Below are 131,738 nucleotides of genomic sequence, written 5' to 3'. Positions count from 1 at the left end.
GTGCTTTATATCAATTAGACAAATACAGTCCTTCCCAACTGATTTTTATTGTTTGTCCTTACGTTTAAGTGCTTTGCTACTAACCTAGGTTTGGGCAGGGTAAAAGGCTAACAAGTATGTAAACCTCGTACACTGAACGCTGTAAGACTAGCTAGGTCAGAAAAAAACATATCATATACAATAAACTGTGTGTCTGTACTTTTTTATTGAACCGCAATGTTTGTTATAAAACTATGTTACAGACTTAATTGGACTCTAACATTGTTTCAGGAATACCTTTAATTAAATGCAAACACGAAATAAATATTTGCGTAATTGCACAATGCTAAGTACCAACCTGTATCCTGCTTAATTGTCTGTTTGCAATTAAACTATTTGCTAGCTTTATTCATATAACATAACTTCTGACTGTAAATGCATTGTCGTCAAGATTTTTCTAACTTGATAAAATCTTAAACAAACAAGAATTGGTAATTTCTAAATTGAAAAATGAACAAATATTATCAATTTGTCAAAACAGTACACTAAGTTGATGTTTGATGACAAGGAACCAATGTTGACACATCATTATCGTTTTTATTGATGTTTATTTATATGCTTAAGCCTTTTAAATCGGCAATTTTCTAAAAGTACCATCAAATATTATTTAGTCGTCCCATTAACAATCAATTCAATCACTAATGTATCTGTAAATCCTAGTGGCTCGAATAGATGATTTATTGAAGTAATTTCATCAGTCAGACGGAAAGATAGTACAAACAAAGACATACATCATAGATTACACATGTAACACCCCGTACATATAGTCTAATTTGGAACATTTTACGTGAGCACAAACCACTGCCATCGTCATGCGTATTTCAACACTTTGTCATTGAAGAAAACCTGTCCAGTGCATCTTCCAACATCTCGCATTCACGCATCTATAAACGTCTTTTGTGATATAACTTACTTTGGTTATTTGTCAGTATTTATTTTATTTTTCAATAGAATTATTAGATAAATAACAGTTACGGTCACGGTTCCACTTTTACTAAACCAGATGCATATTTCGACTAATAAAGTCTCTTTATTGATTAAGTTCAAAATGTTTGAAACTCAAATACTTAATACAAACGTTTCTCGTTGATCCTCTTCGTTTCTGCAGAATAACTTTAAATAGTCAGCACTTCTATGTTGACATGAATTATCATTGATATTGTCATGGTTATAAATTGTTTGAAATACGTAGGATTTTCTACCTGTGGAATATATTACCATAGATGTTTGCACTTCAACTTCGTACTGTATTTGTGATTTTTAACTGGTTTTTTTATTCGAGCGTTACAGATGAGTCTTTCAGACTGACGAAATGACAATAGAGTTAAAAAAAAATACCAAAACTATAGACAAAAAAACTTAAAGTACAAAGACTAATAAATAAAACACTAAAACATATGAATGAATAATAGTAAATTGAATCTTTAACAGACAAAGATTTATCAACACACACGCTACTTTTTGTTTTTGATTTAGTTTAACAAGATAGTTTGCTCACTAACATTTCCCTTTTGTTTATAATACTAAGTTATATGTTGTAAGTCAGTGAACAGTAGTTGACCAATAGGCACATTTTATAAATCGACTAAAAAGACAAATCAAGAGAATAAAGAAAAATTAAGAGAATCAGATGAACTCCAAAAGGATTGACACCGGTTTTTCAACTTCAGAATGGATCGTTTTATCAGAGACCGGATTGTTTTGACCCATTCTGACAGAGTATCCAGTTCAACTTTTTCTCGTTTAGCCCATGCTCTGGCGTAGTCCTCAATGGAATCTATAATCATTTTGAAGTTATGGTTCTAATTGATGTGTTGGGGCTCTCTAAGCTTAGGATCATGAGAAATCACCTTTCAGAGATTTTCATGTTGAATTATGTTTAGATCCCTAATAATAACATGGCCAGAGGGCTGTAATTATAAGGCGATTGGGAACAGTTAAATGTAGAACGTTGCTGATGTTGACTGCATCTATTGGTAAAGTAAACAGGAAGGAATTTCCTTTTTTCCTCATCTTATTGGTTTAAAAAGTCGGAAAAGCGCTACATCATAAATTATACAAACCAGTTTGTAAATTGGAGAAAATGTATTCATGCATCCTTTGTTAAGTGCACAATCTCTCAAACATTTAAAAAAATTAGCTGGCAGTGAAAAATAGTTCTAATTTTATACAACCCTAGCTAATGATGAAAATGTGAAAGACCGTTATCAAAGCTCCCAGAGGGCCATCTAAATTTGGAAGACTTTTTTTAATGTTAATTGTTTGCCCTTGACTACGTTGGTTTTGTTAGGTAGTATTAAATAAACTCATTCCATTAACATCACAGTATGCTGGACTAGTTCCCTTAACAAAAAATGTTCTCTATCTTTTCGGAAAGGATTGCTAAGAACAGGGCTATTTGTGTGGTGATACATTTTCTCGATGATGCATACTTTCACAGATAAATAAGGATCATGGTCCGATTGATTAAAATTGTTTTAAATAACCCTGAATTGCGGATCTTTATGATAAGACCAGTCTTGGGTTATCCTTTTGAGCAAAGTTTGTCGAGTTTAACCAACATAAAGTAGTCCTTCAAAGTACATTGTCCGTGGCTACAGTCTGTTAAATTACTGGTAAAATCAGGAGTTGTGATTAACATATTACATGTCTTACACTTGCTCCTTCTGTGTTTTTTGTGCTTACAAGAAGAAATGATAGGTGTTGATTTATTTGTAGCACGTGTATTTAAACAGTCGAAAATATCACTGACGCAACTATGCTTTCTGATGTACAGTAGTTGTCGTTTGTTTATGTAATTTATACGTGTTTCTCGTTTCTCGTTTTTTATATAGATTAGACCGTTGGTTTTCCCGTTTGAATGGTTTTACACTAGTAATTTTGGGGCCCTTTATAGCTTATTCTTCGGTGTGAGCCAAGGCTCCATGTTGAAGGCCGTATATTGAACTATAATGGTTTACTTTTATAAATTGTTATTTGGATGGAGAGTTGTCCCATTGGCACTCATACCACATCTTTCTATATCTATTTAATTTATGAAAAGTATCTGAATTTTCAAAGTAGTAAAAACCTTATGGTTGAACGTACATCAAATCTGGGGTATCCCAGAGCATATTCCGTGGAACACATAAATCAAATGCTACAGTGTACCGTGTAGCAAAAGAGGACCTTGGTAACCCGGGCGACGTCCCAGTCGTTTAAAAAAAAACATTTGGAAAGTAGTGCTTCGTATCATTAGATTTTTGGCAAACAATTTTGATTTCACTTTACAATTACGTATTACCGCATAGAAAATGTACGATATATACATTGATGATGTCATCTTTTAACCGCAGCAGAGTAATTATCGTGACGACTGTACAATAGGGATTAGGTATACTAGACTCTATAGTGCTGTTTGCTTGTTTGTCAATATTATTATTACTAGAACACACCCGCAAAATCGCGGGGAAATAGAGCGTAATATGTATAAACTTTAAAAAAAAAATTATAACTGGAGAATTCCAGGAGAGGTATCAAAAGTCAAAGGTACTTGGGGACTGGGCACAATTTTTGTTTTTGCCCTCCCCTTTTTTCCAAATACCGATTTTTATTATTTCTGTTTGTCTGTATACTATGAACATACATATATAACTCGTCTAAACATCATCCCAACAATGTTAGATCTGTAAATTTGCTTTTGCAAATTTTTGGTTCTTCCCTCGCCGGGATTCGAACCCATGCTACTGAGATATCGTGACACCAAATCGCTTGCACTGTAGTCGACCAGCTAGACCACACGTCCACCTGGGCTTCATAAAAATGAAGCTTTCGGTGGCCGGATGTTACCTTTCCACGTCAGTTTATATATACTGTAATTACTATATAAAACGGTCACTGATATATTGAAAGTCAACCCAGTAAACCAGTGGAATTTATAGTAAATTATAGCAAATTTATACAATTTATTCATAGTATATATGTATGTAGTATACAGAAATATTTCAGTGACCGCCATGGATAGAAGACCATTGGAATTGGTAATATATATAAATAGCAAATACACTTTATCTATTATAGTATATGTTTGATTATAGTATACAGAAAAACGCATAAATAATTGTTCTGTCCCAAGTACTTATGCAAATTATGTTTAATTTCAAAACAGGCCTAAAGGGCAGTGGAAGTCTTTTATATTTCTCAAAAGGTCAGTCAGAAAACAGAAACAATATATGGACGTCTATATTTTTTGTTTTCCTCCCAAAATAACCCAAACTGAAATACTTTAAGCAAGGGTGATAAATGCTAGAACACACCCGCGAAATCAAGGGCATCCAGAGCGTTATTGAAAGTATGTAAAGTGTTGTATACATATTTTTTAAGGGGCCAGCTGAAGGACACCTACGGGTGCGGGAGTTTCTCGCTACATTGAAGACCCATTGGTGGCCTTCGGCTGTTTTCTGCTCTATGGTCGGGTTGTAGTCGCTTTGACACATTCCTCATTTTCTTTCTCAATTTTAGGATGAATTTTTGTAAAACAATTAATGACTGGAGAATTTCAGGAAAGGTAATAAATGTCATAGGTACTTGGGGATAGGACAATTTTTTTTTTCAACCCCTTCTCCTTTTCCCAAAAAATTCCAATTTTTTGTTTTCTATTTATTTCAATATAAACATACGTTTAGTATGTTATGAACATACATTACTATAAATAAAGTGTTTGCTTTTTACTATCCATTCTGAGATAACTAATCAATCCACGGCGGTCATTGATATATTATATAGACCGTTTTCTAGTTTATTATAATATACTTAGTGACCCGATGAATTTTTGTAAAAGATTTTATGATTGAAGAATTTCAGAAAAGGTATCAAAAGTTATAGGTACTTTGGGACATGATAATTGTATTTCTAGCCTGACTTATAATTTTTTTCTTCCAAAACTCCTATAATTATTTTTCTATTGACTAATAATGTTAGCGTTTATCTGTATAGATATGAACATACATTACTATAAATAAAGTGTACTTGCTTTTTACTATCAACTCTAAATTTACTTATCGATCCACGGCGGTCATTGACATATTATATAGACCCTCTCTATTTAATAAACTCAGTGACTGTCGTGGATAGTAAACTTGAAAATGATAGCAGATAGCAAATACACGTTATTCATAGTCTTTGGTATGTACAAAGTACAGAAAAAAACACAAACCGGATGTCTAATCTGACTTAAAATTTTGTCCAATGACGGAAAGATATCCGGACGCAGTTTTTTCGTTTTTCTCCCAAAATAACCCAAACTGAATCATCATAAGAATGGATGACAAATGCGACAATACGTGGTACCTATAGGACACAGAGGCATAATGATTAATTTAGTGTGGAATGAAGAGAAGCGACACACAAAATGAGGTCTTCTCGTTTTATTGTATAGAGTGACTGTCGTGGATAGTAAACTTGAGATTGATAGTAGATAGCAAATACACGTTATTCATAGTCTTTGGTATGTACAAAGTACAGAAAAAACACAAACCGGATGTCTAGTCTGACTTAAAATTTTGTCCAATGACGGAAAAATATCCGGACGCAGTTTTTTTTCGTTTTTCTCCCAAAATAACCCAAACTGAACCATCATAAGAATGGATGACAAATGCGACAATACGTGGTACCTATAGGACACAGAGGCATAATGATTAATTTATTGTGGAAGGAAGAGAAGCGACACACAAAATGAGGTTTTCTCGTTTAATAGTATAGATGTGGAAAAAATAGATGATAAATAATTATATGATATAGTTCAACTTTTGCATAATTTAAATTGATTCAGCAGCACATAAACTAACGACTAGCAAATTTGACCAATCGGCAATCACATTTCTAAAATGTCTATAAAAAATGATTAAAAAGACCACACACGTTTCATCGGGGATAATAAATAAATATATAAGAGATTTATATTAATCATAAGGGTTTATTGAACTATTCATATTTCGAATCCAGAGAAGCTGGTCCACTGATCTGCAAAGCAGTATCCATTATTTATTGAGGCCCTAATCCAGACCCTGTCTCCATTTTGCATTGCAACAACTGCATTTTGAGTAGATGGTTGGTTACGGTCAGAATGCCTATTCCCATAGCCATGGTTTTTTACCCCTACCTGGTTACCATTCAGTACAATTTCTGTTGGAAACATGTTTCCTATCTTAGTCAAAGTAGACCAAGAAAAGAAGTATACCCCTTTACGTTTACTTGTAAACACTCCATTTGAGGGGTTATATCCATCTCCAATATTAGTAAGGACGGTCTGGAAGATCAGGGTAGAATGCTTTGATAGACTAGATAAGTTGTTTTCCAATCTGGCCAAAAATGCTGCCTTGTCATCATCTGAAATAGAATTTTATTCCACACTTTTATAATTCACAATTTATGTTGATTATTTTTGATACAAATGCACGCAATTGTTCGTCATTTCATATTATAGGATATATACTAGGCAAAAAAAGAAACGCTGCATTCTTGTAAGATCATTTATATCATTTATACCAAAAAAATTATCACAATATTAAAGTTAAAGAAATAACACGACGGGTGCCGTATACGGTGCAGGAAATTCTTACCCTTCCGGAGCACCTGATTTCACTCCCGGTTTTAAGTGGAGTTCGTGTTGTTTCTTATTTATTATTTATAACTGTTGATGAAAATGCCTTTGGTTTTTTGTGTCTTTGTTTACTCATTGGTTTTGATTGTTATTGTCTTAGCTAACATCATTTTTAGAGAACAATAACAAGTTTTCTCGATTAAAACAGTAAACATTGAATCAATAAAACGACGAATAAAGTCTTAAAGGGATGTTGTTCCATTCCCTAAAAGTGCTCTTCGGAGCTGGGCGAGCGTTTCCGATGGACTTCGGCTATTTCTGATACGTGGTCCACGTTAATCCTCAAGATGTTCGATTGGCGGTAAATCTGGAGACCTTGCTGGCCATGGCAACACACGAATATATTTTTTCTCCAAAAAGTTAATCTAAATGGGTGACACGTGACAACGGTTGTTGTCCTGCTGAAAAACGTTGTTAAAACGATGTCTGCGGAGAAACGCAAGAATAACTGGAGCCAGAATTTTGTCCCTATACCTTGTTGCGTTCAAATTACCAACGATGATTTTTAGCTCGGTGCGTTACTGGTAGGTTATTCTGCTTCATACCATAATTCCGCAACCACCAAACCGATCTGTTCCCTGTACGCACGTATCAGAAAATCGTTCATTTCGCCTCTGGTAGACCCTGGCTCTGTCGTCGCTAATTAAGTTAAATATAGATTCATCGGTTTAAAAAAGAACCTGTATCCATGTTAGCCTATTCCATCGAATCCGCACCCGAGGTCATTGAAGTCGCGCTTTCCTGCGACGATGCGTGAGGACAGGTCCCTTCAACGGACGACAAGTTCTTAGACCAACTTGACGCAATCGGTTACGAACTGTTTGAGCAGATATTCTGTTGTTATTTCTTTCGTGGGTTTGTCGTGCAGCAAGTGACGCGATTACAAATCGATTCGGAAGATGAATGATGCAGATGTGCCTGTCTGGACGTAACTATGTTTCTAGTGGCCTGTCACTACGGGGGCGATCATTGTCATGCCAGTATCTCTTAGACGAGTTTTTAGCCTTGCTAAGTCATTATTGAGACATGAAAATGAATTGCAACCGGCACTTGAGTTACTTCTGCTGCAAACATCCCAATAGCTCGTTCTTTCGTTTGGCGTAGATGGGGCATTGACTTACGTGTAACTTTTTTGAAATTTTTAATGCGATTTTTTTGTTAACAGTCGTGTTCGACACAATTAATAACCAAAAGTACAACTCGACTCCATCTCTCAACTTAAAAAAAAATGGTTATTTGTTTGAAATCACAAAATGACGTTACGTCATTTTCGATATTTTTATAAATGAGTAAAAATGATAGATACATCATTCAAGTCACTAGTTTTATTCTTGAAAATATTTGAAATTAATAAATGTGATTTTTTTTTAAATTAAAAAACTGTTTTTACCTAGTATATAATGGTCTGTCTAATATAACATGTCCTTCTTATTAAATGTCACTGGATATATTTTATACTTTTTTTGTACTTGAATACTTTTGTCTGTGGTTTGATTTGATTAGATTTTGCGTATGAAACATATAATTTCGTCTATCCTATTATAGCTGACTATGTGCTTTGGGCTTTGCTCATTGTTGAAGGCCGTACGGTGACCTATAGTTGTTAATTTCTGTCTCTTTTTATCTCTTGTGGAGAATCGTCTCATTGGCAATCATACCACATCTTCTTTTTTTAATATTAGTCACGCAAATTATTTTCTTACTTTTTTTATTGTAATGGGGGGCGCCGACGCTTTTTAAGTGAAAGCACATTCCTCAATTCCGTTAACCTAATCATGGAAGAAATTGTTATAGTACTTATATTTGTATAGTTAGTTGTTATGTTGTACTGTAACACGACTGTCCGAAGTTAAGGGAGGGTTGGGGTCCCAGTAACATGTTAAACCCCGCCACATACTGTATATATGTGCCTGTCCCAGGCCAGGAGCCTGTACATCAGTGGTTGTCGTTTGTTAATGTGGTAAATATTTATTTTTCGTTCTATTTGTTTACATAAAAATGTTCGTTAGTTTTTCTCGTTTGAATTGTTTTTTCATTCGTCATGTCGTTTCCGTTTATAGCTGACTATGCGGTATATGCTTTGCTCATTGTTGAAGGCCGAACGGTGACATATAGTTGTTAATTTTTGTGTCATTTGGTCTCCTGTGGAGGGTTGTATTATTGGCAATCATATCACATCTTCTTTTTTATATGAGCAACCATATCCTGCATTTCTGAGGGCCCTCATGGGGTTTTTGATTATGTGATTACTTGGCCGTTTTTTTAATGATTATTTGATTATTAAGCCAAATATTTCATGATTATTTGATTACCTAGGACTGTATTTTTAGTTTATGATTATTTGATTACTAAAGATAAGCAAATATTTAATGATTATGTGATTATATTGGCAAAAAAATGGTGATTATGTGATTACTAGGACCCCCCCCCCCCATGAGGGGCCTCATTTCTGTCGATCAAATCGAACTGGAGTCGATTTCACGAAAACACTTATGACTAAGATTGATCTTTAGTAAACTGAATTGCCCATTAGTTACGATCAATCTTATTCGTACTTTTTTGTGAAACCGACTCCTGGTATTTTATTCTTTTATGCAACAAGTCATTTGCACAATTTTGTCCTTCTTTGCGTCATATACAACAAAAAGGGTTTACTTAGGCAGAATAAAAGTATCCTTGAAAAACAGGTGACCTGCTAAAAAATAGAACTGTTGTGGTAAAAAGTGGTCGGCTGTTTTGTTGACGTCTGAAATTGTCAACACACCAATGATTATTTCTGTAGATGAGAATTTTTTTGAAAGAATAACAATAATTTCGCAATGTCTTCTTCGTACCGATAGCAAATAAGACTAATAAAATTAAACCTTCCTAGTGCTAACAGAATATCAACAATATACATTACAAGACGAGTGATTTCTAGTTTTTTTGTAAGTTATGACCTATAAAATAAAGTTAGGGAGATAGATGCCATAGTTATTTGTTTTAGTTCCAATTAAGGTGTTCTTTTGATTTGTTCATTGTGATACAGAATCTGTGTGTGTTTGCATTTAGAGTTGTGTTTCTGTTGTGATTTTGTTCTCCTTTTATATTTGATGTGTTTCCCTCAGTTTTGGTTTGTAACCCGGATTGGTTTTTTTTTCTCAATCGATTTATGAATTTGAACAGTGGTATACTACTGTTGCCTTTATTTATACATCAAACAGTTACCTTAATAAAATGTACCATATATTTGGGTTAATACGAATATTAGAATGTAAGTTATTGTATGGAACGCCGGAACTGTCTTATAGTGTAAATATTTAATGTGTTTTGTCGATTTGCCTTTACGTTCTGTCATTTCTTCTTTATGTTATGTGCAGATGTCTTTATTTCCTGACACGGCATCTCTGTGTTATGTCAAATTAGTAATTTGTTTGGTCAAACAATTATATGATATGTCATTGCTAAACTTTGTTGTGTAAAATATGCATTACATTATGCTGTAACTACTATATATTCTGTGAATACTTCGAAACTTTATGATCAACCACCTTTACATTCTCTCATATTTTATCTATGCTGTGTCTATTCTTCTTTTACGTAAGTCAGTTAATAATTGCGTCCTGTCTCAAGTGTTATTGTTATGTCAAATGTTCTAAAGGTTTTGTTTTGGTACACCTTGGTTTTATGTAAATCTCATGATATTATAGTCTTTTGGCGTTATGTTGTGTTTATACATATGTATCTCCAGTGAAAAACACAATACATCATGGTATAATTCATATGCGTTTTGCCGAACAATTGATACTCTCTTTGAGCATTCATTACGTTATGTGCAAATGCCCTTTACATTATGTGCAAACAACTAATACGTTTTGTGCAAACATCGTTTACCTTATGTGCAAACATCGTTCACCCTGTGTGCAAACATCGTTTACCTTATGTGCAAACACTTATTACGTTATGTGCAAATACCTATTAAGTTATGTATAAAAACTACATCATCATGTGCAAACACTATTACGTTATGTGCAAATACCGCTTACAGTATGTGCAAACACCATGTAAGTTATGTGCAAATGCCTATTACATTATGTCTAAGGCAGCAACCATTTGATTTTCTGGGGGGGCTATGGTTTTTTTTGGAAAAAAAAGTTTGTTTCCAGTTTTTGGAGAAAAAAATAATTTGTTTTTGATTCTAAGAAAAAAAATTTGTTTGTTTCAACCTCAGCTGCCACTATATGTAATGCTAAAATTGAAAGAAAAAAATTGTTTTCGACTTGTTGCGAAAAAAATAGATTGTTTTTCGCCGCAGGCGAAAAAAAAAGTTTGTACAGAAAAAAAACCCATAGCCCCCCCCCCGAAAATCAAATGGTTGCTGCCTTAACATCTATTACGTTATGTGCAAACACCTATTACGTTATGTCCAAACACCTATTACGTTATGTGCAAACACCTATTACGTTCTGGTAAACGCTTTTTTGACACAGATTAAAACAAAACGCATCAATGATATGCATTTTGAAAATGAAGAAAATAAAACGTTTGACCTTTCTAACAAACTGTGGATTTTTATATTAATTATATTGATTGGTGTAAAAATGCTATATACAAACAATGTATCTAGTTTTATGGGAAATTATTTTGCTCTACTTTAAGAGTGTGCGTTATGCATCCATGTTTTAAAAATTTGTTCACTTTACTTGTTGAAAATTGTAACAAATATACAGACATGACTCTAGTTTTCAACCGAAGGTGCAACCGAAAGAAACAATACGATATCAAAAGGAAGATGTGGTACGAATGCCAATGTGACAACTCTTCACAAAAGACCAGGATGATTTGTTATTACCCTCCCAGTAGGATTTTCATCTAGTGAGAAACGTGTACTAGATTAATTCTACAAATGTAATGACGTCTCCCACGATTCATGTAGCAGCTAAGGAATCCTACAAAATGTTTAAGATATTATTTTCGTTCATTTCCTTTAACAGTTGTGAATATTATTCTGAATAACCTTCCTAAGACTTATTATTTCCTCCGTCCCTGACAAGGCGTGTTGTGACGGGTGGGTGTCCTGAAAAGGAGTGGTCATTTGACCCGCCCCTCTTATCTGAATTTTTTTTTTTAAACTAACAGGGATGTTGGAAAAATTTGATTCAATTTTGGTTCAGACAGGTAGAAGGGTGTAACAAAAAGCTGCAATTTCTCTAAAAAAAAACTATTTTTTTCATATTAAAAACTACCTTATCCTGTAATCCACAAAAATGACGCATACACATATTTTTTTCTGAATGAAAGGGTTATCAGGGTTGTTTCACCTTCACTGGCCATACTCGAAATTAAATTCCGCAACTTGAAACTCCAGATAATGACTTTCATTTATCCGTATTTGGTCCGGTAACTTTTCGAACCGTGTCATCAAGACCGATACAAAAAATACATATTCTAGTAAATTGTAATTGTTTTCTTCTATTGTTTTTTTATAAGTGATGTGCATATCGTTTCTTTTGTTGTCTTTTAGAATAAATAAAAAATTTCGTTGTTAAAATGGTCATCATAACATAATTTTCCCTTTGAATTTCAGAAAAAACTGACTATCTATAAAAAAGATGTGGTATGAATGCCAATGAGACAATTATCCACGAGAGCCCAAATGACAAAGAAATAAATAACAATAGATCTTCTTATGGCCTTTAACAAAAAACCCATACCGCATAGTCAGCTAATCTATTTATTTTTTTACCCCATTTAATTTTTCAACAGTTTGAAAAAAAATGGTTAAAGTTAAGTAATTCGCTTTTATCCTGCAATTAGCTAGTTATTGTGTACAAATAACAGGTAAACAACATTTTTTTTTTTGCTTTGTTTGTACATGTACAAATAAATTTTCCTGCTACCCGCTTTCTTGTTGATCAATCGGTAATATTGATATTTCTTTCTGAGTAATAGATATAGGAAGATGTGGTGTGAGTGCCAATGAGACACCACTCCATCCAAATAACAATTTAAACTAGAGACTCTCAAGAGCCTGTGTCGCTCACCTTAGTCTATGTGCATATTAAACAATGGACACGGATAAATTCATGACAAAATTGTGTTTTGGTGATCATGATGTGTTTGTAGATCTTACTTTACTGGACATTCTTCTTGCTACAATTATCTCTATCTATAATGCACTTGGCCCAGTAATTACAGTGGAAAATATATTCTAAAAATTTTTTTAAATTATGAAAATTGTTAAAAAAATGACTATAAAGGGCAATATCTCCTTAAGGGGTACACCGACAATCTTTGTCATGTTGACTTATTTGTAAATCTTACTCTGCTGAACATTATTGCTGTTTACAGTTTATCTCTATTTATAACAATATTCAAGATAATAACCAAAAACAGTAAAATTTCCTTAAAATTACCAATGTAGGGGCAGCAACCCAACAACCGGTTGTCCGATTCATCTGAATATTTCAGGGCAGACCGATATTCACCTGATAAACAATTTTACCCCATGTCAGATTTGCTCTAAATGCTTTGGTTTTTGAGTTACAAGCCAAAAACTTCATTTTACCCCTATGTTCTATTTTTAGCCATGGCGGCCATCTTGGTTGGTTTGGCGGGTCACCGGACACAATTTTCAAACTAGATACCCCAATGATGATTGTAGTCAAGTTTGGTTCAATTTTGGTCAGGTAGTTGCAGAGCAGAAGATTTTTGTAAAAGAATACTAAAATTTACGAAAAATGGTTAAAAATTTACTATAAAGGGCAATAACTCCTAAAGGGGTGAACTGACCATTTCGGTCATGTTGACTTATTTGTAAATCTTACTCTGCTGAACATTATTGCTGTTTACAGTTTATCTCTATCTATAATGATATTCAAGATAATAACCAAAAACAGTAAAATTTCCTTAAAATACCAATTTAGGGGCAGCAACCCAACAATGGGTTGACCGATTCATCTGAAAATTTCAGGGCAGATAGATCTTTACCTGATAAACAATTTTACTTGATGTCAGATTTGCTCTAAATGCTTTGTTTTTTTAGTTATAAGCCAAAAACTGCATTTTACCCCTATGTTCTATTTTTAGCCATGGCGGCCATCTTGATTGGTTTGGCGGGTCACCGGACACAATTTTCAAACTAGAGACCCCAATGATGATTGTGGCCAAGTTTGGTTAAATTTGGCCTAGTAGTTTCAGAGGAGAAGATTTTTGTAAAAGTTAACGACGACGGACGACGACGACGGACGACGCCAAGTGATGGGAAAAGCTCACTTGGCCATTTGGCCAGGTGAGCTAAAAAGGTTAACCATTATAGGTCAATGTACGGCCTTCAACACGGAGCCTAGTTCATTTTTGGGGTTTTTTCGAGTCCGCGTTTCAATAATTGCAAAAATCAGAGACAATGGTTAAGATTTAAACAACTTATGCTCAAATACCAGGTGTAAATTGTAAACAATATATGTACATTGTCAGAAATATAAAATGAATTAGTTCTCGCTGCGAAACAGGAGAAAATTCGGCAAGCCTTGCTTTTCGTCCTGTTTCTAAAGCTCGTACAAATAAATTTCACATTTACCGACAAAGAACATTTATAATCAATACATTATTCCACAGTTGTTGATATGAATATATCTTTTTGTTCAATATATCAACGAATATCGTCGTATAAATTAGAAACATCAACTTATTTTCCGAACGGAGAGTCATAAATTCAATGAATATTTTTGCGGGATATCCGGTATAAACGGTAAGCTTCGATGCGTTTAGTTATGAACGCGAATGGTTCGATAAATATAGCTCAATACACAATTAAGCCAAATGTTCATAAAAGGGATTTGCTGCACATCATTATTCTGAGAAATCTTATTTTAAAAAATATAAAATTTCATACAAATATATTCTATTGGATCTAAATGTTCTCATTCTAAAATATGTTTTGACAGTTTCCGTTAAATATTGCCAATTTTGGATATATCGGTCCCCCTTTTCTCGGCTACTTTTAAAGCGAGACGTTTTTTTTTATTAATAGCTAGCGAGGCATGAAGTTCATATGATTCAATCATAATTATCCTCAAAATGCGGAAACAATCTTGAATTGATGCAATCTTGTTCGCCTTGAAATCGATGTAACATATTTAGTCAAAATTCTTTAAAAAAAATCACCTATATAACGAAAAGAAAACTGTGACCGACTTTACCACGAAAGGGAAGGCTTAAATTCTTCTGTGATTTTCCTGCTACTGATTATAAATTAAGAAAGTTCACTTGTCATGTTTTGTATTGTTGGAATTTCGGAACCCTCTTGTTCATCCGTTTAAAGCACCATGAAACAATTGCCAGCTAACTCCCAGTTCAAAAATCTTTAAATGTGCAGTATGTCATTGATACGATTTGAGTTCTCAAAATGAATCAAAATGAAATAAGGATAATAAGACATTTGTAAAAAAAATATAAAACCCTTGTTATGTTTTATTAAATTTTGAGAACATCTTTATGTTAAAGATATGAATCAAAGTACTGAAGTACTGAACATCGGATGACCGCAAGTTCTTATGGACGGTAACGAGCACTTGTCTCAGAAAACCAAATCACATCTCTTTACCTGAAGGTGACTTTAAAGTAAAGATATATATTTTTCTGTGCGTGGATGATAAATTCAACCTCATCGTAGAAGTGATACAAATCAGTAAACTCTGTTTTTTTTATACATTATTTTAATATTTGTAAATTACAGTTACATGTATATATAATGTTCATCCATTTGTATATCATTCTATTGCACTATACTAATTATAGTGCTGTGCAAGTGCATGTTGGACACTCTTCTGTAATAATTCGATTTTTCTGGTAGATTAAATTCGAGTGGGCATTCATATTTTCCAGCAAAACATTCAATGTCCTACGCAGAGAGAGGTAGCAAAGACAGATAACTCTGCATGGGAGATTGCAAACGTTCTTGAGATATTCTTCCGCATGCGGTAACACACTTTTTCTGTACGTGTGTATACATATTAAAGATTTTTTACTTTAATTATGTTTCTAACGAGTTTAACGACATTTTCATATTAGTAATTTATGTTAAAAAAAATATATTTTTAGGAGTATCCATTTGAAATGAATTAAAAACAAGTGATAAGGAATGCAATTTTGTACTCGATAATGTCCGCGTATTTATTATTATCATGTTTATAGATCGGTTACAATCTCAAAACGAAGGTTACGTAATGGAAATTCAGGCGACAACAATACACATGAATGCCCTCACGGTCATCCGATGTAAAATGAATAGAAAAGTTGTTGATTAAGATATCATTAGATAAACAAACACACGGACTTAATTTTTTTTTCTTTCTCTTTTTGAGTTCTCATTGAATGACCAGTGGCGGAACCAGAATATTTAAAAATGATGGAGCTGCGTTTGTTGGTTCTATAATCAGTTTGATTCAGAGGGGGGCTCGGGACTCAGTTTTGCCAAAACTCCCTGCTAATTCAAAAAAAAAAATACAAGATAAGAGGTGGCGAGAAAATATCTTCGTCCTCGGTCAATATAATCTGAATAGACGCATACATAAAGTGTTGACCTTGTCAAAAGTCTATAATTCATAAATGTAATTCGGCGCCTTCCAAAACCATATGTTATGATTATGTATGCAAGATATGGCGACCTATGAAATGACCCGCTTGGTGCAGATGAAAAAGAGAACATAACAGAAATAAAGCCGTTAGTGCTCTCGTTTGAATTGTTTTACATAATCTTTTCGGGGCCTTTTATTGTTGACTATGCGGTATGGGCTTTGCTCATTGTTGAAGGCCGTACTGACTATACGGTATTGTATTTGCTCATTGTTGAAGGCCGTAATGACTATGCGGTATGGGCTTTGCTCATTGTTGAAGTCCGTACGGCCTTCAACAATGAGCAAAGCCCATACCGCATAGTCCAAAGTTCTTTTTTTATATCAACTTATTTTCCGTTCACATTTTCCGTAAAGAAATGAGGTTGCATTTTGTTTTTTACATGTAGCTTTTTTTTGCTTCGAATAACAGGGCAGAGCTTTTAGTTTCAGACGATATACACGCCATCTTGAAATAACTACTTGTCACATATAAATTCTGTTTGGTTGCTTCATGATGTGGCTGATATTCAGCAACAACTATCGGCTTAAATGAGATAAATAATTACAGACTGTTCTCTTCTGAGGATATTAAGCCATCAAATGCCGGAAAATTAACTATGTGTATTACATTTCAGATAAAATGTTATTAATTCATGGTCGTTTTATTATGCATAGGTATACTACACACTGAAATTGAAAATTGAAATATCAATTATTAATACGTCTTTATTTGCATTGCTTATCTGCAATATGCACGATTTGTTTACTAAAAAATGTTTCTGTACAATGTTTTCAAAAATGCATTAAATGTATTTTATGACTTTTCAATTTGTCAATCTAGGCACATCTCCAGAGAGACACACCTCGAGAATCGTGTCTATATATTTGTAAATATGTTAATTTTCAACAAGTAAAATGAACAAAATATAAAAAGAATGGATGTATAACGCACACTCTTTAAGTAGAAATAACTAAATATTTATATAACATTTTTATATTAATTAATATATAAAAATACTAGACTGTCATCAAAGTGAGAGGGTTAGCGCTATAAAACCAGGTTTAATCCACCATTTTCTACATTTGAAAATGCCTGTACCAAGTCAGGAATATGACAGTTCTTGTCCATTCGTTTTTTATGCGTTTTGTTATTTGATTTTGCCATGTGATTATGGACTTTTCGAATTGATTCAGTATTTTCGTGATTTTACTTTATACTACATTTCCAATACTAAATCAACAACCTGATTCACATATATAACTTCAGTTCACATTCAGCATCCAATGGATATTACCTTGAAAAAGAATACAGCGAAGTAGTTCAGAGCTTTTTAGAATGCTAAAACTTATAATTTTCTTAATTTTCAAAGTGTATATTACTGATGCATTTTGTTTTAATCTGTGTCAAAAAAGCGTTTACCAGAACGTAACAAGGGTATGCACATAACGTAATTGGTGTTTGGACATAACGTAATACAGTGTTTGCACCCAACGTAATAGATGTTTGGACATAATGTAATAGGCATTTGCACATAGCGTTATCGGTGTTTGCACATAATGTAAGCGGTATTTGCACATAATGATGTAGTTGTTATACATAACTTAATAGGTATTTGCACATAACACAATAGGTGTTTGCACATAAGGTACACTATGTTTGCACATAGAGTAAACGATGTTTGCACATAAGGGGAACGATGTTTGCACATAAGGTAAACGAGGTTTGCACAAACCGTATAAGTTGCTTGCACATAATGTAAAAGGCATTTGCACATAACGTAATGAATGCTCACAGAGAGTATCAATTTTTCGGCAAAACGCATAGGAACTATACCATGATGTGTTGTGTTTTTCACTGGAGATACATATGTATAAACACAACATAACGCCAAAAGACTATAATATCATGAGGTTTACATAGAACAAAGGTGTATCAAAACAAAACCTTTAGAAAATTCGGCATAACAATCACATTTGAGACAGGACGCAATTTTTAACTGACTTACATAAAAGAAGAATAGACACAACATAGATAAAATATGAGAGAATGTAAAGGTGGTTGATCATAAAGTTTCGAAGTATTCACAGAATATATAGTAGTTAAAGCATGATGTAAGGCCTATTGTACACAACAAACTTTAGCAATGACAAATCATACTACTGTTTGACCAAGCAAATAACTAATTTGACATAACACAGAGATGCCGTGTCATGAAATACAGACATTTGCACATAACATAAAGAAGAAACGACAGATCATAAAAACAAAGGGACAGAACACATTAAATATTTACACTATAAGACAGTTCCGGCGTTCCATATTATTGGGATTAAAACCTAATGACCAACAGTTTTGAAAAAAAAAGAAAAAAAAGAAACAAAATAAATAATATGCCAGCCAAAACCATTAAAACTTTGCCCAGGTGGGATGTGCAACTTAATTATGATTTATAAACACGAATTGTCAGACGAAATGAAGCAATTAAATAATGCCAGTACCGACAAAAAAAAGCAGATTTGATCCCATGTCTGCTTAAAAAAAAATATTGTACAAGGGTTTGGCTAAATGAAAGCAGCAGTAGTATACCGCTGTACAAAATTCATAAATCGATTGAGAGAAAACAAATCTGGGTTACAATCTATAACCGAGGGAATCACATCAACTATAATAGAATAAACATAAACAACCGAAACACTGAAAAGCAACAAAAAACAAACGACAATGCAACATACATAGAAACGAACTATTAGATAACAACTGCCACATTCATGACAAGGTACAGGACTTTTCAAGAGAAATGGTGGTCTGAACCTTGCTAAGCGCTAACTTTATGATAAATTTTTTAATGCAACTGCGTTTTAGTGTGATAGTCCTAACTCTTGAAAACAAAGATGACCATCTACGATTTCAGGTTATCTGCTCTGGTTGGCTTAGTTAAATGTCCATTGAATTGTATGTTTTTAGCTTTCCAAACGGAACGGATATGAGTTATTTCGACAAACAATGTGTGCGCACTACATATATTTGTACACTATTTGAAAATAAGAAGATCTGGTATGATTTCCAATGAGACAACTTTTCACCAAAGTTCATATGAAGTGGATGTAAAAAGTAAAATCACAAAAATACTGAACTCCGAGAAAAATCCAAAATGGAAAGTTCCTCATCAAATGTCAAAACCAAAAGCAAAAACACATCCACCAAATGGATAACAACTGTCATATTCCTGACTTGGTACATGGATTTTCTGATGTAGAAAATGGTCAACTGAACCCGGTTTTGTGGCTATCCAAAACTCGCGCTTTATGGCAATGTTAAATATACCCCTAAAACGACAACATTACATGACGGGAATACAGTATATATAAATGCAAGAACACCCAAGACAGAGAAATACTTAAATAAATATCATAATAATACATTTCGATATGTTTTTATTACTATATCATATACAACATTGTATAATAATTTCTGACTACGAATTGTACATTATACAAGGAATTCGGTCTATATTAGACAGAGATCTAAACACAATAAACACACACCAGCTTTTTTGATATTATAGATATCTGTCCGGCTTTCTCAACTATTTGTAACCAAGTGTTTACGCAACAAACATAACTGGCAAATATTGCCAAATTATCAAGTCTTTATTAAGTGATATTTCTCGACTGGGTTTTCTCTAGAAGGGATCGAAAAAGACAAAAGCTATGAATAGTTCTAAAACTTCCTAACACAATTATTTGCTCACAAATGCGCTAGATATTTTGTCTGCTTTATTTTTATTTATTTTTTGGTCTAATGAGATGCAACATGTACAAACAACTGAATTAATTCTCTTGGTATCAAGTTTATGGTTAAATATTTAAGTATATTAATTATGAGATATGAATTATTGCTTACATTATGCAAAGAGATTCAAAAGATGCTGCCGATATTTTCTTGTGAATGATAAAGCACACTTATCAGAGGTGTAACTTAAAAGGTGTAATTAAACTGCACAATCTCAAAAAGTAACGCAAGAAAACTACAAACATTTACATTTATTTGATTTGAGAAAGGGACCAAATGCTTTGTCTTAACTGCATAATATATGTCTAGTCTGATACACATTGGTCCAAAACAAGTAAACTGTGAACACAGAGATATGTTATGCACCAAAAAAAAAAACGACGCATTTGTCCAGATTCACTAACTTTTAATTTATAAGACATACATGTACAAATTTAAACATGATAGAACGTTTCTAAAGAAAAATAGAATGATAAAAAATTATGAGGAGTTGTACATCAACCAATATGGGCTCTACAACAGAAAAAATGGAATGGTGTATTGGTACATAGCACTTACTTCTTACACGCACTAAAACTAAAAGAAGTAAGTGACAATTTGAATATCTAAATTTAATACATATTTAACAAATACCTGCCAGACTTTCTTTAATGGCTGCTGTAATAGTACCATTGATTTCTTCAATTCCTTTGTTCACTATTTGATTCATAACATCGTTCATCGCATTTTCAAAACCTTTCTTTATCTCCGACGCAATATATGTCTTCAGATGATCATTCATATTCCTTACATCTAAGTCCGCCTTTAATGTCGCTCTCATATTATCTAATAACGGCATGGTAACGATATTTTCACAGTCACTATTCCCAGTACATGTATTACCCTGTACTGGGATTAACAAGAGAGACAAAGTACATGTTATAACGGTAGTGACCATTAAAAAAGACATGACGCTCTTTTATTTCCAAAAATGTTTTATCATTTCAAATTGTGCTCAAGTTTGTTTATAAATGAAACGGATATCGTAATTGCCTCATTGGTTTTCCGTCAGCCGGAAACCGGATGATTGTAACAACGCTTTGAACGACCTTGAATTTGATTATTTACGCATTCGCTTTTGTATATAGGGAAAACGGTAGTATTAAATTTTCCCAGCATTAGGTTGGCCTTTTGTGTACCCAAGGCAGGTGAAGGAAGTCAAATTAGGAGCGCTGTGATTGGATGTAAGGGTACAATATATTTTTTATTGGTCTATGAATAACTGCAGTGTGTATATTTACAATTTTACAATATAAATTTTAAAACCTATTGAAATATTTTCTAGAGAATTATTCGAAAAGACATCCAAAATTTCATAAATTTGGTGCAAAATGACGGTGGGCATGGATAACATAAACAAGCTCCGTTGGAAGTTGGTCATGATACTATTGGCTTTAATTTATAAAACAAAATAATAAAGTACTAACACAACATATAACTGTTTTATCCAGGTTTTTATCTTAAAAAGTGGTAAATTTAGAAAATGTTAATATTGTCGCCTATGGCAGAATAAATAGTACCGTTTTCCCTTTAATCAGCAGATTTGTTTGAATTAGAAAGGAGTAGGTCCGGTAAGGACCGATTTTGGCCTCAAATTTCAGGTTCATCTGACGAAAGATTTTGACCACTTTTTAAACACTTAAGTGTCTATTTCATTTGATTCGATTAGTTTATGTGAAAGATTTTAACTTATTTAGTCATTAAAAACGATCCGATTCAAGCCTAAATATGAAAAATCTACCAAATATGCCAAAAAATGTCACTTTTCAGATGGTTTTTGTCAAAAATGAAAGTGGCCGCATCCGTGTTCATCCTCAACCTTTATATATGTTATGTATAATCATAAAGTTCAACTTACATTTCAATATTAAGGATGAACACGAATGCGGCCACTTTCGTTTTACACGAAAACCGTCCAAAATTCAACTAAAATGCTAGAAATGTGAAGATTTCAGTAATGTAGCATGACTTAATGGTGCTAGTACCCGATATATGTGCATTGTATTATCCAAAACAGCCCATATTTATGTAGCAGAAGCATTCTACTGTCCAATAGATAAATAAAAGTTTGCATTTTAACAATTTTGTAAAACTGCTATATTTTGGGGCCAAAAAGGGGTCTTACTGGACCTACTCCTTTAGATAACATAAAAGAAGAATGTGGCTGATAACACGAATGCCCCCGATAACGTTTTAGAATTTTCCAAGTAAAAAATTGAACATAACTCTATCATGGTTATTGGTTCACTGTCTTATAATTTAAAATCTGTTCTTGAGTTTTAGTTCCCGGCATTGTATTTGAGTTTTATAAAATTTGGATTAGGAAAAATTAAGTAAGAGCTCGTAAACGAAAGCAAATTGCAATTTTCAAAGTTATAAAGGGCGTAACTCTAGACAGGGAAGTCTATACTAACGGGAATATCTTTACGCAGACAGAACTGTGTCGTCGCTGATTTCACGTGGCTTTATACCAAATCATATTACATTTACTAAGTGTTCTTTATCACCATATGTCCAAGTTTAATGTAGTAACATTTTTATAAACGTTTATACATTTTGTCATTGCAAAATGCTGTTTTTGAAAATATTTTATTAAGTTTTAAAAATATAGACATTCGAACTTTGTGGTATTTTGTTAGTAAATATCGAGAAGTTCCTTTCCTGTTAAATATGTATCTAATTTGCACGATTGTAAGTTTTGATTATCAGCTTAGTGAATGAAGTTCATAAAATTGGGATAGGAAAAACTTAAGTTAGAGTGTGAAAACAAGATGAAAACAGGATGAACTGTTACAATTAACACGTAATGTCCCCTTTGCCTAGCGACGGATGCATGCAAACATGTACATGTACTTTATTAGTATAGGTCATTCAGTGAAAATATACTTGTGTTTATCCATTTATGAGGGGAAATTTCATTTATTACATATTATATATTTTTCTATAACGGATACTTGGGTTAAGGTCTCAAAACGGTGGACAAACAGATATATATATACAGTAGTTCCTATCAATCTAACTACTGTGGATTCATTTATTTTCGTGGGTACCAATTTTCGTGGTTTGAACAAAACTTACATTTTCGTGGACATATAATTTCGTTCTTCTGTCAAAGTCTGCATACAAGCCAATGAAAAATTTGATATTCGTTGAACATTTAAATTCGTGGTTCATCTGTACCAACGAAATTCACGAAAATTGGTATCAAACGAAAAATAATGAATCCACAGTAATGCAGAAAACTTCACATTGAACATCGCTTATTTATTCAAAGTTACTCATTGGACCATGGTATAAGGTCAAGGCCTAAAATAAGGCAACAATAGTAAGCCATTTTTCAAAAGTCAAAAATCGATTGAAAACAAATAGGGCTAACAAACAAATACGGAGGGAAACACATCAACTTTAAGAGGGAAACAACGGAACAACAGCACCACTGAAGTACAACAACAACAAAAACATACGTTCACTTCTAAACGGACTATTTAATAACAACTGCCATAGTCCTGACTTGGTACAGGACATTTTGAGAAAACATTTCGGGTAAAACCAGGTTTTAAAGTAAGTTAAACCTCTAACGTGTATGACAGTTGCATCAAATTCTATCATATTGACAACGTTGTGAGAACAAAACAAACACACATAATAGGTCAAAATATATCACAAAAAGGGGTACATCAGTCAACATTGTGTTATAATCATAATCATTATTAAAACAAACAAAATATGTAACAAAGAAGAATAAACAATGGCGGGATGTGAAGTGCAGGGCCACGTCATGTGTATCCAAGAAGCACAAAAAGGCATATAGACACAGCACATAAGCAAAAATGAAAGACAAATATTCAAAAATTATCATAGAACATTAACACAATGACGGGATGTATAAGTACAGTGCCACGCCTGTCTGTTGTTTCTTTAATTTCTAGTTCTGGGGGATATATTAATGGAACCCAATCAGAAAAGTTTTGACTGTTAATGGAAAGAACATCATCAATATATCTGAATGTGATTTTAAATGACCTGGCTTCTATTATCTTCTTGTTTTTGACAAGGGCCTGAAAGAACTTCGATTCATAAAAAAATAAGAAGAGGTCGGAAAGGAGATGCGCATAGTTCGTTCCCATAAGAATGCTGACAATTTGTTTCAAAATTCAACAAATGTTTTTCGATGAGAACTCCATCATACTGATCATACTGATCACTTGTTCTGAGTAGCCTGTCTTCCTTTTTGTTCACTATTAACAACATATTCCGTATGGTATCCCAAAGTAATAAATGTATAGCGTATGTTATCATTTTTATGTTCAAAAGCATTGTGGATTATTTATTTTGTAGACGAAATATGTGTCTGGCGTAAATATAAAATTTTAATTCTGCTATCTATGATGAGTTTATTTAGACGATATTTTAATTTCACATAGGGAATGGTGGTATACAAGGTTTAACAATTTAAATCAGGATTTTTAATGTCTCTTGGTATGTATTGTTAAAAAGAGTCTTCGTGTCTTGCAAATACTCGTACTTGTTTCAGTGCGTAATTACATTTACACTTATGCCTTTATATATAAAAAAGAAACGTTATTTGATGATATTATGTTAATGGTGTGTGCTTCATCATAAAAATATAAAATAAAATAATACCCATATAGGTTGGAAAATTAGCAGTGGCATATATTTTATTGCTTTTCCAGCTTCTTTGGGTAGTTTTACTAACTATAACAACAAAAAAATAAATGTCTTCACAACATTGCATGTTCATTGGTATTTCACAAAAAATAAGTTAGTGTACAAACATGAAGTATTTTCTTTGATTGTGACATCACAAAATATATGCGAAAGAGTGTCTACTTTCTTCTTCAGAGCACCTTGGGTCATGTTATTGTCGGGGGTCGTGTAACTCGGTCATTCATTTTCTGATAAGTTATTTTGAAATTCTTTGTCTTTTCCTGGTTTATCATTGTTTATCTCGACTTATGAGTTTTGAATGTATAATCTATATATTCCACTCTTTTTTTACAATTGTAACTCTCACATGCAAAATAAAATTCTATATATTTCATTTCGTTTCAAATTGGGTTTTTCCCGTTTGCTATTTGTAGTAATTATATATAGATGGGAACTAGTATAACTAGTTCTCATACTGGTTCTGCAACATAACGTACTTTTTATAAAGTTTGATGCTAGACACGAGGAACGTTTTGGCGGTTTCTACGACAGGGGTTTTATTGTACTATATAAAGTTTGGCATTTAACTGTATTAGTATCAAAGGTGGTCGTAGAAGTTAATGTCGAATCGAAGTTGGCTACGTTGGTATATATAGAGTTGCTGCTGTGTTTATTACATACATTTATATGTTGTTTGAATCGAAGAAATCTGTACAATAAATTCAAATAAAATATTGTATCGCAAAAGAAAATAATATGTTTCTGCGAGCAACTAGTTCTATTTATGTGTTTGTCTTGTTAATAGCCTATTAAATTTAAAGATGCAATACACTAAATTCGGACAAGCAGGGAGAGAGAGAATTTGAAAATTAATAATTATGTGTTTCGTATGATGGTATGTCAACATGTCATGGGTATTAAGGCAACTTTATCAACCAGAAGCCTAATTCTGTTCGAGATTTTTCTCTGTATTATCCTTTCTTTATAAAATTATCTCTTTTATTTGCATTTCTTAACGTTATGTTTCTTTTGTGTTGTTTGTTTCCTCTTATATTTGAGTGGGAATTCACATTTTTATTAGACGTGTCACGGAACTTTTCTATCCAAAATTCATGTAGTCTTTATGTTATATTTATTATCCTCATCGGATTTTGTCTAATGCTTAGTACGTTTCTGTGTGTGTTACTTTTTAATGTTGTGTCGTTGTTCTCTTATATTTAATGCGTTTCCCTCAGTTTTAGTTTGTAACCCGGATTTGGTTTTTTCTATCGATTTATGAGTTTTGAACAGCGGTATACTACTGTTGCCTTTATTTATCATAATATAGAAATTTATTCAACTTTATCTTGTTAGCCAAAAATTGTCTCTAGAGGAAATATTTTCTAGAAAAATGTTTAACGAACTATAAAAGTTCTTATCTTTACTTTTAACTACATAAAAACTACTGTGTATGTGTAATAAACATATTCTGTTATCCACGATTATGTTTGACCCATTAGGACACAGTAGATGCTATATTTGCTCAACACACAATTTTAATTTTGAAATTATAAACTTCCCCCACCTTAGTAGCAATATACCAACCTCACCTGCATATGGGATATATATTTCCCAACTTATTCGATATTCAAGAGCTTGCAGCTCCTACTCAGACTTTGTAAAACGTCATCAGTGTCTGAGTAGAAAGTTGATGAACCAGGGGTATGTCAAATAACGTCTCGTCTTTTTTCTAAAAAAGGTCATCGGAAGGTACCAAGACCTTGTTGATAAATATTTCGTATCAACTTCACATATTTTGGCCACGAGCATCACTGAAGAGACATTATTTGTCGAAATGCGCGTCTGGTGCAGAAAAATTGGTACCGTTAATGTTATTACTACCACTGGGTCGATGCCTCTGCTGGTGGACTGTTAGTCCCCGAGGGTATCACCAGCCCAGTAGCCAGTACTCTGGTACTGGCATGAAAATACGGATTTTTTGTGTTATTAAATTTACTGTTACAAAATGTTAAAAAATATTATAAATTAAGGAATGTATCTCCCTCATGCAAAGCTCTAATTCCTTTCATGGATTTGGCTATACTTTTTTGGAACTTTTGGATTATAGCTCTACATCTTTAATATAAGCTTTGGATTTTACATATTTTGGCCACGAGCATCACTGAAGAGACATTATTTGTCGAAATGCGCATCTGGTGCAGAAAAATTGGTACCGTTAATGTTATTATATTCACAAATAACACACGATGGTCTTGATGTATAGATTCTGCGTACTGATGTTGTTTATCATCATGACAACGTGTTTTAGTGTTCTTTTATTTGTCTTTGTTCTATTATTAATATTACTTTTACTGTTGAATGGTTTTATGTGATACCCGTTTGACGTGGCTCGGTACTTATACATCTCGTCAATGTGTTTGTATTGTCTTTCAATTTTTGGTGGTGTGTTTTGTATATGCGACTTTTTGTATTTCTTTGGTTCTTATAACGTGACTCTGTACTTTAAAAGATCCCGTCAGTATGATATTGTTCTATTTTATGTCATTATAATATATTTCTATTATGAATTACAAAATACGTTGAACCACAAACGTCAAAATCATTCAATCACGTAGTGGAATTAACTATTTGTGAATTCTTATAAATTCTATATATAACTTTTGGACTAGTTTAAATCTGGGTCTATTTCTGAAATTTATTCTTACATACTTTTGATTTTTTAACCCTGTATGCTAACATGGCCTATGTAAATTTTAAAATTGTTTGTATGCACATTGAACGACAAATATCTGTGACGTATAAAATTTTCTGACATCAGACACACAAATCAATGAATGTGTTTGTAGGTAGATGTTTTTGTGTTCTGTTAAATTGTTCCTTTAAAAATTGTTATACTATGATGACTGATGTACCCATATTTTGACTATTTTATTTATTGTGTCTGTTTAGTTAACGCATCAATGTAAATATTTGATGAGACTGTCATCAAAGTGAGAGGGTTAGCGCTATAAAACCAGGTTTAATCCACCATTTTCTACATTTGAAAATGCCTCTACCAAGTCAGGAATATGACAGTTCTTGCCCATTCGTTTTTGATGCGTTTTTGTTATTTGATTTTGCCATGTGATTATGGACTTTCCGAATTGATTTTCCTCTAAGTTCAGTATTTTTGTGAGTTTACTGTTTATACACACGTTATTCTGGAATACATATGAAACAAGACCAAATGTGTTTGTTGTTTTCTTAAAAAAAAAACACATCAAAGATATCAGGCTTTTAATATGGAAAGCCATGTGCGCATTTTGCTTACATAATACTCATCAACGACGGTCGAATCATAATGATTAATCGGCAAATTAAAAAATGAAATTGAGGAGCACTACAATTTCCAAATTATTTCGAAATGTTGTGCCAAATAAAACCAAGGCAGTATAATACAGGGGTAGAAACTCTAATGAAATGAAAAAAAGATTGGTATACTATGGTATGGGGCTTTGTGATAATGTTAGACAATAATAAATGATACTCACCAAGCCTATTCTCTTTCTCATTATCAGCAATATCAGCAAATTTATTACCTGAAATAAAAAGTTTTGAACATGCTAATTGTATATCATACGGGTCCATTTGGCGTTGCTCGGTGCATCTCGCCATAATTTTATAGCAATATGGTCATTTTTGTATTCTAGTCTTTGATTTTTGCTCATATCCTATATCTATAGAGTGTAAATATGCCGTTTAGCGTTTTTTGTTTTGTTTTTGTTGACATAATTGTTCGTTTTTATAGTGATTAAGATAACAATACAATGTTGCTGCTGTACCCCTATTTTGGTCATTTTTACCTGTTTTGCATGTTGATTTGACCCTAACTTCGTTTACAGTATAATTATAATGAAATTCTCCTCGACTGTCATAGAAGTGAGAGGTTAAGCTGGCTATAAATCCGAAGATTATTTCCCCATTTTTACATATAGAAATTTATGTACCATTTCAGGAATATGACTTTGGTTTCCATTCTCTTGACGTGTTTCATCTTGTAGATTTCTTCATTTGTTTATGGGATTCCGTTTTAAATTTTTCTTGGAGTTTTATATTTTTGTTAAGAGTTTTCGCCTTGGGCGGATGTCGATCCAGTTGAGACGTCATCCAGTAAATGCATTTTCTTTAAAATGCAAAAAGCAACATGCATAATAGTATTAGTGGTCAATTTCGTTATATCAAGCAGAAAAATAAGTTAAAAGTTTATAGAACGATTAATACCGTTCTTTATCTCAAATAAGGTGTGTGAAAAAATTTTGTTTTGATTATAATCTTACTTTACAAAGAAGAATTCATAGAGTTCGTGTCATTTTAGATGGATTATTTGAAATAATCTTAAGTTTGCATATGATTTATGTAGCCGTGGCTCACATGACCTACATATAATTACATTTGTCATGTTCAAACTTTTACTCTATAAATACACAAAGGTTACCTCAATCCTAAAAATAAGTTAAAAGTTTGATAGCAACCATATTATCGAACAACAGGTAAATATAAAAAAGAAGATGTGGTATGATTGCCAATGAGACAACTATCCACAAAAGACCAAAATGACACAGACATTAACAACTATAGGTCACCGTACTGCCTTCAACAATGAGCAAAGCCCATACCGCATAGTCAGCTATAATAGGAGGTTTTTTTTTATCTCAATTAAGGTGTGTAGCTATTATGTACCAGTTATAATCGTAATTGTACGTGTATAAAGAAGTTTCCAAAGAATCATGCACAATATTATAGTATTAATGAATGGGTGTTTTTATAATGGCCCTGTTATATGTACAAGGTCTGTAATAATGGTCGAGGAAGTCTGTAAAGGCCCGAGGCAACGCCGAGGGCCATTACAGACATCCGAGGCCATTATTACTGACCGAGGACATATAACAGGGCCATTATAAAAACACCCATTTCTTAATACATTTATTAACCAACTGTACTCTCTTACTCTTTTAATGACAGTTTAGTTTGAAAAAAAATAATTTGTACTTCACCATGATAAAGCTTTAAATATACCAAATATCCAAGATATTAAGTTGAAAGAAGTTATGTGTTGAAAAACAGGATGAACAGTGATCCCTTAATATGGTTCTTTATAACTCTTTAATGTTTGTTACTGGTTACTAAATTAAACAAAATACAAAAAAGGTATTATACTCTTTACAACTTAATTTTATTAACTTTATTAAAAACCCTTACTGGGCTTAATACAGACAAACTGGGTATTAATACAGGGGCATTACAGAAAAACAGGGCCATTACAGAAAAAACAGGGCCATTACAGAAAAACAGGACCATTACAGAAAAACAGGACCATTACAGAAAAAACAGGGCCATTACAGAAAAAAACAGGGCCATTACAGAAAAACAGGGCCATTACAGAAAAACAGGGCCATTACAGAAAATATGTAATTTTTAATAAATAGTCATTTTTGGCAATAATGTACTTAGTTGGTTAATAAAGATGAATATTGTTTTAATTGTTATAAGGATTACATATCCATTATGTAAACGTAAGTTACTAAGCTTGACATTGCCTTAATAAGGTTTCAGTTACAACCTGTTGAAATGGTGAATTTAAGAAGGAAGTAAGAGATCCCCGAAATTATTTTATTTCATGGTTTGAAAACTATACAAATTTTCACCTACCAAAAACTCCAAATGTTTGATCTAAAAGGGTAGATCGAATTTCCTTAATTTATTCAACATTAGGGCCAACATAAAAAAAAATATTTTCGATCTAAATAAAGGCAACAGTAGTTTACCGCTGTTCACAACTCGTAAATCGATGGACAAAATACAAAATCGGGGTAACAAACTAAAACTGAGGGAAACGCATTAAATATAAGAGGAGAACAACGACACAACATTAAAATATAACACACACAGAGACGGACTTAGCATTAGACAAAATCCGATGAGAATAACAAATATAACATCAAAACCAAATACATGAATTTAGGATAAAAAAAAGTACCGTGACACGTCTTATAGTAATGTGAATTCACACTCAAATTATAAACTACTTATTTCGTACCACAGTTAATGTGATTTTTTAACATCATTCTGGTGTATTTCTGAAAATATAAAATTTATTATCCGCTGCTGGCACTCTCAGCTCTGTCCAATGCCTTATTTCCTCGTCTCTCGATTGTCTTCCAGTGTAACGTGAACGCTGCCATTTTGTTTATTTACGTCTGTGACGTCATTTTCATGGGAGGTAACTCAAGTACAAATCAACAAACCCAAAAGGTTATTCACCGGTGAATAATAGGGTTATTCACCGGTGGTGTAAATTTTTAGGGTTGTTCGTCCTTCCTTGCAATTGAATGAAAATTAACTGAATTATTCCATGTCATGTGATAATGTTTCACCCAATAGAATTGTTTGAAATATATGTAAGGTATAATAATATATGATGATTTCTGGCTGCTTGACGTTAGCTCATAGTCCAAACGATACCATACTTTAACAATGAATATATCCTACTTTTGAATAGAGCGATACGCTCTGTTATATTTTCTAAGCTCAAAATTAAAATTAAACATAAATTTTAGTGGTCCAAATAGTATTTTAGTTTAAAGAAATGGTGGATTAATCGAAAAAAAAAAATTCAAGTTTCGAAGATTTTTTTCAGGAGAGGTACTCTATTTTTTTGCATTTCATATGAATTTTATACCCTTTCATTTTAAGAATACCTTTTTATTTTAAAAGGATAGTTACTCAAGGTCCCCGGAACATCTTAGTGTTTTTTTATCTATGTAAGACTTAACTTATATATAAATACTTTTCTTTATAGATCAGATGAAGTGGATAATTTAGGAAAATGTGATTCATTTGACTAAAACTTTTAAAAAAATGTCAAATTTTAATCAAGATATTGATAACGACTCAATAAATACAATAACTTTACAAGTACATGACCATATGAATGCACATTCAGCAGAAAAAAATACAAGTGAAACCGGTGCCCCTGAATTAGCTATACACGAACAAGATACATTTTCGAAAGAAATACTGAAAAATTCACCAAATGAATTAATTGAACTCACTGCATCAGCAAGGCAGAGGTTTGGTGACGAAATAACAGATGAAGGATATTTTGAAGTTTACGTTTTTTATGAAGACGACGACGATTTTACAATCAAAGAATTATTACCTATGCTCGGAACCGAAAACATTCGTTATTGTTGTACAGAATATCACGGAGTTCCAGGAAAATCGACGTTTGAAAATTTCAAAAGCCTAGTACAGATTTCAAGGAAGGTTCTAATCGTTATTTCAAAATCTGTCAGTGACAATACAGGAAACGCGTTTATGCTCGGGCTTTTGTTTGACTTTCATATTAAGGACAATATAATAATGTTGATTACTGATGGAACAATAACTAAAGATTTATTTTTCATCCAACAAACAAACCTTCTTTATATAAACGATTCTGATTGGTTTAAGAAATTAAAAACTAAAATAAAATTTCTAAATCCAGAGTTTTGTGCTACATTGTGTACTGGAAAAGTTTCAAACTCACTTTTTTCACGAGGACTTAGCTTTGATATTTTCGAATATGATATGTATGGAATTTTAGTCAGAACAGAGAAGAAAGTATTGCAATTAAATATGCAGCTTTATTTAAAGCATCTAAATTATCATGAACAATATGATGTGGAAGAAATTTGTGGTCAATGCAAGTCATTGCAAAGCGCCGATACAATTGTAAGTTTAGTGTTTAGTTCTGAATTTAGTTTTGAATATGACGTGTGGACGTTATTAATCCGACGAAACATTGTCAAACTTTGTGAAGATATTATGGATGCACATTCTTTTAAAGTGAATTGGTTATGTGGAACTATCATTCGAGGGAAATATATTCCGAACCTTAGATTGTTTACTGCTCATTTACACAATGAAATACAACATGGTGTATATAATGAAGTTACAAGGCGTATTGAAGAACCTTTTTTTCCTCAGTTTGAAAATACCGAGGAAAGAATGAAATCTTTCGAAGGAGTATGGGACGAAGGCAATTATCCATCAATAGATAAAATGGCTGAAGCAGGATTCTATTTTAAATTAAAACCAAACAGAGCCCAGTGTTTTTTTTCTGTGGTCTTAGCACTTCTACATGGAATAATACAACCAATCCATTGGCAATTCATTCTCGTGAAATAAAAACATGTGCGTGTTTACTAACTAAATGCTCACCTGATTTTTTCCCAGTTGACAGTATTGTCATCCCTCAACCTATCGAGGATCGTCATATTAATTTTGAAGAAAGAAAGGCTTCGTTTGCAAATTTTAAGTATTCTGCGTGGGCAGGCTTTGTTGTAAATAGAGAAATGATTGTCGATTGTCTCTCTGAGGCTGGATTTATGTATTCAGGGTTAGACGCATGCATCAGTTGTTTTAAATGCAAAGCTTCAGTAACTTTTGAAAATCCTAGATTAAAGCCATGGATTTTGCATGCATCCTTTGTATTGTCTGAGAAAGGGAAAGAATTTATTGAAACCTTTTCATCAACCATGGACTTTAGTATCGACCCAGAGCAAACTGTTGTTACCTTCCTACTCAAAGTATTTGATGGAAAACACAGAATTGACTGGAAAGAGCCAATTATTCTTAATATGCCCCTGTCTGATAGTTCAAACCGATTTTTATGCGGTCATTGTGAATGAAAGCCATTATATACACTTATTGTATTTATAAGATCTAGTAAGTGTAATGTTTGGTTACCATAAAATTATCTGTGTTTCAATCAATATATATCCATGCATTTGATTATATATTCATTATGCAGAATACAACATTATGTGTAGGAGAAATCTCTTCAACCGCCTTTTTAATCTTTTTTTTCTTTTTTCTTTTTTCTTTTAGAGAGCTGAAATTAAGATAGAGAATGAATTCATGACTAAGGGTTCATTAAATCTACTTGTCTTGGTATTTTAAAAGTTGATACTTTTAAACATTTCAAAAAATTGTTGCGATTAGTAATGAAAGGATTCATTTGCATTTATTATTTTGTATTAAACTAACTTAATGTAAATGTACAAGATGTTCTTCTATATCACTGGGTAGAAGGTTTCAATTATGATTTTTAAAGACCTGAAGAAGAAAATCGAGCCATTTAAAACGATATAAATTTGCACTTCTGTAAATATAGACAATGCAATGTCCCATAGAAACTCCCTTTTAAGGTCATAACTATGAAGTAAAAAAGTTATATTATAGAATGGAATGTATATATGCATATGAATAAATAAAATTGAAAATGGAAATGGGGAATGTGTCAAAGAGACAACAACCCGACCATACAACAGACAACAGCAGAAGGTCACCAATAGGTCTTCAATGCAGCGAGAAAATCCCGCACCTGGAGGTGTCCTTCAGCTGGCCCCTAAAGTATATCAAAATTGACCAATCTGCGACCACATAGAAAATTTAAAAAAGAATATAAACGAACCATCAGAGATAATTAATAAGTATACAAAAGATTTTTATGATTCATAACGGTTTATTTAACTATTCATATTTCGAATCCAGAGAAGCTGGTCCACTGATCTGAATAGCAATATCCTATGTCCGAAATGGCTCGAATCCAGACCCTGTCTCCCTTTTGCATTGCAACAACTGCATTTTGAGTAGATGGCTGGTTAGCGTCAGAATGCCTATTCCCATGGCCGTGATGTCTGACTCCTACCTGGTTACCATTTAGTACAATTTCTATTAGAAATATGTTTCCTATTTTAGTCAAAGTAGTCCAAGAAAAGAAGTATGCCCCTTTACGTTGACTTGTAAACACTCCATTTGACGGGTTATATCCATCTCCAATATTAGTAAGGACGGTCTGGAAGATCAGGGTGGAGTGCTTTGATAGATTAGATAAGTTTTTCCCCAATCGGGCCAAAAGTGCTGTCTTATCTTCACCTGCAATGTAATTTTATTTAACACTTTTAAAAAAAAAAAAAGGAAAACTATGATTGTCCAAGATTCAAACGTATTAACAAAGACTTATGCCTTCTTAGCTAGTTCACTTAAATGGACCTTTAGGTTGTGGAAAGGGGGGGATTCTGATGAGTGTGTATAGACCCACTCAAGTGGCAAGATTAAGGGGTTATGATCGTTTCCCGTAATTGTACGTCGGATCATATTAGGTTTTTGCTTTCCTGCGGTACCGCAGGAAGTTCTGTTGAGACCATCTCATGTCTACATTGAGTGGCCGGTTCTGAATTGGTACCAGTTCGAGCTTGACTGTTTTATGATACATAGTATGGCCTATGTATTCAGTGTGCATATAGAGTTTTATGTTATAGAAACTGTTAATCTTTACTCCCCTGAAACCAGGGGGTGATGAGAATAAGACCCGACGTATTTGGGGATCATAACCCTCGTTCTCTTTAGGCTGAACCTTGAGGAACTTGAGCATCCATTGCTACCAATGGTGCACAGATTTGTCAGTTAAATCAATCATGTCGGCATTCTGTAATCATGTCAGACCTCGTCATTCTAAGTGAACTGTGGCCGTTATTTCCACATTAGATATTTGTTTGTTATGTTTTTGCCTGAAACTTGATTCTTTGATTAACACTTTTATAGTTACACATTCATGTATGAACTTATGAATTTATATAGTTTGATACAAATGTACTCGACTAGTATTCGGCATTTCATATTATAAGATATCCTATGGTCTGTCTATAGAACATGTCCATCTAATTAAATATCACTAAATATATTCTATACTATTTTTTTGTTCTTGAGGAATTTTCAATGCTTATTCATGAATTAACACAGATTTAAATAAAATGTTGTCCATACATTATTTGATTAATTCATAACCAGCTTTCTAATTTTGCAATTAAAAAACTACAAAGTTGTCCTCTTCATATCGTCCCATGTTCGCTTAGCTGTTTTGACTTACTTAAGAATATGTTTGCTTATGAAACTGATTATTTCGTCTATTTTTACACGTAACGAGACAAGGCACACAAATTTCTTACTTTTTGTATTGTAATGCAGACACCGACGCCTTTTTAGATTAAAACATACGACAATTTCACTAACCTGAACTTGAACAACCATATCCTGCATTTTTGTCGATCAAATCGAACTGGTATTTAATACTTTTTTGCAACATGTCATTTGCACAACATTGGTCCTTCTTTGCGTTATTTACAACAAAAAGGGTGAAGCAAACTAATAGTATCCTTGACAAACAGGCGACTTGCTAAAAGTAGAACCGAGGTGTTGTAAAGTGAAACTAAACAGAATTTTAAATATCGAATAAAGGACTTTTTGTTTTTGATACTGACTTTATCACAGTAAAAGATCAGGTGAGAGGCTTGTATCGGGTATATTGGGATACGGGATATTTGCCATTTTAATTTTAGGGATATGGGATATTTGTCCTAAAAGTAATTGGGATATGGGATATTGGTGCATTTATAAGGATATTGAATTTTTAACATAAAAAAAAAATAAGTAGAATCTAAAAGTTAAGTACAGAAATATTTACGTCTCACTTGATAAAATTGCCCAAAAAAGTTTAATATGAAAGGTCATTTTAGTGCTTTGTTGATTTTAATTGAGTTTATGGTCGTTTTATTCAAAAGTCATCCAAACCAAAGCGAAAAGTATTGATCTATGTTCGATATTTATATGCTGATATGTACTGATAATTTTAAAAGTATTTGTTTTGCTTTCCAAACTTCGTTCCTTATTGTTATTTTTCCTGTTTTGGATGGTGATGTTCCTTTGGCATTATCTTACGGTGTTTGTATATCACAACTCCTCCGCTATGCCCGTGTCTATTGTAACGTTTTGGATTTTAATGAACGAAATCTATGTTTTACTGGTAAATTATTTAGTCAGGGATTTCTTTACCACAAATCACTTAAAATCTTTACTAAATTCTAGATTTCGTTTTGAAGTTTGGTTCTACCTGTAGAAAACTTATTTCAAACGGGATAGCACATCCTCAATTTTACGGAGATGTTGTTTAACGTGCCATTGGATGCTGGATATGTAATGATTGATAATTTAGTCTCAGATGCATTACTTTTTATTAGTTGTAATTGGCTTTGAACTAGCTGTCAGTAACTGCGAGTACTCTCAGATATGTACTTAGTGTCTTTTTGTTGATGGGATGTACAAGTACACGGTCACGTCCACTCTCTTCTTTTTTGCTACATGTATTTCTATTTGTATCCATCTGATGAGTTAAAATTGAGAATGGAAATGGGGAATGTGTCAAAGAGACAACAACCCGCCCAAATAAAAAACAACAGCAGAGGGTCACCAACAGGTCTTCAATGTAACGAGAAATTCCCGCACCCGGAGGCGTCCTTCAGCTGGCCCCTAAACAAATATATACTAGTCCAGTGATAATGAACGCCATACTAATTTCCAAATTGTACACAAGAAACTAAAATTAAAATAATACAAGACTAACAAAGGCCAGAGGCTCCTGACTTGGGACAGGCGCAAAAATGCGGCGGGGTTAAACATGTTTGTGAGATCTCAACCCTCCCCCTATACCTCTAACCAATGTAGTAAAGTAAACGCATAACAATACGCACATTAAAATTCAGTTCAAGAGAAATCCGAGTCTGATGTCAGAAGATGTAACCAAAGAAAATAAACAAAATGACAATAATACATAAATAACAACAGACTACTAGCAGTTAACTGACATGCCAGCTCCAGACTTCAAATAAACTGACTGAAAGATTATGATTTCATCATATGAACATCAGGCACAATCCTTCCCGTTAGGGGTTTAGTATCATACCATCATAACATATATGAGAAGAACATAACCCGTGTCATGCCAACAACTGTTTTTAGAATAAATGTGTTTAGTTCCGATGCAAAGACCTTATCAGTGACTCAATATTAACGCCAAGCCTTTTTCAACTGATTTGTATAGTTCGTTCTTATGTTGTACTGTTACACCACTGTCCCAGGTTAAGGGAAGGGTTGGGATCCCGCTAACATGTTAAACCTCGCCACATTTTGTATGTATGTGCCTGTCCAAAGTCAGGAGTCTTTAATTCAGTGGTTGTCGTTTGTTGATGTGTTACATATATGTTTTTTGTTCATTTTTTATACATAAATTAGGCCGTTAGTTTTCTCGTTTGAATTCTTCTACATTTGTCATTTCAGGACCTTTTATAGCTAACTATACGGTATGAGCTTTGCTCATTGTTTAAGGTCGTACGGTGACCTATAGTTATTAATTTCTGTGTCACATGGTCTCTTGTGAAGACTTGTCTCATTGGCAATCATACCACATCTTTTTTTTATATTATATGCTCATATGCATTGATAATTTTCTTGAAATAATCATAGATTTTTGTAAGATGTATCCATCTGATGAGTTAAGCCTTATTGTTATCAATGTTTTTATTTGTTTTGATGCTTTATATGATTACAGGATATTTTCTAGTGTTTTGCCTCTTATTTTTTACGTGGCGAGGATCTTCAGAGGTCTCCACGTTTCACAGATTGCTCTGATGTGCAACGGCTGTTTTGCCAGACAAGCTGGGGCCGAGGGACGTCAGAGCACGTCCCATATCAAAAAGTAGATATTTCGCCGTATAAACTATGTTTATAACGAATAATTACCAAAAAATCAATGTAAATTAATATATTTTCTTTCTATAACTGGTGTTGTGAGGAAGGAAATTAAAAAAAGTAACAAAAATATTGGGATCTATGTAATTCATAAAGTTCAAGATCACAGAGTCAAATGTTGTGTTGTTTCTTTGCAAAACAAGGGCTGTGCAAATTGTGCCTGCTGTAAAAATATTGCAACAGTTAAGTGTAATGTAGGTACATTAGCAGAAAGCTTTTTTGTGTTAAATTTTGAGTTTTGAAGTTGCATGCTAAATATCAACTTTTTGATATGTGCTCTGACGTCCCACAGTCTCAGCTTGGCGTTTGATGTCAGAGAAATCTCGGACAAGAGACAGGGTTGAGTCCTTCTGTTCTTTCCAACATAGGTTAACGTGTAGGATGAAGTTTCTTATCAATGATAGAAGAATGCTATCAAAATGAAATTTTACAGTCATATGCATCACGGTTTGAACAATTAAAAAAAAAGTCTGAAATTAGACCCCTTACACTAAATTTATCGTTTCAGATCTCATAAACAGAGATTGTTATACAAGGCTCTAAGATGGAACACTTCATCTTTTGGACACATATATTCTTATTTAACACTGGAAGTATGCACTGTAAATTTCCCGTAACACAGTTTGTTTTCCAGTCAAAATTGATGACGATGTGATGATGAGGTAAAAAATGGGCTTGGGAATGAATTTATAATGATTTTTTGGGATATTTCAAAATAGTTTTAGGGATATGGGATATTTCTAAAAAATATTTATTGGGATATTAGGGGTAAACATTATAGGGATATGGGATATTGGGATAAAAACTTAATGGGATATGGGATATTGATACCCCCCCTAAACAAGCCTCAGGTGAGCCCGAAGGGCGAGCCTGATATTTTCTGTGATAAAGTCAGTATCAAAAAATTAAAAGTCCTTTATTCTGTTTATCGGTAATTTAAAAAAAATAAAAATCCCTACAATAATAAAGAAAATAACAAACGAACTTCTTTTCCGGGTCGAATCACGGCGAATCACACTTGACGTCACAGGCTGCATTACATCATTTGAAATTTTGTCACAGTGCAGTAAACATGGCGTTCTCTTGCACAAAGTATTGAAAAGGAATTATTGCATGTGTTTCATAAATATTCTGCTTTCGAAATGACTCTAACAATGGCAAATATAATGTTAGCATACCGGTAAGTCAAATTTCTTTATGTTTCACAAAGCATCAACATTAAGAGGAGGATAGGAGAGGTCCTGATCCCGAAATCCCGGGTTTAAAAACACGAAATCACGAGGTTCCGAATTTAAATAAAGTAAATCCCGACATCCAGAAATCACGAGCTTAAAAACACCCGATCCCCGAGTCCCGATAAAGTTCATATCCCCCTCGAGCATAGTAAGCACTGTGCTTAAACGGCTGTGGGTAACTTAAGTTACCCACAGCCCAAGATGGCGGACTCTAAACTCGTTGATATTTAATTCATACAAAATGTACCTTTTGCGACGTTTTTCATGCAGAATGTAAATATTTATAGGATTATTGAATAAAGAAATGACTAACAATTACCATAAATTTGTTAATATAGAGTTCACTAAAACGCAAGGTCAACTTTAAAAAATGCATAAGATGTGCGTAACTTTTTGATCGAAACTAAGCAGACTGTCCGTAACTTTATTTTTAGATGTGGGTAACTTTTGATTTAAAATTTAAGAATTATAATTTCAACAATTAGAAGACAATTAACATCATATTTGTAACCTTCGCGGCCGTTTATACTACTCATTCACCACCAAATGTGATTTTATTAACGCATCAAACTTACACCACAGAAGTTTTATGTGGGGTTTGTGGTACTCCATCCTGGTTATGGTTTGAACTTTTATTTACTGATGTGCGTCTTATCGACGTTTTTCGCTTGTCAGACCAAGGCTTTTCCATACTCTTTAATGTTTTGAGTTTAATTATATGTTTGCGGTTTACCTTCACCTCTGTTTCTTTCTATGTGTATTTTGATGAATACTCTTTGAAGCGGCTCGGTATTTATACATCCCACCAGTTAGTTATAGTGTTATAATTTTTTGAATATGTTTCCTAGTATGTTTTTTTTTTCTCTCTTTGTATGTTATCAGGGGTTGTTAGACTATTAAATTACCCTGTTGTCCTACGTAGTTATTTATATTTTTATATACTATGTCGAATTGTTACACTATGTTGACTGCTCTTTTCCTTTTACTGTCACTGACTTTTACCTATTGTGTCTTTTAGTTTTATTCAGTTTAATGAGATTTAATGCAACTTGCATACAAATGAAATATGCAGCTAGCTGTAAAACTAGGTTTATTCATTTATACAAAATGTCCTTTTTTAAAGTTTTCCCATTTACTGTAAATCTTGGCCAGGGTGCCGCAATATCACCGTGCGCAACGTCCCCGTGTGTCCAGATTGACACCCCTTTTATTTTACTGTCAATGCTGATGGGATTTGTTTTTGTGGGGATGAGAGAAAAGTGTTTTTGGCTTTTTCAAAAAGACGGAAAAAGTTTGTGCACTTAAGTCTCGTATAGTCTATCCACTGCATGCCTGGGCAATTTGGGTTCCCCTCCAAAATCCCGGATTCACGCTACCCTTGTCGTTGCTGGCAGAAAATCAGTAAGTGTATACATGCTACATGTATGTGTAAAAAATACTTGTGTAGTCTACTTGTTCAAAAATAAAAACGAACAATGATGTTTCAACAGTTTATCTGCTATGATCGGAAACAACCCTCCGAACTAGGCGATTCGGGTACCCCGACGTTATACAAAATGAGACCCGAGTTTTGCGGATTTATCGTGATTTTTTTCATATTTTTCCCAATTTTGTCTTCCATCGATACAATGAATTATATCATACTAGACATCTACTTCGTTTTGTGAATATGAATTCGATGCAATCTCTATCATCAGTTTAAACATTACATCCGCGTATGTCGATTCTTTGAAAGTTACGGACATCTCTATTGGTATGATGAAAAAAGTTACGGACAAGTTGTTTTGAAGTTACGGACAGCCTAAGTGTTTTTTTAAATCGTGCTGTGATCGTTTATTTTGTAGAATTTAATCACCTTTCCAGTTTAGGGGTTTCCCTAAACGATTAATACAACTTTTAAATTCAGTTGTTTAATTGATGCATTCGTGGTATTGTTATTCTATAGAAGAAAAGTATCTAACCGACGCAAGGCGGCTCCATCTTGGGCTGTGGGTAACTTAAGTTACCCACAGCCGTTTAAGCACAGTGGTAAGTCAGAACATTAGAATGATATGATATGAATCAGCAGATTTTTCATCAATCATCATTTTTAAAAAGGGGGTGACTGTGACCCGAGTCACCCCTTATAAAGGGTACAATTCTGATCAAAGCAGACCTTTATACATGTAGTTTGGTGCCCCCGGTTACCCCCTTTTTTTTAAATTTATCCTAGATCCGCATATGAATAAGCTCACTTTTTTGTTCTTTGTTCAATTAATATCTGTCTTTAAATTAACAATGAAACCACATTTTAAAAATTGTATATGATGGTCCCACAAAAATGTCGAAAATGCGTAATTTTCATTCTTTTCTAGCTTCTCTCATGCGTTAACGGTACCTTTTTGGTAACTATTTATGTGTTACGTTTAAATATGAATTGTAACACTTTATAGTGACTGAACAGGTAAAACAAATACTTCTCAAGAAACAGAAAAAGAAAACTACACGGAACAGCACCATATATTGGTATTGTATGAAGTAAGAATAAAAACTCGGATTGGAACATCATGGACGATATGTGAGTTGTACTTCATATATCAACTATAGATAACGCTTTTTTTAAAGTCTATCGGCTCTTTTATGCATTTTCTGTTCACATTTTCACAACCAATCGTTGAAAAAGGCTAAACTAACTTTATGACAGTTTCAAACAATGTCAAGTGTTTCATTCGCCAAAAATCTCGTGAGTTTCTGCGAAAAAAATCACGCGCAATTTTGTGAATGAAAAGGGAAAGTAAATCCTTACGCGTTGCATTCGCGAATGTCATTTGCGTACTAACCCAATAATTTGATACTGACATTATCAGCCAGTACACATCAAAGGAAAAATGAATAAATTACCGATTAAAAGTCATTACAATATGCACTTATGGTCGATTTTTGTTTGTTGACGTCTAAAATTGTCAATACAGCATTGATTGTTTCTGGAGATGAACATTTTTTGAAAGAATAGAACATATTCAGCATTGTTTCCGTCGTACCGATAGCAAATACGACTAATACTATATCAAACCTTTCTAATGCAATAGTATATCAATAACACGAATTACAAGACGAGTGACTTCTAGTTTATTTGTAAGTTATGAAAGTTGCAGAGGAAGATGCCATAGTTATTTGGTTTAGTTCCAATGACCGTTTTCTTTGGTCATTTGGTCATTGTGATATATATACAATTATCTTACAAATCAAACAATTACCCTTAATGAATATGCAATGGTTTTAGTTTATTACGATAAGTGATTGGGAATAAAACCTTATAACAGTTTTGAAAACATACAAAATCAACATAAAACAAAATAAAGAATAGGCTAACCAAAACTATTCAAGAACACTAAGTCTTTACCGAGTTTGAATGTGCAACTTTTATTTAATTTGATTTGAAGGTCACTGATGAATCTTTTGTAGTCGAAACGCGCGGTTGGCGTCAATATAAATTGTTGATCCTGGTATCTATGATGAGTTTATTAATAACAGAATTATATAATTTATTAACACGAAATGTTCAGACAAAATATAGCCATTAAATATTACCAGTACCTTAGGGAAAAAACATCTTATATAAGCAGATTTGATGCAATGTCAGTGACTAGATACATTCATTGTCCAAGGGTGTGGCTTAGCGTAAAAGTTATGATTCGTTTTTAATGCAACTGCTTTTTCAGTGTGATAATCCTCACTCTTGAAAACAAAGTTGACCATCGACGATTTTATGTTATCTGTTCTGGTTGTCTTTGTTTAGTGGCCTATGCATTGTATGTTTTGACTTCCCGAGGGTTATTTCAACAAACAAAGTGTGAACACTTAAATTTATATATTTTTACACTATTTAGGAATAGGCAGAAATGGTATGGTTGCCAATGAGACAACAACTATTCACCTAAGTTCAAATGAAGTGGATGTTAGCAAACGCAGGGAACTGTGAGAAAAAAACAATACCATATAGTCAGCTATGAAAGTCCCCGACATAAGAAACAAATATGTAACAATTCTGTTAGAAGAACTTACGGTCTATTTATAATAAAACAGTTTACACATAACACATATGACGGACATGAACAAACGACAACCACTTAACTACAGATTACTATGGAATGTGTCGGGGTTAAACATGTTTTTTAAAGGCACCAACCCTCACATACCCTAGGATAGTGGTGTACCAGTAAAACATAGTTTAGTTTAGTTTAGTTTATTAAAGAAAACTAAGCCGCAGAAGACTGCGTAACAGGAGCATATTATACACAATTTAAATCACAACATATTTCATAATACATACAGTATACATTTTTAAATTATACATCTTCAGAAATAAATCTTTGTTTATTGCATTTTTAAATCAGACAAGCGTCTTTTCTAATGTTTGAATAAAAATTGACAGCTTAGACAGCACATTATTATTACAATATTTAAGCATGCCCAGTACTTTTTAACATTTGGATATTTTAAATAATGTGGAGGTATGCACTTCCCCCTTAAATCTTTAACTTCATAATTGGTACATATACATATATAGTTGTACACATCCCCAAGACCAGCTTTACAAAGTGGACAAATTCTCTCATTTCGTGGTACATTTCTCCATCTTCCTGTTTCAATGGGAAACTTTGTATTACATATCCTTAATTTACATATATTTACTCTATGACCCCGCCTTAATTTTAACAGATATGGTTCTACGCAAAACTCTTCTTTAAAGTGTAAATAAAATTCCCCCCTTGATGAGTTATTTATATCAGAGAACCATTTTTGAATAAACTGGTCCTGGAGACGCTGCCTCACATTAGTTTTAATATAATTATAATCAACTTGCTACGGAATATTATATATTTCTCAAAAGCCACAGTCATTAAACACAGATTTTACATAGTTAAACCATTTGAAATTATAACCTTCATGCTCAAGCATGTACCAAAGTAACGTGTACAGTTTACCCGATAATTTTTTATCGTTTGTTGCAAGCTTGCATAAGAACACAGTATAACAATATGTGAAAAAGGGCTTCACTCGTCAGATCGTTACATAGCCGAAAAATCATCTACCAAAATCAATAGGTATGTACCTATAAATAGAATTTAGAATTGAAACGGAGAATGCGTCAGAGAGACAATAATTCGGGAAATATGTTTGTTACCGTTACTGTGCTTATAATACGACTTTTACTTTTTAACAATAAGTACGATATGCTTAAGATCAAATATTTGGAAAACCAAAATAAAAACTAGATTTTGTCAAAACATAATGGAGAATAATTTATCCTTTCATAATAAGCAATCTAACATAAAACACTTGATTTTGAAAGCTGACATAGTTCCAACAAGTAACACAAATAATAATGAACCAAAAGAAGAAACGGTGATAATACATACCATTATGTTTGAAATGTTTTGATATATTGAATTCAAACTTACAACTTTTATTCTCACTTCTCTTTAAAATCTAAAAAAATATCAAGTTAAATTATACTGTACGTGGCATAATTACTACATAACGTGACAACCTGACCCAATCGATAAAATATGACACAAAATCGACTATTCTTGGAAAAAAAGCAAGATATGAAGCAGCTGGTACGCCATTTTGGGTTCAATGGTATATTATTTTCCTTTATCATTTTACATTAGACCTATTAAAATGTATTCTTATGAGATTCAAACTGAACTAAAACAAATACAGAAAAAATCTTATTATAGTGTGGTTCATAATAATTGAAACTAAGAATTTCACAAATGAAATATATATTTCAATCAGCATAGATGACTTAAACTCCATTTTACATCATACTGATAAAGGTAACTGGTATACAAAACACATTTTGCAGGATCTGTTTACCCTTCCAGAGGACCTGATATGATTTTGTTTGAATGTTCCTTTTGTAATTATAGCCTCTTTCTTATTGATATATTTATATTTATTCACTTTTCTTTGCAACACACTATGGAATTACAATAATAAAGAACACTACGACAGTTGCACTCTATCTTAATTAACATACATTTCACTGTAGATCTAAGCAATATAACTTAAATTTGCAGTCAAGTACTCGTGCAATGAAAATCCAGGAAGTATCAACGGATATACATTACAAATCTACAGATACAGAATAATATGTTTTGTATACCTAATATCCTCAATGCCAAACTTACACAATACCTTTCAATCTATCAATAAGGGTATGAACCAATGCATTATCATATTATGTAACGCAGATAATTGACGTTTTTACTTTATACAAATTAATTTACAGAAAAAAGTAAAATAAATCAGTGTACTGAACATGTCTTTTAACCAAATGTTATTGTCGTCATTACCATTGGAACGAACTGTGCGCTTCTCACTTTCTTATGAGTAAAAGTTCCTTCAGATAGAATTCTGTGAGTCGAACCAGTTTTAAAAGCCAGAGAAATGTGCAATAAAAGATCTATTATATAAAAAAAAAAAAGACAATTACAATCAAAACCAAGGAGTAAGCAAAGACTCACAAAACCAAGGGACATGCACATCAACGGTTATAAATAATAAATAAGAAACAACACGAACTCCACTGAAAACCGGGAGTGAAATCAGGTGCTCCGGAAGGGTAAGCATTTCCTGCACCGTATACGGCACCCGTCGTGTTATTTCTTTGTTCAGATCGGTATTGATGGAAGCTGAATTTGATTGAGGAAGAATATCAGATATGATTTCTGACACACTTTTGTCATAATGGCCAATAAGCTCATGATGGCGACCGTAAAATTTCTTGAGGAATGACTTTAATTTGATTGATTCATAGCCCTGTCAAAGCAATGTTCCTCGTTCAACAAAATCAACGTACTTTGAGCTAGCTCTATAGTAGCGTATCAATTGAGACACATATTCACAAAAAAAAAAACAAAAAACAATAGACCAAAGAGACCAGAAAATGTTGAGCTGTAGCGAAAAAGAAGTTTTTACATATGTGGTTTATCCATTTCAGGTTTGCTAATAGTTCGTAGTACAAAACAAATTCAAGGATCCATCTTTATCTGTGAAAGTACACATCATCGAGTAATTGAATTGTCATACCAATACCTATAAGATACGAACTATAAAAATCAGTTGAAAAAGGCTTAACTCATCAGATGGACAAAAATACAAGTGGATACATACTTTAAAACACCAACGTGTAGCAATAGGCAATAACAACTGCCTAATGTAAAACAAGTCTTCTATACTAAATCTAGATCAATTTCGGAGTTTTAATGACATCCTTTCACATCTTCATCATCCACTAGGATCACATTACATTAGAACTCTTCTTTTTCACTGCCTGTTAATTTTCTACCAAATTTGAGAGATTATGCACTTGACAAAGAATGCATAAATACATTTTCTCAAATGATCAATGTGATGTAGCTCTTTTACCGCCTTTTTAAACCAGTAAGATCAGAACTTTTTATAATAAAAAAAAGAGGCAACTCCTTCCTCTTCAGTTTACCAATAACGGTATTGGGGCAATCAACATCCGCAACATTCTACATCACACGGATTTAACATTACAAATTCCACTTTATTTTCATAATCTGTTCCTATTGTATTCTACACCAATACAACACCATTGCACCCAAAGTATTTACTTTAAGCAAACATCTAATAACTTTGATTTAGAACAATACATAAAAAAAACCTCAGACATTCGACTGTTTCCACTAGTCTTTCATTTACGGCCTCTCTAGCCATGTTACTAATGGGTACCTAGACATTATTCAACATGAACATATCCGAAAGGTGATATCTCATGTTCCTAAATTTAGAATCCATTGATAACTACGCCAGAGCATGGACTAAAGAAAAAGTAATTGAACTGGACACTTTGTCAGAATAGGTCAGAAAAATATAAGTCTCTGATAAAACGTCGTATTCATACGTTGAAAAACTGTGTGATCGACTAAAGTCCGTTTTCAGAGACAAAAAGGCTGTGAAATATCTATCACCTCTTCGTGCTAAGTATGTTGTTGTCCCTGATGACAAAACTTCAAATAATATTGTCTTTGTAAGTAAATTGTGCTTCTATGATTGTTTTTTTTTAAGGTAATCCCGCATACAAACACATATCATTTGAGAAGGATGATATTTTTGCGAATCATAAGTCCTTCATTGGTTCAATGAACTTTACATTGAACTACGAATCGGAGGGCCTTTTTTTTCGAAAAACTAAAGATTTTCTTATCCCAGGCATAGATTACCTTAGCCGTATTTGGCACAATTTCTGGGAATTCTGGATCCTTAATGCTCTTCAATTTTGTACTTTTTTGGCTTCAAAACTATTTTGATATAAGCGTCACTGATGAGTCTAATGTAGATGAAACGCGCGTCTGGTACCTTTGATAACTTTTTTTTACCTTGTTTGTATTGGATACTCAAGCTTCACAACATGCCGTACAAATAGCGGTACAGTGTCGGCTCATCTACATGTACGACGAAAGATTTGTTCATTAGATTGATCATGTCCGGATGTGAAATAGGGTTTTCTCCAATACTGTGAAATTGTTCACTCACGTAGAGGTATTAACCATATGTGGATTCTAAAAAACTCAAAAGAACTTTTTGATAATTCTAAATTTTGATCTTTTTATGAAATTGGTTCTATTAAAAACATTTGATTTTTCAACACTGTACACCACTATTTCCTAAGTGAAATTGAAAATTCATATTTTTTTTTTATTTAAGAGTTTTTAATTATGCCATTTGATAATGAACTATCTGTTTTGGATTTTCCTCGGAGTTCGGACTATTGGTTACCACTTTCTTCTTTGCAGGGTAGTAGGTCCACGCCAATAGTTGGCCATTTTTATACTGATATCTCAAAAGAAAGTGTGGGGCTTAATTTCATCAAACAAAGGTCGACTATGCTTGGGATATTTTGTTACAAGAATAAAGTAACACGCAATTTTTCGACAAAGTCTTATCTATCAAAACAGGTTTATCGTTTTAACAATAACAAATCTGTATTTCGATACGATAAAAAAGCAATATTTTCAAATATCGATATGTGATTTTACTTATATCAAGGAATTGAAGTCAACACAAAATATAAAAAAATATATAATCTTTATTTTGTTAGATGCACATGTTCGCTATCATATCAAACGAGTGGTTGCTTTGAATAAGAATGAAGTTTTCTTAAACATCTTTGGTACAGCTAACCGAATGGACTAAATGTGAGCAATATTTTCAACATTATTACTTGATTGACTCTTTACATACTTCTGAAAAAATGAAAAAGAAAGGATCATTGAGTTTGAAATGTCAGATACTTTGTTTTAGAAATTGCAAATGTTATTAACTCATTATAGATAAATACTAAATGTAAATGTACGCAGGTCAACGTCTTAAAGTTGCATTTCTGTAAATATTGACAATGCAATTTCCCATAGGAACTCCTTTTACGGCTAAAACTGTACCACTTTTACTATGAAGTTTTGAAAAAAAATCTTATCCTAGAATTGAAAGTTCATATGCACCACAATTTTTTTCAAAGGTCAAAATATAGGGCTGTGCGGCATATTTTCAACGTTTATATGCCCTGAACTTCTCAGTGTTTAAACTAATACTAATTTTCTTAACTACCCCTACCTCGAATGAAAGGTTATCACAGATTCCAATGTAAACAATATGCACTTGTAAATTTACTGGTAACATTCCCAAGTTATGTCTCTGTAAGAAAGAACACAGAGAGCATAACTGGGAACCAGTATGTAAACAAAATTAATTTTCTATGAATATTCAAGATCTCCCTAAAAGAGGCGTGTTTTGAGAAACAGTTGTATTTACAAAGTGCAACCTTAACATCTTTAAGCATTTCCAACTTAGCTTTTTAAATTCTAAACATAGTTTGTTAATTATTGTACATTTAATATTGTTATCACATTTATTGGCACAGTTATTGTTTTTATTATTACCATTAATCCTAGACTCATGAAGTAGGGTTTTAGTTCTCCATCATTAAGTTCGTGGTCTTCACAGAAACATATAAATATTGTATCAATACACTTCTGGAATTAAAGAGTAAGCATGCTTAAAGTACATGAACTGTTGTAAGTTAACTAACAAAATAAGACTATAACAAATACTGGTTTTAAGCTAAGCGGCACTTCATGAACATTCCAGTTGCAATGAAAGTGTTAGACTTCATATTTCGACATGCACTCTCTTCGTTACTTTATGTTTTATCAAACGTGAAGTTATGGGATAGTTTATATAAAAAAAGAAGATGTGGTATGATTGCCAATGAGACAACTATCCACAAAAGACCAAAAAGACACAGACATGAACAACTATAGGTCACCGTACGGCCTTCAACAATGAGCAAAGCCCATACCGCATAGTCAGCTATAATAGGCCGCGATAAGACAATGTAAAACAATTCAAACGAGAAAACTAACTGCCTTATGTATGTAAAAAAAAATGAACAAAAAACAAATATGTAACACATAAACAAACGACAACCACTGAATTACAGGCTCCTGACTTGGGACAGACACATACATAAATAATGTGGCGGGGTTAAACATGTTAGCGGGATCCCAACCCTCCCCCTAACCTGGGACAGTGGTATAACAGAACAACATAAGAACGAACTATAAAAAATGTTCACTAAGATAGATCAATTATCTTTTTGAAATTTTGGGTACTCAATTCTCCTCAGCTTTTTATTTGTTTGGCTTTCTAACTATTTTGATCTCAACGTCACTGATTAGTCTTATGTAGACGAAACGCGCGTCTGGCGTATCAAATTACAACAAAGTGCAACATTATTATGAAATAAATAATATTATATAATGCACCATTTCATTCATATATTTGTATCTGAAAGTTAACTTTGTGTCAAGACCAAAATAATTTGATAGTATCTTACAAGAATTTCTTATTGTTTTTCTCGATAAAGAGTGTTTCATATTTTTTTGCATCAAATTAATAACTGAATATATCATTCAACACCAGTAGCTTTTATATCTTTAGAATAATTCCCACAATACTTTAGTGCGTGTTTTGATTTTAATCAACGTCAGGTATCAAATCAACTTTCGATACTCAAACGGCCTTCCAATTTAATGCCATTACAAAGTTAGAATCAAAATCGGAAGCCTATTCTTGTCCATCTCCTTTTTATTAAAACATCTAATTGTTGTAGATGTCTTTTTTTCTGAATTGCTTAAGTAGCTCTATAATAGAAATGGAACAGGAAACCTGATGAAGTAAAATCACAAAAATACTAAACTCCGAAGAAAATTCAAAACGGAAAGTCCCTTATCAAATGGTAAAATCAAATAATAAAACACATCAAACGAATGGACAACAACTGTCATATTCCTGACTTAAAAAAGAATATCTCTTTGGTTATTCTGTTATCACTGGTGCCGTTATGTCGATGTGACATAGCGATTTCATAATAGATAGTTTCTTTATTAGAATTACATTAAAGGATTAAACCAACGGAGAAGAATCGCAGAACCAAAAGGTGGTTCTATTCTAGGTTTGCTATGAAAATATCTATGTACTTTGCTGGTTTTTTTCTGGTGATTTCTATTTGAGTTGCGTTTGAAAGGATCCCGTGATTTTGGTTTATTTATTTCAAAATTATGAACTGTTTTGTTTAAATATTAAAAATAAATTAAAAGATTTACAAAGTATAAAAAAGTAACAGTCGTTTTAAAAGTGACAAAATTGATATAATTGATATGAATGGAAAATTGCGTAAAACGTTGGGGTGCATACAATTACGACGAAGTTAAAATAAAACTACATAATCATGATAATAGAGCTACGAACATGAGTGAATAAAACAGAGCAATTAACCTTTTCTATTTTCAAATGTATTGATGTAAGAAGGGGAAAAAATGTTGCCTCTTTCTTTCATTTCTTTTATCGTTTTTTTAGAATGCAATGTTATTTCCCTTGTAGTTCCTTTTTATAAATAAAATTTGTCACCATATTTTGAATTGTGTTGAATTCTATTGAAGCATAATATATAGTAATAACGTGAAAACAGGAACGGGAATATTACATGGGATGAAAATTTTCCGATCGGAATTTGTTCTTGTTACACCCGACATCAAATTGGACCTTGACCAAAAAGATTACAACAAGTTTTGACATTGTTTTTAAATTGCAACGTGAATTATGATTGTATATGTGGAAGATAGGTCTCAGTCTTATAACTTAACTTATATGTAATAGTTTGAGCTTACCTCGTATATACCCATAAAACAACTTGCAATTATAAACGCAGCGATGCATGAAATAGTTAATGGAAACCACGGATAAAATATATCTCCTCGATTCTACAAAGAAAACATAGAACAAATCACAAAAATGTTAAACACTTATTTTGTTGTCATTGTTTCAAGCAGATCTATATTGTTCAAATTCACATTGTAATTGATATTCAAGTATATAGATAATGTTATGTTATATTTATTTGAAAAGAAGGTATTGCCGAATAAATTTACATTTTAGGGACAAGTATTTATATAATTATTCGTGATAGAATTGTTACGAATGAAACATTTATGCTCACAATTTTTCAGTATAGATGTATATTTATATTACATCAAAATAAATGGCAAAAAATATATGAAATGATTATAAATAGATATTTTCTCTTTTAAACTTCTCTCAGCTAAGTTAAAATGTTCAATCACATACAATGAACTCTTCAAGATAACAATTTATTGCATAACAATATAATATTTCCCACAGAAAGTAACAAAAAGTAAGCGTGCCATAAATTCCAATATTGCACTAGTACAATAAATCTTCAAGATTCATGACGTCATCAACGACAAATTCTTAGTTTAAACCAATTTTTACTTTCAAATATTATATTGATATACAATAAAAAGGTTATTGCATGTAAGCTCGTGCAATATAAAATTCTACTCGGCACAATATTCCCCAATATTCATTCAATAACCCTATAATATAAAAAAAATATGAAGTTATAAGATCAGTATTTTGTTATATTGTGTTAAGCACCATCGGTATTTTAACTTGTGGAGACAGGGGTTAGGAAAGAGAACGACTGTAGCCGTACAAAAGATAACTACACCAGGTACACATAGTCAGAATAATGCACCCCCTCCCCCCAAAAAAACTTGATACGATGTGAGGGTTTGTTAAATTGTCACACCTTACTCATAACACCCTTCCTGTAATCTTGACAGTTCATATTTCAGTTATTTCATTTCTTGTCTTGTACATAAATGACTGCGATACTCATACAGCAATCAATCAAAACTTTATATACATGCTACATAGCCCAGAGTTGAGATATATACTTTTAAAAGTAGGAGTTTCCCTCCCTAATACAAGATTCTTCCACACTTACCGCTATCAATTTTAATCCTAACACTATAACAACTGATAATGGGGCAAGTTTTCCCAGGAAAAGGGTAAAACTTCCAACAGAGTTTATAGCTGCCAACCGTAATGCATTACCGACAACTATTTTAAATGCACGCCTAGCTGAATGACAAAATCCATAACCAGTTATAGCTGAAAGATAAACATTATATAGTTACGAAACTTTTTTGATATTAAAGACTTTTGTACAAATCTATTAAAAACTGAGATGACTGAGTTATCTGGTACTTTTCAATTGTTTACTCACTTTATTGATGGATTCGTTTCTGGTGACAGCTATTCTTATTTTTTCATATGTAGTACTTGCAATTATGCTAACATGCTGATTTTTAACCTGAATATGATATTTCTCAACCATACGAGCAGCACTATGTCCGGAAATAGCGTCAATGGTCTAGACAGGCAAAGAGATGTTTGAGCTACACTTAAAATGATTTAATCATAACTATTTTTTTGCCTGTACAAAGTAAAGATACATATACATGTATATATTTTTTTCATTGTTGTTCGTATTTACTAAACGGTCTATGTTTTTATAGGAGATTGTTGTAGGGAATTAGAATTGCATGTTGATATGTCAGTTATTTTGGATATTCCAGATATCCTTTTTATGGTTTATATAGTCCTTCTGGATTTTTTTTTAATTGTTATAAAGGAGTAGATACGGTTAGGGCCGATTTCGGCCTTAAATTACAGGTTCATTTGACACTTTTTAAACACTTAAGTGTCTATTTCATTTGATTCAATTAGTTCTTGTTAAAGATTTTAACTGATGTAGTATTAAAAAGGCACCGATTCAACCTTTAATAGGAAAGATCTATCAAATTTGCCAACAAATGTAATTTTTCAGATTGTTTTTTGTCAAAAATGAAAGTGGCCGCATCCGTGTTTATCCTCGACCTTTATATATGATATGTATTATCATCAAATACAACTTACATTTCAATATTAAGAATAGAATGAACACAATTGCAGCCACTTTCATTTAAGACGGAAATCGTCTAAAATTTAACTAAAATGCTAAAATTGTGAAGATTTTAGTAATTTAAAATTTAACTTTAATGCTAAAATTGTGAAGAATTCAGTAATTAAGCATGACTTAATGATTCTAGTACCCGATATATGTGCATTATATTGCCGAAAACAGCCCATATTTATGTAGCAGAAGCATTCGACCGAGTCTGTCACGACTACGTCCCGATTCTACCGAATGTAATCCGACAGAGATCAGATAGTGACAAGACAGTGAACCGACGCTGACGGAAGTTATCCGTTCGAAAACTGTCGGCATACTCGGGATGATCAGGTACTGTCGGAACGTAATCCTATCACGGTCCGCTCTATCGCATTGAAAACAGCTTTGTCTGGTCTCAGTCGTATTGTATTCTGTAATTGTCGGACTCTGACGTGGGTATCATTGACGAATTTAGAATTAATAACGGGACTGTTTCGGAACGATTTCGGCAAAAACGGTTCGCAATCGACAAGATCTGGATGCAATCTGGACTCAATCGGCAGAAAAACAACAATGAAAAATTTCTCCAGATCATTCCCGTTCCACAGGACACCGTCCCGAATACACAGAATATTGTTAGGAATTCGATCCGATACAGCAGAATCTGTCACGACATACGCACGATTGTAATCCGACTAGACAAAATCGGATGAGTTTCCCCGAATGTTACGGGACGCACCTAACTGTCGGGGTGCTTTGCAGAAATATTCGGACCCTTCCCGACCAGTAGGAATCTGTTACGAACTAAAACGACTGCGTTCAGACAATAACAGGACATTCCAGATAATTGAGGATACTAATCCGACTTTTACACTTTTCGTGTCGTATCGCTGTCTGATCTCAAACGGGAGCAATAATTGGCAATGTGTGAACCCCGCATTAATGTTGTTTTATTATCCTGCTATTTGTATTTTGTTTATTGTATTTCACTACTTTTGGTTGTCGTTTTTTTATAGATTTTTTTAATAATAAGGTTTGACAGTCGATATTGTATACGATACAAAGACATAATGTTTTCTTATTAATTTCTTTTAGTCTCCATTTTGAAGCCGTGCTTGAACCATTCCCTCGTGATTTGTTAATACCTTATATTGCTCTGGCGTATAAAACTTGCAAACAATAAATTTAAAACAATCTTTTTCCGGAATTTATACTTACCAATTTCAACATATGCATTACTATTCAAAAAGCTGATAAATTTTTCAAAGCACCACAGGCAGCAACCAAAGCATTTTAAAAAGAATTCAACAATTGAACCGGTTTTATTCTTTAACCTACAAATTTGAACAGAAATGAGTTCAATTGGAATATTTTTGACAATTTTATTTCTATTATCTTACTTTAAATCATATAGAATTTTACATGAACCAATAAATTACTAAAATAGTGTCGGGTCCTATCATGCAATATGAGATACGTGATGTCTGATGGTTTCTGTTAATTCATTAACAACGTTTACGACTTGAGAAGATTAAAGCTAATTGTTATAGTGTACATACATCTATATATATCAACTCTGCTTTTATGTCTGAAAATTATTTGTGTCGTAGGTTTGATGTACTAATGGTGTAAACCCAAATTTGTGTTTTATCTGGAAAGTATTTTTTGTCGTAGGGTTGCTGTATCATTGTTGCAAACTCAAAATCTTGGTTCATTTGTTTTAAATAAACCATGCAAAATCATTTGCATACGATGTGTTTCTTAATAGGTTAGCCGTGATCCATCCAACAGTACTATTTTTATAATTAATATATCTAAACTGTTTATCTACTAGTATAACATTAATCAAAACTTTCGTGTTTAGACCGTTGATTTCTTCCGTTTGAATGGTTTTTTAATAGTCATTGTGGTGAACCTTTATAGCTTGTTGTTTGGAGTGAGCCAAGGCTCCGTGATCAAGATCGTACTTTGACCTATGATGGTTTACTTTTACAAATTGTGACTTGAATGGAGAATTGTTTCATTGGCACTCATACCACATCTTATGTCTGTTAATACCCATGCGTAATGCAGAAATTGTAAAATAAATATGAAGCACCTGTTATGTATAAAATTCACAAATACTCTGAATGCAAATACAACAGTGATGATTAAGGACCCAAAAGCTGCAGATCCAAGATGATACCTATAAAAGAGTGACATGTGATAACTGCATACATTTGTAAGTATTGTACAAAATGTGTTGAAATGTGGTTGAATGAAGTTAAAATCATCTGGGTGGTAAAATACTTAATTCCATCCTATTAATTTTGCATCGTTTTTATTAAGTCAAATGTAAAAAAATATATGATATTTCTTAACTGTTGTACCAATTAAACATCGTTCTGTTTTTAATTGTAATTCTATATTATATTGATCTGAAATATTGTTCGATGTGCTATTTGTATTTCTACTTCTTTGTATTAGCTGATTAGAAATTACTACGATAATGAAAAAACATGACTGGCGAACTAGATTTTGGAATAAAACTTATATTTGTGGAGATTTTTCAATGAAAGTATCATAATTTCTAATGGTCTTCTTTTGTTTCAACTTAAGGTTATACCAACTTGTTCTTTCTTCTATTGAAGCACTCTGTTAAGGACATACGATACAGTTTTGATCCCGTATTTACACTTTCATAAAAAAAATCCATATAGACTATTTTTACCTGATTAAATCAAATATGTAATAAAAAATATACCTTCATGTGCTACCTTTGAGTAAAACGAGGTAGAAATTTTGTAAATTTGCTCAAAATTCTGATTTGTGGCCGTATTTTCCTTTTCGAAAGAAAGACATAAATTTTGTTTTAAAAGATAAACACAATTGTTTTTTTGATAAATAATTTGTAATTTCTGTATTTATTAAGTATCCTAAAAATTTATACATTTTTTATTCAGAAATAACTCATATTTATCAAATGTTCATGAATGTAGAAAAAAACATCATTTTTTGCTGTATATTTATCAAATAAAAAATAAATCCACTATTTACCTTTTCATGAAAATTGGCACACATAATTTTCTCCCATAATCAAATCAAATGGCATTTTAAAAAAGAGGGGTCCATGAACTCGTTTTCAAGTTAAATAAGTTTGAATGATAAAAATCAGTCGAAATCTGAATCTTTTCCCGATAAGTCATAGTTTGACGTCGTGAAAATAACAATTTACGTTAGCAACATCATTGCCTCCCCTGTAACTGTATCGTATGCCCTTAACGATTAACAGTGAGTCTTGCATTAAATTCATATAAACAGTGATTAGCAACAAATAAACATCAACATTTAACAATACCCATCAAAATTCATCATATTGGCCTTTCTTTACATTTAGATAGTATGTGTTGATTGTAATTATTTTTTCTTACCGTAATAACATTCGTAAAGATCTAATTATTGGGTACCGAACTAGTGACTTGTCTCTGCAAAAGAAATTCAACTAAATTTGCATCAATTTTCATATATCTCAATACTTTGGTATATTTAACAGTACCAACATATGTTATGGGTATTAAAAGTGCAAATGGTATGTACTATGGATACATATCAAATGTTTATTTAAGTACTTAAAGTTCTTTTCCAATTTTAATTTTAAAAAACGTAAACAGAACATTTAATCACATATTTCGATAATTTTTAAAACTTCTTTATCTCTCTTTAATCAAAATGGCACGTTAAATATTAAAAGTACAAAGATTCATAAGAGATTATTACTATCAATTATTTCCTCGTTTTTTCTTCTCCGTGTTTGTTCCTGTATTTTTCAAATATTAGAAAAGATTTTCTACAATTTATTTCGTAGATAGATTATTCATTTTATCTTTCCTGTTTCTGTTCCTGTATTTTTCATATATTAGAAAATTATTGTCTTGTTTATTTTATTGGTGAAAAAAAGATAGAGTTAAATATTTTAAAATAAGGAAGCACATACTTCAAGTGTCATTAGTGATCACACACAGGGGATTTTTTATTCTTACCTTGAAAAATACCACTGACTTACAGCACCAGATATTACAATGGTGTCACATGCTAATGTAAACTGTAGTATCCATATACTCCCAAGTAGGTAGTACCATTTCAAATACTATTAACAAATAAGTTATAAGATATCAGTTATTTTAATTTCAGAGATAGAAATAAAAACACAAGATATGAACAGTATGAAGAAGGGGGTTTTGGAACAAATTGTAAAACAAACAAAGTCAATAAATTTCCATCCCTATCGTTTGAATCGGTTAAATACGTTTATATATACAATAATTTCGTGGTTGTATTCTAAAAAGACCATATAAAAATGGCGTTGGTAAATTTGGCATGATAATGTATGAGATCCATCTTGACTATGCATGAACTTATCGTTAACATTTCAGCAAAGTAAACAATGTTGTATAGAGCCTTTACCTTAAGTATTTCATGCTTTTCAAAACTGACAAAGCCTGTAGAATTATTGACAACTGGATGTTCTACAAAAAAGAAAACAAAGATAAGACTAATGAATAAAATATCATAGCATTCTATAATCAAATATGAATAAAGTTGTACAGTTCCTAAAATGATACTTGAACAAATCAAAGGTGAACCTCTCAGAGTGAATACAAATTATAAGGTCGCCAAGGTTTTAAGACTACAAGGAGGAGAAAATTGTACTCATTTTGTAAGGATTAAACTATCAAAAGACAGGAATAAAACTTATCGATAGAATTTGAAATAAATATGAGTAAATTTTTTTTGTAAATCAGCTATAAAAAATCTTTTAAAAAAATGCAATGGAATTGTATTCTGTCCAACATTTGCTTAACATGTCATTAAAATAGAAACTATATACGCGAATGCTAACATCTTTAATATAAGTCCGATAATAAACCGTATTGTGTCAGAACACTTACCGGAGGTCAGTATGTAGCTGAAGAAAAATACCAAACAAATCAACTCAAGGACTAAGCAAACAAAAGTCTGCAAAAACACAAGAAGTAAATTTGCAAACATAATATTATGATACTTATTTCCCATTGATCTTATGTTTGTATTATTATTTTGTAGTTAATGTTTGAATTCATCCGAAAGCATTTTCAACGATCATAATATTTAAAAATAATAATCCAATGACGTGATTAAGTATTAATATGTGTATGTCATTGTGTCATCAATTCGGCGTCAGACAGAAAATTATATCGTAAGTAATGTTCGTGTGTTAACCTATTCGTCTATCCAAACTTAAGAAATAAAATCCTCGTTCTGAATATTCAAAAAATTCTACTGGACGTTTAGCAAGTAACGATTAATAAATCAATTAACATTTTAATCATATCTTTTCCGTAACCGACGACTCGAGTGCAGTAAACTTTAAAAGTATTGATGTACCAGTGCTATCATCTGCATTCTTGCTGTATCTCCAGATAAAAATAAAAATAAAAAGATAATTAGTTTTTCTCGTTTGCACTGTTTTTCATTGTGACATATCGGGGCCTTTTATAGCTTGGTATTCGATTTGTGTTTTGCTCATTGTTGAATGCGTTACAGTAACCTTTATATTCCTACATCTACGTCTTTTGTTGTCTGGTGGACATTTGTCTCATTCGCAATCATATCACATCGCCTTACTTTATATATCATGTAATGTGGTTAAATTGCATGTAGTTTTATAAGAATTCTCATTATGCGTCGTAACAATGACCTATAGTTGCTAATTTCTGTGTCATTTTGGTCTCTTGTGAAGAGCTGTCTCATTGGCAATCATACCACATCTTCTTTTTACCACAAAATATAATAGCATTCCTTGTATATAATTTAGTTCTTTATCTCAAAACCTAAGCTGTTTGTTATATCTGGTAATTGCAAATAACACATCTTTGTGCAAACTGTGCATTAGTTTATAGTTGTTTGTTGTGTGGTTCTTGTATTGCGTTACATGTATTTTGAAAACTTGGTTATCATTATGTACTATTTGAATGGAATTTTCCATATCTTGGTCATGCAACGTCAATTTGAACTGTTTGACATCAGCGCCAAGTACTTTTTTTCTGAATTTGATATAACTCCAAGATTTAATGTTCAATTATCTAATAAAATACAATTATACCCATATAGGTTGAATTATAAGTAGTGGCATATCTTTTATTGCTTTTCCAGCTTCTTTAAATAGTTCTACTACCTATAACAATAAACAAAATGTCTTCACAACATTGCATTGTCATGAGTAAATTACAAAAAATAAGTCATTAATTTACCAAACAAACCAACTTTCAATGATTGTAACATCACTGAATCTGTGGTTCTGTTCACCTTTTCGAAGCACCTATGAACATCCTCAGTTTTTCGTGGGATTTGTGTTACTTAGTACTTCGTTTTCTAATAATTATTTTCAGAACTTCTTTGTCTATTCTTTATCTGTCATTTTTTTACCCTAGCTTTGTTAGTATTCTTGACTTGTCTCATTGGCAAGCATACCACATCTTCTTTTTTATAATTAAGAGTTTTGAATGTCACCTTGATATGTTTCGTCTTTTTTCCAATTTTTTAACAAACTATTTACCAAACATACACAATAGAGGTTTTACAGACGATTTGTAATTATATGTTTCGTATGTTGTGTTTAACAACATTTTATATGAGGGTTAAATCAAATTAACAACCAGGAGACAAATTATGTTCGAGATTTTCCTATGTATTATCCTCTCTTACTCTTATTTATGAGTTTGAATTTCGCTCTGGTATCTTTCGGCTCTTTTTTACTTGGCTTACGGCTAATTATCTGTATACGCGAAAAGTGTGTTTTTGGTTTTAATATCATCACCAGATCTCTTTTATTTGTATTTATCATAACAAGGAATTTCATCTCACTATATGTTTTCCAAAATGTTTTGTGATCTACGTTTGATAAAATCATAAACAATGTACATGTTTGTTTTGATATTCTGAAACACATGTAAAACATAACCTAATATGTTTGTTATGTTACAAGATATCAGGCTTGATTCAGAATTATAAAGATATCATAAAATAAAAACGAAGTTGAGGAGCACTACAATTCCAAAATTATTTCGAAATGTTGTGCCAAATAATACCAAGACAATATTTGATTAGGGTAGAAACTTAAATGGAACGCACTGTTTTATCTCTCGTTTTATACTATTTGTGGTATCCATAAAACAATTTTGTACAAAACAATTTGTAAAATATGGTAGGGGATTCGTGATATTGCTAGACAACCTTAAATGATACTCACCAAGCCTATTCTTTTTCTCATTATCAGCAATATCAGCAAAATTATTATCTGAAATAAAACATTCTCAACATGCTAACAAGTAAAGTATATTTTCATAATTAAACACCATTTAAATGCATTTAAATAAGTTGGTACGAGTTAGCAGTGGTTTGAGTTTGCATTGGTACATGTTTTATTTTAGTGGTTAGAGTTGACGTCGGAACGGGTTTACAGTGGTACGGGATAACTATAATTCTCTGGTACCACTACCAGACCGTAGTTTAAACTAGAATAAGTACTTTGGGGGCCTTGGTTGGTGAAAGTTGTCCCCTACTTTGACCTGGAGATCAATCTTCTGATATCTCTCTGGTTTTTCTGTTTCCACCGAGTGGCCCGGTTGTTCTCTCCGAGTACTTCGGCTTCCTCCACCATAATAACAGACTTCCCGTTGTTCTAGCACTCCCTTTGTGATGGGTTGGGATTGATTGTCCTTGTAAAAATAATTGTCGTATAAAAACATACGTTAGTGACACATCTCCATTAATCCAGATAGGGAGTGTACATGTATGCCACTGTACCCTCGCAGCTTTCGAGGGGTTATTCGGATATCGGAGGCATTTACCAGTAGTACCGAAGATAACTTTATATCACACGCAATCTAGACAATTTCCTCATGAAAATGTTGATAGTCATCATAGAAGAAATTCAAAAAATTGTTTTTTCAAAAAATGGATTGGGAAACAAGTTTTTGCAACTGAAATAAATCCCTTTCGACTTCGCGGGTGCGAGTGCTGCCTTGTAGCGGCATTTGTCTGCTCTTTTTCGAAATCAACATGGGTGTCTTTTACGTGCAAGAGATATGGCTTTGTCTAAACACGGGTTATACACTTGATTTTTCAAGCACGAACTTTTAAATTTTTGTTTACATTTAGGAATTGTATTACTCGTCTTGTGATATACCTAAATGTATATCCTCTTGGTATTCTGTTTTTTTTTTATATATACAACCCAGTCTGTCTTGTATATATAAATTAGAAAAGGGTATGAATGCCTATGAGACAGCTGTCCGTCAGAGACTAATTGGTGGTGAAGTAATTTTGTCTCGACATCATATGAATATATGCTTATTTTGCTTGCCATCTGTGCATTCATTTACTCTAACCAAGTTACCAATGCAATTGATATATATTGCCCAGTGTTTATGGTTTGTATTTTATTTTCTATATTTGTTAGTGTTTTTTACCATAATAGTTGTTCCACATATCGAGCCAATTAACCATTTCGTCGATGTTGAGTCCTCTCTAAAACGGTAGTAATAATACCTAAAAATATAAATGCAACAAATGCAATTTACGAATGACAATTCATGAAATCATAAATATGAAATAAAAGTGTTCAGTTTCCATGACTTTGAAATCAAGTTTCATAATGTAGTGGGTTTTAAGATATAGAAAATAATTGAGCGAATAAAGTATAACTAAAAAGCAATAAAAATAGTTTTAAAATGTTTAAATGAAGAACCCATTCAAAGTAAACCCTGATTCATACACGCGTTAGTGCAGTTCACTTTCTAGTGTATAATAAATTGTGCAAGACAAAAAGACAAAACCACATGCATGTGTTTAAAACATTTGATATTTTTCTTAGTGGTTCTTTGATTACTTCAACATAACACAAATTTTGTAAAGATAAATATAGGGGAAGGGGCAACCAAATAAGATATTTGCAAATGTTTGCGTTATATTGCAAAAATTGCTAGTTATAACGCAACCATAGGAAGAAATATTTAATAAAATGTTGTGTGGCGCTAATACGCTCCCGTAGATTTCGATGGGTTACAGTAAATAACTAGTTTTGATGTTCGACGATGTACACATTGTTCATAGGCTTGCATGTAAATGTTAACCGATCCACGAAATTTTCCACCAACGAAAGAACAATTTTCCCCACTCCACAAAAACAGTTATCTACGAAAATAAAATAATCCACATATATGATATTGCACAATTCTGGTTTACTTAAGATGCATTAGCATGATAGTACATATTCTATTCAACAATCATTGCATTCTATGAATTTTGAAAGATGTGATAACATAGAACGTTGTATGCGTTATTATTGTTTATGCCCAATCGTATTCAAAGTCGGGATTCAAAGTCTGCTTATTAGTAAATATTTAAGTATGGTTTTCCCAACAAATACTTTTAAGTAACAAGAATACGGAAATGTTACCCTTCATTTCATATGTATATGAATATAATAACTTCCTTGCTAGTTCATTCTATACTCTTGATTAGAGCGCGTTATATGCAATATATATTTACATAATTATGAATTCAACGTTAGGAAATTTGACAAGATAGATATCAATTCGTTAACGAGGCACCAGGCGTTGCGATACCTATCTTGATAACACTGGCGTTAGCCGCTTTGTTTGGAACATTTGGAAATGTTCTTATTTTAATTACTATTTTCACAACAGAAAAGTTGCACAGATTGGAATGTATTTTCATGGCAAACCTTGCAATATCTGATATGTATGTTACCACAATAGCAGATCCCCTTAGTATTGTTGGTAAGAACATATATTTTATTTATTGTATCTTATTTCTGTCAATATACCTCAAAAAGCACTAAATTGTTTATTCATACTTAATAGTAAGAAATTTTAACTGTAAGTCTCCTCCTTTTCAGGAAAACTTGAGGGAGAAGAATTCTTTGATAAGCTACCAGGATTTTGTCAGATAATAGCTTTTGGATGTACAATAGCATGTGTCAACTCATTAGGAAGCATCGCCCTACTTAGTTTTAATAGATATATATACATCTGTCAAAATAAATTCTACTGCAAAATCTTCAAAAAGAAAACGTGCATATTGATGTGTTGTTGTCTTTATTCCGTTGGTTTGTTGCTAGTATTATTAAACTTTGCGGGAATTGGAGATCACTCATTTGATAGAAAAAGCCTTGAATGTATTTGGGATAGAATGGAAACATATCCATACACAGTGGTGTTTTCTGTGACTTTAGTTTGGGTTCCTGTTGTTGTTGTGGGATTTTCATATCTGAGCATATTTCTGAAAGTTCGCGGATCCCGAAAGAAAACAAAGACTGCAAGTTCAAGACGTACGTCGTCGTATTCGATTGGGCTTGCTAAAACATTATGCATCATATATGTAATTTTTGCTGCATGTTGGATTCCTTATGCGCTACTCATTGTACTAGACAGAGATGATTCGTTTCCCCATGAGGTACATTTATACATAACAGTATGGGCACATCTACATCCTTCCATAAACTGGCTTGTTTATTATTTTACCAATACGAAATTCGAAGCTGCTTTTAATAGAATTGCTCATCTTGATGTATGTTTTGGAAGATGTAAAAATTCAAATAGAGAGGGAAATGAATCATCAACAACAAGTGGTGGACTTTCTACATCCGAGACAAATACTACTTTCAAAAAACCTCTGTCGTCTATTATAGAAATATCTGGTAACAGAATGAATGACTATACAATCTAAATGCAAGCTGTATCATAAAAACGTAATTGTAGGCATGTAAATGACATACGTTCACAAAATATTGTAACTTTTAGCAATATTTTTTTAATATAATTATATGCATATAAGATCAAAATATGTGTTTGTGTATTCAATCTAGATCCATTTTTTGTAAATAAAATCCAAATATGTTTTAATGGGTTTATTTTTTTCACGTTTTAATATGTTTTTAATGGGTTTATTTTTTTCACGTTTTAAGCCGGTACATAGTTCGTAAAGCCTAAATATTTTAAAAAAAATATATAATTAAAAACGAATGGTTGTAAAAATGCTAAAGAAATTCCAGGTTTATTGGTATACCATGCGTGTGTTTCGTTTTCAGAAGACTTATGAGATGGTTTCAACTTGCAATGCCAATTCCAATACAAAATTGAAGAACATTGAAAACCGGAAATATGAAAATGTTGCAAAATACGGCCAAAAAGTTTTAAAACACACATGAAAGTTATCTCGATATTGAAGAAAATAAAAAAAAATATAAAATAAAATGTTGAAATTAATCATTGACTCATTATGTCTGCATGAATAACAAAAACAGCTTACAAAATTACAAAAGGAAATTACACTACAGAGCCTGTGACGCTCACCTTGGTCAATGCGCATATTAAACAAAGGACACAGATTGATTCATGACAAAATTGTGTTTTGGTGATGATGATGTGTTTGTAGATCTTACTTTACTGAACATTCGTGCTGCTTACAATTATTTATATCTATAATGAACTTTGCCTAGTAGTTACATGGAAAATGTTTTGTAAAATTTTACAAAATTTATGGAAATTGTTACAAATTGACTATAAAAGGCAACAACTCCTTAAGGGGTCAATTAACTATTTCGGTCATGTAATTTATTTTTAGGTCTTACTTTGCTGTACATAATTGCTGTTTACAGTTTATCTCTATCAATAATAATATTCAAGATAATAATCAAAAGCTGCAAAATGTTCTTTAAATGACCAATTCAGGGGCAGCAACTCAACAACAGATTGCCTGAATGGTCTGAAAATTTATGGGCAAATAGATTTTGACCTGATAAACAGATTTGCTCTTAATGCTTTGGTTTCAGAGATATAAGCTAAAATCAACATTTTACCCCTATGTTCTATTTTTAGTCATGGTGACCATCTTGGTTGGTTGGCCGGGTCACCGGACATATTTTTTAAACAAGATACCCTAATGATGATGGTGGCCAAGTTTGGTTAAATTTTGCCCAGTTGTTTCAGAGGAGAAGATTTTTGTAAAAGTTAACGACGACAGACGACGGGCGCCAAGTAATGAGAAAAGCTCACTTGGCCCTTCGCGAGCTAAAATGTCTTGATCTTAGAAAGTATAAGTGTAAATAGATCAAGTAAACCCGGATTTAAACAGCGTTCAGTACACTTAACATAGACTTAGTGCGAACAAATCATAAACAATCAATTTCAAAATATAAGTGCCCGTTTCTTATTGTTCTTTCTATCATTATTTCTATTATTACAAGTGACATTGTTTATCTTATGACCTTTGGAAGTCGCTTAATGTGTATTGTTCAAACATTGTGTGGCTTATGAAGTTGTTTTTGGGCTCATTTAAGGATTATAATCACTACAGAACCGTTCAGAAATATTTAAGTCTCGTCATTATTCAATAGTTTAGTCCTCATGACAAGACTTATCAAAGTACTCCGTTTATAAAAGGCCATCTAAAATCATCATTCGTTTTCTCAATATTATCCAAAAACTACCTTTATACTTTCATGCTGAGTGTTAATTATAGTACACGTTTGATGGTATCTACTCCCTTCCCCAAACTGATTCCGATTTCCACTCCTCTTTATAATCAATAATTGTCAATTAACCAAAACAACTAAGTAGCTATTCAAAGAAGTCAAAGCAAGATGTGATATCTGCAGATAATCTAGAGTTGTTAGTTCCTCTTCGCTAAATAGTTGTGAACGTTTCCTTGGTATCTTCCTCCTTTTTATATTACTAAAACTAGTTCTATTCATCAACACTAGATTTCCATAATACACCACTAGACATATGTAGAGTTTATTTGACTTAACTTTGCACATCTAACGAATATGTATGCCTTTTATAAATCAAATTGTTTCCGCTTTTTATCTCTGTCATTTTGGACTAATTGGGTTTTCATATGAAAAAAAAAGAAAAGGTGCAATTTAACGTAAAAAATCAAACGGGTTTTTAAATGCTATGAAATAATCAAAACATTTACATAAAAATTCATTTGATATCAATAGTAATAAAGATTATAAAGCAATGTTGACTGCTGTACCCTTATTTTTGCCATTTAACCTACATGTATTGTCTTTTTGTTTCGTTAACACATCGTTGTCATATAATGGCAATTTTTGGACTGTCTATATCACTAACGGAAAGCTCAATACTAAAATTTATGATAAAAGAGATGATTTTTCATTTCCTATCGTTAATTATCCATTTTTAGATGGTGACGTTCCCTGGTCCCCATCTTACGGTGTTTATATATCTAAACTTTTCGATTCGCATGTGTATGTAACAATGTTTTAGATTTTAACGAGAGAAATTTATGATGAGTTTAATCATGATACTAAGCCCCTAACGGGAAGGATTGTGCCTGATATTCATATGATGAAATCATAATCTTTCAATCAGTGTTATTGAAGTCTGGAGCTGGCATGTCAGTTAACTGCTAGTAGCCTGTTGTTATTTATGTATTATTGTCATTTTGTTTATTTTCTTTGGTTACATCTTCTGACATCAGACTCGGACTTCTCTTGAACTGAATTTTAATGTGCGTATTGTTATGCGTTTACTTTTCTACATTGGCTAGAGTTATAGGGGGAGGGTTGAGATCTCAATAACATGTTTAACCCCGCCGCATTTTTGCGCCTGTCCCAAGTCAGGAGCCTCTTGCCTTTGTTAGTCTTGTATTATTTTAATTTTAGTTTCGTGTGTACAATTTGGAAATTAGTATGGCATTCATTATCACTGAACTAGTATATATTTGTTTAGGCGCCAGCTGAAGGACGCCTCCAGGTGTGGGAATTTCTTGCTACATTGAAGACCTGTTGATAACCTTCTGCTGTTGTTTTTTCTATGGTCGGGTTGTTGTCTCTTTGACACATTCCCCATTTCCATTCTCAATTTTATATCATACAAGTGGGAGGTTTTGATAGCTATAAAACTAGTTTTAATCCACCATTTTCTACTTAAGTAAATGCCTGTACCAAGTCAAAAATATGACAGTTGTCAACCATTCGTTTGATGTGTTTGAGCTTTTGATTTTGAAATTTGATAACGAACTTTCCGTTGTGAATTTTCCTCGGAGTTCATTTTTTTTGTGATTATACTTTTAACTTATGCGATGACAGTCATGTCCTTTTACAATTATACTGGTTGCCAAAAAAAAAAACATTTTCTATAGATTTTTCATTTCGTTAATCATTGTCGCAATGAAATAAGTATATTAATAGAATGTCAAGAGTGATTAAAAGTCTAGTCAGTGCAAAATGATAAAAAAAATAAAACAATTGTTTACACATGACACTCTTCTGATCTTTAATTAATTGAAGAAGGGTGTCTAACACATGATCATTATTTTAACAAACTTTTACTTCCTTTTTCAACATAGCGGCCAATAGTTTCTCTGTGATTAGATGTAAGAATAGTTTCCTGTCTAGATTTATTTATCCAAATATTTTTCTTTTCTACTGAATACTTTTTATTGAAAAATTAAAAGAACAAAGTTTTATTTGCAAATTGCCCTCAAGTGTTTCATTTTTAAAGGTAAAATCCAAAACATGATCATATCAGTAGAGTTGAATATTCATTTAAAATTATACAGTTACATATTGTTGTTATTGTCAATGTTGATACAAATTTTATGCGTTTCGTCATTTTCTTAATCAACAGATATACTAGAGATATACTAAAGAATCAATTCCAATCAGAACGAAAATTCTTTGTTTTAATTCCATTTGCTTTATTTGGAATGTCATTGTCGTTCATTATTTTTTGTAATAACGAATGCACCCTCAGGCCAGACGGAATGCGGCGTTCATTTATGTATAATGCTATCTGTATATATTCTGCATATAGAGATGCAACACTAAGTTATTCTTTTTAACTCCCATTTTTGAATATGCAATATTTGCTAAACAAATGTAGGAACGTTAATTTCATTGATTCATTGTTTAAAATCAAATACAGTTCGAAAGTTTTAATGCGCAAACCATGTGGTATGTAAATAAACCCTGGTTTTCTCCTTATCAGTAGGTGTATCTTCATCGGAGGCAATGACAGCCTGTTACTAACATCAGAATGATCGTCAGAAAGGACAATTAATTTTGTTCGGCATGATTTGCCTTTGTCCCTTAGAGTGTGTTTTGACGATTTAATCTTAAGGGCTTTAAATGTTTTTCTGCTGTCGATTTTTGGGGTATTTTGTTTATCAGAAAAATGTCTGCCATGGTATTCAGCGATTCTCAGTTGATGTTGCGGCCGTAAACATGATTCGCAAATGACGCAGTGTGATGTGGCATTGTCATTATATATGCATCTGGACATTGATGGTCGTGAACAAATCTAGCCTATCTATATCGTTGTTGGTAGGGCAGCAAATAGTTATCACAGGTACCAGGCTTATAATTTAATACGCCAGACGCGCGTTTTGTCTACATACGACTCATCAGTGAAACTCAAATCAAAATAGTTTTAAAAAAAACAAGTACGAAGTTGAAGAGCATTTATGACCCAAAATTCCAAAAAGTTGTGCCAAATTGGCTTAGGTTATCTATGCGTGGATAAGAAAATCCTTACTTATTTCGAATAATTCATGCTTTTGCAAACAGTAAATTTTAAAAAATGACAATATAATTAATATTCATGTCAACACCGAAGTGCTTACTACTGGGCTGGCGATACCCTTAGGGATGAAACGTCCACCAGAGTAGCATCGAATCAATGGTGTAAATAGTTATCAAAGGTTTCAGGCTTTTAATTCAATACGGGTTTTGTCTACAAAATACTCATCAGTGACGCTCAGATCAAAATAGTTAGAAATCCAAACAAGTACGAAGTAGAAGTAGAAGAGCATTTATGACCCAAAATTCCAAAAAGTTGTGCCAAAGTAAGACGATTTTTTGACGTCAGATTGTCTGGTTACAGCACGTTCAAGTTTTCTGTCTGCAATATCATTATGGACTGATTCAGATTTCCGTTGCTTATCCTTAGCAATTTGGAGATGCACTTTCTAGCTGATTTAAGTGTTGATAAACCTTAATTAAATCATTTAGGGGTTTCAAATTTCGCGGAAATCCAATCCAGTATGTTCAATTACCTAAGCTAAGTCAAATGTTGATTAATTTTTTAACAGAATGAAGTATGGTTGTACATATTAAAGGATCAATCATGATTAAAAACAATCAACGCGATTAAGCCCCTTATATTTACTTGAGTAAAACTTTCATCAACTGATTAACGAAATAGTCAATCAAATCAGTTGTCAAAATTACGTTGGTTCCACTAGACAATCCTAGTTGTACATGAAAGAGTCAATGGGAATTTAAAAGCCTTCAAATGGCTGAAAACAAGACGGATTTCGACTGTCGCATACTTAATAATTTAAACAAATATAGAATGCACTTGAATCATTCCGTTCCAGCTGGATGTACAATGCACTATAAAGATCTTACCAACAAAGACCAGCACCTCCAACACTGCCGGCTCCAAGAATAAACATTGACAACCAAATAATTACTCCTGCAATGAACCTCATTAAATGGACTATAACCAATGAAACACCTGGAAAAATATTAAAAAAATACAGTAAAAAAACCATGCTACAAACCCCTTCATTTTATTTGCATACAAAGGAACATAGATATCTACTGTAGCTCAGCTCAAATTATTTTGGTAGTTTAAGGAGTTCATTTGGAAGCAACACACACACAAAACAAGCAGCAGATAATTATAAACATATTTAGTTTTAACATTATGCATGCCTACATTTGTTTACACGCCATATCCTGATGTCACCTGAAAAAAATAGATCATATGAAGTCTGGAGTTTTTGGTGGGTACTTGTTGCTTAGTGTTTAGTTTTCTATGTTCTGTTTTGTGAACTGTTGTGTGTATGATTGCTCTTTTCGTGTTTAACCATGACGTTGTCAGTTTATTTTCGACTTATGAGTTTGGCATCTTTCGCCGCCTCTCTTTGCAGTTCTCGAATGCAAATTAACCATGATTATCATCTTTGAGAGAAGTGTGTTTAAATATTTACTTTGCCGTTTTATTTATTTGCTATATTTTATATTTTATAAAAGTAAATACATTGTCATCAATAACTTGATCCCTTTAATCACAGAGAACTCCTCTTTTTGAACCATTTTAAACAGAATTTGGACATGATTTTTGTATTGTTACAAATATCATTAAACCGGTAGCAATATCATTTTCAACTATATCAGTCAAAAATATATCAAATCTCAAACTAAACAATAATATGTGTGTCTAAATGACACCATGTCCCGCTACAACTCACATTTCCATCTTCATTTAAACGTAATTTTGGTCAAAACCAAATATTATACATTTCCATCTTCATTTAAACGTAATTTTGGTCAAAACCAAAACTAATAAAAATGGCTGAAATCGAAACTACAATAGTTTACGGTCGATGCGACAGTTTTTCAACTCACTGGTGACGTATATCATTATGGTTGTTAATCGCGATGAAGCACGAAGTATGTTTCTTCCTAGGAAATCAGCAGCACACATTGTTTATTATTTGTTCGATGAATTATTTGGTACATGTATAATCTACGGATAATTTTCAGATTAATAATCATGCAATGTTTATTTTATTACAGAATACAGAAACAGTGTGCAATTTTGTAATTATTTATTCCAATTTTGAGACACAACGGATATACGATGCCAAACAACGAAATACATAAGTACATTAAAGGATCGGATATTTTTGAATATTAAAGGGGCACTAGCTGCCAAATTCATGTTAACCGATTTGACTCCAATTCTAATATGTTGTTTATAACAATGTAAAATATTTTTCCAGACTATCAAATAAAATAAACAATTTACAAACATGTTCTCAGCGATGTAGCTTCGTTTCGTAAGAATTTTAACCAAGACGCCTTATAATTAACTATCGAGTTGACCTTCTATGACCATATAATCGATGTAAACATAAACATATATATATATAGATTAAGCAAACCGTGCAATTAGATTTTTACAGGTCTGTTAAATTTTGTTTTATGAATTATAAATTTATGTTTATCGTCGTTTTTATGTGGATCGAATTAGTCAATCAAATTATTTACCTTTGTTTCACTTTCAATGTTGACATTCTTTCCTTTAAATAACCACACACGGGCAATGCATGCGTATTCCACCTCTTTCTACGGGGTTATATTGGAGTTCACATGAATACAAATTTAATGGGGTCTAGTTTTTCACTTGCAAGTGAATAATTTATTATCAATGTGTATTAGCTCTATTTGACAAAATTGAACCATTTTAGCTGATAAAAGCAAATTATTATATTTCTATTTCACTTTCATTAATGATTGAACAAAAAAAATCATACTTTAAATTTTTTTATATGTCTCGTTGCTAGTGCCCCTTTAAAATTGAAGTATGTGTTGTGTTATATATTGCTTACCTAATCCAACAGCACATAAATAACAAATTTCTCGCCATGTTTTCTCTAGATCGGATACACATTTCTAGAATTTAAGAGAAAGAAAATATACAATTGATTTTTATTTTTTGAATATTTAAATGTGCCTTGTAAAAAGATTCTAGAAAATCTATTTTATTTTCAAAGAAAATTACAACTTTACAAAAAGCAGATAAATATTGACAAAACTATTTACTTACTTGTGTAAAGTTTTCATCGATTGAATTTAAGATATTATCAATAAAACCAATTAAGAAATCGTATGCAGCCGAAACTGTCGAAGGCACGCATCTAAACAGTATGGATTTCCTGAAATAATTAGAAAACCGATTTCAGATTACGACTTGTAATAAAACAAAAAGCCTGTTAAAATAGATGTTAAAGATATCATGGGTAACTAATTTTAAAAATGATTTCAGGGAGTGAATATTGAGAAAGATAAAAGTAATAATGAACAGCAGTCTCTTATCGAAATAAAAAAAACATAACATATCTATAATTAATAAATAGATTTCAATTTTAAAATTTAATTTCATTTTATAAATAGACTAACAATAAGAAAATTTGATTATATCACATGGTAAATAAAGTAAATGAACAGTACGTATTGACATTTTCACCATGCTATTTGTCAATTTATCTCTTGTTCTGCGATGCTTTTAAAATGGTCGCTTTCTTCCGACACCAATCGTAAAATCTAAAGGTAACCTTGACAGGGTCCATTATATTACATTGTTCGTGACCATCTGACATTTGAATTACATATTACTTACTGTTTGGAAATAGGTAGCCCTGTACAACTGTTAGCATCTGATGAATTCCCATTAAGCTTATAGTCATACACACAATAACTTAGTCCTGTGTGCTGGGTGTGGTTCTTCAACATTTCATATGATGATATATCAGCATTAGGACATGACGTCACACACACGCTTGGTTTATTATACGTGATTGCTTGTCCAATTACATAGTTACTCAGCACAGTCTCATCGAAAAAGAACAGTTTACTAAAAACATAACACAACTTTATTTCAATCCGAAAATGTGATATTTGATCAATTTGCTAAGTAAAGAGTAACCGTCAGATAATATGTATGCGTTTTGTATGATTATGCCAAGAATGTGCATACATTGTGCTCAATGAAATTGGTTGAAATCGTTAAGTACAAAATATAATGTGTCTGGCTTGCTGTTTGTGTATTTTTCATTAGGCTAAAATTTGCCAAAATGATGCTTTAGGTTGCCATTTCCTCTCGCAAAGTTTATCAAAAATATGTATGACATAATTTTGTTATTTTACTTTTTACCTATCATCTATCCTCATTTAGTCTATGAATTTTAAACATTGCAACTACGATATCTTTGATTTTAATTCAAATAATTATTCTCTTACATTTTGCCACGTGTATCTCTCCCTGAGTGTGGTACATCTGGAATTTTTATATTTTTCTTGTTGCAGACATTTCCCCAGCTATCCACACCATAAACTAATCTGTATGGATCTCCATAACATAATGCCACATAAGAACAATAGCACTACAAGAAGAAATAAAGTATTGCTTTAAAGGAATCCAATAACAGTCCCATTGTCAAGCATTGGTTTCCAATGTAAATCTGGCACGACTAGCTATGACCTTAATAAATCTATGCCACAAAGCAATCCCTACGCATAACACAACAATTAAAACAGGACAAAAATTGCAAATGCTTTCCAAATAGATTATTTGAATTTTTTTTTCTACATTGGTATTGCCTTTGTTTCTGTTGCTTCTATAAACATTAATGTTGTAACTGCTATCATTATTATAGTTAAAGATTGATAATATGATCCCGTGTTTGATGCTTTCGGATAAGGATATTTAGTTGATTGATATAAAATACATACCATCCCTCCAATAACAATTAGAAATATAAGAAGGAAAACCACATCTCTGCAACTTCTGTTTTCCTTTGGACTAATAGAAACTGCTGGCTTATTTAATTCGTTAACCTAAAATGCAAAAGAAATATAAATATCTTTACTTGATTACGATGTAATAAAAAAATATGTACTTCTAAAAACGATCCCTTAACAAATCTTTTTAGCTCATCTGATCCGTATTGCCAAATAAACTTTTCTCATCACTTGGCATCCGTCGTCCGACGTCGTGTCGTTAACTTTTACAAAAACGTTCTCCTCTGAAACAACTAAGACAAATTTAACTAAACTTAGCCACAATCATTATTGAGGTGTCTAGTATTAAAAAAAAGTGTCCGGTGACTTGGCCAACGAACCAAGATGGCCGCCATGGCTAAATATAACAACATTAACGGTACCAATTTTTCTGCACCAGATGCGCATTTCGACAAATAATGTCTCTTCAGTGATGCTCGTAACCAATATGTAAAATCCAATGCTTATATAAAAGATGTAGAGTTATAATCCAAAAGTTCCAAAAAAGTATAGCCAAATCCGTGAAAGGAATCAGAGCTTTGTATGAGGGAGATACATTCCTTAATTTATAATATTTTTTGAACATTTTGTAACAGCAAATTTAATAACACAAAAAATCCGTATTTTCATAAAAATAGAACATAGGGGTAAAATGTAGACTTTGGCTTATATCTCTGAAACCAAAGCATTAAGAGCAAATCGGACATGTGGTGAAATTGTTTATTAGGTCAACATATGTCTGCCCTGAAATTTTCAGACAAATCAGGCGTTGCTACCCCTGAATTGGTAATTTTAAGAAAAGTTTTGCAGCTTTTGGTTATTATCTTGAATATTATCATAGATAGAGTTAAACTGCAAACAGCAATTATCTACAGCAAAGTAAGATCTACAAATAAGTCAACATGACCAAAATTGTCAGTTGACCCCTTAAGGAGTTATTGCCTTTTATAGTCAATTTTTAACAATTTTTCGTAAATTTTGGTAAATTTTTACAAAAGAGTTTCCATTGTAACTACTGGGCCAATGTCATTATAGATAGAGATAATTGTAAGCACCAAGAGAGTTCAGTAAAGTAAGATCTACAAACACATCTCCATCACCAAAAATTTTGTCATATGTGTCCTTTATTTAATATGCACATAGACCAATGTAAGCGACACAGGATCTTTGTGGCCTCTAGTTTTAGTTACCTTGAAATGTCTTCTTACTCGATTAATGAGATTTGAACAGTCGTAAAAGAGAGGCAGAAGATATCAAAGGGATAGTCAAATTCAAGAGTCGAAAACATACTGACAATATCAAGACAAAAAACAAAAAGTAGAAAATGCATACAACAGTATACAAAATACAACCTTAATAAAATAAATGAGTAAAATGAACCCTTTCAAATTTCCCGGTCCTGGAGAATACGCTATATAATGTTGTTCTTTTCTTTTTGTCTCCTTATATATAAATAGACATAAATAGACAATAAAAGAGGGACGAAAGATACCAAAGGGACAGTCAAACTCATAAATCTAAAACAAACTGACAACGCCATGGCTAAAAATGAAAAAGACAAACAGAAAAACAATAGTACACATGACACAACATAGAAAACTAAAGAATAAACAACACGAACCCCACCAAAAACTAGGGGTGATCTTAGGTGCTCCGGAAGGGTAAGCAGATCCTGCTCGACATGCGGCACCCGTCGTGTTGCTTATGTGATAACAAATCCGGTAAATAGTCTAATTCGGTAGGTCACATTCGGGAAAGGGGAGGGGATTGTAGTTACGACGCAAGGAACATATCCGATATCATTTGTGATACGGTTATTCCATAACGGTCAACCAACTCGTGATGGCGTCCGTAAAATTTACGAAGGGATGATTTCAACTTCACCATTTGGAACTCTTGGTTTAATAGCTTCCTTGTGAGGAGCAACCCTCTATCAAGAAAATCATGATAGGAAATGCAAGCACGGGAATATCGTATCAATTGGGATATATATACCCCGTATGCAGGTGCTGCTGGAATGTTGCTACTTAGAAATGGAAAGTTCACAATTGGAAAGCTGAAATCATCTCTTTTGTCGTAAAGTTTTGTTTTCAACCGACCCTCATTGTCAATTTCTAGATGTAAGTCAAGATATGAGGCCGACTTAACTGTATCTGTAGTATCCTTTATCTCTAACTCGATTGGATAGATGCGTTCCAATAGTCACCAAATTTTGAATTATTTAGTGAAAGAACATCATCTATATAGCGAAACGTAGAGTTAAAGGATAGTGCTAACTTCTTATCTTTCTTCCTAAGAAGTTCCTGCATGAAGTCAGCCTCATAATAATAAAGAAACAAGTCGGCAAGTAGAGGGGCACAGTTTGTTCCCATTGGAATGCCGACAGTCTGTTGAAAAACACGTCCTCCGAACGTAACAAATATGTTGTCAATCAAGAAATTAAGCATCTTGATAATATCAGTTTCAGAGAATTTTTTGTTCGAATCAGAGTGATCCTTTACAAAGTAGGATTTATCCCTCCCTAAGACAAGATACTTGTATCTACGTTGGCCATTCTTTTTTACGAAGCAAAGCAATACCAACTCTTTCAATTTGTCTTTTAGTTTGGAATGTGGAATACTAGTGTACAGAGTAGAAAAGTCAAATGTTTTAAAACTGTTTAGTGTCTGAGGTCACACAGGTTCAAACAATACTCAGTCCGGCAGTGGGCAGAGCTTTAACGCGATATATGTATAGTATACAGATACAGCATAGCGATATCTGTAGGGCTGTATCTGTATAGTAGGACACCCAATTGCAGGATAAAACTGTGTAACTGTGCTACAACTACAGTTGCAACTTCCCCAATGTAAATATGCATTATGATCAACTTTTTATGTTCAGTCTGTTTTGGCGTTTCTGATTTGTACTGTATAATTTATAAAACTTTTAGTCTTTCAGACGGTGTCATGAGCCTACCTGATGAATTTTTTTTTCGCAAGTAAAGTGGTATATTTGGTGGGTTTTTTTGTTTATCAAGTAGACATAGTTTAGTCATGTGACAGTGGTATATTTGCTTTTTTTATGATTTACTCCTTTAAAAAATATGAAATTTTGAACTAAATTACATGGTCTTTATGAATAATACTTTTACTGTTTAGTCTGGGTTTTTTTGTGATATCCATTTGACGTGGCTCTGTACTTATACATCTCGTGATTGCGTTATTGTTCTTTGATAATTTTTGTATAAATATCTTTCATTTTTGCTACTGTGCTTTGTGTATGTGCCTTTTTTTGTTCCATATGACGTAGCTCTGCACTCATGCATCCCGTCATTGTGTTCTTGTGCAATGGTATATTTTTGTATTCTTGTCTTTAAATTTTGCTAATTTGCTTTGTCTATATTCCTTTTTGTGCTTCTTTGTGAAATATTTGTTTGCTTTTATATTGATTAAGATTATTACACAATGTTGACTGCTGTACCCCTTTTTTTTTACACTTTTACCTATTATGTCTGTTTGTTTTGTTCACACAGCTTTGACAATATATTAGAATTGTATTCGACTGTCATACAATTAAGAGGTTTAGCTAGATAAACTATTTTTAATTCACAATTTTCCACATAAGAAAATGGCAGTCAGTACCAAGTCAAGAATATGACAGTTGTTATTCATTTGTTTGATTTGTTTTAGCTTTTGATTTTGTCATTTGATAATGGACTTTCCGTTGTGAATTTTACTCAGAGTTCAATACTTTTGTGATTTTACTTTTTTTTATAAGGAATGACTGTAATATATTGTTCGTCAATGGTTTGACATCTTACCTCAATTGGTCGAATCGTATTTCCTAGGCTTGGCATCCCATTACACTAACAAAGTCCAAAGATTTTACTATTACTTGACAAACTTCAAAATAAATTCATGTTTTATACGTCGTTAATAAACAAACATTTCTTCAAGTTTTTTTCATGTAAAAACAACATTTCTAAAATAAGTTTACTTTTACCTAATACTATAAAGAAAAAGAATTTAAAGAGGTCAAATACATATGTTGTTTTGTGTGTTTTCATGTGTTTTTTTATTTCTTTGTGTATTGTTAGGTTGTATACAAGCATTTTGAAATTGTTCTGATGTCGGGCCAGTTGTATGCCCCCAAAGTAAACCTAGCACTTATTTACATACCTTAGACTTGGAATACATATAAATGAACAGTTGTTTTACCAATTATTATAGTAAACAACATAAATATTACGGTCTATTGATAAACCATCCTTCTTAAAAATATTACATATTAGTCCTATAACATATGAACATACCTTTATAAACTGATGGGAAAAATTAACCTAAAAAAATCATTTATCATATGATATTTTTTTTCTTACCATGAGAACAACTATTTATAATTGCATAGATGATTATGCAGTAAAACATTAAACAATACACCTTTAGATCTGTACATGTAATTATTTTGTTAAATTTGCAATACAGGATGTTTAAGCTGTGCCCAAGGCATCAGTTTACCACAATCATATGTATCACTCATAAAGATATGTTTTCAAAGGAAGTGTTTTCCGATGTTAAGCAATAGATAAAATGTTATTTTTTCACGCATATATATATGTCATAAAAACAAAGTGTATCCCAAGTTGGCAACGTTGCGCAATATATACAATTCAAACCTTTCCATGATTATTTTTTGGCTAATACCAACTATGTTTAACCAAGAAGTAACAATATATAAGATATTAAATTTTGAAAACAAAGTCTCTAGAATAGTAATAGATATATTTCTTACTATAATGATGAATTGAAATCATTAGTACAATAAATCATACTTACCGTTCTTTTATCATCATAGATCTTACAATTATTGTACAAGTGTACCTCAATCAATCATTCCAGGCGGTATGATCAATTTAATAACCATATCATTGTCAATAATATGGTCAATGTAATTCGACAGGTATGTGCGTGTCTGTAGGTTGTCATACGGACGATTCAGTCCAACAGAATATAGATTACCTTGTACAGCTACAGTGAATACATCAACAGATCAATTACTCTTCAAAGCAAAATGTTCTGTCAATACAATATTGAATTCATGAAACTATCGAGTTTTGTTTTTCATCGTGACTGCAGGAAATCACCTTATGTAAACATAATAATTTAAATTAGCGTGCAGTTTTTTCTTCTAGCTCTTACATTGAATGAGACATCAAATGTTGTTTATTTATGCATTTTGAAATCTGATACAATCTGTCCAAGTATCCCAGGAGCTAGAACGTTTTTGATTGTCAACTTTCTCAAGTAAATTCAAAATTTCGAAACGAAATAAGCATACTATTTGTTTATCTATGCCTAGATGGGTAGATATCGATCAGTTGTTTTTTGTCCCATTGCATCTTTCCCTCAATTAAAAATAGTATGTTTCGGAGTTGGTTTCGATTTGACATGAAACGCACAGTTCCTACTTTCTTCTTTGATTTTGTTTTTCTTCACAATAACTAAGTGTGCACTTTCTTCAGGCAAAGCAGGAGTATTTGACCATTCTCTGTATGCTCCTGTTGATCCTGTATCTATATTATGCGTATTTTTCTTTCGATGCAAATGTAGAAATGGACATAGAATGCTGCAATGCCCTTGCCATTTACTTTGATTTACTTTGTTTTAATAAACCTGTTTCGATACCAATGTCTGTTGACTGTTACTATATCAACACGGTCAATGTTAATGTTCTTTGACTGATAGTCAAGAGATCATAATGATAATACGCCAATAAGCCCGTGTGATGTCATATCTCGAGATCGGCTTTGAAATATTGCCGTTAAAATTTTGAGTTGTAACACCACATAATGATGACATTTAGTACTTTTTCCCATAATGCAATTTTTTTTCATCTTCTAATTTATTGATTTTGTGTTTTCTATCTTTTATAAAGTTTGATCTTTATCATATTTTTAAAAGACCTCGGCTTGGTGAGTGAGAATCTTGTTTGTTTTTTAGAACACCTGGCCCAAAAGGGCCAAACGAGCTTTTCTCATCACTTGACGTCCGTCGTCCGTTAACTTTTAGAAAAATCTCCTCCTCTGAAACTACTGGGCCAAATGAAACCAAACTTGCCTAAACCATCCTTAGGGTATCTCGTTTAAAAAAAAATGTATCTGATGACCCCGTCCATCAACCAAGATAGCCGCCATGGCAAAAACAATAGAACACTGGGTAAAATGTAGTGTTTGGCTTATAGCTCTGAAACTAAAGCATTTAGTGCAAATCTTACATGGGTTTAAAATGTTCACCAGAACAAACACTATCTGCCCTAAAATGTCTAGATGCATCAGACAACTCTTTGTTGGTTGATGCCCCAGAATTGGTAATTTTAAGGGCGAAACTTTTCAGTTTTTGGTTATTATCTTGAATATTATAATAGATAGAGATAAACTGTTAACAGCAAACTGGTTCAGCAAAGTGAAATCTACAAATAAGACAACATGACCAAAATGGTCAATTGACCCCATAAAGAGTTACTGCCCTATAAAGTCAACTTCACACAACTTTCCGTAATTTATTCATTTAAAGTTTTTACAACTTGCCCATTCAGCTTTATATTTGAATACCACATATCTTTGGTTAAAATTTAATACATTAATTATTTCCCTTTTTACTATCCATACTTGATAACAGTTGTATTTTACGGTATGAATAGTAAATATCACGAAGGGATTGGATCCATGCAAAGTTAAAATTCACCCAAAACAGGCGAAGAGTATATATATATTATCAAATTGAATATTCAGTGCGAAGAATACAAAATATCTAAATCCTATAACCAAGGTAGCAGTGATTTTAACCAGTTAAAACACCGACTGACTGTGTCTCGAACATCTTACCTGCTTATGAGAACTGATATGTTGTTTTTTGTTCCTCGTTTCTGCATTCTTCAAAGTTCTTTTTTTATTTTTCTCTAAGGGGTTATTCTTTGTTCTTTATATTTTAATTACTCTATTTTTCTTCTTTATATTTTCTTTTTTCTCTATTTGTTTTATGCTTTTGTTGATTTTTCTGTATTTTGTTTAATATTCTCTTTTCTGAGCTTATTTTTCCGATTTCGAAGTACAGATTCCGGATATTTTATTTATCCGATATTGTGCCGAACATTATTTTATAAATTAAGTTATCTCCCTTAGAAAAATTCGTGTAAACAGAAAAAAATATCAACATATCAACTTTAAATTGTAGGCTTCCTTGTATGAGAAATAAATGATTATTTTAAAATCAATTTATTTATACAAATGCTTATTTTCATAAATTACACTCGGCGTAAATCAGCACTGTAAATCGATATGTACAAAACAAAATATAAGCGGCTCATGAAGCAAAAATCAAATTATAAAATGTTCTCAATGACAACTGATTTAAATGCTCCTGGTTTGGTAAAGGGCACATACAAAATGGGTTGCTATTTCAGGTGTTTTTGAGTGCTCATTCCTCCCATGACCATGGAAAGTGATGTGATAAGACCATCTATATTTTAAAGGATTGACAAATAAGAGAGGGGGTGGTAGGAGGGGTCCTGATCCCGAAATCCTGTGCTTAAAAACACCCGATCCCGCAGTCCTGATAAAGGTCCTATCCCCCTCATAAGAGGGTATAGGACCTTTAGGGACTCCGGGATCAGCTAGGTGCTTTTAAGCTTGTGATTTCGGGAAAGACCCTTTCAGGATCCAGGAAATCTGTTTTCGAATTTCAGGATGTCTGGGTATAAATTTATTTAAATTTGGGACCTCAGGATTTGGTGTTTTTAAGCCTGGGATTTCGTGTTTTAAGACCAGGATTTCCAGATCAGGACCCCTCCTACCCCGAACCCTAAAATAATAAAAATATAATTTATTTTTTAATACATTGTAATTATATGGAGCTCATGCTGTTTTGTTATTTCATATGCTATGAGTATGAAGTCTCTATAATACACATGTAAAGCTTATTTATGTGTCTTAAAATCAAAACATTCCCATAAGGAGTTTATCAAAGTTTTATTCATGTTCCAATCCAATGTATCGCAAATAAAAGCTTCATTGCCTTCAATCCATTGGGTTTTTTTATTCATCTTTTCTCTCTCTGATCACAAATAAAAGCTTCATTGCCTTCAATCCATTGGGTTTTTTTATTCATCTTTTCTCTCTCTGATCACCACAACATTTCTAAATGAGAACAAGACAGCTGTGTAGAATTTTATGCTTGGGTCTGTTAAACCAAATAGACACTCACTATCAATAACTTGCTTGATATGTACATAGTTGAATTTAGATACCAAAGCATTGATTTTATGAAAATTTTTGTAAGCTAGAAAAATGTCAATATCTTGCTTTGATTCAGTTTTAAATTTTGTAGATTATTCTTATTGCAAACTTTTATTATTAATGTGACATTTTTTTTACTTTTCCATTTAGATAGAAATTAAACCATGTCTGACAGCGAAGAAGAAGATATCCCTGACCTTGTACCAGCAGAGAATAACAGAGTACCTATTACAATTATTACTGGCTTTCTAGGTAATACATGTACTTTATATACATATAATCAATCATAACTATAACAATTAATATTATAAAACGTAGAAGATATGGAAAAAGTATCAATACATTAATCAATTGAAATTCTTTAAAATGTAACTTGCAACATGCACTATACTTTGAGGAAATTACATATTGTGATTCCCTTGTACTAGATAAAGAAAACATGATGATACAGAATTGTAATTCTAACAGACGTCCTTCAAACCCTTTGAGTACACACCCATGGTAAAATATGAATATATTGTTTGGGCTGTTCCAATCGTACTCCCATGTCATATGTTTTTTTTTAATGAGATACCCGACGTCATAGAACGATGACGTTAGAATATAAGCACTTTACGGGAAAATACACCCTTGCCAAAACTAAAATCATCACAACAAGAAAACGTAATCAAACGATGCTAAATGTGGTATAAGCCTATTTTTTTAAAACATATAAGACATTATAAGTAAATTATAATTTAAATTATAATTTAAATTCACCCACAACTATCTAAATACATTATTGTAAAAACTTTAAGCATGTCACTAATTCAGTTTGCTCTGTTCTTTTATGCCAATTCAATAGTGCGTTTATTTATGGGAACAGCAAATATTTTCCTCCACCTAGAGCGCTTCGATCCAAAACAATAGCTGTATTTGTCCTATTAAAATCGAGATAATTCATGGGGGCTTGAATATATCAGGATTTTACCACGGGTTGTCCCTTTATGCCGATATTTTACCCTCGCTATCGCTCAGGGTAAAATATTTGTCATAAAGGGCCAACCCGTGGTAAAATGTTTTTTTTTTTAAAAAGGACTATTTAAGTTTCAACTCATAGGATTTCTGTTAGTGATATAGTTGATGTTCAATCCGATCATCATCATTATTGACTGCTATTGTAACTACAAGTAATGAAATGGATAACCTGAATGAAATCTATGATGGGTCCTAGTGATGACTAATTAATTCATGTAGTTCATTGTATTAGACTAGTTCAGATACATAATGCACAAAAGCCCTAATATACATGTACATTTTAACAGATTATCATATGTGTGAAACTGATATTTATCTTTAGAAAGTGTAAATTCTCTTTTGTTTTAGGTTCAGGGAAAACAACTTTATTGAACTATGTCCTCACTGAGCAGCATGGTAAAAAGATAGCAGTTATAATGAATGAATTTGGTGAAGGTTAGTTTCACTTGTTTACCCCAAAAAAATCTTAATTCATCCTGTTTGGTAATGTGGTGTCATCCAATAATGAATTTAAACCAACAAAAACGCTATGAAATTTATGTCTAATTATTATATATTGGAAACACAAAGAGTATAGGATATCACTCCATCACATAAAGGGTATGGGATATCACTCCATCACATAAAGAGTATGGGATATCACTCCATCACACAAAGGGTATGGGATATCACTCCATCACATAAAGGGTATGGGATATCACTCCATCACATAAAGGGTATGGGATATCACTCCATCACATAAAGAGTATGGGATATCACTCCATTACATAAAGGGTATGGGATATCACTCCATGACATAAAGGGTATGGGATATCACTCCATGACATAAAGGGTATGGGATATCACTCCATCACATAAAGGGTATGGGATATCACTCCATCACATAAAGGGTATGGGATATCACTCCATCACATAAAGGGTATGGGATATCACTCCATCACATAAAGAGTATGGGATATCACTCCATCACACAAAGGGTATGGGATATCACTCCATCACATAAAGAGTATGGGATATCACTCCATCACACAAAGGGTATGGGATATCACTCCATTACATAAAGGGTATGGGATATCACTCCATGACATAAAGGGTATGGGATATCACTCCATGACATAAAGGGTATGGGATATCACTCCATGACATAAAGTGTATGAGATATCACTCCATGACACAAAGGGTATGGGATATCACTCCATCACATAAAGGGTATGAGATATCACTCCATGACACAAAGGGTATGGGATATCACTCCATGACATAAAGGGTATGAGATATCACTCCATGACACAAAGGGTATGGGATATCACTCCATCACATAAAGGGTATGGGATATCACTCCATCACATAAAGGGTATGGGATATCACTCCATGACATAAAGGGTATGAGATATCACTCCATGACATAAAGGGTATGAGATATCACTCCATGACACAAAGGGTATGGGATATCACTCCATGACATAAAGGGTATGGGATATCACTCCATGACATAAAGGGTATAATTATCACTCCATGACATAAAGGGTATAGGATATCACTCCATCACACAAAGGGTATAGGATATCACTCCATCACACAAAGGGTATGGGATATCACTCCATCACATAAAGGGTATGGGATATCACTCCATCACATAAAGGGTATGGGATATCACTCCATCAAATAAAATCACACCAAAAAAGACAGAGAGTAAAGGAACAGCTCTTTTATTGCTGTACGTTCTTTATCTCAAACTACATGTACATTAAAAGAACTCTACAACAGACAGAAAATGTTGAACCTAAGATTCCAAGACGAAATATGTAGTATAGCTCTCTTTTTTGTATTGCCTGTTTATTTACCTGTATATGTGTGTAATTAACATATGATTATAAATTTCAGGTGATTCTATAGAAAAGTCCATGTCTATAGGACAGGAAGGGGAGTTGTTTGAGGAATGGTTAGAACTTAGGAATGGATGTCTCTGTTGTTCTGTTAAGTAAATATGTTTGTTATATTATTTGCACATTATACATGTATATTCAGCCTTTACTATAAACTTTTGAATCTTCAGGCTCCAAAGCTGTGATTAACAAAACAATTTAGTTTTTATTGACCCAATTTTTACAGACTCGGCAGCATTTTAAGCAGCCTGTCTGGTGGGCCTGTGGTTGAGAGACTGTATATTAAGTTAAGAACATTTTAGTCATGAATTTAAGTAGTGTAAATTTGGAGATGGAGACCTATGTTTAAAGTGGATAGAAAGTTCTGCTAAGTTGAAATTTCTTTTTAGCCATGTGAACTCCAACTATCCCTCTAGATTTCTGATTTCTCTGTTGATATTCACTCCTTCATAAATGGTATTAACCTTTAAAGTGCTCTGAACTATGTTACATTTATTTATGAGCATATATGCATTTGAAAATAGCAGATATAAGGTTCATCTATAAAAGATATTAAAGATTCAGTAAAAGAAATGGTTATATGTATAGTTTGTATACATTGATGTGCATTAAATATGTTTTTTCTTTCTTTTACAGAGACAATGGAGTCAAAGCTATAGAGAATTTAATGACAAAGAAAGGAAAATTTGATTATGTATTATTAGAAACAACAGGTCTTGCTGATCCAGGTATCGTCATAGTGATAACATTTAGTTCTTTGTCAAACATTATTTTAAGTCTTGTCTTTGATTAAAATTGTGTAACAAGAATTTAGATGTGCGGTTTTTGTTTTGGTGGCTTCAATAATTGTTAAAGTTTGTTTTTAAAAAGGTCACATAGAAGACATATTGCTGTGTTAAGGATATGATTAAAATCTAATGGAAAAATGTGAAAGGGGAGATAATTTTATTTACTTACTTGAGAAATGATCAGTATTTAGGGACTGAGTTACCCTTTTCTTAGTTCACTCTGAGTTCTACTTTTTTAACCTCACTTTCTAAAGAGGATTTAAAATAGCTATGGAAGAGCATGGATCTTTTTCTTTTAGTTTGTTTGTTCATTCATCCATCGAGTTTTCTCATCCTTATGGCCCAATTTTGTATGAGCAACTGCTCCTGAACCACTTGACTGAAGTTTGTGAACCTTTCAAACAATCTTACTTACACCATGTACTTTTGTAACTATTTTTTTTATGAAAGTTACTTTTTGGTTTTATTTAAAGATAGCATAGACTAGTGTACCTTTGAGTCCAAATCATAATTTAATGCAACTTTGTCAGACTCTTTATCATATAATGACATGGTGCTCCATATATGCATATAGTTCTTAAAAACTAAAATTTGAAAGATGAATAAATGACATTAAAATTTTCTATTGTAGATTAAAATAGTAATTTTAATTGTCAAGAAACTGTTCTGTTTGATTGTAAGAATAAGGTTTATGGTTGAATTGTTTTATCTCATATTTTGATAACTTTATATTCTTTTCCAGGTCCTATAGCTTCTATATTTTGGTTAGATGAAGAGTTGTGCAGCGATTTATTTCTAGATGGTTTGTAAAATTGAAACAATAAATCAGTTTTGATAACTCATCATGACTTGTCATGATAAAAATTAAATTACTTTTAGTAAAATTTGTAGTTTAAATTTACTTAAATACTTAAACAAGAATACTCAAAATTTGGCTCAAATAAGTGCAGGAAATAATCATTGAACTGTTTTGTGATGCACTACTGAAGTTTGAATTTTGGTGGCACCACTTTAACTGTTATACTCCTTTACTTATTTCCTATCTCTAACTTAAGATTGCTTCAACCGAATGCTATAAAACTTATACACAAGACTTAATACCACAGAACACTTTGACTGTTCTAGAGTTATACCCTTTTCCAAATGGAAAAATTGTTAAAATTTTCGTTTCCGATCTGTTACTTTAGTTTACCTCAAGGAAATGTTTTAAAACTTATACACAATGCTTATTACAGCAAAACACAGATCAAATTATGAATTTTGTTGGTGTCACTTTAACTGTTCTAGAGTATATAATGCCCCTTTACAAATGAAAAAGTTAAAGAATTTTTCAGTTTAGTTCTCTAACTTAAGTTAGCCTCAACCAAATGGATGCACAATGGTAATTACCATAAAAGATAGATCATTTGGAATTTTGGTGGTGTCACTGTTACCGTTCTTTGTTATGGCTCTTTATAAAGGAAAAAATTACTGAATTGTGGTTTCCCTTCTCTAAAAGACTGTTTTGTATAGGAAAACGTTAAAAAAAATAATTGTTTTGTAAAAGGCCAGACATTTCAGCATGTGCACTTTAGTTACAAGAGTTATGTGACTTTGACCTTTTAGAGCTTTGATAATAACCAAAAATGGAAGCTATTATACCTCAGAGTTCTTGCAGACTGATAAAATTTCAACTTAAAACAATAATATTTTCATTATTTTTTTTATTTATATAAGATAACAATGATGTCAAATAATTAACAATTCACACTACAAAGAACTAGATAACAAATCATACAGTGGTTACAATTGACATAAAAAAGCACTAGCTTACAACACATTGGTAACATTTCACAATGAAATTAACAGTCTCTGGAGAATACACAGAAATCTTCTGTCAATGACTGTACAGTAGTGTCATTGTCAAGGTGTGTATGTCTTGGTACGCCCTCTGGTGTGCTATCAGTATATGAAGGAGTGGAGTTGGCAGACTTCATGATCAGGGTAGATAACTCTTGGACTTGGTTCCATTTCTTTTCTCTATATTGGTTGTACATCTTATGGATACCAAGTGTAGTTGATTTTTGAATCAGCAGGTATTTACTGTAACCATGACTACCATTGATGTCTGCTGTAAATAGGTAGTGGTCTAGTTGCTGGATTTTGCCTTCTAGTAAATTGAGTTGAGTAACTGCTTGGTCATATGCTGTGAGTAAGGTCTTGAGCTGCTGAGCATAGTCTAGTACAGTAGAGTATTCCATTATTGTATTGGTAGTATGTTGGATGGAGGCCTTGTAAAGTGATTGAATACCTTTCCCCAGATTATGGTCCTGTATATATATCTTTTCAAATTACTCAAAATTATAGTTAGCTTGTGTTGGGCTTGTGTTTGTACTGAAATATTTTCACTCTTGTTACTTCCTTCAAAGAACATAAAAAGATTATAAAACAAAACATTTACTTAATTAGTAAGGATAAAAAGGATTAATCAATTCATTATTAAAGATGAAAAAAAATAATCAATTCATAAATGAAGATGAAAGAAATTAATTAAGTATTAATTGAAGGTAATATACACTAATCAAGTAGTAATTGAATGTAAAAGAAATTAATCAAGTTGTAAATGTATGTATTAAAGAGAAATTTGTAAGCAATAATTGAAGATAAAAAGTTATAACAAAAGATTTTTTTTTATTTAGATAAATCAGAAAAATGTTAAAACATATTTTGTTTTATTAAAACAAGTATTTAAAAGACAGTACATATTTAGGCGTAACTATAAGCCATGATCTTGATTGAGGAACACACATAAATAATATTACCTGTAAGGCAAAGAAAACCTGAGGTTTTCTCCGTAGGAATTTGAAAAACTGCACACGTAAGGTTAAAAACCTCACGTACACATCACTTGTCTGTCAAGTTGTCGAATACTCTTCCCCTGTCTGGGATCCGTACAAAAAGCAACACATCACTCAGGTTGAGCAGTTACAGAGTAAGGCAGCCAGGTTTGTCTTTAACAATTATAAAAACAGATCACCTGGAGCAGTTTCCAACTGAAATAAATCTTTAAAATGGGAAAGTTTAGAAATAAGAAGAAAAAAAGCTAGATTAACTATGCTATATAAAATAAATTGGGGGTTAGTTGAAGTTGACCTCATGGATCAGTGAACAAGGTTAAGTTTTCAAGGTGAAGTCCATATAAGAAATTATAAGCAATAGGTCTACTAGGTCCATACTTGATGAATGGAATGATTGTAAGATTTACATGTCCAACTGGCAGGTGTCATCTGACCTTGACCGTAATTTCATGGTTTAGTGGTCAAAGTTAAGTTTTAGAGTTTTTGGTCTTTTAAAGCCCCTGCCATAGTGGAGGGGCATTAAGTTTTACCCTTATCCATCTGTACGTAGGTATGTACGTCCTTACGTACATTCAAAAATTTGTTTTCTGTTCTCTTACTTTAGTTTGCCTCAACCAAATGTGATAAAACTTATACACATTGCTTAATACCACAAAAACACCAATTAAGTTTGAATTTCAGTGGCGTCACTTTTACTGTTGTTGAGGTATGTTCCTTTACAATTGGAAAAATTGCTGAATTTTTTTCTTCAATTGTCTAATTTTAGTTTGCCTCAACCAAATGTTATGAAACTTATCATAATGCTTACTACCTTAAACAACAGACCAAGTTCAAATTTTGGTGGCATTACTTTTACTATTCTAGAGTTATGCCCTTTCAAAATGGAATTTTTCTGAAGTTTTCTTTTCTGTCCTCTAACTTAAGTTAGCACTCAACCAAATGTTATGAAACTTATATACATGGCTTATATCCACAAAACACAGATAAATTTGAATTTTGGTGGCGCAAATTTAACAGTTCTGAGTTATACCCCTTTACATGTTCACGATCTCTAACTTAAGATTGCTTCAACCAAATGCCATAAAACTTATGCACAAGGCTTATTAACACAGAACACAAATCAATTTTGAATTTTGGTTGCATCACTTTGACTGTTCTAGAGTTATACCCTTTTCCAAATGGAAAAATTGCTAAATTTTTCATTTCCGATCTCTAACTTTAGTTTGCCTCAACCAAAGGCTATAAAACTTATACACAATGCTTATTACCGTAAAACACAGATCAAATTATGAATTTTGTTGGTGTCACTTTATCTGTTCTAGAATAATGTCCCTTTACAAATGAATTAAAGAATTTTTCGTTTTAGTCTCTAACTTAAGTTAGCCTCAACCAATTGGATGAAAATTATGCACAATGGTAATTACAACAAAACATAGATCATTTGGAATTTTGGTGGTGTCACTTTTACTGTTCTAGAGTTAGGGCCCTTTATAAAGGGAAAAATTGCTGGAATTGTAGTTTCCCCTCCCTAACTTAAGTTTGCCTTAATTAAATGTTGTGAAACATATACACAATGCTTATTACCACAAAACCCAGATAAAGTACCTATTTGGGTAGAGTCACTTTTACAGTTCTTTTTCATGTCCCTTTATGGTTCATTGGTCAATATTGAGTTTTCTTGACTTGGTCTGTTTTCTATAGGAAAACATGATTAATTTTCCTGTAGTGTTAACATATGATATTAAAGAATTTGTTTTGTATAGCTACAAGAGTAAATATATACTAGTACTATTACCCAAGAATGTGTAATTAAAAAATTGGGATAAGGAAGCAGTATTCTTATAAAGATCCATTGCCCTGTATACTATTTGTACTCAGTTTATGTAAGGAAATTTAAAAAAAACATTAGCAGATGGTTTAAATATAATGTAGTTTGAATCTTTAATTAGAAAAACAAAATTGGACAAGACATAGTTGAGTAAGAAGTAAAATTAATTGATTTCATTTAAGATGCATGTGTTGTTTTCTTGGTTTGTCTTTATTCATGTGTATAAAGCACATTTCTCATCAACTTTTTTTCATAAATTCTTGAAATTGTTTTCATATTTTAGTGAGCTTTTGTACTAAATATATTGTGTGCTTCATTATTAGATCCATGTGCTAGTCTCTTTTCATAATATATTTCTTTTTATTTTTTACAAATACTTCAATAAATAAACTTCATTGACAAGAAATAAGAATGTAGGCAATTTAATTATATTTTTCTTTTCAGGTATCATTACAGTTGTTGATGCTAAATATTGTGAAAAGGTAAAAACAATTGTAGATTTTACACAAAACTTTATTACACAAAATATATAGAAATACATTTATAACCTCAGTTACAATACTGGGATTTTTGGTAATACATGTATTGCCATAATTTTCAGTGTTTGTTGACAATTTATGCGAAAATAATAACAAAATAAATTAGGCATATAAAGTAAAACATTAATACTGATTTTTGTCTCCCTTAACAGAGTCAAAAAGGGAGACATAGGTATGCTGTTTCCCGCGTAGATGACAGCAGCGGCGTCAACAATGTATTAGTTTGTGATTATGTCTAGTTTATGGTGAACCACTAGTGGTAACTCAAAGATATTTGGTATGCAGTTGTATAAGTATTGGCACATCTCATTACAATGGAGATTATATGGCCCCTCCCCCTCAGTTATGGTTTATTGACTTTGAAACTGTTTCTTAGTTTTCCTGATTAGTTTGTGATTAGGTCGGTTTATGGGGAACCACTTGTGGTAGGTTAATGATAGTCGGTATGCAGTTGTATATGTATTGGCAAGTCTCATTACCATGGAGATAATTGACCCCTTCCCCTTGACATTGAAATTTTGCTTAGTTTACATGTTTAAGTTCGTGTTAAGGTTTGTTTAAAGGGAACTACTTGAATTAAGCCAATTGTATTTGGTATGCTGTTGTATTAGCATTGGCATATCTCATTTCCATGAAGATTGTTTAGCCATGTACCTATGTACCTTTCAGTCATGGTTCATTGACCTTGAATATTTACAAAACTTACATGTTAAAGTATTGCTATTTTATTTTCAACATTTGCATTATCAAAATTACAAAAAAGCGCAACATATCTCTGTGATAACAGTTTATTTAGGGTTTGATGACATAAATCATAGGTTTTATTGTAGAAAGTCTACCATTAGTTAATTTAAATGAACTGTGATAAAAGCAACATACACCATTCTTCACATTTCATTTCTATATCTTCAGATAAATGTTTTGTTTTGTCTTTCCAGCTGTCAAAAGCAACAAATAGGGATCACTACTATCATCAAAGTCACACTATATGTTAATCCACAACTCCTTGAAAAAAGTCCTACCATCCTGAAAAGATTCTTCTGTAGTTGTCAGTGGCGGATCCAGAACTTTTCCTAAGGGGGGGCCCGCTGACTGACCTAAGAGGGGCTCCAGTCATGCTTCAATGATTCCCTATATAATCAACCAAATTTTTCCCATGAAAGGGGGGGCCCCGGCCTCCCAGGGCCCCCCTGGATCCGCCTATGGTTGTTCACCTTCTATTTTAATGTTTGATTGTTGAGATTTCATGGATTTCTCACCCCTAACCATTTAATTAAGTTGATATATTATATGGAGATTACTTGTAGCATGTCTTCCTTGAAACACCCACACTTTTTATATTTATTAGTCCCCTACTGTCAAAGTGGAAGGGGACTGTAGGTTTGCACTCTGTCCATCTGTCTGTCTTTTTGTCTGTCCATCTTTCAGTGCAGCAAATCAATTTGCTTTCAAAGTTCATATAAGTCAGCTATACCATGTGATGCTTTTTCAGATTCATCACTCCACAACTTCCTGTTTGCCAAAATTTTTGGGTGGGGGTATCATCCGTGAGCAGTATCTCACACTACCCCTGTTATTGTTGATAGCTTGATATGACATTTATTTTAAATATTATAATTTATACTTCCAGTATCTTAATCAAAAGAAGAAGGATAACAGTATTAATGAGGCAACAAGGTAAATAAATGTACTTTTTAATGTTGAAATGTAGCAGATACTATATAAACTGAGTGTCCTTTTTGTTTTTGTCGAGCCTTCGACTTTAGTCGAAAAAGCGAGACTAAGCGATCCTACATTCCGTCGTCGTCGTCGTCGGCGGCGTCCACAAATATTCACTCTGTGGTTAAAGTTTTTAAAATTTCAATAACTTTCTTAAACTATACTGAATTTCTACCAAACTTGGACAGAAGCTTGTTAATGATCATAAGAAAGTATCCAGAAGTAAATTTTGTAAAAATAAAATTCCATTTTTTCCGTATTTTACTTATAAATGGACTTAGTTTTTCTGCGAGGAAACATTACATTCACTCTGTGGTTAAAGTTTTTTAAATTTTAATAACTTTCATAAACTATCCTTGATTTGTACCAAACTTGGACAGAAGCTTGTTTATGATCATAAGATAGTATCAAGAAGAAAATTTTGTAAAAATAAATTTCCACTTTTCCGTATTTTACTTATAAATGGACTTATTTTTTTGGCCAGAAACAAAACATTCACTCTGTGGTTTAAGTTTTTAAAATTTTTATAATGTTCTTAAACTATCCTGGATTTCTACCAAACTTAGACATAAGCTTGTTTCTGATCATAAGATATTATTCAGAAGTAAATTTTGTGAAAAAAAAATTCACTTTTTCCGTATTTTACTTATAAATGGACTTAGTTTTTTTTCCAGTTAACATTGCATACAGTCTGCAGTTAAAGTTTATAAAACATTTATTAGATTCATAAACTATCCTGGATTTTTTACCAAACTTGGAAGCTTCTTTCAATCAAACGACAGTATCGAGAGGGAAATTTTTATTGATGTTTTTCCTCATTTTTGTTGAGTCTGCAATTAACAGCAAAAGTAGGCGAGACATTGGGTTCCGTGGAACCCTTACGAATTTTTTATGTTATTTTTTTCCCCAGAGATCACTAGGTAAACTTAATAAAATTGAGAACGGAAATGGGAAATGTGTCAAAGAGACAACAACCCAACCATAGAGCAGAAAACAGCGGATGGCCACCAACGGGTCTTCAATGCATCGAAAAACTCCCACCCCCGGAGGAGTCCTTCAGCTGGCCCCTAGACAAATATGAACACAAGTTAATGATAATGGACGTCATACTAAACTTTGAAATTATACACAAGAAACTAAAATTAAAAATTATATAAGATTAACAAAGGCCAGAGGCTCCTGACTTGGGATAGTCACAGAAATGCATCGTTTTGAGATCTCAACCCTCCCCCTATACCTCTAGCCAATGTAGAAGAAACAAACACACAACAATACGCACAGTAAAACTCATTAAATGATTGCCATGTCAGATGTGATATTAATGATGTTATTATTTCTGTTTGCCCAGGCAGATTGCCATGTCAGATGTGATATTAATGATATTATTATTTCTGTTTGCCCAGGCAGATTGCTATGTCAGATGTGATGTTAATGATATTATTATTTCTGTTTGCCCAGGCAGATTGCCATGTCAGATGTGATAATAATTAACAAGATAGATTTGGTTGCAGAAGAAGAATTACATCAGCTTAAATCGAGAATCAGGTTGGTATCTTTTAAATTACTAACAGTCTTTGAGACAAAGATGTTATCTTTACATTAGACTAAAATCTAGCAGTTTGTGTAACTAATTGTTTTATTAGATGTCTTCATCAAACTATGTTATACTCTGTAACATGCATGAAATCATTCCTGTAGAAGTCAAACAAACAAGAATAAGTCAGTTTTGCCTTAGTTAGATAGTTTTTGATTCAACTGCCAGGATTGTTTCAGAAAGTGAGACATGCAAATTGTTTTACTTTTGGTTCGCATTTTGTAGCTAAATCAACTTGATAACCTCTTTTTTTTTTTTTGTGTTGTTGTCTTGCTGTCTTGATAAATATCCCCTTTTTATACATGTGTTTCTGACATAGTTTATAAATATGTTTATTAACATAAGAAAGTTGTTAAAGAATTAAAGTTCCATGTTTTAATCTTGTAAAACTGAAAAGTTGACAATGAATCAAAAGCACATCATGCCAATAACATAATGCGATGATATGAATTTTGCTTTATTCATAAGGAGCTTAAGATCAAAATAAAAGTTAGTATTAAATCATTTTCATAATGTTTTTTTTTCCTTATTTCAGAAATATAAATAGTTATGCCACCTTTTTAGAAACAGCACAGTCAAAAACTGATTTAAATAATATACTTGATCTGAATGCATATGATGGAAAAGGTAAAAATAGGTAAGTTAAAAAATTACTGTTTATTATTTATCTGATATTTTAATCATGTGGTCATCATGTTCTTTACCAAATACTTGTTTATTTCCAGGAAGTTAATTAGGGCCCCGCCTTCAGGCGGGTCACCCTATAGTGATCAGTCTGTCCGTCCGTCCGAATCTAGAGAACCATTATGATTTCATACTTTATACTTTACATGTTTATTAACCACCACCAGAGGGCGTGTCATGATGTATGTACAACTTCCTAGGTCAAAGGCGTGTCGCCCTATAGTGATCAGTCTGTCCGTCCGTCCGTCCGTAACACTTTAACTTTGTGTCCGCTCCATATCTAGAGAACCATTATGATTTCATACTTTATACTTTACATGTTTATTAACCACCACCAGAGGGCATGTCATGATGTATGTACAACTTCCTAGGTCAAAGGCGGGTCGCCCTATAGTGATAAGTCTGTCCGTCCGTCCGTAACACTTTAACTTTGTGTCCGCTCCATATCTAGAGAACCATTATGATTTCATACTTTATACTTTACATGTTTATTAACCACCACCAGAGGGCGTGTCATGATGTATGTACAACTTCCTAGGTCAAAGGCGGGTCGCCCTATAGTGATAAGTCTGTCCGTCCGTCCGTAACACTTTAACTTTGTGTCCGCTCCATATCTAGAGAACCATTATGATTTCATACTTTATACTTTACATGTTTATTTACCACCACCAGAGGGCGTGTCATGATGTATGTACAACTTCCTAGGTCAAAGGTCAAGGTCAAAAACTTTGGTTTCAGTTGACAACCCTGTGTCCTGTGGTGAAGATCGTGTCCGCTCTATATCTTGAGAACCGTTATGATTTCAAAGTTTATACTTGACATGTATATGAACCAACACCAGAGGGTGTGTCATAATTTATGAACGACTGCTTAGGGCAAAGTTAAAGGTCAAAAACTTTGGTTTCAGTTGACAACCCCATGTCCTATGGTAAAGATCGTGTCCGCTCTATATCTTGAGATCCGTTATCATTTCAAAGTTTATACTTGACATGTATATAAACCAACACCAAAGGGTGTGTCATAATTTATTTACAACTTCCTAGGTCAAAGGTCAAGGTCAAAAACTTTGATTTCAGTTGACAACCCCATGTCCTATGGTAAAGATACAATTTTTTAATGCACATTATTCACAGCGGGGCCCACAGAGATGGCTCCCATCTCAATGATATCTAGTCTCCTTTAATTTTGGATAATTTGAAATGACAAATTTTCATCAAAAAATCTTAAGATTTGTTAGATTCCATGAAGACAAGCTCTTTTAGGTGTCTTTCCAAACTAATGGAACCTTAGTTCAATTTTTGGAACATATCTTGTTATATCTTAAATATTCTGTATTAGATCTTTCTGAAAAAAATCAGTGTATTAGTTCATTAAATTAAATATATGGGGTCACTGATTTAAAAAACATGGATGGATATAAAATCCAAGAATTTGCAGTTATTTTCCCCATTTAAAATGAGGCATATTAAAAATGTGAATTTCCAGCAATTTGCATTTGAAAATTAGTTTGAAAAAAATTATCAAAATGATTTTTTGTACTTGCAAATAATGAATATCATCTTTAAAAATAATTTTCATTATTATAATTCTGAATGTACCTTTGGTACCCTCAACTAAATGACGATTATTAAATTATTATTGATAACAATTTTACACAATCATCAAATGTTGTTTATGATTTTCAGTTTGGAAGATTTATTTAAAACAAGAGGATATTCAACAGACAATTTACATAAAATTGATGAGGTAGTTAGATTTATTTTATTGATTTTGGAAGTTAAGGTGGTACATAACACTACAGTGGGTCTCATTGGGGTCTAAAAGAGGGACAAAAGATACCAAAAGGACAGTCAATCTCATAAATCTAAAATAAACTGACAACGCCATAGCTAAAAATGAAAAAGACAAACAGACAAACAATAGTACACATGACACAACATAGAAAACTAAAGAATAAACAACACGAACCCAACCAAAAACTAGGGGTGATCTCAGGTGCTCCGGAAGGGTAAGCAGATCCTGCTCCACATGTGGCATGTCTAAGCGTGACGCAGGATTGACGATTTTTTTGTAAACCTGACATGTGAAAGTCAAATTATTGTGCCATGAAAACGGGGAATGAAGTCTAGCGGGACACAGAAAATTACAAAAATACGAGAACTGCTTACGTACATACTGTAAGCAGGATATGGGAATCTGACAAAAAAGTAAGTGGGAGCAGAACCCCCCAATGAGACCCCCACTACAGGGAGATAACTTGGTAAAAATCAGCTGAAGGTTTTAATCACATTCTATTGTCAAGGGAATACTAACCTTCTCATGAAAAAAAATAGTGTTTGTCAAACTGCTATATATCTAATGCAATTTTTCGTATAAAGTGTGTGATTTCAAGTGATTATATTTTTTTATATTTTTGCAAAGGATCAGAGTAAATATTTTGTCAAAATTTTATGAAAATTAAATGAGTCAAATTGATTTTAGTCCAGGTGTTTTGTACCACCTTAGGAACTACAAATAAAGCAGTGTAGTTCCACATTATTTTTAAAACATAAATCATTAAAAAGATGTTAGCTGCAACTATACAAATGTATGTAACATGATATGCACATCCTCCTTTAAGGACACGTTATTTAATTCTTCATTCATACAGCGCAAGGGACATTTCCATATGACAATCTTGTTTATTGATGGCTTCCTATTTCCACTGTTATTCTAATACTTTCATTTAAAATCTTTCTTTGGTAATAATTATTAGTACTACTTTCAGTTGAAAAACAACAACATGAATAATACTTAGGGGTAACCATTTTCAGTATAACCTAAAAGCAAATTGAAAAATACATTTTCTTATTATTTTTCAGGATGTGGGTACATTAACTATAGAATGTAAAGGTTGTATGAATAAACAGTTGTTTGACAAAGCTGTACAGAATATACTGTGGGACAAAAATACTAAAAACTCAAATGGAAATGTGATGGAAATTCTTAGGTTGAAAGTATGTATGATTCTTATTTAGAATTTACTTATCCTATTATCCCCTCTGCAGTACAGTGTGGGGGACATAGAAAAAACAAGGCTTCTATCTTTTAATTTATCCTATATTATAAGCACTCTGACAAGTATTTATGTAGAAGGGTTATAATCAGCAATGTCTTGTTTGGGTTTGAAATCAGGGCTGATCAGTTGTCTTATATTAAAGGAAATCTGAGTTTTAAGTATAAATTATATGAAAAATTTTGTTGTAAGCCCTTTCTAGCCTACATTTCATGAAAGATTGTTATGAATTTTTCTTCAAAGGTGTATATCAGCAATGTTGGAGACAAGTTTGACAATCAGGCCAGACTTTTTACTGTTATGTCCCTTTGTAGAATCTATTGGAAAGTACACTGTAAGCACTCACATGCCTACAGGTTTTGTATTTTCAATTTTGAAAAAAAACATTATTTGTATGTAGACTTTCCGAAAATACCAATAAATAAATTGTGCAACAATTACAATAATGAATCTGCATAATAATTTCTGATTTAACAGTAACTATATCTTGGGAATGTAATGGTTGTATGATGTACATGTCCATCTGGCAGGGCTTATCTGACCTTGGCTGAATTAGAATGTAAAATTTAGATGAGACTTGTAAAATAGTTATCAAAGGTACCAGGATTAGAATTTAGTACGCCAGACACGCATTTCGTCTACATAAGACTCATACCTTTCCCTAAAATACTTCCAACATAAATTTAATCACAATCAGTAAGCATTAGAGACTTATCAGTGTGGCTTGCTTTACTTTCTATGAAAACTATACTATATATGATTAATAGAAAGATGTACATGTATTTTGACATGTGTATGATTACCTTGACGCCTGTACTCTTGTCATTGTTAAGGTGTAATACCACCACGTCATGGTACATCACATCCGGTTGTATACGAAAAAAGGTCAAAAAAAAAAATTCCCATGAATTTGACAGTTGTAGGTAGTTAATCCTACATTTTGTTGCAGTAAAACATTTTCTGTGTCATAAACATATTTCTTGGATATTTCAGAGCACCTTTATTTTTTTACCTGTGGTTTCTTTAGAATATTTTGGTAACTTGAGCTTACATGGTTACTAAAGCTTGTACACAGGTTAAATAAGGGGGGAAACTTGATTGGTTAACTTCCAGTGATGGTTATTCTCTTATATCTGCAATGAAATGTTATGTGAAATTTTTTTGTATAGTACTGAACAGGATAAAACTTTACTCATGCCAAGTTTTTCTTTATTTGAAACAAAGATAAATTCTGTACAATTTTTTTAAAAAGTGAAAATTTAACAAAGACTTATTTGGGAAAATTATACTTAGGTTAGTTTCTTATTGACTGAGTAGTGGATTAATTATATTGAATATATTAAATCATTACCCATACATGTCTATTTGTCTGGTGTATTCTTATTTTCCAGAAGATTGTGTTTGTTTATGAGATAAGCCTGTGTGATTTTATTAGTTAATAACAATTCATTAGTAGCAGAGTTTAGTAATATTATGCCTTCCCATGCAACTGACTATTTTTAATGGCCATTTCAACCCCATATGTTCGTTATTTAATATTACACAGACCTTGGTGAGACCTAATTATTTTATGTAGTTGTTATGTTTTGGTGATCAATTTGATAATATTGCATTTGTTGTTTCAATAACATGTCTTGTCATTATCAATACCTCATAGAGGTTTGCTGCAGTCAATTCTTGGAAGTAGTCTAGACCCTTTTGTAAGATTTGAAAGTTTTAATCCATCATTGAATAAATTACTGTCACTTCAAAATGGAGGACAGCAATAAAAGGGTTGTTTCATTTTGTGTCATGTTCAAACACCCCATATCTTTAACTGTAAATATGAATTGTGAAAATAATTTTCTTAATAAGTTGAATACTTTCGACTTCAAACATTTTGAACAACAAGATGTTATTAAAACTCTCACATTAGATGTCTTGTACTATTTTTAGAATAGAATGCAACTAAAACAAAGAACAACAAAATACTATAGAATATGGGTTTTCTTATTGTTGAAGGCCATACAGTGGCAAATGATTGCTTATGTCCACTTTATTTGAACTCTTTTAGATATTTGTCTTATTGACAATCATATTACACCTCTCCTTATTATTTTGTAATGATTACCAAATTGAGAAACCGGAGAATATATAATGCATAGTAATTTCAATTAGTTAGTCATAAACAACATAGTTGACAGTAATCTTTTAATCAGATGCTAGAAAATGAACAGTTTGAACTAATTACAACCAGTAATTCAGAAGCAGTCATCATAAATCTGGAATCAATAAACTGAACAGTTATAGTTATCAAAATCATTATATCAGAACCAAGATGATTGTTGATGGTTGCTTTATGTCAAGTCAGTGCAATAAAAAAATTAATGGAATATTACTGAACAGTTTATTTTACTCATAATCAGTAACTATAGATCAGAATGAGCAGAATAATTACATAGTAATATTATTATTTACATATTTTGTCCAATACTATCGTAGATTAGTTGTATTGGACACAAATTAAGGCTAAGAAATAAGAATGTCTACTTTCAATGATACTTTTATTGGAACTCTGAATAGATAACGTCACAACAACTGTGACCTTGTGTACATAGAGAGCGGTAGTGGGAACATCTCATTTGCAATCCAGAACAAAACAATCTGTTATTCCAACTACAGAAAACTAGTTAGTTTATAGAAATCATAATTGGTAATCAAGAAGTCAAAAAAAATAAAAGTTAATACATGTAGTAACTCCTCTTGGTTATTCAAAATCTAGACATCTGAATAGATATAGCAATCAATAGAAATCGGGATTTTAATTCAGTATCCAGAAAATACTGCAGTATATACTTATCATAACCATTAATTAGAACTCCAAAACATGTCAGCAAATCAACATCCAGAAAAATGAACAGTATATATTAGGGCCTCTGGAGGTTGACCTTGGTATGTATTACAACCAATGTACAGTATACCTCTATTGTCGATTTCTAATGAGGTAGGCCAATGAATATCTAACTGATCCTTAGTATTTATTTGGTGAAGACAATGTCCAGTATCACTTACTATATAGATACTATGATGTTAGTCTGTTATAATAATATTGTTAGATATTGTTGTCACTAAGTCTTTAGGATGAATTTTTTTGATTTTATTGTTTTCTGGATTGCCACTATACACCCATTTCACTCCGTTGTTTTTATCTAATCATGCTAATGCAACTATCCTACCACTCCAATTTTTATCTAGAATATCTATGACATAAACATTGTCATTATTATCAGAAGTTATTCTTCTAGGAACTGTAAAGATAGGTTTACTATTGTAATCTAAATGGTACACTTTCTCTTTTCTACCTTTGACATCCATCTTGATCACTTGTCTTGGGCCTTTGACAGGGAAGGATGGTCCAATTTCTCTTACTCCTACGATGATGTAATTACGTTTTGTTACATGGACAGTAATGGTTTGTAGAGGAGCGAAGTTGTATGTTGATTTGTGCATCTCTCCAGTAGTGTGTGAAAGTATTCGAAGGAAAGATTCTTTGGAAGATATAAGTAGGTCTCCTGCTGGTAATACAGCTATGCTAGATGAATCTGTTACAACATATTTAACTATCTGAATTGATCCTTTGGTAAGCTTTATTTTCTGCAAGGTTTTATGTTCACATTGGTTTATCCACAATGTTCTGCCATCGCAGCATACTAAATCTTCAACAAGTTGTAGTTCAGTTTTATATTTTTGTACCACTTTAAATTCCGGTTTTCCCTGTGTATTATCATCTTCCAGTTCAGTCAGTTCGCCATGTTGTGACTGTAAAATTGGCTGCATCCCAGGTACATATAGTGGCAGTAGTCCTTTAAAACTTATGTTTACTTGTAACTCTTCTGTCCTATCTGTTCTTTCTTGTTTAAATATGCTGAAAATTTCATTGGTATTGTTTTGACCTAATATTTTACTTAGGCTATTTCTTCTAAATTCTAGATCTTTGTTGATCTTTTGTAACCTTTTTTCATCATGCATTATTGACTTTGTAAGATTTTGTTTTCTTTTATCAAGTTCTTTCAACAGGTTCCCCGTATGCTTTTCAACTTCCTTTTTCAAAAAAATTTCCTGGCATAAAATTTTCTGCTTCTCTGATTCAAATGTTGACTCTTCTGAGTATTTTATAAAATCTAATTTAGATAATTCTTTCCCAGTTTGAAACATTTTCTCCTCAAGATCAGAATGAAAAGTTTTGATAGCTTTCACTGTAAGCTTATAACCTTCCAAGGCCGTAGCATCCATTGAGGCAAGTGAGGCAAATGCCTCACTAAAAAATGACCAAGTATGGTATTGATGTTTTTAAAAAAATCGTTTGCTAGAGCTATGTTTGAAAAAATCATATCTTTTATGCAATCGTGCCATCTTGACATAGCAAAATTAAGAGGCCAGGGCTATGACGGAGCTAGTGTTATGAGCGGTCATGTCTAAGGCGTTCAGGCGCGCGTCAAAGAAGTTTTTCCAAGGGAATCATACGTCCACTGTCGATCACACAACTTAAATTTAGTTATTACTCAAAGCTGCAAATCGGTAAACCCTATTAGAAATTTATTTGACAGCGTTGTTCAACTCACATTCTTTTTATCCGCCTCAGCAAGTCGTAAGAATATATTAAAGGAAGAGTTAGCAGAACATTTTGATGAGACAATATTAGAAGCCATCGTAGAAGAAGATGAGGGGAATGAAATTGAAGATAAAAGTGCTGAACTATTAGTAAAGTTTAAGAAAAAATTAATTCAGCCGTTAAGCGAAACTCGTTGGAGCTCTCGTGTGGATACTTTGACTAACTTAATTACTAACTACAGTTCTATTCAAAATGCAGTTTAAAAAATAGAAAATAAAAGTTATGGGGAAGATAAATCCAAAGCAGGTGGACATAGACGACTCCTAGATGATCTAGAGTTTATTGTGGCTTTGTGCGTAACACAATTTGTTCTGTCCTACTTGAATTGTTTAACGAAATCTCTTCAAAATAAAGATTGTGATATGGTTCTTGCATATGACGATGCAGCTAATACATTAAAGACCTTAAGACAGTTGAGAACAGATGAACACTTTAGAAAAGTATATAAGAGAGCACAGGCAATTGCTGCTAAGCAGGAGATTCCACTTGTTCCCAGGCGCAGAACAGGCAGATAGGTCCATGGAGATAACCCAACTGTTGATTCAGCCAAACAATTGTGGAGGACAACTATCTACTTTGCGTTCTTAGACCATGTTTGTACCGAGATGGAGAGACGTTTTCCACATGACCAACGTCAGATGATGTTAGGCCAAAACTTGGTTCCATCAAAATTGGCAAATCTTAATGATACCATACAAGACGAATTGTTTCAAGTTTATTCCCTAGGATTTGCCAGATGTAAATACATGGGAACAAGAAGTGACAAGGTGGAAGGTTAAATTTTCTGACATCCCTAATGCCAAATTACCAGGTACACTTAAATCTTCTTTGAAACAGGCACATCAAGACTTTTATCCAAATATCAGACGGATACTTGTGCTACTGTTGACAATGCCTGTTACCAGCGTTTGTTGTGAAAGATCCTTTTCAGGACGTCTTCGTAGACTGAAGACGTGGGAAAGATCCACAATGAGTGAGGAACGCCTTTGTGGACTGGCAATGCTTCACACTCACAGGGACAAGGATGTTTCACGGGGGGATATTCTTCTAATATTCGATTCAAATGGACACAGACGGATTGGAAAGCTGACATTTGACTAGAAGATTTCACTTAAATGAAATATAGGCCCTTATAAATGCCCTTTGAACTGAGGGAGTCAGACCCGTGTCAGGCAAGGTTATGATGGTGTTTTTTTACATACATTTATAATTGAACTCTAATGTTCTATTATTCCATATATTGTATTGTATTATTTTGTATTTCATTGTATTACATTGTATTTCATTGTATTACATTGTATTTCATTGTATTGCATTGTATAGTATAAAATTATTGTTTCATTGTATTGCTTGACCCTCATGGGTGTAATTTTGCAATAAAGATATATAGATATATATAAATGTGTGAAATTTTGATTTTTGGAAGAAACAGTTTAATGACCACAAGTTTTGTCTATATTTTATTTTTCTTTTTTCTTTGACAGTTTTTCTATTTACCATAATCGCCGATAATATCTACATATGACATAAAAATGCACATAACCGCGCATTCGTAAACAGTACCACCTTTATAATTTACCAGATAAAGAGATTCCAATTTATTCATTTTAAACATAAGTAACCATTTCTCTCCCCCCCCCCCCAAGAAAAAATGTTTTATCACTTTAATGGCACATGACACCCATATGATCGATATCACTGATATAGGCCCAGGAAAGGCCCAGATAGCAGGATTTTGCACCATTTACCCCAGAGCTTGAGCGGCCCCCAGACCCCCTGCCAAATTTTTTCGCCTCGCTCTGCTCGGCGAAAGGATCTTGCCTCACTATTTAAAAGACCCTAGCTACGGCCTTGCCTTCATTTAATTCAATGATGTTGTGGTCTTTGTGGGTTTTACGAATACACAAAGGGCAGATAACTCCCTCATATGTTTGACAGAATAAACAACAGTTTTGTCCTGTGTGAACTCCACATGGTAAATTACTTAAGTCTGGACTATCCTCGGTAGGTTGTTGGTATGAAGCAATGTCTTTGATGTCTATAATTGTATGCTGGTCTGTGGATTTCACTTTTTTATGAAGTTTCTGACATTTTATACACAAGAAAAAGTCGCAATGTAAACATTTCCATTTGATCTCAGTGGATTCTTCGCACATCTGACATAACATTGGAACCTGTCCCTCTTGGAATGAATTTGATAATGCCATTTCATGGATCTATTGTATCCATCTCGTATAGTTGATACTGGTTGGTTCCAGGACATTCTATATCAGTTGATTAGTAGGTGTTCAAACTATCTTCTAGTGTCAATATAACATATATTTGCTTAGGTTGTATACTTGATTATTGTACTTATATAATCAAAGATATAATCTGTACTATAACATGAGTTAAATATTAATTATCATAAATTGATTGTAAAAAGGACACAAGTACTTAGCTTTTATAACATCTTTGAAATTATTGAAAATTGATTAAAATTTGATAATAAAAGTCAACTGCCATGGCCACCATGGCTAGAAATAAAACAAATGGGTAAATAGAGGTTAATTGTCCAATGTATTAATAACTATTATTAAAACAGAAAATCAGACAAGGGCAAAATGTTCATAAGGTTAATTTCTTCTTTCTCTCTAATGATATAGAAATTATAAAATTATTCCTTATTGTGTTTGCCTAAAATGACAATTTTTCACCAATTTTTGAATTTTTGTCTGTAAACTTAAAAAGTATAAAAACAAACATAAAAAGTGTGAAAAGTCTACAAACATAACAATATATAGCAGCATTGCCACTTTCAATTTGAATGATCTAAGCAAATATCTTAAATACAATTTATAGATACAACAAATTGTTATTGAATTATGATTCATAAAGTTTTCTGTTAAAAATGCTGACCTTAAATATCCAATTTATAATGTGGAAACATAAGATACCTCACCAAATTATTCTAAATGAAAAACAATCACAAGAAAATATCTGTATTTTATTCTAATTATGCTAATGTTGACTGATTATCCTTAAGATTTCATAATAACTAATATATAATTAAAGTTCCTTGTGTTCATTGACACTTTTAGACAGATTATATATTGTCAGCATTTAAATGAAATACATCAGATTACTTGATGAATAATTCAGAATTACTATCAAAGTTCTATATAACAGGTGTATAATCCAGATTAAAAAGTGTTATAGTTTACATACATATTCATGATCTATGATAACCTTGCATAAAAATGATGACCTAATATATGTAGATCTATATTACTCAGTAAGAATACTATTGCCTTTCAAATTTTAAGCTACAAAAATGCTGATAATACCAAAACTAAATAATTCTTTTTACTTCATATTTTTTCATTTCACAATGATTTTACACAGCATATTTAACAACTTTTGCTTTGTTTTATTGTTGCAAAACCGATGACAGGATTTATTTAACATGAAAGAGCTCACATTCAAATTAGGGAATTTAGTTAAATGCAGCATTTCTTGAAATTACAACTCATGTTGCTTTTCATGTCTGTTAAATAAAGTTAAAACAATGATAGTAAAATAGATTTGCACATTGATTTCTGAATTTACAGTACATGTAGTGTTACAATTTGTAGTTTACCTTCATCATTATCCATCCTGTTAAATAATTAGAAATTCCATTGGATAAAGGTATTAATTATAATTTTATATGTAACCTTTTTGTTGTAGGGTTTGTTATCTACTTCAGAAGATAAGCGTTTAGTAATACAAGGAGTACAAGAGTTATATGATTCATTCTATACAACACCATGGGAAAAAACAGAAGACAGAATTAATAGAATTGTTTTTATAGGTAACACTTTACTTAAGATTTTTATTGTTTTAACTGTAGACAAAACATTTGTATATTGTGAAGACACGCGTCTATTGTTGAAGACTGTATACTGGTCTTTAAACATCTTTTGTTTGGTTATATTGCTGTCTCATTGACTATACAGAACATATCTAATATCCATTAATGCAAACTCATTATAAACTATTTTGATTGAGTGACAGAATCATTTTGTTACATAACAGGCACAAGAAATTATAAATAGAGGTCACTGACTAAGATGTTCCAACTATGTAGATTTCCTTAAACTAGAACACTCAAACATTTCAATATCTAACTTTGTGAATTTTCATGGCAGAAAAGGTTAAAATCACTAAAATACTGAACTCTGTGGAAAATTCAAATGGGATCCCAATTAAATGGCAAAATCAAAAGCTCAAACACATCAAACAAATGGGTAACAACTGTTATATTCCTGATTTCTAATGTAGAAAATGGTGAATTAATCCTGACTTTACAGCTAGCTAAACCTCTAACTTGTATGACAGACTCATTAAATGTTAGTATGTGTATTGACAATGATGTGTGAACAATACAAACAGACATAATAGGTAAAAATGTCAAAAGAGGGGTACAACAGTAAACATTGTATTATAATATTAATCACTTAAATACAAACAAAGATGTATCAAAGAAACACAAAAATACACATAAGCAAAAATGAAAGACAAGGCAGGTGTTGCATTTTTAACAGGAGACTCTAACCCTGTCAACACATCCAGTTATGCTCCTTTTCTCTCCTATATGATACCTTGATTGAATTCTTCCTAATGATTTGCAATATTTGAACATAGGTAACAAACTACTGCTGCCTTATTCTATCAACAATTAGTTTGAAAGGTACTGCTAGTGTACACTCAACGTTTTGCAATATTAATATTTATAATGTGATAATAAACTTTAATTCAGAATAACATATTGTTGCTCTGAAAGACAAGCTCAGGTATATTGTTTGTATACTCAAACACTGCCATTCTCTCTTGAAACTCAAATTTGATATATATTAATGTATAATCTTGATATGTAGTCATATGTAAACAGCTCTTATCTCCTGCTTTTTTACACAACCAATCAGTTTATATAATTGTTTTGCATTTCTTAAGGTTATTCCAGAAAGTGTATAAAGTTGAGTTTGGCATTGTTGTTTTATACCCTTTTTATTTTGAAGCTTTGAAATGTAAGATGCTTCAGTATATTTGTTTCAAACCCTTTGATCTAGATGGTATTGGTTGGAGGTTACTCCAGAATTATCAGGTGTTATGGTATTTGAGCACATTGAAAGCAATATCTTTTATTTATAACACTTCTTTTGCTTCCAACTTATTTGTAAAGTAAGAGGTGTGTGTATATGAAGAATAATACTTTCTATTTACTTGTCCATGCTCCTTTCAATTGCAGTTAATCACTACTGCTTTCTAACAAGTGTAGTAATTGGGCCTCATATTATTATGTTTTAATAATATGCATGACTTTTGAAGTAGGTTTTGGGAAAGAGCTGTACATTTAAAGAATTTGAGTTTAAATAAGGTATTTTATTCAAGTAAATTAATAAATTATTTCAAATGGAAATACCCTGTATATATTACCACTTTTTTGTTGTAGGGAAGAATTTAGAGCGACAGATTTTAGAGGACATTATATTTAAATGTGTAACAGATTCTCCAGCTAGCTGACAAGTCTCAGGAATGATAGAATTTACTGCAACATTGTCATAGAAAAACGACTTTTGATTTATTCTACACAGAATTTTTTTATTGGTATTATGACAACTCTTTAAAGGGAAATATACAGGGAATACAAATTTGGGAAACAATTTTATGAATGGTGAACCTGCCACCTTCTTATAACTTTCGAATTTATATTTCTTTCATTTCCTATGAAAACATCTTTTGATAAATTTGTTTTGATTTTATATTCAAGTTTTTGAGTCCTGCATTATTAAACATGGACATATTCCTCTGCTTGTCTTAACTTTGAATTTCATACATTGAAAGCTTTTAAATGTTTACTGAACATAGAAATCTTCTTACGTAAAAAAAAAAGGTACAGTCTCAGGTTTGTACGATAGTTTACCATTAAAGAAATGTTCATATCAACTTGAAAATTAGTAGACATGCAGGTCATAGCGAGGGAAATTTAGATTTTGTATGCCAAATATGATTTTGAAACTGATTTCACTGTTCATATAATATAGACTCATGATGCTGCAAGCAGAGCATATGTCTTAAACCAGACCAGACTCTTGTTTCAAAGCCATCATCTGACCAAGACTAATTGTCCAAGTCTCTTAAATTGTACTAAATCATCCATCTTTTTGCAGTGATCACTGAATCAATAATCTGCAACTCCCCTCAAACCATGTGATAGAGGGATACTCATTGTGACTGTATGATAAAAAGGGACATGTTTCTCATTGAATATTTTCTTTCGTTATACATTGAGTTTTAGTGGCAGACAAATTCAATCTCTGAAAAAATATACAAAAACCTAAAAAAGGAGGGAAAAAAATATGAGATGTTCATATTGTATCCATGGTAGTGTGGCTTTAATATTTAAATCCAGGAGTTACAGAGGGAAAACCATTAAATAAAAGGTTTTTATCTTTGAGGAGGCATGAAAAGGGAAAAGAATAATGTATGCTGTATTTGCTTGAAAGTCGGTCTTCTGTTTTCAAAACATAACTCCCTCTCTTCACAATGACCTCAGCAAATCTTCTGAAACAGACTACAATTTATTACAACAAACTAAAATTGGCACCATATAATTAAGCTGAACAATAAGTGGGCATAAGTTAATCAAACCATTTTTGTACGGTTGTAGGCTCTATGTGCACATGCCCATCTAACAGGATCCAATTGACCATTACATTTGTTCATGGTTTAATGAAGAACTAATTAAGATCCGTCAAAAACATTCTTGCATTTTGAATTGAGAAATCGAGCAATCTGTGTTTAACCTGTAGTATCTGTATCCTGTTCCCTCAATACAAAGACGTCTTTTCCACTGAATACTTGGTACAAATGGTGCTTTGCAACTTTTGTTTGCTTATATAGTGATTAAGATTATAACACATTGGTGACTGCTGTACCCCTATCTTTGACATTTTTACCTTCTTTGTCTGTTTGTTTTGTTCATAAATTGTTGTCAATATAATGGAATTTAATGCGATTGTCCTACAAGTGAGAGAATTAGTTAGCTATAAAACCAAGTTCATCCACCATTTCCACCATTTCTCTACACAAGAAATATTTTTGTTATTTGACTACGGAAGTGTTTAAAGGCATTGAGTTTCCTAAATCCGCAATTTTAGTTTTGTTGTATACATGTAGTAGTAAGACTATGCGTTAATTTTGCTTCCGTTTTTTTTTTGTTCTGGTAGTGGAGTTCAATGTATCTGTATCAGGTTCTTCAATCAGAGAATTTAATACAAATATGCTGGTTAGGAATTAGTAGGAGATAAAATGAATTATGGTAGGTTTTTTATACGCCCGTCAAAATTTTGACGGGACGTATTATGGTATACAAATGTCCGGTGTCCGTCTGTCTGTCTGTCTGTCCGGCGTAAACATGTCGCACTGTAACTTGAGAACGACTTATCTATATTTCATGAAACTTAATATAGTTGTTTTTTATGATGGTCAAATGATCTGTATACTTTTTGGTGAAAATAAGATTTAAACTTTTTGAGTTACGGCACTTTGTAACTAAAACAGGGGTGTGTTTTTTTTCACATGTCGCACCGTATCTCAAAAACAATTCTTGATTATTGCTTAAAACTTTACACACTTTTTAGTTATATTAATCTTAATATCTGTATACTTTTTGGTGATGATTCAAAATTTCATTTTTGAGTTATTGAGTATTTTGTAAAAAAGGGGGAGGGTTTTTTACATGTCTCGCCGTATCTCAAAAACGATTTATGATTATTGCTTGAAACTTTACACACTTCTTTGTTATATTAATCTTAAGATCTGTATACTTTTTGGTGATGACTCAAATTTTATTTTTGAGTTATTGAGTATTTTGTAAAAAAGGGGAGTTTTTTTTTTACATGTCAGGCCGTATCTCAAAAACGATTTATGATTATTGCTTGAAACTGTACACACTTCTTTGCTATAATAATCTAAAGATCTGTATACTTTTTGGTTTGATTCAAAATTTTATTTTAGTGATATTTGTAAAAAAAAAACAGGGTTAAGGGGGGAGGGGGAGGGGTGGTTTCACATGTCCCGCCGTGTCTCAAAAGCAATAAATGGTAATTGCTTAAAACTTTCTCAGAAACTATTTATGATTATTGCATAAAACTTCCACACAAGACGTCGGGCGTATCATGCGTTCATGGCGCAGCTGTTTATTCATATATAAATCCCATTTGACGCAACCACGTTGCTTTCTTCTTTCCTTAATTGTGACATTATAGAATGCGACTTTTCGTCGTATATTTGCTTGCTGCAAAAAGCAACAGTTACACGACAGGTGTCTAATTTGAACCGGGAAATCCAAAGCACCTGAGTACACCACCGGTTTTAAATAGATCGAAAGTTATCTTTAAACCAAACTCTAGAAATAAAATTCAATCTCTGATGGATTAAAAAACAAACCTTGGAAGGAAAGTCAATGACGTCAAATATATTACTGTATCTGCTGTCTTCTTTTTTAAAGGAAATGCAGATGTTTAAAATCTAGTTTATCTGACGTGAAATTATCTGATTTAACACTTATAGCTGACAAAGAAATGTGCCTTCGATCGACAGATCAGAGATTGAAATCCAAGACATTATGTTGTAAGTAAAGGGATAAATTACATACGGTTTCACCACGTGTTCAAAAATTAAAAATTCACAGACAAAATGTTGAACGTATTTACTACCGGTAACAACACGTGAACCTCTGAAAACAGGCAAGACGGAAAATTTTCAAAAAGTCCTCAACAGGAAAGACCGAGAAAAATATTTTCCAAGCTGACAATGAACTTACAACAGACATCTTTAGAACAGTGGTATACTACTGTTGTCTTTTTATCAAGCTGTTTTTAAAAGCAATATGGGAGAACATCATTCCTGTTTGACAGAAGACAGAATTATATGAAAAGAAGCGTCACTGGCATAGTAACAAAGACAATTGAGCTTAACATGACAAAAAACAAAAAAGCATACCGACTTTTTACAGACTGAAATATTTTGAAAAGATCAACTTTCAGTAATAAGATTTTTCAGTACTACTGAACGGCACAGAATGTCCGCAATAGACAACAGTCAGCTATCTAACTTCCATTTTATCTGCTTAAATGGAAAATTCCCAATATAACTTGACAAACAAGATAACTAACGAAGAACCACACAAGATAAGATCCATATTACCAGGATATGGAGACCATCCTGAAAAAGAAAATTTTGAAAGGGCACCGGACAGACAGAAGATTTAACAAAAGTTGTAATGTAATGACACCTGAGTTGTAAAGAAAGAGAGGATGACGGAAAAAACAAAGTGTCGCCGATCCGCAGAATCATAGATAAAAGAGAGAGGTTTCACCTTGGGAAAACTAGAGAAAACAGCGGTTAAACCAGACGTTGAGTTATGACAACTTTTCCCTGTCCTATGCATCACGAGGCATAACCTGCCGTAGGCAAATAAGTGAAATAATTCATCAAAGATAACTGGTGTTGAGAAAAAGGGTACGATCTTTTCCATTATACTGATTCTTAATCTATGGATAGGAAAATAGTGAAAGAAGTCATAGCAGTTGATGGAATTTTTGAAATGATGGCATCTTTTTGTTGTTGTTGAAAAAATGGACTTAATGACAATAATATTTTAACAGATATGAATGGTAATTCTCTTTTGGGAGATAATAAAATTGTATAACATCATTTAATATGGAGGTAATCCTTATATAATTTTGCGAAGTTTAATAAGTCATAACTTTACACCGAATTGACACCTCTGCTATCATATTTTTTCTTTAAAGTTTTTTTTCCTCTTGATTAACGATTAAATCATTGTAGAAGTTTTGTATATAATATCCGTGCAATGTTTATTAAGTTCAAAAACATTGATTCCCTAGGTTTGATATGAAATTATTGAATAACTGTCTTTTGTTATAAATCTCTAGTAGACCTCTCCCGGTGCTTTAGTAGATAAATCTGTTACGATTTGTATAATTATTGAATTGTTAGGATTTTACTGACTTCACTTCTATTTAATCAAATGATGAAAAGATTTAAAAGTCGGTTTACGACCACATATGTAGTATTTATCTAAATTTAGTATTACTTGAACGACAGTGGGGTTAGAAAGCATGTTGAAACGGTGAGTGTTTAAGTTATAAATCTGTATAGAAATTGCCAATTTGTTGAAATTTCCTGCAATTTTGATCAATGTAATTTAAATTTTTGTTTCATTTTTTTTTATAAGCACATCAAAATTTGAGGAGTTTTGAACAATAGTTTTCTTTTTTGACTTCCAATAATATTGCGTTTATTACCCTGATGGTTCAAATATAGATAGTTGGTGCACTGAAATGGTTTTTTTTCAAAACTTCCACAACTCCTGCTTAAAGAAAAGATCGAACATCGAACGTTTAGCGCTTTCTCAATATTAAAAGTAGCGTTACAGTCAAATTCATAAAGATATGTCAAGTACCCTGACTTTGAAAGATGGCATGAATAATAAATAACTAAACCGAATGTTATATCATTCCAAGGCATTCGCACTTATGATGGGCGGTGATGATCGAAGAATGTCATAATTTTCTTTATAGATTTAGCAAACTTTTATTCTCTCAAATTAATCGATCAATCTTGTGAATTAAGGAAATTTAAAAAAAAAAGTGTTGCCATTTCACGCGTAATGTGTGCCGCTGATACTAGTACATTTGTAATTCACACCATCTTGTGAATTAAGGAAATTAAAAAAGAAAATGTTTCCGTTTCACGCGTAATGTGTGCCGCTGATACTAGTATATTTGTAATTAACACCATCTGGTGAATTAAGGAAATTAAAAAAAAAATGTCATTCCACGCGTAATGTGTGCCGCTGATTCTAGTATATATTTGAAATTAATACCATCTTGTGATTTAAGGAAAATTAATTAAAAAAGAAAATGTTTCCGTTTCACGCGTAATGTGTGCCGCTGATACTAGTTTATTTGAAATTCTAATATGACGTGCTTCTTTCGCTTTGTTTTATAAAACAACACTGTGTGAAAATTCTCGATATATCTATACTCAGCGCAGACTCAGAGATATACATAATAATGGATGTTACAATAAACCTCCCACGTAAATCCACATGTATTTGAACCTACTTTGCAAACGCTTTGCCAATTTTATTGTATTAGAAATTGTAATAAAACAAAAGACAAAAGAACTTTTATTCTTATTCGGATGCATAATAAAAAGATTTAATATAATGCAACTAGTTTTGTTTATTTCCTAAATATAGTAACACAGCTATATTGTGCAATGTCAATTTCATCATGGAACACTTTCTCTACAATCAGGGGTTCATTAAGGGATGAAAATAAGCTTGATATTTATGTTACCATTTTAAAAGCTATTAATATACTCATTTAAGTTGCAGTATAAAACAATATTTAGTCAATGTCACAAAAATATAATCTTTTTTGTAACCATCGAAGTTCGTATACCCACTCTCGCTTCAGTATTTGAATTAACTTTTTTGTCCTATGAGAATCGAAATAATTCATGGAAGCCATAGATTTGTTGTAAATTTACACATGGCCTGGTCCGTGATATTCGAATTTTATCCTGAGCGTTAACACCATCTTGTGAATTAAGGAAATTAAAAAAAAATTGTTTCCGTTTCACGCGTAATGTGCGCCGCTGATACTAGTATATTTGAAATTAACACAAATTAATGTATTAAAGGTTCAAAAGTCTTATATCCACATACCTTTAATTGCTTTTAATTGCTTTTAACGACATTTCATAACAATTAAGTTTGTAAATCGTCTCCTATTTAAATTCTAAAGTAAATTAAAGTACACAGTTTAAATATTTGTGACAGACTGAATAAATTGTCCATTTTCATTTCGTTTAATTTGTTTGTCTCACTTTTGTTAAAGAATTGATTTTTGTCTCGCTTGCGACGAATTCATGCGAATATTTGCTTGTTTAACGGACACCACAGTCTATAATTTAATTGGTCGAATATATTTGGTCTGTATTAATTCTCTATCTTTGACACTAAACTCTTCATGAACTCTTGACTATGATGTTCAAGCTGAACAGTTCGCGATACTAGTATAGTGTTACGCTTGTGTTTCCGCGGCATGTAGCCTCTTGTACTACATGGTAATGTGTCTGAGAATAGTTAGTAACGATAGTTATTTTGGAAGGATGAAAATATAAGCATGTCCACTCTTAAATATGCATAGATTTTTTAATACATTTTAGTGCGCTAACGCGACGTTGAGCAGTCACCAATACTATTAGTTGAGTTGTTCGCTTCAGATCAATAATTTTTGAAAGTCCAGTAGTTTGAATAGTATATGTTGGTGGTAGAAATCCTCCCCCTTATTCTCCCGGCTTGAGTCGGCGAACTGTTGGCATAAACAGGGAAATTTTAATATCACAATATACCATTTAATCATTGGCCTATCAGAAGGACCCTGTGGCAGTTGAGCATAACAATATCGAAATAATTACAATAAATTAAAATGTTTTATTAAGTTTGATAAGTAAATGGCATGGTCCATTATCAAAAGAAAAACATTCGAAAAAAAACACAATCAAATCGAACCATTACCCAAATAAACATTAACATCTCAATTTCGCGTCAAAATATTAAAGTGGTTTGAAGTAGATTAAATTTGTTAAAGATTTAAATCAATTTGCACAGTGAAAAAAATAATAATATACTTCTTAAAATTTAGATTACATGCAAGATTTGTGAATAGCTGCTTTTTATCTTAACAATGATACAATCCTCTTGACACAATGTTGCCTTATTCTGTTGTCCTTTTATAAACAGTTTACGGGCTATCAGTTCGCGATATAAATAATCTCTAACTTGTTCTTCTACGCTAAGTATCACTTCATTGCATTTGAACTGTATCTGCTTTGTTAACTGATCAGTCTTTTAATAACAAGTCATAGGTTAGAAATTCAATATTCGAACAAATCATTCAAGTGGGGAATTATAATCGAACTTTACCTTTATTTGGACACTGGGGTTCTTGTTTCAGGACCATGGCAACGCAAGCCAATCGGAAGTGAAGACTGCAATTCAACTCAATGTGTATTAACTGCAAATCCATGTGAAATTAATAACAGATTTAATAAAACTGGATTATACATATGCAGATTAACCGTTATGGGATTAACACATAAGTTATTCAATGTTTCGTGAAGTAAAGAAGTATTGTTGATTTTTTAAAGGATTGAATATTTAACTCATAGGAGGTTAGTTTTCTGTATTGTTTATTGTATTTTTCACTAAATGTATGTAATTTGTTCATTGATTACATAAAAACAACATTATTTATGACGACACTGTTTTAAGAAAACCGCAAACAGTTAAAGATCTTATAACTACCCCACGAGACAACCGAAGTCTCCATACATTACAGAAGTAATTTCAATACTGTTGTTAACCTTAATTGAAATATTATAACAAGTAAAGAAACTGAAAGAGACTTGAAATTTGACAGTACGACAGAAACACGGTATAACTAATGTAGAGTGCAATTTCTTTCGTAGAGTTCGAGTTACTGAGAAAGGAAGTAGTCGGCGTTGATACCAAATAGTCAGGTTAAAATTTGAAGATTTTGCAGAAATAATTCTTATAGTATCGCCTTACAAAAAATCCTTTCAACTTTGACGTGAATCAGTCGTTCTACCTTTTTTTCGTGTCACAATATTTTGATCATTATCTTATTTTATAAGGATATGTTCCGTCTACTCTGGAAATTAAACTCCCAACAAAGAAAGATAACATATGAAACTACTGCACATACGATGAATGTCATACATGTTTTCATATTATAATACACCTTTCATAGACATTTGGTAAATAAAACATGCCTTCAGAGTTTTATAAGGGTTTCTTGGAAGTTCTGTTCCATTATTTCATTATTTTTTAGATGAGTGCAATGTCAAGTCAAGTACAAATATCGCCGCCATCGGCGACAAGGAGATTGGTTAAAACCGCTCTTCACCAGGCCGTGCTAGACTGTAGACTGCATCAGGTCCGGTTACTGGTAGCTAAACATAATTCAAACATGGACAGTAAAGACTTAAATGGGAGGACTCCATTAATGTTGGCATGTATGGTGGATGAAGAATACGGGTATAGAATGGCAAAGATTTTAATACAAGCTGGAGCATTTCTGAACTTACGGGACGTATATGGCCGAACGGCTTTGAGCTATGCCTGTATGAACGGTCGTCACTTGATAGTGCAGTGTTTAATTAGAGAAGATGTAATAGACATCAACGAGGGAGACAACGACGGTGATACACCTCTACATCATGCTACAGCAAGCAAAAATCCTAAAGTGGTCCAAGCTCTTACGGACTGCTTTGTCAAATTTGGATTAGATATTGATACACGCAACAATCTTGGCTATACGGCCTTGTTGTTAGCTTGTAAAAATGGACATTATGCGTCTGCGTATCAATTACTGGTAAAGGGCAGGGCTTGTCCGACACTTAGAGACAACGAAGTATACTTAAATGCTTCAGATTGGGTTCAAAAGAGTGCAGAAATAAATAGAGGCTTTGAGCATAGACGGTATCCCGTCTCTGCAAGTGCTCCAACTTTATCGGCTTTGTCTTTTTCTAGAGAATCTACAATGTATTCCCAGCCCCTGGTTCCTCCTTGCCAGCACGTGAAGCATCTTGCTTTACCCATGTCGTCACCTGTCCGATTTGGGCACACGTTCATGGCATCATTGAATGACCGATTGTCAGATGAAGCATTTATTCAAGGTAGAGATGCTCGTCGAATGCTCATGCGCGAAATAGAAGATTACGAAATGGTGCATCGACCACACTCTCTCAGATCTCATCGCGCAAAACGACTGCATCCTTCAACGGCAAAATTGTTGGCGCTAAATAAAAGAAGCAAGTCCTTGGTTGTCCCAGACATGACGACATTATTCAAAATATATTGCGATCAGTATCAGCCAGATTGGAGAAAAGAGAAAAGTAAGAAATTTCCATCATCTTTTACTGTCAGTTCTAGTACTTCAACAGAATTACCAACAATTGAAACATAACAATAACCATGGTAACAGGTGACAACAATTTAAGTACAACTTTAAAGCGACAATGGTCATTTTCAACATACACGTAAAGAATACACCCAGATTGATTGTGTTTCTTTGTGTATAAAGTGACCTGTATGTTTAGATGGAAATGTCCTGGGTCAATCACTGCTTATAATGAAGAACACGATACAAAACATTTGCTTTTTACAGCGAATATAGAACTACGATCGTTTTCGTATGACATATGCTACATTTCAATCAATGTTATCTGTGTATACATTTCTAGTTTGCATTTTATTTGTTGCAATTGTTTTCTATATTGATAAATTAATCACAAAAGGCTTTGTTTTGTCGTGATTACAGTTTAGATACATTTGCATACTGTTTTCCACTTTTTGGTGCTAAAGAGACACGCTTAAATTCCTCATTATCTTGAATTTAAATCTTGATAGAAGATTTCAGATATTTTTGACTGGAAATAAGCTTTTATTGCATTATTCAACAGGAATTCACTTGATAAAATTCAGTCAAGATTAAACCCAAACCACGACACTCGTCACTTGGAAGCTGCTTTTCTAAATTATGCTGACATCAACAACAAAAAACTAATTGCAAAGATACTTATCAAAGCGTAAATTCAAAGGTCTGCTGTAATACCAATTTCACTAAAGGAAAATAAACCAGCAAGATATAATTTGGTACTGGAAGTTTAGCAAACCAATCTATCATAAGACTATATATAAAGACAACAATTGACCTGTTTCCTCTCTTAGGGAACAGACAAATTAAAACATGTGATGGAGTTGAACTAGTTTTTTTCATCTCGCCTGCGACTTTCACCTCATAATGCAAGATTTAGGGATTACAATTAGTAGGCGGATGCAGCATTTACTATTTGTATACAAAGAAAAAACACATAAAGGCTTCATACCGTGTATACATATTGCCTATGTAACAAAGTTTCCTTCTGTCATATGTCTATTGTTTTGACCTCATTGACATTCTTTAGCGACTGTCTTTAAGTCGTTTTTTATCATACGAAGTTCTTTCTTACTAGTATTTAATTGATAGGATAACTATATTTGGGATATGGATTCAAATTTTACATTTCTGTCAGACAGGGTTCACATGATCTCAACCTCAGTTAATGGATAAGTGAGCAAGGTTAAAGTTACGTGATCAGTGGCGGATCCAGGGGGAGGGGGGGGTCCGGGGGTTGAACTTGACATCTTTTTCATGGTTTATAGGTCAATATTAAGTTTTCCCAGTTTAATCTGTTTATTAAATACATTTTAGTAATAGGTCAATATAAAAAAGAAGATGTGGTATGATTGCCAATGAGACAACTGTCCACAAGAGACCAAAAACACAAATTAACAACTATAGGTTGACATATTTGATGCATGGAATGATTGTATGGTGTTCATGTCTGTCATACATTAAATGCCCTTGACCTCATATTCATGGTCCATTTGTCAATATTAAGCTTTCAGGTTTTGGTTTGTTTCTTGTATACTATAAGCAATAGGCCAATTTCAGTGGCGGATCCAGAGGGGGGGTTCCGGGGGTCCGCACCCCCCCTTTATTTTGGCCGATCAATGCATTTGAATCGGGACATATGTTTGCACCCCCCTGCACCCCCCTTTGCCCTGGGCTAGCACCCCCCCTTTCGAAAATTCCTGCATCCGCCACTGCAATTTTATATGCATAGTGTAGAGAACGATTGTAAATGGTGTACATGTCCGTGTGGTATGGTTTATCTGACCTTGTCCCCATTATCATGGATAATTGATGATGTTGAGTTTAGTCCAACTGTATCTTCAATACTATCACCCATAAATCAATTATAGTCAGTAAAGCAGGTGACACTCTTGTAATGTATAGATCTCTGTTTGGTTCAGAAAAAAACCCAGCTAGTTTAGGAAAAAAATACAGTAAGAACAACAAAAGCACAATAGGTAAAACTGTGCTAATATGAAAAAGAAGATGTGGTATGATTGCCAATGAGACAACTGTCCACAAGAGACCAAAATGACACAGACATTAACAACTATAGGTCACCGTACGGCCTTCAACAATGAGCAAAGCCCATATCGCACAGTCAGCTATAAAAGGCCCCGATATGACAATGTAAAACAATTCAAACGAGAAAACTAAAAAATGAACGAAAAACAAATATTTAACACATACACAAACGACAACCACTGAATTACAGGCTCCTGACTTCGGACAGGCACATACATAAATACTGTGGCGGGGTTAAACATGTTAGTGGGATCCCAACCCTCCCCTAACCTGGGACAGTGGTATAACAGTACAACATAAGAACGAACTATAAAAAATCAGTTGAAAAAGGCTTAACTCATCAGATCGACAAAAATACAAATGGAAGAATGTTTAGTTACTCAAAGCAAGCTTAAAAATTTACGTCAGCAATTGCTGATATTACATCCTTCAATCTAGTAGCATACAGTATTACAGTATTTGATTCTAACGGAATAAATGGTAAAGAATAGTTGTTCCAACAGGATTAATTAGAATAGCATTGTTTATACCAATTCAAAAGTTTTTTAAACAGAGTTATAACACATATCCAAAGGAAGTTCAAAATGTCGTTATGACATAATATTTAATTATTTCTGAAATAAAATCACACATCATAGGTTTCATACAAAGCTGATCCATAAAAAAGAATAATAGATAATTGTTAACACGTTATTCTTATCCAGTTCATAAATATTTAATTGTTCTTCTACTTTCACGCTACTTTCAACTTAGATACAATTGTACTTAATTTGATTTAAATCCAATTTGTCTATATTGAATTTTTTTCTTATCTTAGCCGTTTTCAAATCGAATATGGTCTCCTACTGGCATACGTTTAGGGGGATTTTTTTAGTTGAATGTTTACAATTTCTTTTCAAATCTTGAATGTCATATACAGCTGATTATTTTAATCATTGTTATGTTTATGGATTAAAGATATAGATTGTTTTAAGATGTTTTCGTTTTCGTTTTACAAAAAAACATAATCCGCTAAAGTTATTATAGAAAGTTGGCAGAAAATCGATCCTAATAAGAACTTGGTTTTCGAAATCTTTTGGTAAAAAAGAGTACGTGTTGTTTAAAACTTATATCAATATGAATTGAAACAATGACACGGAGGCTGCAACTTATACAATTTATAATAAAAAAAAGAAAGAAATAATTTATTTAGGCGCAAGACCTGTAACTCTTCGTGTAATAATGTGTTTATATTACTGCATATACGGTTTCACAATACTTAGGGCGAGAAGTTTTGTGACCAGAAATCTATCCCACTATATCCTCATTTTTAAGTGACATTCCAAATTTATCGCCCCTACTCCCAATCGACCCTTTACCAGGACTAACCTTTTGTAGTTACTGAGTGATAATGTTTTTCTCCTACTGAAATATTATCAAATACCTGCCACTGGACAACAATAACCTATCGATATAAAGACTTAACAAAAACTTTATCTGTATGCTGTTATTTCACTCGAAAAATCTGTATTTATAATAAAGTGTATGTGATATGGCTTTTTCAATATCACACACCGTATCAAACTTCGAACAGAGCTCTTGGGACTATATCGCTGTCTTAGGTTAATGTGAGTGTAGTGTTGAAAAATAAGAGAACGGAAACGAAAAATTTAGCAATTTTTCCATTTGTCAAGGGGCATAACTCTAAAATGGTAAAAGTGACGTCACCAAAATTCAAACCGGATCTGTATTTAGTGGTAACAAGCATTGTGTATAAGTTTCATACCAATTGGTTGAGGCAATATAAAGTAGAGAACGGAAACAAACTGTGGGACGTACGGACGTACGTTGGACAAGGGTAAAACTTAATGGCCCCTCCGCTACGGCGGGGTCATAAAAACTCGTTACCCTAACAAAATCAAGTCAGCAGGGTCAATAGGTATCCTCAAACCAAACATGTACAAGGATATAAAAATACCTGTATACGTGGGGTGCTATTTAACCAAAAAAGACATAAACATAAAAGCAAAAATCATCTAAGGTCAACTTTGCCTGTATAATGAATTACTTTAGTAGCTTAAAGAATAAATATATATATATAGTATCTTAGTACATTGCTTTGTTCAAATTTTAGACATCTTTGTTATGTTATGTTTTCCTTATTAACAAAATAAGTTTGTTTAGAATATTTAAACTTCAAATGATCAATAATTTAATATGTATACTCTTCGAGGTTTTCAATAATTAATTGAAATAGTATTACAAAGAATTCAATATCATGAATATCATGTATGCAAATTATTCTTTATTCTGAATAATGATAGTATAGTGCTGTCCGTCTGTTCAATTCACCATTGTCTGTCCTGCGTAAATATTTGTGACCAAAGAGTGGCGTATATGACGATCACCACAAGGAGTGGCGTATATATGGTAAGCCAACGGGGTCAAAATTCCTTAATTCGTAACTTGTCAATTTGTAACTTGTAGTTGTGTAATTTCATAATTCGTAATGCGTAAATCGTCAGTTTGTAACTTGTATATTTTTTATTTCAAAATTGTTAATTCGTAAATTGTCAATTTGTATCTTGTAACTGTGGGATTTCAAAATTCTTTATCGGTAAATTGTCAATTTGTATATTGATGTTTTGTAACTTGTAGATTCGTGAAATGTCGATGTGTGAAATGTCAAAGTGTTAAATGTCACGGTGGGTATGGTTGTCCTGCGAGAGAACGTTCTGTGCTGGTGATTCGGTCCTGACGGGTGCTGATGGGTCCTGATTCTGTGCTGGTGGGTTTATTTACATTGTATCAGAACGGCAATAAAACAACTGTTTTGTTGCTTCATTTTTCTCTAGGTACCATGCAAAGAATATTACAACAATTTTTTATTGCAGAAGTCGTACAAGTTCGCAAATGTACCGAGCGTCATCTGTCGTCATAATGATCGTTAGCATAAGTCAACGACAACATTTAACACTTTGACATTTCACACATCGATATTTCACGAATCGACAAGTTACAAGTTACAAAACATAAATATACAAATTGACAAAAATTAATTTACCGATAAAGAGTTTTGAAATCACACAGTTACAAGTTAGAAATTGACAATTTACGAATTAACAATTTTGAAATTACAAATATACAAGTTACAAACTGACAATTTACGCATTATATACGAATTATGAAATTACACAACTACAAGTTACGAATTAAGAATTATGACCCCGTTGGCTTTCCATACTAATTGGTGTTCGTCCGGTAAACCAGAAGGTCTATTTTCCCTTTTACACTTTTTATAACTAGACAAATCTATTTCATACAGTTTGATTTTGTCGGACTGTCCTATGGGTGCTGAACATCCGAGATACAATTTCCCATATGTGTTAAATGTTGTACAGTATGGGAATCTGGCTTCCATTGTATTTACGTAAGTCAATAACTGTCCGATATCATTTAAAATATGCAGAGTATGACTATTCATATCAGAAACTATAATGGTGTCCATCTCAGTTGTTGTAAGCCCGACTGGTGTTAATAACTTTTTACTAACATCGGGATGTCCTGAATAGACATTTAGAACGCTCCCTGCTTCATTAATCACTATTACCCTTCCTTTACCCCCAGCTGCATTAAAATCTGCTATACTAATATTTCCATTATTGGTACTGGTGAGGGAGTCCGGCATTTTGAATAAAGGGGCTCCGAACTTATCATACTCGTACATGGCAAGTTTTTCGCCTTGTTTGTCAAATACATATACGACCCGATGTCCCGGCAAAACAGGAAATTTGAAAGATGTCCCATACGTCATTGCTGCCACAAGAACATGTCCAATAGGCGTAATGTAAACTGCTCTTGTTTGTAACGGGCTTACGTTGTAGTTTGTGTCTGACACTTCTTCAGTTTTAAAATCCACACGTTTGATAACGGAACCATCAGTTGCAACCAGGAGATCGTCATTCGGCAAAACAGCTATACCATTTATTTTTAATTCATTTGTACAAAATCTAGCTACGCTTTTACGGTCACTTCCTTCAAATTCTATTCTATGTATGCCAGTTGAGTCAACGGTATCGCAGAGCCATAATGAATCGTCAGAACACACAGCTATGTTGTTAATATAAGACAGTCCTGTGTTGTAATGCCGTCGTATTTTGAATTTAGTTTTATATTTATCTTCGTAGTCAATATACATGTCTTCTATTATTCCAAAATTGTTTTTGATTTCCTTTACAGGTGTAAACTTTGGAACACAAATTTGATTTAGATTTAATTTTGCAAGTTCGTTCAAAGATGAATTTGGTTCCTCATCTTGCTGAAAACATGCTGCTCCTTCTGTACAGTTATGTTCACTATTGTCTTTGAGCTTCTCCATATTTTCAGACAGTTCAGCTTGAAAATTTGTCCATTTAACGTTTAAAACGTCGATAAGTTCATCTGCGCTTTCATCTATCTTTCTTTTTAACGATTCTTTCTGTTTTAATATGGCTTTCTTTGCCTGTACAAACTTCATGTTTCCAGTTACTTTTACACGATTCAGTTCGTCCATCGCCTGCTGTATTTGATGTTTATGAAAATCATTTACACCATACTTATCGGCAATAGTTTCCATGGTGCATGTGGTGTTATTATTTCAAAAGCTATTTATTTAAACTTCCCTCTTCTAAAAATAAATCTGATTTAATTTCATATGACATAGTTTCGGATATATATGGAGAAAACAACACAATTGTAATAAGATTGAAGAGTAAATCTTTTAACTATTATTAAACTCAAAATGTATAACAACTTTTTGCATAAAATAAAATTCTTTTAAAAATTCAAATACGAGACTTTGTTGAATCAATAATTTAAATATGGATAAAGTTATTTGTAATCTAAATTTTGACCTCTTTTCTAAAAATATTTTCTAGGTCATACATATGAAACTGTGACTTTTATTTATTCAATGATACGTCACATGTGTCATTCTGTCTGGACCGTCCCGTGGCATAATAATATACACGTATATTTACCACGTGTTTTCATGTTTACCTGATAAATTCTTTTTATGACAGATTTCTAAATAGTTCATATAGTGTAAAATAGTATGTAGAGCAATGGATGTTGGTGTATGTGATTATTCAGTGGAGTACAATATTCTATACGATAAGCAAAGACGGGACTGCCATTTCAATGACGAAAGAAAATCTGTAGTTGACCTATATACCCCAGAAATCGTCAGAGAACATCAAGATGTTCCTGTGGTGCTGTTTGTTCATGGGGGTGGATGGAGACGTGGGGACAAAGCTGCATGGAAATATTATCTGAGTCGCGATATAAACTTACTGGCTGCCATTATTTATGGCATCTTTGGGCTATATGGAAATGTTGGAAAGGCTTTAGCACGTAGAGGAATTGCATGTGCGGTTATGTCTTATCCATTGACTAAATTGTCAACAGCTTGGTTACTGTTTGAACTAGCTACCTCATACATTTCTTCCTTAGCAGTATTAGTCGTATCATTCGGATTCTTGGCTGCTATTTTATGGCCCGTTGGAAGTATTCTGTCATGGAAATTCTTCGTTGGACCGATGCAACCATGTACGATGGGTTTAGCGGTAGCATTCGTAACGAATATGTTTATATTGACAATTATTAGCATCCAGTATAGATATCATAAATTATCTCGGTTCCAAGTTGTTCTTATTTGGACAGTGTTAATAGTGTTCACATTGTCAGTGCAAAAAGAGCATTTTCTTTATCTGGCGACTATAGTTACATTTTTAATTGGTCAATTTATTTTATTAAATACGAACCTTCAAGTTCAGCATCTTAACCTTGATCAACAAGTTGAAGCTGTGATTAAATGTATAAAGAAAATTCAGAACATTGGTAATCAGACGAGAAAATTTAACCCTACAGACGTGTTCCTGATGGGTCATTCTGCCGGAGGTCATCTATGCTCTATTGCGGCTCTCCATGACGATAACTTTACAAAGCAGGGGATTTCAAAAGCAGATATAAAGGTATTTAGGATTAAGCATTTTTGATATTGCTAACAGTAATGAATTTATTGGGTAGTATCCAAGAAACCATGAATTTTTAATACAGGATACAGATTGGATGTTCACGAGACAACAATCCTGTTCCTGGAAATAAGCAATGGTTTACCTACTCACGTCTAATATATTTCGAAGATTGACGAAAGATACCAGACATGCCAGAGGGGCATTCAAACTCATAGACCGAAAATAAACTGACAACGCCATGGTTAAAAACGAAAAAGAATAACAGACAAATAATAGTACACAAGACACAACAAAGGAAACTAAAGACTAAGCAACACAACCCCCACCAAAAACTTGGAGTTATCTCAGGTGCTCCGGAAGCGTAAGCATTCACATTTGGCACTCGTCGTGTTGCTCGTGTTATTACATACCTGGTAAATAGTCTAATACGGTAGGTAACATTTGTGAAAAGGAAACGGAATTTAGTTACGACATACCGAACATATCCGATATCATCTGTAAAACGGATATTCTAAACCGGTCAACAAACTGGTGATGGCGGCCGTAAACTTTACGAAGGGATGATTTCATCTTCACCATTTGGAACTCTTGGTTTAACAGCTTCCTTGTGAACAGCAACCCTCTATCATATGTGCCCCGGAACATAGAACAGACCTGAGAAGATACTGGGGGAAATAACAGAAAAAGCAAGTCATAAAAGACAGCACTACCACCAAAAGAAAACAAGACAAAAACAGAACACAATCCTCTCAAATGCATAAAATACCTTAAAGGAAGGGATACATCATACGAACATATCTCTCTGATACAAATAAAAGCCCCGTGAAACTGATATCAGCAAGATCTTTCATTTTTACATTGCGAGCTTACATTTTATGTACGGAGAACGTGTTTTTTTTTCAAAAACTAATCGACATTGCTATGGAATTCAACTGTATTCCCTTCCGACTTGCTTCATGCAGTTACTTGGGGGAAAAAACCATTAAAATAGAAAAATAACAAAAAGACAGAAGGAAAATTTAAAACGGAAAGTCCATTATTAAATGGTTAATCTGCTTGTTCAGCTTTACAGACTTTGAGGATTAATATTGAATTAAAGAGCACAACAGATTTTAGTTCAAGTAACATTTAGCAATTGACACTGAGGGTCAACTGGAATGGGACGTTTCCAAAAAGGCTGAACATGCAAATTACGCTGAAGAAAACACAATAACCTTGCAAAAAAAAGTAACATAAGACAAACAACAGTCCACAATTACATCACGCTTCCAATTGAACATGCAATCCACCAAAAGCTATGGTGGTCTTAGATGCGTAGGAAAGGTAATCAGTTCCTATCCCACTAGTAGCACATGTGTTTCTCACAACAAATACAAATTTGGTGATCAATCGAATTCTAGGATGTCATATTTGAGAAATAGAGGTCAGAATGTGGCTTTACGAGTTCAAGAACTTTGTCATCTGTGAAAAAGATATTCCAAAACCTGATAATGGTCAACCAAATTATGATGTAGTCACTATTTGGAATCTTTGGTTCAATAGATGTCTTGTAAGCAGCAACCAGCAACATAGGACGCAACGCATAAAATGCATAACACTCAAGCCTTTGAATGTAGATTAAATTGAGAGATATATACTCCACATGTCGTCGCTGCTGGAAAAAAGCAACAGAGATATTGAGAATTCAGATAAGGGAACTTCATAGAATCAACTTATTTGTTGTAAAGTTTCATTTCCTTCCGACCCTCACTGTCAGATTCGAAATAATGGTCAATATATGGAATATACTCAAGTGCATTTGTGGTTGTGGCATACCTATATTTCAAGTTCAATCGGATAGATGAATCAATAGAGTCACCAACTGGTGTTATTCGTTGAGAAGACATCATCTTTATAGCGAAATTGTAGTTTAAGGGGGCTCGCGGGTATAAATCAAAATTTAGTTTTTTATATAGGATTTCGCTATATTTTTTCACAAATGAACTTTATCATATACTTAATAGAAAAATTAAATAAAAAAATGGGGCCACCGTTAATTTAAGCTCACGATCTGCCTCAGAAAAAAGCATACATTTTTGTTAATGACAATTTTTTCTGCTGTATTAATAGGAGAAATAGAGGCAATATCGAAATAAATAACTACAGAAATCGCTTAAATTCTACAATTATTTAGGTTATGTACAGCTAATTTGAAAACAGTAATAAAAAGTATAGGTCACCGATGAGTTAAAAAAGATATTTCATTTTTAATGACAAAAAAATAGCATTTTTACATCAAAGGGAGATAATTTGGAGCTTTTTCAATGATATAAATTTTTTAAAGTTCATCTGGGGCCAAACCGAATCGGTTTTATTGGTTGTTTTTGTACAATATCATAAAGTAATAACTAATAGTGTAAAAAATAAAATTTGTAATGAAAAAACAAATGTTTGATTTTTTGCTGAAATTTTTGTACCTTAAGCATGTTAAGAACCTTTTTTCAATCTTTTTTTTAATCGCCTGTTTGCCGTATATCAATAAAAAAAAAAAGAGCGAATCATAAGAAGAGGAATTTAATTGCTATCCATATGAATGACAATCGTCTGCTGTTGAAAAACAAAATATCTTCACCTGACAAATACGTTTATATATATATATAAAAAAATAAAGCATCATGATGTCAGTTTTGGGTACTTTTTTATCAGTGTTATTAACATAGTAATAGTATCAATTATTGACAAACGAAAATGTCGGATGACAGCCGAGGTCCAGCTTCGCAATACCTTTGGAAAGTGTTTATTCAATTTCTAGTTACATTGGTCCGCCAGCAGTTATGTATGCTCACAAAATTGATTTCTCGTCATAGATATAAATAAAAATGACTTATATTAAGAATTTGGAAATAACACTAGGAAATATGTCAAACACAGATAGCAAAAAGTCCACTGAAAATGGAGGATACATTTGGATTTCAGAAACTTGCTGTTCTCTTGTCAACAGAAAATATTCAAACACTGACTTTGATTAGAAAGAAAAGGTGTAGGGTATAAAACTTGTGAAATTATTAAAATCCATCACACTATTAGCACAATTCACTTAATATCAAACGATATTTTGTATGTTAATTTGCCTTGTTATGTTTATCTATCTAACGACTCGGTACATGACTAATATCAAATGCTTGTTATTTCCTAATTTTCTTTTGCAGGGAGTTATCACGATCTCAGCAGTTCTGCAGATAAGTCTCATGAATACAACATTCACAAGACCACTCTACCTCCATCCAACATTTGGAAATAAACCAGACGGATGGTTGAAACGATGTCCATCTCAAAGTTTGATAGAGAATACCGAATATATACCGCCATTCTTAATTGTGACAGCTGAGAGAGACATCAATCTTATCAAGGATGGAGCAGTTGATTTCAACAGGCAAAGCAACCAATTAAATGAAGGAATGTCTGATCACGTGATCTTTCCAGGAACAAATCATACGTCAATCATATGTTATTTCGATAAAACAGTGAAGAATTTAAACTTGGCTGATCTTTGTAGCAATTTCATTAAAAGCTCGGTTGTCTGATCAAATTATAATGTTTGAGGTAAACTGTTTTCGTTGGCCCTTCTTACTCAACGTAACACATATTATGTTTCTTTTAATAGTTTTAATTATTATATATGTACGTGGATTTTGGTAAGCATTGATGAATTACATTAGGATTGAAAGAATTCGATTTTTTGCACTTTAAAAACACAATAAAACGGAAACAATATGATAAGTAGTGAACCAAACTAATGTGCCTACTTGTTATGATGTTTGCCTTTTACATTTGTTAGGTAAATGTTAAAAAGTTAAGGTAGTTTATGAAGGCAACAGTAGTATACAGTAATTCAAAAGTCAATAATCGATTGAGAGAAAACAAATCCGGGTTACAAACTAAAACCGAGGGAAACACATCAAATATAAGAGGAACACAATGGAACAACACTGAAGTGTAACACAAACAAACGCCAACATACATTGAAACGAACGGCTATTCGATAACAACTACAATATTCCTGACTGGAAGAGGATACGTTAAGAAAACAATCCGTTTATACAGCAATGTTTAAAAAAAATGTTCAAATCTCGTAAATTGGTTTGGAAGAGACAAATTAAGGTAACAAATTAAATCTGATGGAATCGCATAACCTTCAAAATGAGCGGGCGGGGCGTCAACACAGGTAATGTCTCCTTCTATACTTGCATCACCCGCCATGGAGTTCTCACTCAGCCACAATTTCACAATCCGTAAAATTACAGATCGGATGACTATGCTGGTTTCAAATGACATAAGACCGCAAACACATGTCGCGAGGAATTTGAGACACCTACGCGTCGTCATGGTGGAGTAAAACTTATGCAGTGTCGATTTTAGTCGTTTTTTAGTATGTTTTAGAATTTTTATATGTTAAGAGTATATCCCTGTTGATGAAGTCTGAATAGTGCGAACTTGCACAGGTGAATATATTTACTGAGATATGTAAATATAGAGATAAGACAGAGGGTTCATAACTACTGTAAAAAGTAAAATCACAAAAACACTGAACCCTGAGGAAAATTCAAAATGGAAAGTCCTAAATCATATGGCAAAATCAAAAGCTCTCAAAGTTGTAACGAATTGATAACAATTGTCATATTCCCAACTTAGTACAGTCATTTTCTTAGCTAGCTAAAACTCACACTTGTATGACAGTCGAATAAAATTCCATTATATTGACAACAATGTGTGAACAATAGAAACAGACATAAAAGGTAAAAATCTCAAAAAAAACAGGGACACAGCGGCAAACATTGTGTTATAATCTTAATCGATAAACTCATCATAGATACCAGGCTTAAATTTTGTATTTACGCAAGACGCACGTTTCGTCTTCAAAAGACTTATCAGTGACGCTCGAATCCAAAAAAAGTTAAAAAGGCAAAATAAAGTACTAAGTTGAAGAGCATTGAGAAGCAAAATTCATAAAAGTTTTGCCAAATACAGCTACGGTTATCTATTCCTGAGGTAGAAAAGCCTTAATATTTCAAAAATTCAAAAGTTTTGTATTAATAGGAATTGGAAAATTGAAAAACATCAGATAAGTCACAGATTCTATTCTATATATTTGTAGAATTCACTAATTAATGTGTGAAAAGTAATATCACAAAAATACTCAACTCCGAGTAAAAATTCAAAACTGAAAGTACCTAATCGAATGGATTACAGCTTTCATGTTCCTGACTTGGTTGAAGCATTTTCTTAT

General features: G+C 32.7%; 6 protein-coding genes and 1 long non-coding RNA gene across 14 annotated transcripts; 4 read left to right on the top strand and 3 right to left on the bottom strand.

The window, feature by feature from the left end:
- Positions 1-5,752: 5,752 nt before the first annotated feature.
- Positions 5,753-21,087, bottom strand: LOC143070344 (cerebellin-1-like). The gene is made up of 2 exons (XM_076244727.1): positions 20,702-21,087; positions 5,753-6,405 (listed from the first exon to the last, which is right to left on the bottom strand). Exons 1-2 carry the CDS (start codon positions 21,015-21,017, stop codon positions 6,005-6,007), a joined length of 717 nt encoding a protein of 238 aa, XP_076100842.1. The 5' UTR covers positions 21,018-21,087; the 3' UTR covers positions 5,753-6,004.
- A 13,215-nt stretch (positions 21,088-34,302) lies between these two features.
- LOC143072360 (uncharacterized) lies at positions 34,303-36,030 on the bottom strand. The gene is made up of 2 exons (XR_012977158.1): positions 35,873-36,030; positions 34,303-34,735 (listed from the first exon to the last, which is right to left on the bottom strand). It is a non-coding gene; the product is annotated as an uncharacterized LOC143072360 (long non-coding RNA).
- Positions 36,031-48,764: 12,734 nt separating this feature from the next.
- Positions 48,765-79,530, bottom strand: LOC143070297 (choline transporter-like protein 1). Of its 4 annotated transcripts, none has more exons than XM_076244723.1 (21): positions 79,295-79,530; positions 78,280-78,361; positions 74,430-74,534; positions 73,938-74,080; positions 73,318-73,551; positions 72,745-72,853; positions 72,527-72,590; positions 70,536-70,644; positions 62,542-62,620; positions 61,320-61,367; positions 60,174-60,245; positions 58,981-59,047; positions 58,496-58,557; positions 58,072-58,178; positions 57,463-57,516; positions 56,151-56,237; positions 55,271-55,386; positions 53,063-53,229; positions 51,924-52,016; positions 49,635-49,727; positions 48,765-48,941 (listed from the first exon to the last, which is right to left on the bottom strand). In XM_076244723.1, the coding sequence occupies exons 2-21, from the start codon at positions 78,313-78,315 to the stop codon at positions 48,888-48,890; spliced, it is 1,899 nt and encodes a 632-aa protein (XP_076100838.1). In that variant the 5' UTR covers positions 78,316-78,361; positions 79,295-79,530; the 3' UTR covers positions 48,765-48,887. The 4 variants fall into 4 exon arrangements, with proteins under 4 accessions (XP_076100838.1, XP_076100840.1, XP_076100841.1 ...); XM_076244725.1 differs by lacking the exon at positions 79,295-79,530 and adding an exon at positions 78,838-78,923; XM_076244726.1 differs by lacking the exon at positions 79,295-79,530 and adding an exon at positions 78,772-78,790.
- LOC143058358 (melatonin receptor type 1B-B-like) lies at positions 63,129-65,355 on the top strand. Its single transcript, XM_076231887.1, has 3 exons — positions 63,129-63,138; positions 63,658-63,873; positions 63,993-65,355. Exons 1-3 carry the CDS (start codon positions 63,129-63,131, stop codon positions 64,820-64,822), a joined length of 1,056 nt encoding a protein of 351 aa, XP_076088002.1. The 3' UTR covers positions 64,823-65,355.
- A 2,071-nt stretch (positions 79,531-81,601) lies between the features above and the next one.
- Positions 81,602-109,177, top strand: LOC143070261 (zinc-regulated GTPase metalloprotein activator 1-like). Of its 3 annotated transcripts, none has more exons than XM_076244720.1 (14): positions 81,602-81,687; positions 82,903-83,004; positions 84,118-84,204; positions 85,654-85,750; positions 86,292-86,383; positions 87,186-87,245; positions 91,553-91,590; positions 93,278-93,324; positions 94,825-94,911; positions 95,496-95,597; positions 97,330-97,390; positions 98,506-98,640; positions 107,059-107,182; positions 108,824-109,177. In XM_076244720.1, the coding sequence occupies exons 2-14, from the start codon at positions 82,917-82,919 to the stop codon at positions 108,892-108,894; spliced, it is 1,089 nt and encodes a 362-aa protein (XP_076100835.1). In that variant the 5' UTR covers positions 81,602-81,687; positions 82,903-82,916; the 3' UTR covers positions 108,895-109,177. The 3 variants fall into 3 exon arrangements, with proteins under 3 accessions (XP_076100835.1, XP_076100836.1, XP_076100837.1); XM_076244721.1 differs by having other exon boundaries at positions 81,633-81,699; XM_076244722.1 differs by having other exon boundaries at positions 81,665-81,687; positions 82,907-83,004.
- Positions 109,178-113,384: 4,207 nt separating this feature from the next.
- LOC143070225 (uncharacterized) lies at positions 113,385-118,796 on the top strand. 3 transcript variants are annotated; one of them, XM_076244717.1, is made up of 2 exons: positions 113,385-113,530; positions 117,327-118,796. In XM_076244717.1, the coding sequence occupies exon 2, from the start codon at positions 117,327-117,329 to the stop codon at positions 118,461-118,463; it is 1,137 nt and encodes a 378-aa protein (XP_076100832.1). In that variant the 5' UTR covers positions 113,385-113,530; the 3' UTR covers positions 118,464-118,796. The 3 variants fall into 3 exon arrangements, with proteins under 3 accessions (XP_076100832.1, XP_076100833.1, XP_076100834.1); XM_076244718.1 differs by lacking the exon at positions 113,385-113,530 and adding an exon at positions 116,430-116,646; XM_076244719.1 differs by lacking the exon at positions 113,385-113,530 and adding an exon at positions 116,786-116,920.
- Positions 118,797-125,363: 6,567 nt separating this feature from the next.
- On the top strand, positions 125,364-130,053 carry LOC143070209 (uncharacterized). The gene is made up of 2 exons (XM_076244715.1): positions 125,364-126,469; positions 129,661-130,053. Exons 1-2 carry the CDS (start codon positions 125,561-125,563, stop codon positions 130,033-130,035), a joined length of 1,284 nt encoding a protein of 427 aa, XP_076100830.1. The 5' UTR covers positions 125,364-125,560; the 3' UTR covers positions 130,036-130,053.
- Positions 130,054-131,738: the final 1,685 nt, after the last annotated feature.

The sequence above is a fragment of the Mytilus galloprovincialis genome, chromosome 1, assembly GCF_965363235.1.
Source record: "Mytilus galloprovincialis chromosome 1, xbMytGall1.hap1.1, whole genome shotgun sequence".
Lineage (NCBI taxonomy): Eukaryota > Metazoa > Mollusca > Bivalvia > Mytilida > Mytilidae > Mytilus > Mytilus galloprovincialis.
The sequence above is the reverse complement of the archived record's forward strand: the minus strand, read 5'-3'. Positions and strand labels throughout refer to the sequence as shown.

Bases quoted from the DNA above. Each gene is read 5' to 3' on its own strand.
- LOC143070209 (XM_076244715.1), top strand. From the start codon at position 125,561: ATGGATGTTGGTGTATGTGATTATTCAGTGGAGTACAATATTCTATAC. The intron at 126,470-129,660 runs GTATTTAGGATT...TTTCTTTTGCAG, and splicing joins TTTCAAAAGCAGATATAAAG to GGAGTTATCACGATCTCAGC.
- LOC143070261 (XM_076244720.1), top strand. From the start codon at position 82,917: ATGTCTGACAGCGAAGAAGAAGATATCCCTGACCTTGTACCAGCAGAG. The intron at 83,005-84,117 runs GTAATACATGTA...CTTTTGTTTTAG, and splicing joins AATTATTACTGGCTTTCTAG to GTTCAGGGAAAACAACTTTA. The intron at 95,598-97,329 runs GTAAGTTAAAAA...TATGATTTTCAG, and splicing joins GATGGAAAAGGTAAAAATAG to TTTGGAAGATTTATTTAAAA.
- LOC143070225 (XM_076244717.1), top strand. From the start codon at position 117,327: ATGAGTGCAATGTCAAGTCAAGTACAAATATCGCCGCCATCGGCGACA.
- LOC143058358 (XM_076231887.1), top strand. The intron at 63,874-63,992 runs GTAAGAACATAT...CCTCCTTTTCAG, and splicing joins AGATCCCCTTAGTATTGTTG to GAAAACTTGAGGGAGAAGAA.
- LOC143070344 (XM_076244727.1), bottom strand. From the start codon at position 21,017: ATGTCTTTTTTAATGGTCACTACCGTTATAACATGTACTTTGTCTCTC. The intron at 6,406-20,701 runs GTATTTGTTAAA...ATTCTATTTCAG, and splicing joins CATTAAAGAAAGTCTGGCAG to ATGATGACAAGGCAGCATTT.
- LOC143070297 (XM_076244723.1), bottom strand. From the start codon at position 78,315: ATGCCAAGCCTAGGAAATACGATTCGACCAATTGAG. The intron at 72,854-73,317 runs GTAAGTAATATG...TAATTATTTCAG, and splicing joins GGGCTACCTATTTCCAAACA to GAAATCCATACTGTTTAGAT. The intron at 53,230-55,270 runs GTAAGTATAAAT...TTTATCTTTCAG, and splicing joins TAATGCATATGTTGAAATTG to CTATAACTGGTTATGGATTT.